Source organism: Hippopotamus amphibius, chromosome 9, assembly GCF_030028045.1.
Source record: "Hippopotamus amphibius kiboko isolate mHipAmp2 chromosome 9, mHipAmp2.hap2, whole genome shotgun sequence".
Classification (NCBI taxonomy): domain Eukaryota; kingdom Metazoa; phylum Chordata; class Mammalia; order Artiodactyla; family Hippopotamidae; genus Hippopotamus; species Hippopotamus amphibius.
Genome location: NC_080194.1, coordinates 142,003,030 through 142,109,876, shown reverse-complemented (window position 1 = coordinate 142,109,876; position 106,847 = coordinate 142,003,030). Strand labels below are relative to the sequence as shown.

Here is a 106,847-nt window from a genome sequence, read left to right as displayed (position 1 = left end):
AGCAATGAGCCCCAAACCCAGGTGTAAATCAGGCCTGTCCTGGGAGAACTGGCATGCACGGGCACCCTACCTTCACCCTGCATATGACACGGGGCCTGAAACGAGCTCACTGGGGGTGGGCTGCAGGTTAGGAAGGTTGCAAGAGCCGAAAACCTCTGCAAACTATTAAACAAATGGTTGAAAACAAGGAAATGAAGAAATTTTAATGCAACAAAAACAACAGCGTGGCACACTTTCCTCTGCCTGGGGATGTGCACGTCCTCTGTCCTGAGGGCTGGGGGGCTCCTGGCTTTCAGGGCCCCGCCCTACGGGCAGCACACCCGTTCCACGCGTTACATTCAAGTGCTGTTCTGGCTCCCAGGGGCCGCTGCCCTCTGACCTGGTTCTGTGTCCTTCGTGGGGTCCTGTCTCCCTGCTCACACCGGCAGGGCTGGCCGACTCAGCAAGTCAGCCCTGGGGGGAGTGGACCGCTCCCTGCTCCCTCCGGAGCTGCATCAGCTCCCGAGGCTCCCGGGAGGGGCTCCTCCTCACCGGGAGGACGCAGCCCCTGGGCCGTCTAGGCAGCGGGACGCCCCTCGCCCCTTGGCGTGGCCCCGTGGGATCTGGACACCCCTCGCGAGTCCCGCTGGGACTCGGCGGTGCCCGCGGCTCACAGCTGGTCCTCGTCCACCCACACGGTCTTGCGCTGCTCCTCGCCGATCTTGTCTTTGATGACACGCAGCAGCTCCTCCACGCTGCCCCACATGTCGGCCTCCACGGTGCCGTACAGGCAGGGCAGGGCCTCCAGCTCCTTCTCCTTCAGCCGGCACAGGCGCAGGAACTCCTCCTCCGTCTCGGGCCGTGGCAGCATCTTCCTGCGGGCAGAGAGCGAGGGAGACGCACGGGGGCGAGGCTTGGCGGGGCGGACCCCGCCCTGTGGGACCCCCACCTGCCCACCCCTGGGAGAGCCCGGCCACCGTGCCAGCGCCCACCCGCTGGCCACCCTGCGGACGCTGCCTCCCCCGCTCTGCTTCTCCTTCGTGTCTACTGCTTAGCAGCTTAAGTGCTGTGCCCTCTTATTCTGTTCTTTCTGGAATCCTAAAAGGCAGGGACTTTTCAACAATGTCATTTTACTTTTTGATTGTGGTCAAGTACATGTGAAATGAACCTTCGCACCTTGACCGTCTTTAAGTGCACAGTCCAGCACTGGGAGCTGCTCACGCTGACGCGCACCGTCTCCAGAGCTCCCTCATCTTGCACAACTGAGACTCCACCCGTCAAGCAACCCCCCACCAAACCCCCGGCACCCACCCTTCCACTTTCTGTCTCCGCCTCTGACTCCCACAGGGGCCTCGTATAAGTGGAATCACACAGGGTCTGTCCTTCTGTGTCTGGCTAATTTCACCGAGCATCATGTCCTCAAGGTCCAGCCACGCTGGAGCAGGTGTCAGTTCCCTTCCTTTCTGAGGCTGAGTCATGTTCCACTGTGTGGATGGACCACATCGTGTTTACCCATTCATCTCTAAATGGACACCTGGGCTGCTTCCGCCTTCGGCTACTGTGAATGATGGATGTGCAAACATCTCCTGAAGACCCTGCTTTAGTTCTTTTGCGTACAGACCCAGAACCGTGGTTCCTGGATCACGTGGAAGGTCTATGTTTAATTTTGGAGGAAGCTCCGTACTGTTTTCCACAGCAGCTGCACCCTTCTACATTCCCAACCGGCCGTGTGCAAGGGCTCCGATTTCTCCCCATCTAGGCCAACTCGTGTGAGTTTCTGCTTTTTGGACAGCAAGCAGCCGTCCTCACACGTGGGAGGTGGTGAGGTGGGTGGGGTCTCTGGTCGTGTCCGCGCACCTACAGGTCCCCGGGCCTGGCACTTAACAGGCGCCTGGTAAATACTTGGGCAGAGGATGGAGCGGCCTGACCGCGCTGTGTCGGCTGCAGCTGTGTGCGAGGAGCGGTGGGGATCAGAGACGGTGCCCGTGACGGGCAGGCCCCACCGTCCCCACCCCCGCACCCGCCTGACTCCCTCCTCCCATCAAATCTCCCCGCTGACCCTGCAACAACCGCACAGGCTTGACCCTGAACACGGTCACAGATCAGACCTTTCCTCACTGCCCACCAGACCGGACCTTTCCTCACTGCCCACCAGGCAGGATCTGGTCCCAGCATCATGACCCCCGGCCCAGGTTGTCATGATGTCTGTGTCTCGACACAGCAGCCAGCGGGGCCTTTACATCCCTCGTTAGACGACGTCACTCCTCAAAACCAGCTCCTGTCTCACTCAGATGTCACATCTTTCTGAGGCCGACAGGGCCCGGCGTGGTCTGGACTCCCCTTGGCCACAGTCACCTCTCGCCACTCTGCCCGCCATGCTGGCCTCCTCTGGGCTGTCCCCACCTGGGGGTCTGGGTGCCCTCTGTGCCCTCTGCACCTGCCCGGCCTGACCTCGCTGTGGTGTGTCTGCTCCAATGTTGGCTTCCTGGACCACCTGGGTCCCATGGCTCCCACCCACCCCTCCCGGCACCCATCCTCCTGGACACGCGTTACTGTCCTGTTGCTGGAGGTCAGGGCCATGTCCCTCTGGACTGGAGACAGACACTCGATAAGGATTCACTAAAGGGATGCCTGGGGGTGGGGTGGGCCCAACACAGCCAGCTGTTCTTAGTGGGAACCCCAGAGGCTTGGTGAGGTGGGGGGAAGGGAGGGGGCACTTTAGGGCCCCTGGGGGGTCCCAGAGCCCTACCTGAACTTCTTGATGTTCTTCTCCGACACCCGGATGAAGAGCACAATGGGGTAGATGCGGGACTTGATCAGGTCTCTGGTGCAGCTGATCCCGGCCTCCAGCAGACAGTGCTTGTTCTGCAGACACAGCGGCCGGCAGTCAGCAAAGGCCCACTGCCTCCTACGGCCCGTGTGGGTGCCTGGGGTGGGCCTGCTGTGCAGGGTCAGGCTCCACGGGACAGAGCCGGGGGCAAGGGGGCCCTGAGTGCCCCCAACTGAATCAGAGAACCACCCTGGCAGAACCCAATCTCCAGACACCTGGTTCCCCCTGCGCAGGGACGGGTGCTGGCAGAGCCCTGGCCCCCAGCTCGGGGTGAATCAGGTGGCGTGGATTTGTCTTAATAAACATCGAAGTCGGCGTGGAGAACCCCTCTGCTCTATTTTGCCTGTGGAGACTCTCGATACCAGGACAGGGTGGAAGGCACTTGGAAGGTGAAGCGGCTGGATGGTCCCGGTTCTACAGCATGACCCGCAAGTGCCTCGTTTCTGAGGAAGGACAATCCCTGTTTTGCTGAAGGTGTCACTTAAAAAAATTCTCTGCACTGAAACAGACCTTGACGACAGAGAAGAGCATGTCACACGCTCCTCAGCCTGCAGCTCGGGGGATTTTCATAAACCGAACGTGCTGGGGAACCAGCTCCAGGTCCAGCGGCAGAGACGGCCGGCCCTGCCCCGTGCCCCTTCCAGTCAGGCCACGACTGGACTTCTCACAGCACGGGTTCTCAGACAGCGTCCCCTTCGCAGCGACAACCACCTCAGCTCCAGCCCTGCTCATCCGTTCCCCATCTACTCTGGCTGTCAGAATTCCCTCAACCCTAATACCCAGCAACTGGGCAAGGCTGGCAGACAGCTCTGCCCATGCTCTGATCCCCCGACAATGCGGGAGGGTGCGGGAGGGACCGTCGGCTGGACGCCTGCTCCTGACGCCCCCCAGGTCACCGTCTCCGACGCGGGCCGTGATCACCCTGTGGGCAGCCTTCACCCAGCCCCGGAGCGAGAAAGAACTCCACGCTCAGGGCCGGCCAGGGTCACGAAGCCTGGCTCTGGAAGACTCCAAACCGTGTGCAGACGCCTTGTCTGCGTCACTGCCAAGAACCTCTGGGTGGTCCATGCCCCCCGTCTGGCGAACACGGTCCCTGTCACCCGCTCACAATCTCTCGCCCCTGTTGTCACAGCCAGGCGCACACGCGTCCCTGACCACCACGGTCCAGAGGACCAGCACCAGGAAGCCGTCAGAGACAGAAGGAGGTTCCACATACAAGTGCCCGTCAGAGCTGGGGAACAGGGCTTGGGGAGGCAAGCGCACGGCACAGGGAGAGAGGAAGAAGGTTCGCCCGCGGGGAAGTGAGAGCATCCCACCGCCTTGGTGGCCCAGGCGGCTCTCAAGCCAGTCGGGCAGCGCCAGCCCCTCACCTTGGCCGCCACAGCCTCGATGTGGGCGGGAACCACGCATTCAAAGGTGTTGGGGTTCTTCTCTCGGGAGCAGATGATGGTGTCTGTCTTCTGCTTTCTGAGGAACTCATCTCTCGTGACAACATCTGTGGGGAGAGAGGTCAGTCCTGAGGGCAGCACGGGTGGTCACGGGCCGACTGTCCCATCTGGGCCCTGCCCTGCTTCCTGGGCTCAACAGAGCTGCACGTCTGATCCCTTCCTGGCCACATTTCAGTGGATCTCATCTCCTCCGCTAGACCCCGAGGCTTCCCAACTGAGGGCAAGGTCAGGGTCACATTTTATAGTCCCCACGGCAGGCAGCTGTCCACACCCTTCCATTCATTCCTGAGCCCTTAATACAAGAAGATGAGGAAGAGGAGGAACAGGTAGAGGACAGGGAGGGGGGGGGAGGGGAAGGAGGAGGGCAGCCCGCAGCGGGGCGCCCACACCTGGCTTGCACATGGTGAACTCCATCGCGCCCCCGGAGTTGAGCAGCTTCTGGACCAGCGCCTTGGCCAGCATGGTGGGCGTGAAGAGGACGGGCCGGCGGCGCTCGCAATAGAAGGCGCGCACCAGGCTGTAGGGGATCAGGCTGAGGTTCTTGCCGAGTTCGCTCTCGGGGTCCAGCTCTGGGAGGGGACAGGGAAGGGCTGGCTGTGGCTGGGGCGGGGGCACCCAGGTGCGCTCTTGGCCCCATGGAGCCCTGAAAACCATTTGGGAGTGGGGGTGGGACACCGGGGGCTAGTTCTTAAAAACGACTGCACAGAGCGCCGCGTGCCCACAGCCTGGGACGCCCTTCCAGCATCCAGAGACATTCACGGGCGACCTGTGGGCCGCGCTGGTTTGGGAGCTGGGGTGACAGGGCTGAACCGGGCAGATGGCCCTGCTCCCAGGTCAGGAGGTGTGGCGGTGGCGGGAGGCAGACAAGGAGTGCGTGACACACTCCAGCTGCTGAGCTCTGCAGGGAGAGGCGCCCCGGGCCTGGGAGGCGGGCGGGGAGGGCTGGCTTGCCAGCAGCCCAGGGCCCTGCAGGACACGGCGCGCCGGGCGCCCCTCGCCGGCCTCGTGATAAATGGCCGGAGAGGATCAACGAGTAAAGCCGCACGGCAAACAGCTCCGATGAACCCGGGAGCCTGGGCTCAAACCAACGACAGCGGGCGTCGGTCGGGGAGCTCGGCAGGACGCGCCCGCAAGGCGGTCGGTCCTTCCACCCAGGGCCAGGCGGCTCCTCTCAGGGTGGCACCCCCCCAGGGAGGGGGCCGACGTCGCAGTCCCACCCGTGGGACCCATGCGGCCCGCCCAGACCCCCGAGGCCGCCTGCATGCCCGCACCACACCTTCCTGCTTCTCGGTCAGGAGCTTCGAGGCGTCCAGCGAGGACCGGGCCAGGCTGCCCCGCGGGCTCCCGGAGACGATGCGCACCCGCTCGTGGCTGTTCATCCGCTTGTACTTGTTCTCGGACCTGCTGACGAACTGCGGGCAGAGGGCAGCGGGTGGAGACAGCCTGCCCGGGGGCTGGCGCCGTCCCTACCCCCCTGAAGTCAGGGGACTCCTAGCAGGTGCTGCAAGTTTTTCAGCTGTCTGGGATGCCATTGGTGGCAGGTAAGCAAATAAACGCCTGTGCTCTCCTCCCCGCTGGGCACGACCTGCGGGCAGCTGGTCCCAAGCAGGCCCTCAGTGGAGCCCCCCGCAATCCCACCCACATCTGGGGGAACCTGGGGCACTGTGGGGCCTGGAGCGCTCCAGCTGCAGAAGACCCCTGGCTGAGAGCCTCCACTGGCAGGACCACCCACAGATGGCCCACTAGGTGGGCGGGTGCAGGGGACGTCACCCCCTGCCTCGGCATCCCCGAGTCTCCCGGGGGAGCGCCTGTGCCCTTCTACGATTCGGAGTTGAGTCCTGGAGGGCAGAAAGGGATTGGACTCGTGCATGATGTGTGGGCACAATGAAGTGTGTTCTCACGTGGTCCTGCCTTCCGGAGGGCCTCCGACTTCACCAGGGCTCCCCTCCACCTCTGTAAGTATCTTTCCGCTACCTGTTCACCTCTACCTGGGTTTTAGGGTCACACCATTAACCATTTCTCTGGGTCTCCTAAGTTCCAACATTTGGAAGGAGCAGTGGAGGGACACACGCGCTCCTCTGGGGCCTGATTAGCACAGCGCCAACACAGGAACACCGTTGCGGGGCTACATCTTAACCGTGTTCTCAGCTTTTGTCAACAGGGATAGAGAAAAAGGTCTGCACAAAATGCTCCTGTGTTTGTGTGAAATCACTTTTGAATACATCACCCACTAGGCTGTTCAATGTTCCTTGTACAATGATCCATGTCAGAAAAAAAAAAAAATTCCTTTTAGAATCAAGTACAAGGGAAAAATTCTTTCTGGTCCCAAAGAGCTAAAACATTTCAGAGTCAGAGAAGACATAAAGAACCTGCTCGTTTCCCTTTTCTCCTTGGCTGCTGGGATGCTCAGGAATAAAATGAATGCTCAATCTGAGGGATTAAACTGACCCCTGGAACGTTTGTTTTCCTCTCCTAATTTTTCTATTAATGTCTGAACAGCTAAGATGTTTAAGTTTCTTTTAGCCCTAAGTTTGCTCAAACCTTTTATGAAAGCAAGGTTTGCTTCCAACAGGCACAGAGACTGTCTACCCACCCGTCACTGTGAGGATACAATGGGACAGGAAATATGAGGTGCTGTGAAAAGTTGCAAGTGGCAGACAGACACAGCGCATGGCTGCTCTGATACTGCCTCCTCTTCTCGGTAGAGAGGTCAGGGCTGCAGCAAAATGTGGCTGACAGGCAGCAGGCGCTCTGAGAGCTTTACCTGAAGCAGCTGGCCGAAAAGGAAACTTGCTCGCGAGAGGCGGGGACTGACCCGGGGGTCCGTGGTAGGAAGCGGTTCTTCGGGTTGCAGGGTGTTCTGAAATCAGTTTATCAGCCAGTCAGACCCGCTGGCATATTCATGCCACTGAGAACAGGAGCTGGCCCCCAGCCCCGCTCTGTGTTGATGGGAAAACGCCCGTCGTGGACCAAGTGCTCCCCACAGGGGAGCAAGCTCAGAGGGTGAGGGGTCCCCGGGACTTGTTCCAACAGAGACCAGAGCCTGCAGAGGGCAGGGCGCACCACAGCTGGGCAGAGAGGTGGGGCTCCTTCTGGAGGGGGCGGCCCTTCCCTGAGGAACCCAGTCCCCCGTGATGCATCGTCCCAATGAGACCGACAGCTCCCACTTGGAATCCCCTCCAAAAAGGGCCCCAGGGGAGGTGGTGTGAAGCTGGCGGGGCACTGGGCAACCTACCCGGAGGGCCCTCAGGGTGTGGTGGGCCGAGTCTGCCTCCTCCCGGCTGCCCCGGTGCATCAGGCGCTGCAGCTTGACCAGGAGGAGCTGCTGGGCTCTGGGGAGGTGGGAGGGGAGGGCAGAGCCTCAGGGACCAGAGCAGACCCCCAGGGCCGGGCCTGGGGACGCCGGCGGGAGGCTGGCCTGGGCAGGGGGCCCTGTGTAGGGTCTGCGCTCTGAGCCCTAGGGCTACCCCAGGGAGGACTGGGCCCTGAGCATCTGGGCTTGAATCCTGCCTCCAGCACTGACTCATTGTGGTGCTGGGGCGAAGTCGCTTAACGTCCCTGAGCCTCGGTTTCCTCATCTGTAAATCGGGTCCTCTGATGCTGGCCTCGCAGCTAGAGCCTGTGGATGCTTTACAGATGCCTGAGGCGTCTAACCAGGGCGGGGCTGAGGCTCAGTCCTTGGCGGCTACTGCTATGTGATTACAGATGCTGTGAAGCAATGGAATTAGGAGAGCTACAACCCTGGAGACGGGGAGGGCTCTGACGAGCAGGAGGGAATGGGGGTGCGGGGCACGGGTCGGCAGGCAAAGGCCTCCCCCCGAGCCCCTCCGCTGAGCTGCACGGCCCCGCGGCTCCGCCGGTTCCAGCCTCACCGGCTGTAGCTGGGGATGGTGCCCATGTCCAGGTCGTGGTCCGTGAAGGGGTCAACCCGTGCACACAGCCACTCGTGCTTGTCCTGGTACATGGTGTCGCGCACATGCACGACGTCGTCGCACTTCAGGGACATGGAGCAGGCGTCCAGCTGGCTGGAGATGTTCAGGTTGAGCCGGATGTAGAAGGAGTCCCCCGATGTGATCAGGCCCTCCTCCATGTCCTTCAGCAGCTTCCGGTACCCTGCCGAAGGAGAGGAGGCAGAAGCCATCGGCAAAGGGCCTCCCGCTGCTGGGGTCCCCCCAGACGATGCCTCTTCGGGTTCGTGGTTGGGGAAACATCTGTCCTCCCCGAGGGGTGACCAGCTGAGTCACTGATGGGTTTCTCTCTGTCTTGGCTGCCAAGACGCTCCGGGTGAAACTTTGTGCCAAGTTGCAACCAATCTAGGATCTCCGCTACAATCTCCACGTCCCTCCCCACCAACATACAGCGCTTGTGTTTTATCATTTTTTTCTTTAATTGATGTGTACCTTATATGCAGGAAACCCCATCATCCTTAAGTAGTCAGTGTGACGGATTTTCACACGTGGACCCCTAGGTAACCACCACTCAGAACCCTCTCACGCCCTCGGTCAGAACCCTGCAGGGCGGCCGCTATGCTGCCTGCCAGCGGCACAGGCGAGCTGCGCCTCACTCCGTGGGAGAGGAAGCAGGTGGCAGGTGCTCTTCCGTGCCCGGCACTCACGGTGCAACGTCACACCTGGGAGAGTCACCCAGGACGCAGCCACGTAGCATCGTGTGTGCTTCTTCATCCCTGTAGAGCCCTCCCTGTGGGGCTGATTTATCCTTCCCTGGTGTGCACGTCTGTGCGGTCTCCAGTTTTTGGGGCTATTTCGGATCACTCTGCTATGAACACTCTTACAAAAATACGTTTGTGGATGTATCGCATGTACTCATGTCTCCTGCATGTCGTCACAGAAGTAGAATTACCAGCTCACCTGTCGTGTATACATTTAGCTTTAGTAGTGTTTTCCAAAGTGCCAGGACCACGGCACGTTTTAACCTTAGTTAACACCATCGCCCTGTAGTGTAAAACGTTATGAATGCCTTTGGAAGGAAGCAGGGCATAAAACCACGAATACACTAAACGCAGTAAACGTTCAGTGAATGTCCGGGGCATAAATCCATGATATAAACCCCGAAACCAGCCCCATGCGCAGGAAGCCACAGCACAGCGGAAACTAAAGCAGTCCTGACAGCCAGGCCCAGAAACAGCTCCTCAAATGCCCACACCTCACATGCCTGGGAGACCTGAGCCAGCAGGCCTGTCTGACCACCCTTCATGCAGAGACCGGGATTCCGGGTTGGGCCCGTCCCACCCACCTGGGTGGAGTGAACACCGCGCACTGTGTGAGCTCTCCACCACCTGGGAGGAAAGGCCCTGCAAACAGGATCCTGCCACAGGGAACCCTGCTATCACTGAACTCCAGATGCACCAAACCAGGTGGTGCAGCTCACGCTGCGTCCCACGGCCCCGGGGCTGGCGGGCAGGGCAGTGCCCGGAGACTTACTGCTGGGCTGGGGCGCCAGGCCTGGCAGCGGGGAGGAGCCCGCCCGCGAGGGAGGAGGCCGGGCCTGTGTCTGGGGACAGGGCATCCCTATTATCTCCCGCGCCCAGCGGGCGCTGCCGGGAAGGAGCGCGCACGCGGCCGTGGGAACGGCTAGAGTGCGGCTATTTATGCTCTGCTGAAACATTCATGAGCCCTGGTGGTTAAACATAAGATCCAGCTGCAGAAATAATCACACGGAAAAAAACCAAAGGTGAGAACGGGAACTCAGCGTTCGGGAGATGGAGGACACTGCCCGGGAGTCCTGGCCGAGGAGACACTGTGAGAAAGCTGCCGGGGGCCCGGCGAGAAGGGGGTGAGGCCTGGGCACACGGCCCGGCCACCGTGTGGCTCAGGGGGCCTGCTGCCGCCGGAGCGGCCCCCTCAGACTCACGGCCTACCTCACGGCCAGGAAGCCCGAGAGAGGACGCAGACCTCAGCCCGGCAGGGAGAGGGGACAGCCAACCAGGCAGCGACGCGGCCATCGGCTCGCAGTCCGCGCGCGGCTGGACGTGCTGTCTCTCCCGTGAGCGGGACACGTGTCCCTGTGTCTGCCCTTCCCTGCCTGCTGCCCACAGCTGCCCCTCCGTCCCCCATCATCCCCCCGTCGGGCAGATGAGCAAGGGGACGGCGCCCATGCCAGGCCCCACCCCGCCCGGGTCCTCACCCTCCTGGTTGACCTTGTAGTGCAGGGTGACGGGGCCGCTGCACCTCTGGATGGTCCAGTGCGCCTCCTCCTTCGTGCACGTGTCCAAGGGGACGCTCTGCTTCTCGCCTTTGATGCAGCCCTCTAGCTAGATACCAAAGACACACGTCCTGCTCGGGCTCCCTGGTGAGGCGCGCAGAGCTACGGGAGACCGCCCCGCCAGGGAATAAAAGCCCCCTCCCCAACACAGACCAGCTCAGAAAGCATCCCCCTCAAATGGGGGTCACGTGCCTCCCATCCGCCAGCCAGAGCACGTGTGTGCACGTGCGTGCGTGCACAGGCTCCAGGGACGTGAGCCAAGAGTCACGGAGAGAAGGGCCCGGCGCGCGGCTTCCAGCGAGGATGTGACAGGCCCGCGCCCTCACAGCCCCCTCGTCCTGGCCAGGAACCCGCAGCTTGACGGGCTCGGGGGCGGGGGTCCCCGCACTGGCAGCAGCGGAGGCAGCGGAGCTGCCGCCTCCCCCAGGCCCCAGCCCCCTGCCCCTCACCAGCAGCAGCTGGTGGCCCTCGCGGAGGCCGGCCTTCTCGGCCAGGGAGCCCGCCTTGACCGAGTGGATGAAGCTTCCGCTGGCGTTGCCCCCAAGCAGGCTGAGCTGGGAGATGAGGCTGTCGCCGCTGAGCGTGGCGTGCTGCACCGAGAGCCCGGGGCCCCGCACGTGGCCCACGGACGTGACCGACGGCCGGAAGGGTCTGGGTCGGGAGACGAGACGGGGGTTAGGCGGCTGCTGTGGGACCCCCGGCCAGGTACCCCGAGAGCGGGGCCCGGCCTGCGGCCCCCTGGGGAGTCCTAGCAGCAGGGGCCCCGGGAGGCCGCTGCCGTGAGGCTGAGGCCAGGCACGCCCCAGCTGCCGGCGTCGCCTGTGAGGGCCACCAGCCCCTCCTCGCGCACCGCGTGGCCGCATAGGCACAGCCCACGGGGCTCTGGCGACACACCGGCGGGGCCCGGGGCCGGTCAGACGTCCGGGTCCTGCTCCTTGACTCTACCGGGCTGTGTGGCCCCAGGCAAGCCCCTTCCTCTCTGGGCCTGGTGACGGCCAGGGGAAGTGATTTCCGACTCTGGGACGCTACGATTCCCAGCCTCTGATTCTGGAATACGGGTGATGTGGACAACCCCTGTGCAGGGGATCGAAGGGTGACCAACCTCCACCTCCTCCCTGCCCCCCTCCCCAACCTCCCCTTTCCCGTGACTTCGGTACCTTTCTAGAGAGAACTTCCTGAACATGAGGTTGACCTGCTCCAGGTCATAGGCGTCCAGGCCCTCAGACTGGTGGGAGGAGGAGGAGGAGTGGATGGAGGGAGGTCCAAAGGAGTACCGCTCGTGGCTGTCATCTGCAGAGGAGCAAAGGCCCTTCAGAGCCCCGAGCGGCCGATGGAGCAGGGAGGGCGGCCCCTGGAGCTGCTGGGACGGCTGACGGGTCAGGCCGGGCCCTCCAGCCCCTGCTCCTGCCTGCCTGCCACCCGGGACATTCTACCCCCGGACGAGGGAGCGGCCTTAGACAGCTGGTCCCCGAGGCCCTGGGGGGTAGAGGCTCCAGTCCTGGCAGAGCCATCCCCCTGCCTCCAGGAGGGGAACCTGGAAAGGGGTCTCCATCAGCAGGAGCTTGTTCTGCTTTTGAGTCGGGGTCCACATTTTCATTTTTACCACCATCCACCGGCCTCTATGGGGCCAGGAACGGAAGAGCAGTGTCTGGACCCAGTACGGAAGCCCCCTCTCCTCCCAACTCAGCCGGCCCCCGAGCCCCTGGGGAATACGCCCGCCCCCGCACAGCTGCCGCTGGGATGGGAGGGCCGCCCATCGTGCTTGGGGCTGATAACGAAGGCTTCTCTGCAGAAGGAATTTGTCCCGACACCGCAAAATGCTTTGGACTACTGCCCAGGATTCTCTTCGCAGCTCTCCCCTTTCCAAACTCCTTGAGTTCTTCCCATTACCCAGCCTCGATTAGGTGCTGACCTCTCTTTAACACTTGATAGCTTCTGATGGTCTCCAATTAAGGAGAGCCACTAATCTTTCATTTCATCTGTTGGCTGCCTGAGCCGGTGAGCGGTGGAGGGAGGCTGGGGGGAGCCCCGGAACTGAGGGGGCTGGCAGGCCATACCCGGGGGACTCTCAGCCAGTTGCCACACTGCCAGCAACACAGGGGCCCGAGGGATGCTGCCACCATCCCAAGGCGCCGAACCCTCCACCGCGAGGCCGGAACGCTTCCTGCTCCTCTCTCTCCTGCCCATCCAGTCAGAAGCTCAGGTCTGGGCACTTCCCTGGTGGTCCAGTGGGTAAGACTCCACACTCCTGGACCAGGTCCGATCCCTGGTCCGGGAGCTAGATCCCATGTGCTGCCACTAAAAGTCCACATACCACAACTAAAAGATCCCACATGCCGCAACTAACACTAGGCCCAGTCAAAATAAATATTGAAAGAAAAAAAAAAAAAAAAAAAGCTCAGGTCTGCAAATCTGCATCGGTCTCCCCACGGGTCCTCCGCTAGACCACCACCGTCTCCGCCCTGGCAAGAATTCAGGGACACGTGCTGCTGTGACCCGTGCACCTGTAACAGGGCCTGACCAGGCTCGGGGCCTCGCGGCTGCACGGGGTACGGGCGGGTGCTGTGCGCGTGCCGCCTCCCTGGAGACACAGCCCTCGCTCCCGGCTCTGCAGGGCATGTGCTGGGCAGGCGAACATGCCCTCCGCCACACGGACTCCGCCCGTGCGGCTGCTTCAGGGCCACCCCCGCCGCCACCCCCCGCCCGTCCAGCGCTTGCCTGCCCCACACCTCCAGTTTCAGGGGATGCAAAGCAGCCTGATCCGCCACCACATCGTCATCCCAGGGCCCCTGCCCCACGCCTGCCTCTCGTCTCGCGGAGGTTGGTTAACTGTTTGATTAACCTAGATTCTTATGAAACCCTCCTGCTTCCAGCCCACCGTCCACCACACTGCTCCTCAATCTCCCTGAGGCTCTGTTTCTTCATCTGCAAAATGAGGACAACGACAGCATTTCCGCACACGGCTGCTGAGTCCCTGTGACGGGATCACGGTGCTCGGCTAGCGACAGGAGAGCTGTGGTTTCCTACAAACCCAGACCTGATGGATCCCACGCTCAGCACCGGGTGCCTCCTACTGTCTGCAGAACAAAGGACGGGCTCCTCGGGTGCTTCCTGGCTCAGGCCTGCCTGCTCTGAACACAGACAGCCCTCTTGGCATCCGCTCTGCACACGTCTCCTGAGGACCTACTGTGTGCGAGGCTTCGGCCCAGGCAGGCCCTGCCGCAGGATCAGGATGTGGCCGACGTGGCTGCCACACCTGTAACGCCGTTCCGGTCTGCTGGGTACCTACCATCGAGGTCTAAGGCGTCGAAGCCACCGCTGTCATTATCTTCTTCGACGGTGCTGCAAGACACAAGGGGAGACAGGAGAGCTCTCCTGATGGTGTGCGCACGTGGTCAGGGGAGAGGGAAGCTTCTGGAATGTTCCAGCTGTCCGAGAGACGTTGGTTCTCAGAAAGCAGGATGGGCAGGAGAGGAAGGCCGGCAGGTGGGTGCAGGGCTACGCTCCAAGGGGGGGCTGCACGAGGCTGGGTGCTCTGCTGGGAGGGCAGGGTGGCCCCAGAACCCGCAGAGGCCACGTTAGACCAGTGTGCAGACGCACGTGAAGAGCCGGTGAGCAGCGCGCCCGGCAGCCCCACCTGCGACTCCCCACTCACTCCCCTCCTCAGACGCGTTTATACTCGGCCGGGCCGCGCTGTGCGCTGGGCCCAAGCAGCTGAGCCCCCTCAGACAGGACGGGACGGGAGTGAGCTGGGTGTTCCCGGGGGTCTCAGTCGCTCCCCTGTGGTTCTTGTGACGGAGTGACGAGGCCCAAGCCAGGCGGTCGGCAGGACCCAAGATGGAGGCCCAGCCCCGCCGGCCACCCCCTGCTCTGGCCCTGCCAGGACCCACCACCGGCCCCTGGATCTGAGTGTGAAATGTTAAACAGCCACTGACTGGAAACACCTGGATGCCCAGGTGTCTACACTGGGGACACCGCTGGTTTCTGAGGGGTGAAGAAAGGGGAGAGGGAGTAGGAACAGGGGGTACCATTCACAGGTCCCTCACTCTTTGGTAGAAAAAGCCAAGCTCTGGAACCATGGGATGGAAAAACCTGATTTCTGGGTAGCAGGGGGCACAGTGATGTAGTTTTCATCCTTTGCTAGCTTGCCGGGTGACCCTGGGAAAGCCACGTCCCGTCTCTGGGCCTCAGCCTCCTCACCTGCAAAATGAGCACCGCCCTGCCTACATCTCAAGCTTCCCTCAAGGACTGCCGAGCTAGGAGGTGTCGAGGGCACAGCAGGCACCCGGAAAATGCCCCACCTCCTCCCCCCACCTGTCACCCACCTCCGATGAGGCGCGTCTTCCTTATAGCGTCTGACGATGGAGTCGTTTCCTGGGGGCTCGGCCGTGATTGACATGATGCTAGAACGGCTTCGATGGGGCTGCTTCAGACACACACACACAGATGTGTCACGGGAGCTCGATATTTGCACGCTGCGCCTCCGCGGGCACAAATGTTATATACACAGGGGCTAAACTTAACTCAGGTGCAGTGCCGCCTGCTGCACAGGCCGCGTGGGCCTGCGAGCTGGTGCTCAGGGGCGGCCTTGGCCCAAGAAGGCTTGTGCTCAGCCCGGGGCGGCCGCAGCCACCGAGCCTGGCGCACGTCTGCTTGTACGTCTGCTCGGCCCGGGAGCAAGAAAGGGAGGCGGTGCCTTGTCTGTGCCCGGCACAGGCTGAGCTCTCTGTGCCCAGGGCTGCCTGGCCTTGGGCACCTGCTCCGGACGAGAGGAAGACCTTCGGGCCTGGTGGAGGCCCACACAGACGGCTCAGCTGCTGGAGGGTGGCCCTCTGAGAGGAGGCCCGCTGCCTCCTGGCAAGCGCTGCCTTAAACAGGAGCCTGGGATTTCACCTCCCAGAGCTGCGCTCAGACAGGAATCATGCGTTATCAAATCTCTGCCTCCCTCTGGGCCTGATTTTGGAAGCTGAGCTGACACGCTTCCCAGGGCTTCCCCTCGGGGTTAGAATTTCTAATCTCACGCCTCCCGCTTCCTGGCTGGGAGTAGTGACACCACAGTGGTGGGGGGGACCCTGTCCGCCTCTGCCCAGGTGGGCTGCAGGGAGGCCTGGGGGCTGCCGGGCAGGCCTTGCTCTGCCGCGCGGCTCCAGCTCTCCGGGCCCCGCCCGCCACCCCTCTCTGGCTGCCGGCGTCGCCAGGGGCTGAGGAGCAGAGGCAGGACTACCAGCCGCCTGTGCAACTCGCTGCAGCCCCGCGGAGGCCCATCTCCTCCTCCCACCAAGTGTTACATTGGGAAAGGAGGTGGCAAGAAGGTGTAAATACATCGTGAGGCCGGGAATGTCTTTAAATAAACAAGGAGGGCCTGGGCTGCAGCCCCGGGAGAGGAAAGCAAGCAGGGCCGGGCCTGCGGGGTGGATGCAGCCAGGGAGGAGGGTCTGGGCCACGCCCTGAGCTGGAAGGGGGAGCAGGGGTGGGGCCCTGCTCACCATCTTGGAGAAGGAGTTGGTGACGGGCAGGGACCTGCAGGAGCTGGGGCTGGCGTCCATGACATCGTCTTCGTGTCCCCTCCCTGTCCTCAGTGAAACGGGCAGTGGGTGCAGAGAGAAGGGGTGGCAGTGGGAGCAGAAAGGGGAGGGAGAGGTCAGTGAGGGCCCCTGGCGTGCTGTGCCCCTGGGGGCTGTCCTGTCTTGGGCGGAGGGGTCCTCCTAGGGAGGGTGGGAGGCGGCCTCCTCTCCCCTCTCCTTGAGGAAGAGCCTGGTCTTTTCACCACCACGTCCCACCCGCTAGCTAGGGCCAGGGCGACCTTGTCAAGGCTGGACGATGCCCTGTCGCGAGGACCGAGGTGGGCGTCCCCGGATGGCACTCCGTGTGGGACAGCGGGAACCGAGGCAGGAAGGTCCCTGCCCGGCCACCCCAACACCAGAAAGGACCCCACTGTCCTCACTAAACAGGCCGACTGGGGACTGGGGCGACGGGGGTGGGGTGTGTTGCCTCCGGTGGAGCCCCCGGAGCCCCTGTGCTCCTTCGAGGCCGCCTAGGAGCTTCTGCACCCTCCTCTCGGCCTTTGTCTTGCTGCGGGGAGCGGTCAGCTTCCCCACCCACGGCCCCACGCCCTACTGTGTGCATCTGTGTGTATGTGCACAGCCAGCCACACACACGCACCAGGGACTGTGGTGGCCTCGAGGGGACGAGTCATAGTTCCTTCCCTGGCCCAGCGCCCCATTCCAGGCAGCAGGCAAGGCTCTCTCTCTGCTGCACCCCTTTCCCTCTCCTTGACACAAAGACCCTCTATACTTCCTGCAGGCCCCAGGCCCTTTGCACCTCCCTTCTGTACAAGGTCCCCAAAACACCTGGTGTAGCCACCAGGGAAGTGGCAGGGCCCTCAGCTCAGGGCTCCCCTTCCCCTGGTTCCCTCAACAGGCCCAGCTCAGATCCGGACTCCTGGCTCCCCAGCTCTCCTGGCAGGGATGGCATCTGTGAACTCGGGCCTGGCCATCAACCTCTGCAGGCTTGTTTCTGGCACGGGCCAGCTCTGACCCCAGGAAGCAGCACAGCTCTCTGTATCATGCGCTTTCCAGGCTGCACGTGTCTCTGCTTCCTGCTCCCCCCCAGGGAGGTCCTTCTGGGCCTCCACCCCGGGGAGGTCCTTCTGGAGGCCGTGCCCAGCGGCCTCCATTCTGCCTTTCCCAGGCCCCGTCTACACATCCCCTTCTTGACAAACACGTCTCCCACTCTCCTCCAACCACTCTCCTGGGTGCCCAGAGCCACATCCCACCTCCTCACCGAGGGCCCTGCCTGAGTAGCTGGGCTCTAGAAGCGTCCGTGTGCACCTGCTGGCGCCCGGCACACAGCAGGTGCTTGGTTCACCCAGGCGAACCCTTGCTAACCAACTGCCACTCCAGAGTCGCACTGAGGACGAGTGAGAGGAATTCTGAGGACAGCGTGTCTCGGAGCACCGGGGCTTACGGGGAACTGGTGGCCTCCCATGCCGGGGGCTGCCTGGCCAGAAGTCTGCGAGGGAGGCCAAGTACCCAGAGCTCTGGACGGACCCACGGGGAGGGGACCTCAGATGCGGTGTTTCCGTGCTCAGGGCTCCTGCACTCTCTGGTGACAGCGAGCAGTAATTACTGTCTGGACACCCCGCTGCCCCGGGGCCCCAGGGCCCCTGAGACCCTTCCCAGGTTAACCACGCGGGACTGGTGCCTACGACGGAAGAAACAGATGGACCGAGAGTCAGAGTGACAGACAGGAGAGGGATCTGGGCGTCTCACTAACCTTGAAAATCTGCTGTTCGCTTCAGGCTGATGGGAGACTTGGCTCTCTGCAGCTGCTGGAGGGGGAGGGGCAGAGAGAAGACGGAGGACACAGATCAAACAGGCCCAAGACACACGTCACAGGCGCCACGGAAAGAAACAGATGGAGGCGAGCCCGCTGCCCCTCGTCACGTGTCTGCCAGAACCACGGAGGGCGCAGGACACCCGACTCCGTGGCCGCGGCCCCCCAGCCCAGCACAGGCAGCGGCTGCCACAGACACGCGCACCCCACGGGAGGCGGTGCTGCAAGGCTCGGATGGTACGAGAGCCGAGAGTGGAGGCGGGATGGGTGGCACTGTGAAGCTGAGCAGAACCGGGTACACGGCACGGGGCAATCTGCAGGAAAGGATGAAACTTTGGGCAGCTGCCCTGGCCACGCTAGCCATTAGGTGCTGGGCGCTCCGGGCTGGCCTCCGGGGTGCTGCCCTAGGCCTTCCTGCTCCCTGTGCGCGAGGGCAGGGAGAGCAGAGGCACTGCCAGGCCCCTCGAGTGAGACCGTCTCATTTGTTCATTCACTACATTCATTCATTCCTCGGCTGAAGGACTGCACTGGATACAGAGCAAAGCAGACAGGATGAGCATGTAACCCCAGCTCCTGTCACAAGCCACGAACGGCAACAAACACGCGACAGTCAGGACTTCCCTGGTGGCACAATGCTTAAGAATCCGCCTGCCAAGGCAGGGGACACGGGTTCGAGCCCTGGTCTGGGAAGATCCCACATGCCGCGGAGCAACGAAGCCCGTGCGCCACAACGACTGAAGCCTGCGCACCTAGAGCCCGTGCTCTGCAGTGAGGAGCCCGCGCACCACGAGGAGTAGCCCCCACCAGCAGCAACTGGAGAAAAGCCCACACGCAGCAATGGAGACCCAATGCGGCCAATACATTAATAAATTAAAAAACAAAACAAAACAAAACACGTGACAGACACTCAAAACCTATTTGTTGAGTAAGATGAATTTGGAGACAATGCTTATTTCCTCCTCTCTCTCTTTCTCTCCTTCTTAACTTCTACTACCCACATGAGAGATAAGAGAACTGCTAAAAACAAGTAACCAGCACTAGCTGGCAAGATGTCCGTTCACAGGGCTGACGGTGGTCGAGTAGCACCTGGGGTCCGAGACCCGCCCCAGAGCTACGTGAGGCCTTGCTGCGTCCTCGCCCACCTGCAGGGGCCCCCCAGCTCCCCCGCCCCGCCTCGATGGCCTGACAAGGGCCCTGGCGCCTCCCGGTCTGCGTGCAAGCACCTGGATGCCCTTCAGGTTCATCCTGCGCTTGGGCGGGTGGCAGGGCAGGAAGTAGCGGCTGTCCTCCGGCGAGTCCTCTGAGGTGGAGGAGTCGTCGGCCTCCTGACCGTTGGTCCTGGGGCTGGTGTCCCCGAAGTTCTGAGAGATGATGGTCACCGGCAGGTTCCTGGGCAGACTCTGGACACAAGGAGAGGCCGCGTCCGCGACAGAGCACGAGAAGCCACGGCCGTGCGCGGAAACGGCTCTGCGATGGGTGCCGTCCCTCCCTCGGGCGCCCGAGCTTGAAGCTCAAGACGGCCCCTCCTCTTTCCTGACCCCCGTGTCCACCCCGATGCCAAGACCTATCACCCTGGCTCCACTGTCCTCCTCACAAGCCCCCCGTCCCCACCTCCCTCCTGCTAGGGCCCGGGCACAGGCCCTCTTTTCTCTCCACTAGGAGAGGGATTGCCTCCCAGCTGGTCCCGGTCTCCCACCCGACACGCCACCCTCAGACCCCCCGTTTCTAGCCCCGTGCCTAAGCTGCAGACGTCAAACATACCGCTGAATGACTGAGTAACGATGAAAACAGTGCCGGGTACTGTCCTAAGGGATCCACTTCCAGGACCTGACGCTGAGGGTATTACATCACTTCCAGTGGATCCCCCCAAAGCCACGTCACGCCCTCATGCTGCCCTGCCTCCAAACCCCATGTTTTTAAGCCTCCCTTCCCTGCACAAAATCCTCCATGGTCCGAGACTGACCCACAACCAAACCCCTCAGCCAACGGGCCCGCCCTGCTCCCTCCTGCTGCCCCTCCAGCCCACCTCCTGCCTGTCCCCACCTCCCACTCCACAGATGACAGAACTGCCAGCGGCGCGCCGTGGGTGTCACACCTCGAGGCCTTTGCTCGTGGTGTCGCAGCGGCCTGGGACACGGCCCCGCCTTTCCTCACCTAGCTGGGCGCCATCACAGCTCTCACTCGTAAATTCAGCAGACGCTCCCCGAGGGGCCACCCTGTGCCCGTCATCCTGCTACACGCTGGACGGACGGAGGGGCCTACGCGGGGCTTCTGCATAATCACAAACTGAGGGAAACGCTCGAAAGTTGAGAGCTTAGCACAGGGGGTCCTGGTTTGCACTACGGGGCCAGCGAAGGCCTAGCTGAGGAAGTGACACTGCAGCCAGCCGCAGAAGGGAGTCAGCGCTTGGCCGGGTGACGTCCGGGGACAGCATCCCAAGTGGAGGTCCCAAGGCTCGCTTCTCCCGGAGGGGCTCTTTCTTGGAACCCTGAGAGAACGGGGGCCTCCTCCCCTGGGTGCCCACAGCACCCCTTCCACTGGTAATTTACAACATTTGCATCGCAGTATCTGTTCCTGGATTTGCCTCCAGCACTCGAGCTGAGTCCTCTGGGTGAGGGGTGGGTGGGTGGGGTCTTATCCTGGTTTCTCCAGGTCACTGACTCGTGATGCCCTCAGGCAAGCCACTCAGCTGCTTGCGTCCGGATTCTACCCTCGGCAAAGGAAGACAGTGATCTTACCCTCCTGGCAGGGCCGTCCTGTGGGTTAAATGAGGTAACACACGGAAGGCACTAGCATAGTCCCTGCACATGTATGACGGCACCCAGACCCACAGCGACGAGGGTGATGACATCCTCTGCCTCGATAGGCATCAGTCACTTTCGAGCACCTGGGGCCCAGCTGTAACGTGTACTTGAACTCCGTATACAGATAAATGACAGTTTCCTTCTAGGCCCTAGTGACTTCAATGGGAGCAAGGCATCTTAAACCCAATGAGCGTCCAGACGGGTTTAAGGAAACCCAGTGGGAGGCTAATGGCCAAGAGGGGTCACCTGAGAGGAAGCTGCGGTTCTAATGCGGAAGTGACTTGCCCGAGATCACACGGCCAGCAGGCGGCCGGGCCAGGGTTTTGTCCTGCCTCTTCTAGCTTCAAAACGAGCGGCATCTACTCATCGCGACCCAGACACACCACGGTCCAGGGCACGGGAGGGAAGGGTGTGCGTCCGCGTGGGAGCGCACGTGCCCGGCCGGCCCCACCTGCTCGAGGCTGCCGCTGTCCTTGGAGAGGCGCCGGAGCTTGCTCTCCAGGTTCACGATGCAGGCTTCCCGCCGGACCATCTCGATCCTCATCTCGTCGTTCTTCTCCTCCAGCTCGCGGATTTGCTTCCTGTACTTGTCCTTTTCGATTAGGCACTGGGAGTACTGGGTCTGCGCTTCGTCCCGGGAATGGAAGGCCTGCCCGGGAGGAGGAGGAGGACAAGGCGTCTGGCTTCTTCGCCCCGACACACCCACTCAGATCCGGGCGCCCACTCCCCAGCCCACGTCTCAGCCACACCGCCTCCGGCCCTTTCCCGGACCTTGACACGTGGGCGTTTCCATCACGACCGTCCTCAACACGTGTCACAGGCCCTGTCTGTCCAGCCCTGGCTGTGCGCCAGGTGCTGCGCTAGGAGGTCTGATGCAGCACCTCTCAGAGCCCACCCTCTACCCTACCAAGTGGTGCTGTTATTATTATTCCCATTTCACAGACGAGGGCACTGAGGCTTCCTGGGAGTGGCAGCCTGTCTGCAGTCTCATGTCTGAAGAGTGACAGGGCCTGGACCTGACCGTCTTACTCTAGCGCCCAGGCCACTGGAGTCCAGCTCAGGCCCTCCCGCCATTCAAATGCCTGTGATAGAATTCATTTTTGGAATGGAAGCAGGAAAGATGGACTCCTGAGTGATTTCTGCAGAGTTGACGACATTACACCGGATAAAACGTTCTGCTGGACCCCCTGGCGTGGAGCCCACGGTCCCGCAGCGCCGCCGCCCCGGGGAAGGCGGGTACCTGGTCCCGCTCCCGCTCCACCTCCTCCAGCTGCAGCATGACGGTGTTCATGCGGTGCTTGTACATCTCGCAGTCCTTCCCCAGCGTCGAGCACTTCAGCTCCAGGTCCTCCTTCTCCTCCAGGTACTGCGAGCACAGGGAGAAATCAACGCACGCATCAAGCGGTCAGCACGTCAGGGCCGACAGCCGGTTTCTACCGCGTCTTCCCAGAGTCAGCCTGCCCCTCCCCACGGCGCCCGACCTCCTGAGAGTCAGCTCTGACTAGAAGGGACCATGGTAAAAGGCCAGTCCATCAACTGAGGTTTGCTGCGGACCTGCTACGTGCCAGGGAATGAGCAGGGGACAGGGCGGACGCCGCGCGTGCCCTCCTGTGGCTTTCAGCTGGGGGAAGACGGGCCGTGCTGACGCAGTGACTCACAGGTAACCGCGAGGTGCTGCACACAGGGAACCTGTACCAGGGCTCAGACCTGGCCCCTGGGAGAGCGGGGTCTGGAGGTCCCACCAACACACCCAGTTGCACAGGGGCTCCCAGCCCGAGGGCGCCGGCCAGCGGCGAGCTGCGCCGACTGCCCGTGGGGTCCCACCTTGTCCCTCAGCTCCTCCGCCTGGCGGACCTCCTCCTGCAGGTTGTAGATCTTGTTGACGAGCTCCTGTCGGTCCTCCAGGGCCTCCTTGCGGTCATGCTCCAGGATGTCCAAGATGGCCTTGTCCGAGTCTGGCAGGCTGCGCTTCCCGGCCTGGGCGGGTGGGGGAGGGGGGGAGGGGAACGCTTAGCGGCGCTGGGGGGCGGGGCGGGGAGCAAGGTGGCCTGGGAAGGCGGTGGACAAAAGCGCCAGCGACAGACATGGAGTGAGCAGAAGGTTTTGTGCCACGGAAGCAGAGGCAAGAGTTGCTGTCTCTTGGGGTCCTTAAGCAGCTTATTATTTATGAATTTTATCACCTGGAAAAAAGCATAAAACCCACTTCTGCTCAGAAACCTCTCGATGCCTGTTGTCCTGCCCCAGATCTCATCAGAGCCGAGAGGAGCAGTTGCGGCTCCTCCAAACACTGCACAGGTCACAACAGGGAGGGCTGATCTGCCTTCCAGATGCCTCCCCTGAAATACCAATTAACCTGCTCCCATGAAACCGGGACGCATCCTCTGCTCTGAGCCAGAGCCTTACCCGCAGGGCGGCCAGGCCCGGGCGGGGAATCGTTCTGGAGGAAGGGGCTGGTGCCCATTTCCCTTCCCTGCAGACCTACTTTGGGATGGTATTCCTCCATTCCCATAGGTGGCTCTGTGCCGGCAAAGGTGGGGAGGCTCCCGAAGTTTTAACAAATACAGAGCTGAGAACTGAGCTTCTTGGAATCTTTAAGGCAAGAAGGTTTCCCGGATGTGCTTTTCTCACAGCACTCGGGGCACGGATCTCGTGTGAGTGGTGATTTTCAGAGTGATTCAACCAAGGGAACACGTCGTAAGTACCATCTGACATACGGTCGTGTCTCTGAGAGGTGGGGGTGTGGGCACGCCGTTCACGGAGGAGGAAGGCAGGTGCCCGAGGACGGGAATCCCCTGCGGCCCCGCGGTCAGCGGCTGGTGGCTCTGAGACTCACACCCAGGCAGGCGTGTGCACCCCGACCCTCGCCCGCCTGCCCGCCGCCGCCGCCGCCCTGGCCCTCACCTGGATGACGGACTGCAGCTCCTGGATTTTGGTTTTCAGCACCTCGTTCTCCCGCTCCAGCTGCAGGACCTGCTCCCTCTTGGGCCGGTTCTCGATGTCGTTCTTCAGTTTCAGCGACTGATTCCTCTCCAGCTTGCATTCCTCCTCCATCTTGTTCAACCGATGCTTCAGCTGGTCAATCTGAGACACCCCCAGGGTGCCGAGGGGAGAACGCAGCGGGCGGGGAGCACTCAGAAGAGGCAGTGCCTCCGGGTCCCACTGGACTTCCAGCATGAGGGCCTCTGCTCTGCCCCCCTCTCTCCTTCCTCCAGCTGGTGACGAACAAGGGGTCAAAGACACCTATTCCAGTGAAACAGACCACCTCTCCTTGTTGAGGAAGCGGTCCTGATCCCTTAGTTTACAATAGTTCCAAAGCAGTCATGTGCCCTAGAAAACTCCCTCAGGCAATGTTTGTGGGGTGGAACAGATTACAGGTTAGCATAAAAGGTACCCAACCTGGTGCTTCCTCGAAGTATGTTATCCATTTTAAAGGTCTTTTATGATGGGTTTCAAACTCCGATCCTCAGAAGTTAAGATTCCCCAAAGAACCCTAGTGTTACTGAAGGGAGCAAAAGGCTGGGGGATGAGGGGAGATCTGGGCCCCCTCCTGACTTCACCCCCCAGAATAGATCTGCGTGCACGTGTTTTGGCCTCCTGGGTTTCACACGATTCTATCTGAGCAAGTGGCACTGCTGCCATGGACAGCATCTCAGGCCTAAAGGACCCACTGGACTCAGTGCAAGGAAAGGGGTTCCTGGGGGAGCAGTTACTACCCTGGAAACGGGGCAACCGGGGACGTGCTGAGCGTCACCCTCAAGAGGTGACTGTCAGGGACTGGGGCCAGAAGACTTTGTAAACCTCTGTGACGAGGTGTGTGTGCGTCCCCGAACGGATCGGCCTTGGCCAGACACCCAAAGTGAAAAGGCTGTCTTCAAGGGCTGCAAGGAAGAGGACACCAAAGGGGTGAGTGTCCTTTTTCAATTCTAGGCTTATAGGGGGAATATTTCAAGAAATCTGGCAGGTAGAGGGCGGTGGTTTTAACAAGGCTGGACCCCTGTGGCCTGAGGGAAGGAAGAAAAAGGAAAGGAGGGAGGCAGCCTGGGCCTGAGAAATGGCCTCGACTCAGCTGGCCAGACATTCTTTCAGGTTCTAGGTATGCTTTCTCACTATTACCATGTGGTCAGAGAAACACAAAACAGGTGAAAATTCTAGGAGAGAAAGTTTTAAATCTCTGACACAGGTTAGCACCCTCAAATCGTGGATAAAACAGCACAGAAACCCTGGCTTCCAGTCATGCAAAAAAAAAAAAAAAAAAAAAATCCTCCTCTGCATCTTAGAAAATGAACCCAAGCGCCCTGTTCTGGGTCCAGATCCCTGGTCCCATCCAAGCGGACACAAAGTGGGTGCTTACTAGGTCAGCCATCTTGCCAAAGCCATATTTCAGTATTCCAGCAATCTTAGGATGTAGGTATTATTTTCATTTTCACGTAATTGGCATTTACAAATGAGGAAACTGAGGCCAAGAAACAACCAAGCGGTAAAGCTGGAAGCCAGAAGTCAGATCTGAACTCACAATCCAAAGGATCTAAAAGCGCGTGCTCTTTCCTGCTGCGCCACTGGCTCAATGCACCTGCATTCCAGTGCCGTTTCCTGATCTGTCTGCTTCAACTAAACTGTAAGTGACCTGAGAAGAAACCGGGTTATCTATCCCTGTGTCCCCCACGTGCTTAGCACCGTGCCTTCCACATGGCGGGTGCTTAATAAATACTCTGAGAAGCTACTTCCCCCCCACCAGCCAGAGTGATCCTTCTGGACATACACCGGTTGCCACCCCAGCTCTCGGTCCTCCGGCGGCTCCCCTCGCGGCTGGAATACATCCCGGAGCTCCCAGCAAGCCCGGCGACGCGGACCCCGGCTCCCTCCGCACGCCGCCTGCTCACCGGGCCCCAGCCCCACGGGCCCTCCTGCTGTTCCTCAACAGCGCCAAGCACGCCCCTCGGCGCGGCCTCTGCACTCGCTGCCCGCTGCTCCCTCGCCTCGGGTGGCTGCTCCGTGTCTGTCTCAGGGACCCCCCCCACCCACCCGCTTAAGACGGCGCTGCTCCCTCTTCTCCGCAGCGCTTGTGAGCGCCGGGCACCGGGGGATGTGCTTTCCGGTTAGAGCGGGGGCTCCGGCTCTGAGCTGCGCCTCCCGAGCAAAGCGCGGCGCATGGCTGCCCCGTAAGCGAGGGGCGCGAGCGAGGCAGGCCTCGTCCCTTCGCCATCTCCCGCGTGGAGGGGCGCTCGTCCACGACGTCCGTGCCCTGGCCGCGGGGCTGCTTGCCGACAGGTGACCGGCCCGCTGCGCCGTACCAGGCTCTGCGGATGCGGCCGGGCAGGGCCTGTGCCCGCCTCCTCGCTGACCTTCCCGAGGGCCCCAGCGCCGCTCAGGCCCCAGGTCCTCCCCGCTTCCCCCTACCCGGCGCGGGGCGGGCGCGGGGCGGGCCCGGGTTCTGGAGCAAGTGGGAAGCCCCAGACGAGCCAGGCGCGCGTGCCTGCAACAAGGCGTGTCTGCACACGCGCACGGCGGCTCCGCGGGCTCCCAAGCAGGAGGTCCGGCCCTCTGGGGCCGTGTGCGCATGTGCGCATATGCGCACGTGCGCGGTGGACCCGCGCCGACCCGGCCGCGCGGAGCCTCCTGGGTTGGCGTGCGCATGCGCAGAGGACCCAGGCAGGCCCCCTAAGCCCGCCGGTACCTCCCGTCCTCCCTCACCTGGCCAGGTGTGAGGCCCTGCGCGCGCCTGCCGGGGGATCTCCGCCCCACCCCCTCACCTCGAGCTGGAGGTCCCGGCTCCGCATGACCGCCATGTTCTTCTCCTCGCTGAGCTGGGCGTAGCGCATGGCCAAGTTGTAGTTGTCGTCCTTGACCTTGACCAGCTCGTCGTTGTAGCTGTCCCGCTCCTCCTTCATCTTGTAGTAGCGCTCCTGGAAGGTCAGCAGCTCCTCCCGGGTCAGCGTCAGCTGCTTCTTCTCGTCCTCCAGCTGCCGCGACTTGGCCAGCAGCTCGCAGCGCTGGAGGTCCTTGGCCTTCATCTGCTGCTGCAGCTTGATGACCTCGTTCATCAGGAAGTGCGTGAGGCCCTCGTGGCCCTCCTCCACTGTGGAGAGGGGGCACCCAGTCAGGCCGGAGGGCTGGGGGCGGAGAAGGGGGGTCCAGACGTGGGGCGGGGGTCCTCTGTCCACTCATTCACTCACCAACACTTTACTGAGTTCTTACTACCCATTAGGCACCGGGGATTCAGGGTGAGTGAGACAGCCTTGGTCCCGGTAGAGCTTATGTCTGGGAAGGGAGACAGGCATTAAAAGAGCAAGTGATCCCACACAAACATAACTGCGGATGGAGAGGATTTCACAAAGCAAAGGTACAGGGGACTATGAGAATGTGTAACCGGGGGGCCGGATCCAGCTGGGTGGACAGAGGCATCGGAGAAGGCTCCTGATGGATGAGCTCCAGTGTTGAGGAGAGAAAACATTCTGGGAAGGCAGAACAACATCGCCAAGGCCCTATGGGGAGGGAAGAGGAACCTGGCACATTTCAGAAACGGAAGGAAGACCAAAGTGGCTGTCGCTTAGAGAGAGGGAGAGGCTGAGAGTATCCTCAGGGGCTGGGCCATGTAGGGTCCTTGTGGGCTGCACCTGGGTCTTTAGATGGAAACAGTGGAAAGCCACAGAAAGGTTTTAAGTAGGGGAGGGTAACATGAGGAGTAGAGAAATCACTGGAGCAGAGCAGGAATGAACAAAGAGTTGATAGAGTTGTATGGGTCTTGACTAGGGTAGTGGTGTGTATGGAGAAAAGACTGATTCAAGAATATTCAGGAAGGAGAATTAAGATAAGAGGACCATGAGCTCTGGTTCATGGGATACTGGAAAGAGAGTAGGCAAGGCAAAGATAAGATCCAGAGGGTAGTGTGAGTTTCCGTTCCACCCCACCAACAATCGTGGGGGGTGTTCAGTGAACACCCACTTCTCTCTACTCTTGATTCAGTTTGTTCCTGTCACCTATCTTTCATCATCGGGCAGAAATAAGTGGTTGACCATCATAAGGGCCACCGGGGCACTGTCCTGATGTCACAGATTCATAACCTTAGAACTGTCCCACCACTGGACACACACACACACACACACATTCACACACACACCCCCTAACTCCCACCACAGTCCAAATGCTGATGGCAGAGTCACTTACCCACAATGGTGGAGAATCTGCGAGTGGGTTCCTTTCCAGTCACTAGTTTGTACAATTCTGGGTAGTAAAATTCCAGACTCTCCAAGAAGACCACATAGCCCCTCTGCCCCTTGGTATGTAGAATGTCCAGCAGTCGGCCTAGAGGAAAGGCCAGTCACTCAGTGGGAAGAAGTATACATGTCTGATTGCATGCAAGTCTCCAGATCCAGTCTTACGCTGGGCTCATGTGTGTCAGTACACTCTTAAGAAGACAGCCTCACCACATCCTGTCCCTCCTCAGTTTATCCTACAGTCCAGATAATGTAAATCAAAGTGCCAGGCCCTCAGCCAGGGTTGTGAGTGTTAGTTTCCTTTCTCCAAAGAACTGGTAGAACCAGCAGCAGCCATAGGAAACCAGCAGTCTTAAAGAGCTTCCCAACTGACCAGGGCTAAACTGAACCACACAGGCATCAGCTCATCTGTGACCGAAGGAGGATGGATGTACAGCGGCAGTTATAGAATAATACATGGTTCTCTGGGATTCAGACCAGGAAGACAAGTATTTGAGTGGGGAGCTAGGAAAAGTCCTAGAAAGCAGGAACAGCTCCATGTTCTTCAGTGGGATTATCATATAGTCTGGAAACATATTTAATCCACGTGTAGCTTCCTTGGCAGTTTTCAATTTTTATCCTACTGGTTCCACTTATTGTTTACATTTCTTGTCCCTTCCTTTCAGCTGTTTCTTCCCTTGAGGTCCTAAAACTCTACCCTTCCCCTAGGGTAGACATAATAAGTAAATTTCATCTTGTGTCAGCTGATCGTTTGTCATATCTGCCTGGAGCACTGTGTTGAGGGGACTCTACAGTTACATCCAAGCTCAGCAGGAAAGCCTGCTGTGATCCGTGATGTCTGTCATGTATGCAAACGAGAGACAGCATACGAGCTACTTATCACCGTCATACTGTGGACGAGTTTCAAACCTCTTAAACTGTGAACCACAGAAAGAAATGTATCTTACATTGTGACTGCATGCTTACACACAGAGACATATTTTGCTGCAAATGTATATGTGTATACACACACAGGTGTATATAAAACCAAAACAGTGTTCAAAACCCACACCTACTCGGGGGGGGGGGGAGTCAAGGAAGGGAGGGAATACGGGGATATGTGTATAAAAACAGATGATTGAACTTGGTGTACCCCCCAAAAAATAATAAATAAATAAATAAAATTTAAAAAACAAAACCCACACCTATCACCTTTAATGAACGTGATAAAGTGTCAGGGACCCCCTGGCAGTCTGGAAAAGCCTATGGACGCTTCATCAGAATAATATTTTTAAACAGGTAAAATGCATTGGATTACCAAGGGAATCAATTATAACAAGATACAGTTAACAAACATTAAGTTTGTGACTCAGTAATGAATGTGCTTCTTTATTAATACATTAGATAACCCAACCTCCTGGAAGGTCTAATAACTGCTATAATTTCAAGGGGGAGATGAGTGTAAGTGATACTCTGGAAGGTCTGTAATAGCTGCAACCTGTGAAGAAGATACCTGCGATGTTTACTGTTGACACAGTCACAAGTGTTGCTGATCACCGTGATTTGTTGCCCACCTACATTCATAACTGCAGGGAATGCCAAGTCCTCGTAAGATAGAGATGTGATTGCCCCCCGTCTCTGCACATGGACAGCTTGGTGGGGAACCAGCGGTGGGCAGAGGTCTATGGACTTTAGTTAAAAATCCCTGACTGAGAGAAACTTCATCTTGCTACAGCTAACTGTGCGCTATTTCCTGAGGTTACCTGCCCGGTTGATCTTGGACGGCAGCATGGGAGCATTAAGCACTTCGTCTTCATCCTGCTCATCGATGACCTTGCACTGGCGCAGGTAGGGGGTGAGCTTGGCTGGGTTGATGTAGCGACTCAGCATGTGCCGGTTGCACTCTACATTCTCCCACAGGGCATCCTCCTCATCCTTCAGCGTCTCCATGTAGTCGTCCATCTCTGGCCCTCCTCCTTTTAGACATAAACCCCAGCAAGGTTAATAAAGGAGCCTCACCGGAATAGCTCTATAAACTTTGAAGAGATCTCCAGGATCTATTGTTGAGTTAAAAAAACTAGAGAAAAGTGTATGTAGTATTTTACCTTTTATTTAAGAAAGGAAGGGATGTGAATACAGACATATATTTCTTTACGTATGAAACATAAACAATGGACAGATAAGCCGTAAAATTAAAAAAAATTATAGGGAGAGAGGGAGAATTCTGCAGTTGGAGTATATCCTTTCCATCCAAGTTTTTATATCTTACTAAGAATTTATCTCTCCAAAAACAATCTATGCTATGCTTTTTGTTTTACTGTTTCACATAAATGGCATCATACTATATGCTTTCCTGTTTCCCTTTTCAACTTGCTTTTTTCTCTCTGCATTTATTGAGATTTATCTAGGGTGATACATACAGAACTAATTCATTCATTTTTAAAAACAGTTTTGAGATATAATTCACGTACCATACAATTCACCTTTTAAAAGCGTACAAGTCAATGCTTTTCAGCATAGTCGCAGAGCTGTGCAACCATCAGCACAATTAATTTTAGAACATTTTCATCATCCACCAAAGAAATGTCATACTCTTTAGGAGTCACTCCCCATTTCCCTCCAATACTTGCTCCTCCACCCTTAGGCAACCACTAATCTAGTTTCTGTCTCTATAGACTTGCCTGTTCTGGACATTTCACTTCAATGGGATCATACAACATGTGGTCTTTTGTGACTGGCTTCTGGAAACTTTTCAAGTTTCATCCATGTTGTATGTAGCATGTGTCAGTACTTCTTTTTATTGAGGAATACTTTTTCATTGTGTGGATATATCACATCTTGTTTATTCTTCCACTGAGAAACATTTGGGTTGTTTGATTATTGTGACTTGTGCTACTGTGAAGATTCATGTACAAGGCTTTTTGTAGACAGATGTTTTCTTTCCCTTGGGTGGATATGCAGAAATGGAAATGATGAGCCACATGGTAGCTCGATGTCTGACACTTTCAGCAACTGCTAAACTGTTTCCCAAAGTGGCTGCACCATTTTTACATTCCTGCCAACAATGGATGAGGTTCTAATTTACCCACATCCTTGTCAACACTTGTCATTGACCGTCTTTTTTAATACAGCCGTCTGAATGGGTGGGAAGTGCTTTTTCACAGTGGTTTCATTATTTCCCTAATGACTAATGATGTTGAGCATCTTTTCATGTGCACATTGGCCATTGGTGCACTGAGAAATGCCTATTCAAATCCTTTGCCCATTTTTAAATTGGATTGTTTGTCTTTAATATGGAATTTTTATGTGTTCTGGATACAAGTCAGATATACGATTTGTACATATTTTCTCCTATTCTGTTTGTTACCGTTTCACTTTTTTAAAGGTATTATTTGTAGCACAAAAGTTTTTCATTTTGATATAGCCCAATTTCTTTTTTCACTTGTGCTTTTGGTGTATATCTAAGAAACTTTACTTAATTCAAGGTTGTAAAAATTTACTTCTATTTATTTTTCTAACAGTTTATGTTGATGCTTTCAACTCTCACATTTAGGCCTATGATGCATTTTGAACTAATTTTTGTGCATGGTGTGAGGTGAGGGTCCAACTGTTTTTCACATGTGGATATTTAGTTGTCCCTGCACAATTTGTTGGAAAGATTCTTCTTTCCCTATTGAATGGTTTTGGTACCTTTGTCAAAAATCAATTTACCATAAATGTGAGTGTTCATTTCTGGACTCTCAATTCTATTCCACTGGTCTATATGTCTATCCTTATGCCAGTACCACACTGTCTTCATTACTGTAGATGTGCAGTAAGTTTTGAAACTGGGAAGTATGGGTCTTCCAACCTTGTTCTTCCCATTTCAGACTGTTTTGGCTATTCAGGACCTCTTGCAATTCCATATGAATTTTAGGGATCAGCTTGTCAATACTTGCAAAAAAAATAGCTGGGATTTTGATAGTGGATCAGCTGAATATGTAGATCAATTTGAACAGTATTACTATCTAACAATTAAGTGCCATGCTCCAAGAATATGTGATGTGTTTCTGTTAATTTAGATCTTCTTTAGTTTCTTTCAGCAATGCATTGTAGTTTTCAGTGTACACTTCTTTTGCTAAATTTATTCCTAAATAGTTTATTCTTTACAGTGGCACTGTAAATGTGAACTGTATGCTTCATTTTATTTGTTGAATGTTCATTGTTAATATATGGATATGCAATCAATAACTTTTGTATACGGATCTTCCATCCAGCAACCTATTGAAATCATTTATTAGTTCTAATAGTTTGTTAGTGGATTCCTTATGATAGTATTTTTCTATATGATTTTCCTATATGTAAGATAATGTCATCTGCAATTAGATTGTTTTACTTCTATCTTTGCAATGTGGATGCCTTTTCTTTCCTTTCCTTTCCTTTCTCCTCTCCTTTCCTTTCTCCTCTCCTTTCCTTTCTCCTCTCCTTTCCTTTCTCCTCTCCTTTCCTTTCTCCTCTCCTTTCCTTTCTCCTCTCCTTTCCTTTCTCCTCTCCTTTCCTTTCTCCTCTCCTTTCCTTTCTCCTCTCCTTTCCTTTCTCCTCTCCTTTCCTTTCTCCTCTCCTTTCCTTTCTCCTCTCCTTTCCTTTCTCCTCTCCTTTCCTTTCTCCTCTCCTTTCCTTTCTCCTCTCCTCTCCTCTCCTCTCCTTTCCTTTCCTTTTTTCTCCCCTCTAATTTCCCAGGCTAGAACTTCTAACACAATGTTACGTAGAAGCAGCAAGAATGGACATCCTTGTCTTGTTCTTGATCACAGGGGAAAAGCGTTCAGTCTTTCACCATTAAGTACGATGTTACCTGGTTAAGTGTGTGTGTGTTTCAGACATCCTTTTTCAGGTTGAGGAAATTCCCTGAGAATTTTTGTCACAACAGGATGTTTGATTTTTTTCAAATGCTTCTTCTGCATCCATTGAGACTACCATATGGTTTTTAGTTTTGATCCTAGTACTATGTTACATTAATTGTTTTTCAGGTATTAAACAAACCTTGCATTCTTGGTATAAATCCCAGTGAGTTATGGATTTGTTGGATTGGCTTTGCTAGTATATTTTTGAGCATCTTGGCATCCATATTTATGAGAGATATTGGTCAGTAGTTTTCTTTCCTCATGATGCCTGACTGGTTTTGACATCATGGTAAGTTTGCCTCACAGAATAAATTGGGAAGTGTTGCTACTTCTCTACTTTTTTGGAGAGTTTACGAAGAATTGGCATGCTTCTTTCTTTTGTTTGGTAGCGGTCACCAGGGAAGGCTTTTCTTGAGGGGCAGGTTTTGATTACTAATTTTTTACTCATTGTAGGTTTGCTCATATTTCCTGTTTATCTTGAGTCAGTTTCAGTAGTTCGTGTCTTTCTAGGAATTTGTCCATCTCATGTAAGGTATCTAATTTATTGGAAACAACTGTTCATATTACCTTTATTTTTATTTTGCCTTTTATTTCTGTAAGGTTGGCAGTAGTGTCCCTTCTTTTATTTCTGACTCTAGTAATTTGGATCATCTCTCTTTTCCTCTTGGTCAGTCTACCTAAGGGTTTGTCAATTTTGTTGATATTTCTAAGAACCAATTTTTGGTTTCATTGATTCTCTCTATTGCTTTCCTCTTCTCTAACTCATTTGTTTTTGTCCTAATATGTATTACTTCCTTCCTCCTGTTTGCTTCAGGTTTAGTCTGCTCTTCATAAAGTGGAAGGTTAGGTTGCTGATTTCAGATCTTTTAAAAATATTAACATTTATAGCTATGTTTCCCTCTAGGCACTGCTTTAGTGATACCACTTAAGTTTTGGTGTGTTGCATTTTCATTTCTATTCATCTGAAAGTAAATTTTCTATTTTCTTTTGTGATTTCTTTGACCCACTGGTTATTTAGAAGTGCAATGTGTAATTTCCCCATATTTGTTAACTTCCCACATTACTGTCTGTTATTGATTTTTAATTTAATTCTGTTGTGGTTGGAAAACATACTTTGGGTCACTTCAATCCTTTTAAACTTACTGAAGCTTGTTTTATGGGCTGGCATATGGAGAACATTCTAGGTGTGGGCTTGAGAAGAGTGTGTATTCTGCGGTTAGGTGGCACATACTGTAGACACAGTTGTCTGTTAGATCATTTGTTTATAGTGTTGTTCAAGTCTTCTGTTTCCTTGTTGATCTATTGTTCTATCCATCATTGAAGGTAGAGTATTAAAATCTCCATCCATCTATTATTGTTGAATTTAATATTTCTCCCTTCATTTTTGCTTCATGTATTTTGAGGCTCTGTTGTTTGGGTTAGGGTTATACTTATAATATATTTATAACTGTTATAACTTCTGGTGGTTGACACTTTTATCATTATGAAATCTCTTCTTTATTTCTAGTAACACTTTTGTTTTAAAGTCTATTTTGTCAGATATTAACTACTCTAGCTCCTTTATGATTCTTTTTAGCATAGTCTATCTTTCCATCCTTTTACTTTCAACCTCTTTGTACCTTTGGATGTAGTTTTTCTCCTGTAACTAGTGTACAGGTGATCTTGTTGTTTTAATCGAATCTGACTATCCCTTAATTTCTATTGGTTTATTCATTTTTAATTGTTGTATATGTTATTCCATTGCAATAACATGCCATAACTTATGTCTTCATTTCCCTATAATGGATATTTAATTTGCCCCCCAATTTTTTACTTGAACATTTAGCACTATTTATAATAGGAAAAAAGGTAAACAGTCCAAACATTCTTCAGTAGGTATTCCATGATCCTTTTGCACCATACGATAACAGTTTGAAAGGATGTGGTGACATAAAAAGATCTCAAGACATTGCTTTTTTTAAAAAGTAAAGACAAACATACATACATGTGATATAATTAAAGAATATATTTGGTTTTGGCCCCTGGTTCCCGGCACAGAGCTCCTAGGACTCTAGGAATCTCCAGAGGGATGAGAGTGTGAGTGTTTTTGTATGGTAACGTGATGACTCTTGGGTAAGTGGCCCCTAGGAGCTTCAGGATGGGAGCTGAGTGCCAGGAAAACCAAGCAAGTGATTAGAAGGCTGTAACCTTCAGCCCCACATTCCTACCTCGGGGGAGGGGAGAGGCTGAAGGCTGAGTCCAGTCACCAGCAGGGAATGTTTTAATCGATCATGGTGATGTAATAAACCGCAATAAAAATCCCTCAACGATGGGGTGCAAAGAGCGTCCAAGTTTCTGAACTCAAGCTCATCTCGACTCCATGGGAACGGAGGCGGCTGTGCTTGGGGCCCTTCCGGAGCCCCTCATGTGTGCTTTCTTTTGTATCCTTTAAAATGAACTGTTATAATAAGCATACTGTTTTCCTGAGTTCCGTGAGTTGTTTCCGCAAATTACTGCACCTGGCGAGGAGGCTGTGGGAGACCCTGACTTAGAGCCGCGCAGCCAGCGTGCAGGTGGCCCTGGGTTTGGGGCCGGCATCCGAAGCGGGGGCGAGCTTGTGGGCCTGAACCCTTAGCCTGCGGCGTCTTTGCTGACTCTGGACAGCTAGTGTCAGGGCTGAACTGAACGGCTGGATACCCAGCTGGTGTCAGAGAATCGGTGGATGTGTGAAAAAAATGACACAAATTAGGTGTCAGGAAAACACCACACTTTTGGTGTCAGAAAAATATCACAATACAGTATAAAATCATTCACGTAATGCAGAGCCTGTAACTATACAGGTAGGGGTGTGTGTGTGTGTGAGAAAGAGACGGGGAGGGAGAAATAGGGAGAGGGGAGAGAGAGAAGGAGGGAGGAGAAAGTTTGAGAGGATCTGGTGACACTGATTCCATCTCAGAAGAGGGAGGAATTCTGAGGTTGCTGGCCAGGAGGACTTGGACAGTTATCGATACTGTTTTAGTGTTTACAATAAACATGTATCAATGCACTACTTGTATAGTTTGAAAAAGGAAAAGAAGAAAAATTAACAAAGATGAAAGCCAAGCCCAGGGAAACAGATATGCTAATATCTAACATCTGCCTTCCTACTCACGTCCTCAGACGGCCACAGCCCTGACATCCTGTTTGTATCAAATAAACCCTCTGGGCACAGCTGACGGACCTGCTCCAAGGAGGACCAATCCCTAGGCTGGTTGCACGAGTCAAATCCCCTGACCTGGGAATTTCCTAAGGGCCAGAGGACAGTGGGGCGGGTGAGTGTGCTATGGGGAAACAGCTAGACGGTGGCATTGGGGTGGCCGTGGAGGCTAGAACTTGGCCACAGTAAAGCAGAGCCCCAGGCAGGTCGAGGCTACAGAGGAAGAGGAAGTGTAGGGAGTTGGAGGAAGCTGATTTGCCAGGTGGAGCTGCAATAAGAGACCCCGAGGGCCCCCGAGAAGTGGCAGGAGTCCTCTCTCTGGGGGTGTAACTCCACTTCCCAGCCCTGCGAGCCTTGGCCACGTGTGATGTCTGGTCCTTGCTACAGACCTTCAAGAATCTCCCCATTAACCTGAGCTGTTTTGAATGGGCTTTTTACTACATACAGCCCAAGGGCCTTGAGTAAAAATACTTATTCACTGCTATGGGCAACAACTGATTTAAAGTGGTTAAAAATAAGGACATTCCCCCCAGTGAACTCTGCAGAGACAGCAGTAACTTTTAAGCCCTGACCTCTATGTGCCCGCTGGCTCATACCGAGCACTGGCCACCTGGGTCACGTGGGGAGTCTGTGGTTCAGTGCAACACAAACACATCTCCCACCGTCGCTGCTCACTCTGGAGCTGAGTCAGCACAGTCATTTCCATTCACAAAGGAAAATACATTCACCTTTACTGTTTTTAAAGAGTCAACATCCTAAGAACTTGACTCAACGAGCCCTTTACGCCGCATGTGTATCCATGCTCCTTGCTTGTGGAAGCCCTCTTGTTTTCAGGAATCGGGGGGCCTTGTGCTTTAGAGGCTGGGCAGCTTCTGAGCAGCAAGAGGTGGGTCTTGTCTGGTCTCTACCAGTGGTGTAAGAATAAGCACGTGACGTGCTCTCTGGCCTGCAGAACCTGCAGGAAAGTCTGCTGGGGGCAAGTCTGGTGCTCTTCCTTGACCTTTGACAGGAACACAAGGAAGGGATCCGGTCATCGAGCTTTGGGATGTTAGCATGTGAAGGTGTGTATGATCCCAGGGGCTGCTGCAGTCATCCTGTGACCTGGGGACAAAACTAACGCCCTCAGGATGCAGAGCAGAAAGATGGAAAGAACCTGGGATTCTGATGGTGTCACCTCCTAGGCACTGAATTAACTACCACTGGACCCCTCCCATCATTGGAGTCCTTCAGGTGTAAGGTAATGAATGCCCTTTGCCCTAAGCCATTTAAGTCTGGGCCTACCGTTAACTGCACCACAAAGCTCCTGGCCAGGAGGCCCATCTTCTTAGCACAAGGACTTGCCAAGCACAGTGAGCGCAAATGAGAACTGAGGGTCAGGCGTTAACGTGCTGACGCATTTTTGGGGTCAGAGGCTCGGCTTAGGAATTAGTAAAAAGGCTGCTCAAGGGGAAGATAAGCACATCTGCGTGGACCAGAGAAGCCTTTCTTACTGGCCTTCACTGACAAAGGAGGTTGTACCAGGCATGCGTGAAACTCCAGCTACAAGCACGCTCAGTGCAACAGAAACACTTGCTTCAGGCATCAGGGCGGCTAATGCAGGCCTGCCAGTGCCTCTGCTGGAAAAAAGAGGAAAGAAAGAAGCAGGAAATGATTAGGGCAAAGCCCCTTCCCCAAGACAACGATGGGAGGGACCCTCCTACCTTCTGTGCAAGGAAGTCACAGGACTCACTCTGGTTTACATCTGCCCCATCAATAACACCCCTGATGGGACAGGGAGGGTGGGAGGGAGTCGCAGGAGGGAGGGGATATGGGGATATATGTATAAATACAGTTGATTCACTTGGTTGTCCGGCAAAAACTGGCACAACAGTGTAAAGCAATTATACTCCAATAAAGAGCTTAAAAATAATAATAATATCCTTGAGCACTCAGCCTCGAGCAAATGCTGGTAACATAGAATTCCTGAAATCTCACCACTGAAGAGTGCGTCCTGAGTCTAAACGGCCTGTTCTTCCCGATGTCGGAACATTTACTACATGCCGAGCGCTACGCTGGGAGTGGAAGATGTGAAGACGGTCCCCCACAGCCCCGCCCTCATGAGGTGCTAGAGTTGGGTGGTAAGAGCAGAGCCCGCACTAGGTCGTGAGGCTTCTGCAGGAGGGGCTGCAGTGAACACTGCCAGCGGAGTGGGAAGTGCCCTGCAGGGTGGACGGCTACCATGTGCCAGCAGTGGTACCCATCACCCCCTTAATAGCCACCACTCCCCTCCAGGCCTCTCACAGACTGAACTGTATCCCCCCCACTCGTATGTTCCAGCCCTAACCCTCTGTGTGGGGGTATTTGGAGACAGACCTTTGGGGTGTATTCGAGTCAGATGGGGTCACGAGGATGGGGCCCCAGGATGGGACTCATGCCCTTATAAGAGGAGACACAAGCGAGCTCGCTCTCGTCTGCCACGTGAGGACACCGTGGGGAGCTGGACGCAGGCAAACCAGTGAGGTCTCGCCAGAACCCACCTCGGCCGGCACTTTGAGTTTGGACTTCCAGCATCTACAACTGTGAGAAATGTGTCTATTGTTTAGATCTGAGTCCATATGGTACAGAACCTGAGCTGGGAGGAACCATGAGCCAGCCCACCTGTTCCCACTCGAGAACTAAAGACTAAGGTGATCCGAGACTTGCCGACAGTAACCAGCTGTTAGTGGCTGAAAGAAACTTTCAGACTGAACAGCAGGTTGACTTGACCTAGCAGGGCTGGGTGCACATGGCCCACACCCTTGGTGTAGCGCCTACAGAACGTTCCGCGGACACGGGGAGACTCAACAGTGGCATCGCGCATCCCAAATCCTGCATGCCACAGACGTCCCGACACGTGCATTCAACAATGGCGTGCCCTGCAGCATGGCAGAGGAAGAGAAACGTGGCTCTGTGCGTCCACACGGACGGACCTCGGGGAGGTGGCGCTGGGTGTGAACGCCAGTCACACATCACACGCGACGTGAGACTGTCCATGAAATTTGCCGAACACACGCGACTCCACTACAAGGCCGAGGATACACCGAGGAGCAGGGGTCGGGTAAACATCAGAAGCGTGAAGGCAGCAGGACAGCTGTGACGGGGGACATGCAGCGGACACGGGTGACCCTGGGAAACACTGCTTCCGCGGGGGACACGCGTGCCCATTCTAATGGTCTGTGTTTCCTAGATACACATATACATTCTAATATGTGTCTGTGCATATAAAAATGTATGAACTATTTCACGGGCAGGACTATGGACAGTGTAGTTAGGCTCAAAAGGACCCAATTTCTAATGTATTTCTCTTCTCAGATGCTTCCCTGTAACTCAGCCCGACTCAGCCCCGTCACCTGGATGAACCTGGATGAAGCATCTGCTCAGAAACACACTCTTAGACACAAAGGCCTCAGCTCTAACAGCCTATCAGGCTGGACAGGCCTCCCGTCCCTCCATCGTGGCCAGAGCTGATGGCAACTCGGACAGGACCCTCAGCAGGGTCTGGCTCGGTCTTGAGTCAAACCCTCGCCCACATCTGTCTTTCTACAAATAGCCAAAGAGCAGGTTCAAGGCTCCCGGGCCACGTGCTACAGGAAGGGCTACTTTGCTCACGTTTCTACAGGCCAAGGAGATTACCTGCCGGTGGACAAACTCCTGGCAGCTGCTGGTCCCACTTCCCTCCCCCGTTCACTGAAAATATGGATCACGTGGCCCCCACTGCTGCTGTGATACAGTTCAGCATCTCTGTCTTGATCTCCAAGCTGAGGTCGGCCACCCACCAGCCCTCACGGCTGTGTCCCGGCTGACCGTCTCTGATGCTCCACCAGACGGCCGCTCGCTCAGAGCCTGCTTCCTGCACCTCCCTGTGCCTGGAGCCCGCCCCTCACTGCTCCCCTGGCGAGCCTCAGGTAACCTCGCTTTCGATTTATTTTATATAAAGAAGGTGACTCTGACGTACCTGGCATAGAGTCGGTGCTCAACAGACAGGAGGTTCCCTCCTGTTACTGAGGTCTGACTTTTACTCCTTCTGGTTGGGGCTGGTCCTTCCCTGAGCCAGTCTCCTTCTGGATGTGGAGTCGTGATGGCCAGGATCTGTAAGAGGAAAGATAACCTGACTTGAAACAAGCCCAGGGGTTGGCTAGAGAGAACCGTTCAAGTAGAGAAGGGGCACCCTGCTTGGGAAGAAAAGGCCAGATGATCCTGGCACCCGCATCTCTCCAGGTGACAGGGACACAGTGGAACACGGCCAGGAGCTGCGGGGGAAGGAGGGCTTTTGTTCCCACGGACGGACAGCCAGGAAGGCCACTGGCCCCAGGTCCCAGGATCTGGGAGTGGAGAGAAGGCCAGATGGTAACTGTAGGGCTGCTTGTGGCCGGAAGCTCGTTGGAAGTCTTTGGTAGGAGCATTTGCAGAGTGGAGAGGTTCTAGTCAGCTACCATTAGGTCAAAAGCAGCAAACCACACTCCCGAGTCCAGAAGCGTTCCCTTCACTGTGAATTACATCTCAGCCCTGCTCACCGTGGCTTTGGGCAGGAACACGCCGTCACTTCCCCAGGGCGGCGTTCCTTGTGGAGACTGACAAGGCTGTCGTGCCCAGCCGGTCCCTCTAGGGGCCCAGCTGGGGCTGTGGGTTTTGAGGGAAAGGGCGGCTGGGGAGTGGCAAGATGGACGGTGAGGCACAGACCCCGAGAAGGTGAGGAGGGGCTGACACCTGTCCTGACAGCTGCCAGGGTCCCTTGGCGGGGGCTCCAGGCAGCTGCTCCAAATCCACAGCTCCACTCAGGGGTGACGGGGACCCTGGGATGCCACTGTTTAATTAGAAACTTGCTGGGTTTTGGCTTTGAGGATTAATCACGGGTGACACCAGATCTCCCAGGGCTGACAGAAGCTCTCCTTGTCGGGTGTCAGCTTGGATCGGAGTGAGCTGTCACAGACCCTCAGCCCCGGGGAGGTGGCGGTGACGTGCTTCTCCAGAGGACAGCGTCTCCTTGGTCTCCTTGGTTGTGGGTCCTGGGCGAGGGCTGGGGGAGCAGGAGATCTATGGGCGGGCTGGGAGCCCCAGCTATCAGCAGGGCCGTCCTTGGCCCAACAAACCAAGGCCCAGGGAAATAATACCTCTCTGTATTTGCATTAAAAAAAGAAGAATACATTTGCATTTTCCTTCTTTATAATCAGAAGTAAAGGGTTTAAGAAAATTAATTGTAAGAGAGGTTTTACATTGCAAGAAAGGGAAGGCAGGTTGGTACTACCTGAAGATATGTCAACGTAGTTTGGGAAAACTGAGACACAAGGCTCCCAGTAATGAGGCTGAACTTTCTATTTTTGCCCTTGGAATTTTAAGTTCACCCTCAAGAACTTGGTCCTAAGGTCAGGGAAAATGTATAGGATATGTCTTCTGAGGGACTGACTCATAGGTATGACATTCAACTGGTGGAAACATCATCCCTGTTCTTATAGACTATTTACTCTGCCAGGCACTTGGCTGAGCCTAATTGCTCAAGAAATCTTTGAGACAGGAGGTTTTATCACCATCACCATCATCTCCATCACCACCACCATCATCACCACCACCATCTCCATCACCACCACCACCATCTCCACCATCTCCATCACCATCACCACCACCATCATCACCACCACCATCTCCATCACCACCACCACCATCTCCATCACCATCACCACCACCATCACCACCACCACCACACAGTATAGCCAAGGAAATCAAACCTGGGAGAGGTTCAAAGTCATATGATTAGCATGGAAAGTAGGATTTGAACTTAATCACTATCACACAGCCCCCAGAATTGCCTTTTTAAAAAAGTTTACCTTTTAAATGACTCTAACCAGCAAGTGTATGTACAAAAGCTCCCTGAAATATCACTTTAACACATAAGCTTAAGACAGAATTAAAACCAAGTTCTAAGATGGCAGGCTCAGGGCTCAAAAGAATAACTCTTGCTTCTCAAAAGAGGATTCAATGACTTGGTGAGTTACGAGCTCCCCGTCATCAGTGTTATTCAAGCACAATCAGCCAGTGATTATTCACCCCCCAGGGAAGGCCATTTTGCAAACAGAACTTGCACACACATTGTTTGTTGCCTCCCACATAAGAATAAACAGAGAGCCAAGGAGCACTTGATGTTTGACCAAAGTCTCCACATGAAAGGAAGAGATTGAAAGGGACAAACTGATACAGAGAAACTGCAGGAAGCAGACAATGCACAGAATAAGAGAAAAGTGAAAAAAACCCACAATCCGATAATTAAAATCCATTAAGAGATTAGATAAGCTATTGCAGCCATAAAGCAACAGTAGGTGCTTGGACAAGAGAGCAATCAGAGAACCAGAAGGAGTTCTTAGTGATTAAAATAAAGTAGCAGAGGTTTATAATCAACAGAAAATTTGCAAGATAAAATTGAGGAAATCGCCTCACAAGTTACCAAAAGGTTAAAGAGAAGGAAAATAAGAAAGGAGGGAAATGAGGTCAATTTAGAAAGTCTAATATCCAATAAACAGAAATCTTAGAGATTACAGAAGTTATGCTTCCTTTCTTGTATATGTTGTGGGGATACAATATTAATTATGGGATGAAATTATCAGAGAAAACAGTATTAGAGGATTCTCCAAGTGTAAAAACACGAGTCTTCAGATTTAAAGGGTCCTTTGCGCGCTCAGTACAATCAGTGGAAGAAAAACCTTCTCAGAATATCATTCTGAAATTTTAGGGCACCAGGGAATAAAAGAAGACCCTAAAAGCTTTGTAGGAGAAAAAGTCAGCCCACGTGCAAAGGACTAGAAGTTTGGCATCAGGTCTTTCAACAGTAATGCTGGAAGCTGGGGGACATGAGGTGATGCCCTCACATTTCCGAAGGAAAATACTTCTAAACCCAGGATTCTATACCTACCCAAACTGTTATGTGTGAAAACAGAATGATGCTATTTTCAGAAAGGCAAGGACTCTAAACATTTAGCTCACGTGTACCCTTTCTTAGGAAGTTACTGCAGGCTATGCTCCAGTAAAATGAGGGAATAAAACAACAAAAAGGAAGGTATGAAGGCCAGGAAACAGCAGCAAGGAAAGTTCCAGGGTGAGCGGGTGCAGCAAAAAGTAGCCGGGATGGGGGTGGGGGGGTGGGGGGGGGGTGGAATACTGAACAGTTATCTGATACATTTGATAATCTAGGAAATGATATTATATATTAGGCAAATGACAGGTCTGAGAGTCAGATAGAAAAAAACCGAGGATAGGTACATTAGAAAAAACCTCAGCAAGTGACAAAAAAAGAGGCGATATTAACTTTGGATAAAGCAAAAAGACAAGAAGGGAAACATAAACCCTGCACACAACTTCCCTCGACATGAACAATATTTACCTGGTCATGATAATGTAACAGGTAAAACGGATCTAAATGTACCGAGACGATGGATTGCCGGCGGCGGGGTGGGGGGGGGAGCGCATGGAGTGGGGAACTAGGAAAACGAGCTAAATTATCATCCACCTAATGGCACGCCAACACATAATGTCTTAAAACCGACATATCAGTAAATAGCATGATTTAGAAATAAAGAGGTAAATAAAAACAACGTGGAGAAGAGTTAGAAGTAGCTGCCTCTGGGGATCAGGGCTGTCATGTTTTTCACGACAAGCCTACTCTGCTTTTTATCTCTGCATGACATGTATTATCATGGTAAAAAAATAATAAAAAATAACATGTCAATAGTTGAAACCATTTAAGGCATTTAAGTATCAATCGGTTAAGAATCAATTAAGATTCTGAATAAGAGTCAATCAGTTACCTCCATTCTCTGCATGCTTCCTATGTGCTACCTTTTGTAAAACTTGTCAGACAGCTCACCCCCCCCTTCCTAAACCAGAAGTGCTGACTGTGTGCTGGGCACTTCACAGATGCCTCCTCGCTTAACTTCGCAGGAGCTTGATGAGGTGGGTTTTATTAGTTCCATTTTATGATGAGGAGGTCGGGCCAGAGAGTTAAATGACAGGGTGAGATTCCACGGCCACGACGTGGCAGAACAGAGATTCCAACTCAACCCTCACTGGCTCAGCACCGTCTGATATTAAACTAGCCGTCATCACAGCTAACGCTTCTGAAGCACAGTAGCTAATCCAGCCAATCGGATTCCCTGCTTCCTGGGTTCCACCTCTTCCTCTTTTTCACTTTATTCCCTCATTTTGCTGGAGCATATCCTCTAACAGCTGTCTAGGAAAAGGCACACGGTAGTTGCTGAAGGCAGACACTGGGCTAAACGTTCCATGTGGATGATCTCATTTAATACAACAACCCTATGAGGTAGATACTACTACTGTCCCGAACATATAGCAGAGGAAACGGGTTTGGAGGGCTTCAGCTACCCCCACATGTCTCCATCTTTGCATCCTCCCCTCACCCCCACCTCCCGGGTAGAATTCACCATGGGGCCTGCCGCTTAGGAGGTGTTCAGTATGTATTTGTCAGGTGAATAAATAAAAGTCGGATCCTGGATACAATAAACGAGGCTGCTATCACTTCAGATCCAGAGAGTGCCAAGCCTTCTGGAAATGAGCCGTCTCTGTGGGACAGACACCTCTCCTCTCTGTGAGCCGTCCCAGTGCAAAAGCTCTGGAATGGGAAAGGGTCAACCGTCAGTTAGATAAATGCATCTTTGGTTAACTGATCTGCCTGGATGATTGGAGTGAGAGGCTTGAGATGGAGGGTTTAATTATTCCAATGAAACCTCCACTTAATTGAAAGGACTTCTGGCATAAAAGGGGGGAAAAGATTATTGAGAAGGATGATCTACTGCCTGTGAGACGCGGGTACACACCAGCACTGTCTACCGTGTTTACAGCCTTGAAATGAAAGCTTAATGGAAAAGAACCAGAAGCAGCTCTTCCTATGTGTCTCCTGCCCTGCAATCCCTTTCATTCCTACAAAAAGCAGCAGCTAGAAAAGCCCCCCTGCAAAATTCTTCTCTGGCATCCCAGTTAACTTTTTAACCTCTGTCTATCTCAGCTCATTCAACCGACATATTGAGATGATAATATTTCCCATGAATTAACATGTGTATAGCAATCAGGAGAGCTTCACGGATACGTATTTTGAAAGCAGCAATTATCATTTTAAATTCACAGTGGAGTGGCAGACCCTGCCAGTGGCCAACCTGACATCCATTCTCTCTCACTTATTAACAGAGCCCCCATCTTGTTTGTAGGATCACCGTGCCCACCTTAAAAAAAAACACCCCGTATTTCTAACCTCCCTTGCAGTTAGAACTGTGGGTGTGACACAATTCTGGCCCATGAGATGTAAGTGGAAGTTTCTGGGTGAGACATCTAGGAAGACTCTGTAGAGCGGGGGAGAATCAGGTGAGAAGCACCTTTTGTTTGTCCCTGTCTTCCTACCTGGAATGTGGATGCAATGTGTGGAAGCAGAGCAGCAATCTTGTGAGCATGAAGACAAAGTCCACACTCTAAGTACGGCTGCATAGGATGCTACATGGACTCTGGGTCCAAGCTAACCTTTGAGTTCTTGGTTCATGAGAAGAATAAAATCCCTAGTACGTATAAAACTGTGATTTTGGTCTTATAACTTGCAGCCAAAAATCATCCTAGCAGATACACATGACAAACAAGGCCTAAGCCTTTTGAGAAAATCACACTGGTCCCAGCCACAGACTTTTAAGCCCTATGATCTGAGCAACTTCCTTATCTATTTGTTCCTGTTCCTGTTTTTCTAGATATAAAACCAGAGAAAGTAAGCAATCAATAAGGACGAAGCACTGCCATGTACAAAGGCCCGCGGGTGACAGAAACAAACAGCGCGGCTCCGAGGGGGGAGCACAGCCCGGGAAGCAGCACCTAACACAACACCGCGGTCCAGCGCACACACCGGACAATCTAGCCCGCTCGCTGGGTCCCACCTCAAATCCTGAGCCGTGCCCCTCACTGTTCAGCCGATCTCTGGTCGCGTCTCCAGCCTCCACAACGCCCGCTGGAATCCAGCTCTCCTCCTTATTCACTATTCCACACGTGCCCCTCCCCCCACAGCTCGAGTTACAGCCAGACCTCTCAGCCATCATCCCAGGCATGTCCTGCCTCTCAGCCCAGGGCACGGCCCACCACCCCGGGGCATCACCTCAGACACCAGGCCACCAAGTAACATGTCTATCTGCCACTCCTCAAGGTGCTCCACCCGTCCACTTCCAGGTGACCCCGGCAATCGGCCAATGGCTTCTGTGGAATGAACATCGCTCCACTTGATAGCTTTTGGGAGAAGAGGAAGCATATGCGGGTGGTCAGGATTTGGGCGTGGTGGGGGCACAGGGCAAGCATTGCCCCTCCCTACCCCCCAGGCGCTGCCACGTGTCCAGACACCTCCTGCAGTGGCTTCTGACTCGCGCCCACCAGGGCAGAGGTGTTTGGAAGGGCACGCACCTCTCGCACGACCAAAGGCTATGGCTCCCCACCCCCACCCCCCCAGCTCCCGTTTTCCTACCAGGACTGAAGAGAAGCTTCTGTGAAAAGCACAATTAGGAAGGACAGATTTAAAGTGTTCTGAAATGTGTAACAATTTATATCACATTGGCTCTTTAGGAGCGTTTGCTCTGTCTGGACTCCAAAGCCACGCACACAGCAAAGTGAGGGCTCCCCCGATGGTCTCCGTGCGCTGTGGCTGGACACCCCTTTGCCAAACCCACATCCCAAGTGAGGTCACCCTCTTGCACCCCCGGAAAGTGCAGCCTTGCTCTGGGCCGGCCCTGACGGTGATGGAACACTGTTCTCTCCTGTGGGTGCCTTCCGGGCCTGGTCAGCAAGCCCGCCTTGGCCATGGCGGGGGGAGGGGGGGGGGGTTGTCAAGTTACCAAGACCACCAGCTGGTTCCAATTCTGGAGCCCTCTGTGCTTTCAAAGAGACCCCTGGCTTCATCTAAGCTAAATGCTAGCAGAGGAGAGGTGGGTGGAAGCCATGAGCTCCTTTCGGGGCTGGGGTCTGGGGGAGGCAGTTCGGAAGGGACAAACTGCACGCTGGGGCAGGCACAGCCCTGAACGTGAGCACTGGCGAGCATCGTCCTGCGCCTGGGAGCCCGGGAGCTGGCGTGCGAGTGTGGGGTGAGCCCGGCAGCCTCAAGAATTCTCTAAGTGAAAAGGCTGGGTCCTTGCATGTCGCAGGAAAGGTCACCAACGTCATTAAATAAGAGCCCTACTCGGAGAGCAGCCAAGAATGAGAACTGGAAGTGTCTGTGGAAGCCACGTGCAGACTTAAATCTTCCCCTTTATCTCCTGCTCGTCCCACCCTGCTGCACTGGAATCCCACGGGAGCCCGGGCAAGGTTACCACAGGAGATCAGGTGCGGGCCCAAGGCCTCTGGATGTCTAGGGCGGGGACGTCTGCAGAGTTTGAACAAGGACACGTCAGAGTAGACTTGAAGCAGGCGAATGGGAGCCCCACTCACTCAGCCATCCATCCATCCACCCCCCCACCCATCCATCCATCCACTGGACTCAACAAGCATTCCTAGCCATGCACAGCAGAAGAGTAAGAAAAAGAAAGAGACAATGAGAAGGTTCAGGAGGAAAAACATAAGGACACGTGAGGATGAGACACAAGGGACACATTTAGGGATTTTCAGGGCAGAGCAAAGGAAGCAGAGAAAGACACGTGAAGGAACAACGGTAGGAAAGCTTCGCAGATGCGTCGGAAGACGAGGCAAGAGGAAGATGGGAGCAGTGGCTGGTGAAGCAGGGAGAGGAGGAAGAGGAGCCAGGACCACAGCCCGCCTGGCCCTTATTTTAAAGGCGAGCCTAGCTCTGAGGATGCAGGTCATCAGAGGCACAGCGCAGAGAGCTGGGGGCGGGTGGGGAATGCAGGTCACTCGAGTTCCACCCCCTGCGCCGCTCAGACAGAGTTATCTCCGGGGCCCGGAGCTGCATCCTTTGAGGCCTCGGAGCGAGTGGGCTGCACACACAACCAGCACGGGTCTCTCCCTTCAGCGTTTATAAGACACGTTGAAAATCTACTTAGGATCGATGTGGCAATCAGTTTAAAATGCATTTCTAGTTGTGGGGCCGTCTATGTTTTGAAATGTCATGGGGACGGGTAAAAGCGGTAATACTCCTAAACGCATTTCCATGTGTTTGAAAACAACTCTGCCAACGACTTCAATCAACTAGGTTAGTATCTAGAAAAACGCACATTTCAGGGTTTCTTGCGTGGACACAGAGTGGTGGTGGTGTGGGGGCGGGGGGGGGTGTTTCTGCCTCCATCTTTGTAATTCTCCCATCACCATCCAGGGAGAATGCCAACCGCTGAAATCAGGGAGGTCACCCCGGCCGCAGCAGGGAAGCCGAGGAGGGCTCGAAGCTCTGGCTTTCCCCGGCTGCACAGGGCTGCCAAAGCCTCTTTCTAGAAAAGCCTTTGGGGCTGGTCGAAACACCGGTGCAGGAAGCAGCAGATCAGGCTTTTATGTTGACCTCAGACTTCCGTGAACACCCTGAGGTGTGCAAGGGTTGAGCTCAGAACTGAACTTCCTCAGACCTCAGACCCCTGGGCAGATTTCCGGGCAGCAGAGGAAAGGAAAGCGGAAGGTGGTTTGAGGGCTGGGGGAGAGTAGCTCCGTGAAGACTCCTTCCACTGCTGGCTTAGAGAGTTGGAGGGGCTGGGGTTCCACGTGCAGGCCCCCTCCCCCAAGATGTAACTCCTGCCCTCCAGAGGTTGAAATACATTGTGCTTGTGGGTGGGCAGTGATATAGATTCCCCTCTCCCCCAACAGACGGGGGCTGTTGGGGAAGGACTGCAGGAATTCTACTCAGATCAAACAAAAAGACAGTCAAACCCCCAAAATCACTGTTATCAAGAGAGAAAACCAGCAGCTTCTGCTTCCCTGTGTTCTAGAGGAAAGAATACGGTCCTAGATTCTGCTGTTTTCAGCTGTGCGGTCTCAAGCACGTTGCTTAACCTCTCTGAACCCCCATTTATTGTTCTATAAAATTGGACACGCAGCACCTACATCTTCGGGTTGTTGCAGTGCACACGGGAGGCACTTAATCAATATCACTTAGTCCACCCATTTTTGGAAGCCCGCGGCAAACTCAAGATGGAGAGAAGTCTCTGCCTTGGTGTCCGGTATAATTACCTCCACACCAAACAGATTTTAGAGAAAAACTTTAAAGGTCTTGTCCTCCAGCCTTCTGTCTGGGCCTCTGACTGTGCGACTGTCTCACCCGGTGGTGTGAGCCTCGGTCTATCATGTTGCCTGCCATCCTCTGGGCAGGACCATCTCCTACTTCCCTGTACGCCCCGTGGCCTAGCAAGTATCTTTCACAAATAGGCATTTAATATTTATAAAGTGATTGATTTCCAGCGGCTAAGAGCTGGCTCTCTTGTTACAGTTTCCCCTCTTCAGTGGATAAGACCTTTCTCTCGCTGGGTGTGGGAGGGTTTTCACATCACAGCGGCTGACAGGATCACACGCCCTTCATTCGTACCTGGCTGGTTTTGCTGTGCCTGCAGTTCAGATGTAAGTGCCTATCTATCAGCTGTGGACTGGAAGTCTAGAATACCCATCCCTCAGACAGAGAAAGACAGATGTCATATGCTATCACTTGTGTGTGGAATGTAAAAAAGGGTACAAATGAACTGATCTACAAAACAGAAATAGAGTTACAGATGTAGAAAACAAACATGGTTACCAGGGGGTGGGCGGGGGAAGGATAAACTGGGAGACCAGGAGTGACATAGACACACTACTATATATAAAACAGATAACTGATAAGGACCTACTGTAAAGCACATGGAATTCTACTCAATACTCTGTAATGGCCTACACGGGAAAAGAACCTAAAAAAGAGTGGATATATGTGTATGTACACGGATTCAGTCTGCTGTGCACCTGACACTATCACAAGATTGTAAACGGATGATACTCCAATAAAAAAATAAATGAAATAAAATAGAATACCCATCCCTCCAGCTTCTGACCTGCAGGGACAGAGCCATCTTGCCACAAGCCATCTCACCGGCTGAAATGCATAAAAGCCAGCGGGCCCTCCATTCCGTTGGGGGGAACCCTTCACTCTCTCCACTATGCTGCATCCGAGTTATAGCAGCCACCGGTTCTTTACCATATGCTCCCCCCCGGGTACTCCTGGAGTCTGAAGCACCTGCTGCTTTCTCAAGGAGATGCCTTTCTAGCCACTGGGGCGCCGGGGTTCCGTTTGTGGAACCCTAACTCTTAAAATGGATAACCCAACACCAGCCAGCATTTTGGGGAGACAGCCTAATGTGTCACCCCCTCACTGGGGCAGGCAGCAGGAGGGTCACAGAACCTTCTTCCCCAGCTGACCTTCAGAAGGCACACGGCTGGACCTGCTGTGCCGTGGGTGCCTGACACCCAGCGGGCACTGGCTCCAGGTCTGAGGAGGGCACAGAACGACTCAGGCACGAAACCCAGGGCGGATGGAGCAGGCAGATCTAGAGAGACTGCTGGTGGGCAAAGAGCTGGAGGACCTGCCCTCCACGAGTTCCACACGGTGGGCTGGCACCTCATCTAGGACAACTCCAGACCGCGTGGCCCTGCCTCCCGGTGAGAAAGAAACAGTCAAGACACCGGTGATGGAAAGCTGCAGGACACAGCAGCGATGTTTAGATTTTAGCCTGGCAGGAAGACGAGAGAGGTGCCGCAGCACCCAGCACACCTGCTGGTTCGGGAAAAGACTCGGGCAGCTGCGAACAGCAACAACGACCGGCTCCCAGTCCTTCCGGGCCCGACGGCCCAGCCTGAGGCGGCTCCAGACGCCCGATGTGTTCCATTCCCTTCTCCTCTGTGTCCTGTGGCAGCATCCCCATTCACTGGAGGCATTTTTAGAAGAATGCCGCACTCTCGGTGCCACTGTTATCACAACAACGAGAGTTTCCATGCAAGGGGAGTGAAACTCAGACCAGACGTCCTATCCTGAGAGGCTCTGCCAAAGAGCCAGCGAGGAGCAAGTTAGTTCAAACGCGTTCACTGAGCACCCGGCACGCCGGGAGCGAAACAGGCGTGTGTGTTTAATTAGGCTTCGGAGAGGGAGAGAGAGGAGGAAGAAGAGAGACTCAGAAAGGGTCTCGACCCAAAATCAGCTCTGCAATAAGCAGCCCTCTCATGGAACAGGGCCCCTCCCGGCTCCCATCCCACAGCCCACGTTTCAACGAGCTCTGTGTCATTCCGGTTCCCTGTCCCTTCAGATAATCAGGGCTGGCTGCAGTTAATTGTCATAACGGACTCTGGAGCAGAGCCAAACGGCAGCTCGGGAAGGCTGGCCATCGCGGCACGTTTCTCCCCGTGCCCCTGAAAGGGGCGGCTTGTCACCACCACAGGACAGAACCGCCCTGGGGGAGGGCGGGGGCCATGGGCCAAGTTTCTGCTTCTCCCACCTCCCTCTGCCCAGCCCCGCTTCCAGACCTGGCAGCCGCGAACCCTCAGCACCACTGACTCTTAAAACAAAGACATCCTCTGCACACAGTGGAATACCAGCCAGCCATAAAAAGGAACGCAGTACCAATCCACGCTACGGCACGGAGGGAAACATCGAAAACAGCACGCGGGGTGGAAGAAGCCAGACTCCAAAGGCCATGTATCGTGTGATTCCGGCGATACGAAACGTGCAGAACAGCGGAATCCACGCAGACAGGAAGCAGACGGGCGGTGGCCAGGGGCTGGGGCAGGGGGTGGCAGGGGTGACCGCTGATGGGTACGGGGTTTTACTTGGGGGTGTCAAGAATGGCTTGGCACTAGACAGACGTGGCAGTTGCACAACACTGTGAACGTGCTAAATACCGCGGAATCGTTTACTTTAAAACGGTGAATTTTGTTACACAAATGTCACCTCAAATCAAATGACATCACATCAATAAAAACAGCTACAATTTCTTGAGCACATGTGAGGTGCCAGGTGGCCAACCAAGATTGACCCTAACCTTTTAACAGCCGTGCTGAAGTCATCATCAATTCTGATGAAGAAACAAGGAAATCGAGGCCGGGGAGAGGGGAGTCGGGGAGTCATGTGGGCTTCATGTCTTACTCCACCGGCTTTTCAAACCTCAGGTTCTGGAAGACTAGGAGTCAGGGGCGCGACTTCAGAGGGCTGCTGTCTCCAGGAAACGGCGAGAGAGAAGCAGAGGCAGCAAAGGGAGGTGGGGTGAGGGTTTGAAGAGAGGATGGAGACAGAGAAAAAGGAACAGGAACTCAGAGTTTTATTTAGTCCCCACAGGTGCGGGCGAGTAAAGGACAGAGAACTGAAGCAAGACGCAGCAGTAAAGGGAGGAGTGCTGGTGGTGGGGAAGCCGGGACGCGGGCAGGGCTGGGGCACTGGGAAAGCAGAGTCTGGCCAGGAAGGACCGCTCCTGTCCCAGCATCCGCGTCAGTCAGTCACATCCCTCCACTGAAAGCTCCTGAGACCGTAAGCGCCTTGCACATGAACCTGAGTAATTTCCTGTAATCCAGCTCACCTGTTTTAAAGCCACACGCGAGCTCGAAACATACAAATACTGAGACTCACATTTTCCACATATCTACGCGAGATCAGGGGAGTCAGGAAGACAACGTCGCGAAACATCTCCAAACACGCGGACTTCCCTTCTGAGGAGGGCTGTGTTGCCTGACTCTCTTTCAATGGGCTGCTGTGTCAAAGTGTCTTTGATTGAATTTGTCGGGGTTGGAGGCTGGTGGGCGTTTCTTTTTCACTTTCTCTGCCACCAGCCACCAGCAAAGATGAGCCCGTGTTTCTCTGACGTTTTATCCTTCCCACACAGCTGTGATGGAAATAACTTGACCAAGTCTCTGAAAGTAACAGTGACGGGAATTCGGGAATCTTTATGCTCAGAGATCATCCCTAGCTTCTTGCCATGAAGAGAAAGCTTATGAATCAGGTGCAAACTGGAGAGACATTTTTTTGCCTGTGCCAAATGACACAATCACCAGTAATGAAGGCACCCATCACAACAGCACCCAGACACCGTGGATGGTTACTGACCTGAGGTCATCAGGGATGTTTCGCTAGCAGTGGAGCACGGGGACCTTGCTGCCTCTGTGATCACTGAATAAGTCCACACAGGAAGCCAGGCTCGCGAGCTGGCCCGGGCTTCATCTGGCAGGCGGTGGCACTTCTGCACAGGACGCCTCCACCACCCAAGTGACTTCTTCAAACCAGTGACGTCAGTTTGCCCCCCCTCCCCAAAAGCAAACTCCAGTCTCTAATGAGCAGAAGACCCCCAGGGCCTGCTGCAAGTTTCTTCATCTCCCCTGGGACTCAGTGGACTCCTGAAGCATTTCACTAGGGAACGAGGAACCTTCTCAGATGCCTCCAAGAGGTACTGTGGGGGTGACATCCCCTGGGGGCCTGGTCCTTCTGCCTCCTTGCTAACCCGTTCACCCCACACTGCGCTGTTCCTCCCCAGATTCTCCCATCTGGCTCGGACCTGCAATCTCACTCTCTCTCACTCCATTTTGCTTGTGGGCAGGGGCTGGGCCTGGGTTAGCTGTTGGACAACGTTTAGCAACAGGCTCGTATCTCCGGTTACGGAATCTTAATAAACCTCGGAGAAACTGATTGAAAGGGGCTCCCCGGGGAGAGCGGGAACCCCAGAGAGGGCAAGGCTGTGGGGCTGTGAGCTGCAGATAAAAGCAAAGGGCCCCAACTTCTGGGAACAGATGCACACACACTTCCTCTCCACCCAGCTGGGCTGCATGCGGGCATCTCACTCCTTCAACAGGAACACACGCTGGGCACCAGCCCCTGTTCCTCGGCTCTGTGCACCATCCTCCCTCAGAAGAAATTTTAAAAACCTGCACGTAAAAATGAGAGCGTTCTGATCCAAATCGATTGTCAGGCATTTATTGAAAGGCTTCTCTGGGCTCAATTCCACGCTCTGGGCAATCAAAGCTGCAGCACAAAATAGCTGCTGAGCACCCGCTGTCGAGTCTCCCATGTTGTTTAGGAAATTAAGATGGAAAAAGAACACGCGTGAGGCTGTGCGAGCTCATGGTTCGGACGACAGCATGACGGATCGGTGAGGGGGGTGGCAGCACCCCCCCCGCCACCTGCCACAGAAGATGCTCCCTGACCCAGGATGTGGATTCGCCAGCTGGGTGCACACGTGTCAGAGTCAGAGGACCGGCCGGTTGGAAAATATACTCACGCATGTGCAAACTCGCTCGGCCCCAGGTCTGGCTGGGAGGTCTCTCCGCGGTCCTCTCCGATTCCCTCTCCTCCAGGCCGTGGCTGCCAGGCCCCCAGAAAAACGCTGATGCTGCAGGCAGCAGGGGCCTCCCTCCCCCGCCCGGACGTCCGCACAGCACCCCACTCAGAGGCTGCCTCTATTTTTAGCAGGGGCAGAGGTGGGGGCTGGGGTGGGCTGCCATACTTCCCTTTTTATTTTTGTTCTGAGCAGAGGCTGTGGGTGACTTTCTGCGGAGGGGGAGGCTGGGAGAAGAGGAGGGGACTCTGGTCTCTCCGGCAGACGGGGCACTGCCGAGAAGGGGGGCGGGGGCCGTGCCTGCCACGGGGAACATCAAGGATGGGGGGGGGGGTGCAGGAGCTCAGCCCCGCACGTCCTGCTGCCCCTGCAGCTGTGCTGGACCTTGCCCGAGACCCTGGTCCTGACTTTGAACTCTGCCGAGGAGGAAGGCCAGCTGATGGGAACTGCGGGGCCTAGAGCCTTCCAGGGAGGGTGCTTCCGTGGGCCTCACGCGGGGCTTCCCAGAGCCAGATATACCATCACACCCTTCACTTCTCCAACATCTCGGACTCCCCTGTCCGCATCCACCTTGGAGCCAGCTCCTCTGCCAGCGGGGTCTCCTCTCTGCCCAGCCCCGCTGGCCCTCCCCCTGCAGGCTGCAGCAGGGCTGGGACCGCCCAGCCCCAAGGGAGGCCCTGCAGTATAGACGCCTGGAGGCAGACGGGTTAGCAAACTCTCAGGGACAGCATGAGCGGGCTCTGGGTGGGGCATGCGGGATGCCTGGCCTGTCCGAGCACCCTGCACGCACAGGGGACCCCTAAGGCTTGGCCCCGCCCCTTTCCTAGAAGCCTGCGAGGCCCCTCTGGCTCCCAAACAGCTGGACACGCGCTTCCCACACTGTACTCCCCGGCCCTACACAACAGAGCCCAGACCTGCCAGTGCAGCCTCATTCCTCTGTTTCCCAGTCTGCAGCCTTTCTGTTCCCTCTCCTTTTCTAGAAAAGTGCAGTATGATCAGTAAGCTGCATACACCTTAAATGTAATGAGTTTTGAAGAGAAGACACCCCATCACCAAGACTCCGATCAAGAAACAGGGCACGGCCACCACCCGAGCAAGTGCCTTCACGGCCCTTTTCATCCTATTCCCCACCGCCACCCCAGAGGCAACCAGGACTGGGCTTTCTCAGTTTTGCCCTTTTCTGGACCTCAGGAAAATGCACCAGCGTGGCCAGTTCTCTCCAGGGTCTGGCTTGTCCCTTTTTGTCCACTGGTGTGTGGACCATTGTTTATCCATTCACCTGCTGACGGATATTTAGGCTGTTGCCCCAGTTTGTGTGCTGGGACATTCCCGTACGCGTCTTCGTGGGGGCACATGTTGGTCATGTCTCTTGCTGGGTCATGTGGCAGGTGCACGCTGAACTCTGTAAGAAGCCCCCACTCTGTTTCCCAAAGTGGCCCTGCCATCCTGCCCTTCCGCCAGGGTGGACCAGCGCTCCAGCTCCTCTGCCCCCTCGTCAGCACCCGGCCGTTAGGTTTGCTGATCTCAGGCCTTCAACTCGCCGCGTGGTGACACTGCTCCCTCACTCTGCACACCCCCCACTTCCCGCCTCACACCCCCTCCCGCCTCTCCCTCTACCTGGACCGCTCATCCTTTTGTGCCTCCCACATGGACTGGGCTGAAGAGCATCCCCTATAACCCATGTCCGCCTGGAAGTTCAGAATGTGGCCATTTTTGGAAATAGGGTCTTTGCAAATGCAGCTAAGAGGTCTTCCCGGATTAGGGTGGGCCCTAAACACAATGACATACACAGAGACACAGTGGAAAGGTGGCCACGTGACAGCGGAAGGAGAGGTGAAGCGATGAGCCCACAAGCCACGGAACGGAGCCACCAGAAACGAGAAGAAGGGAAGGGTCCTCCCCTAGAGCCTTTGGAGGGAGCGTGGCCCTGCCTCGATTTCACACTTCTGGTCCCTATGACTGAGACAGAACGTGTTTCTTTTGTTTTAAGCCATCTGGCTTATGGGAATTTGTTACCGCAGCTTCAGGACACAAACACACCCGAAAGCATCTCCAACCATGTCTCCCAGTCAAACTTCTCTCCGGCCTCAAGGCCCTCCCTCATCAGTGCCTCCTCCTACAAGAAGGTGTCCCTGACTGCCCTCACCTCCTGTGTTTCCTCCCTGCTGGGCGCCCCCAGACAGGATCCACAGTGGCTAGGGGCAGGGGCAGGACACTGTGGCCACCAAGGACCAGCTGGGTGACCCTGGGCAGTCAGGGGCTTGGAGAACACAAATGTCGCAAAGCTGGGTCTGGGGAGAGTGTGATAAAGGGACACTCTGCAAAGGTGTGGCAGGGAGGTGACCAGAAAATGTGCAGTCCCCTGGGCTGTGACACCGTAGCTCCTGCTGGACTGAAGGGCCGCGGGGAGCAGGATGGCCACTGCAACCCCACGGCCTGGGAGGGGGCCGGAGGACAAAACGCCTGACCTCTGCCCTCCCTGTGCTCTTCCATTGGCCAAAGCAGAGCCCGAAGGTCAGAGAGCTATGGACGGGCTTATTCTGGTCAGCCTCTGGGCATAGCAGGTGGGGGTGGGTCTGCAGGGCAGAGGGAGGCCTTCCGGCACATCCCCCGAGTCCTGGGTGTCTCCTCCCTTATGTGGGGACACTGACAGTGCCAGCCTGGCAAGGGAGCGTGAGGACGAGGAGGTGATGCTTGTCAGACGGGAGGCTGGCCCCGCACGTGGTGCGCGCAGCACGTTCTCTGTCAGGGCTGCCCCACCTCACTCTGCTGGGCATGCCAGCCTCCCTCCTGAGGACAGAGTTTTACTCATTTCCTGGTCATCCTCCCACACCCTAGGTGCTGAAAGCATAATTGTTGCCTTGAAATGAGGAGGAAGAAATACACCCTCCCTGTGTCTGGGCAGGCGACTGGCTTCAGAAGGATCTCTTAGAGATGCCAGATCCTTCCTCCTTGCTCTCGGTCCTCCTACAGAAACGCCATGGAGGGGAGCCCTGCTTCACCACACCTCCTTTAATCCTCCTGGCCGTCTGCTGCCCACTGTTCCAGGAAACCGAGGCTCAGAGAAGGTGCAGGATCTGCCCGAAATCACATGGTGTCTCGGTCTGCTCAGTGGCTATGATGAAATACCACAGCCCGGGCGGCTTAAACAACTGGCGTGTATTTCTTCCAGTTCTGGAGGCTGGATGTCCAAGATCAAAGCGTTGGCAGGTGGGTGTCTGGTGAGAGACCTCTTCCTGGTTCACAGGTGGCCGGCCGCCTTCTCGCTCTGTCCTCGCGTTTCCGCGGTGTGAGCTTGTGGAGGGCGGGCGAGCTCTGCTGTCTCTTCTTCTAAGATCACCAGTCCCATCACGAGGGTCCCCCCGCCCCCAGACCTCACCTACCCCCATCCCTCCCAAAGCACCATCCTCATCCCCGCCTCCAAGTACCATCCGTTGTGGGTTCAGGCTTCAACACGTGAATTCTAGGGCCCAGCGTTCAGCCCACAGCACGTGAGAGGTGGCAGGAAGTGCTGCCGGTGTGGCTCCGCGCGGGATGAGGCGGGACTCGCTGTGCCTCCTGCAGGATCAGGGACCCCTCGTCACCTGCTGTGCTGTGAGCATCGCTGGGACGTTGTCAACGGAGTGACGATCCCTGAGCCAATCAACGGGCGGGAGTACAGCATGAAGATTCAATCTTACACGGTCAGAGCACACGGTAATGGAGTTTCAGAGCTGGCAGGGGTCCTGGGGGCCGTTTCAGCCATGAGCACCGCTATGCACAGTTGAGGGAGTGGAAGGAGCTGAGGTGAGACGAAGGACTCGCTGAATTACAGCCAGCCGCGAACGGCCCCGAGCCTGCTGGGCCCTCCATCCACGTCCTCTCCTGCCGCTCACGTGGCCGCCAGGGGGAACTGAGCCCTCTGCTCTCCATGCTGCAGGAGAGGGTCTGCAGGTGCAGACGCTGAATGCTGGGCCCGGGCCCCCCACGGGGTGAGGGGAGGGCAGGGGCCGATCGCGGTCTTCTCACCCCTGCACACTGACCTTGCAGCACCCCCTCCTCCTCTTCTCCCCCCGGAGAAAGCTGATCCCTCCAAGCTCGGGCAGGACAGGAATCGCCGAAAGCAAGCAGAGGGAAGCCGCGCAGCCTTGGGGCGATCTCGGGGGAAAGGCCGTCCACCCGTGTGCCAGGTGGGGCCACATGCCCTCCAAGTCCCTTCACCTCTGGGATTCTGAAACCCGCCCCGTCAGAGAGACCAAACAGAGATGGCAGAATTTTTCCACGACTGGGTGAGGAGTTTCCCAGTGGGCTCATCAGGGGCCCAGAAAAGGGATGAAGCCAACATCCAAGGGCCTGAAGAGCTGAATTCTCCCGGGAAGAGGGGTTACTCGAGGCGACGGTGGAAAGGCTACCCCGAGACCCCTCGGAGAAGCAGCAGTAACCAAGTGACACGTGAGAGGAAGTGGCGTTGAGAGCTTCCTGCTCTCACACAACCGGGAGGTTCGAGTCTGAGCTTGTGGGTGATGATTTTTCTGGTACGGCAAGAGGGAAAAAGAACAAAAACAGCTGGCTCTGCAATAAAAACAGCCTCATGGGAGCTCGATGACCCCAGAGAGGAACCACTGCTTCCTCTCTGTGTGGACTGATGGCTTCAGGGTAGGAACCCCGTCCCAGAGCCCATCTGTCCCACCAGCCATCCTGCCGAGGCCCAGTTCTGCCCAAGGACTTGGGTTCAGCCTCCTCCCGTGTTACTCACTTATTGATCTCGGGCTTGAAACCATAGTTCTGAACAGCGCAGGCCCTCCACTGCTGACTCAGTTGCTGGAGCCAAAACGCATAAAATCCTATTTCAAAAAGGTCCAATGATTTTATTTTCTGATCATAAATATGAAATTTAATTAGCAGCTTGCTGCTAATGAAGTCGCCGTGGAAGCAGAGAGAAGAGGAGACCATCCTGTGTAAAACAGAACCAGCCTCCTGTTAACTCTCGCCTCTCCCTCTGCCCCTCGCCCCCGGCAAGGCCTGGAGAGCAGAGAGGCCGCCTCGGCCGGAAAGGACGGGGACCAGGTGCTCACTAAGGCAGAGAATTAGACGTGGCCATGGCTCAGATGTCCCCTCCTTGGGTTGGTGAGAAGTTCCCGGGCACGCTGGCCCCATCAGAGGCCTGGCTCTGTCTCCCCGGCAGAAGGAAGGGGCTGGAAGAAAACAAAGTCTCTGCCAAGAAGCTGAAGGGAAAACCACTAGAGCTTAGGAAGAGCCCAGTTACTCTCCTTGACGCTGGACATCAATACCCACCCTGTGCCTCCAACTACCCCTCCTCGGTGCCTTTCTAAATAGGAACCCATAAATAATCTACAAGCAGTTGATCTACAAAACAGGAATAATAATGCCCACAGCTGGCAGAATTTTAGTGATGATGAAATGCATTTCTAAAGCACCTGCCTGGAATGTAGCAGATGCTCAATTAATGGGAGCTTTCATCATTGTTATGCTTGTACATGTTCATTAGTTAAACCCGAAGTCCAGAACTCACTGACATCCGATGTCCTATGAAGAAGAAATGGACTCCTCCAAGCATTACCCAAGAAGCTAAGGTTAAAACGTGACTGTTAACTTCCTCAACATGATGGGGAAAAAAGCCGGTCCATATGGTTAGTGGTGGAATAATGCTAACATCAACCAAAGTGTGTTCTGCATCACAGTGTCTAAAATCCAAGCATGTGTGGATGGTGTGATGTGTCCTTTACATGCGCAGAGGCCACTGCCATGCACACACCCCACGTGTGGACACGGGAGCAGGTGCACAGACTCCCCAAACACGAATACCTGTTAGACGTGAGAAAGGGCCACACCCTCTCCTGATGGAGTCTGCAGCCCCAAACTTTAGACTTAGTCTGTACTCAAGGTACATGAGATTATACTCTAGAAAAAAGTTTATGGCAGACAGTAAGACAGTTGGAGGGTTGTTTTCTTGCAACTTTTTTCTTTCCTTTTTTTTTTTTTTAAATTGAAGATTATTGCCATTTCTGCTGGCATTTGGGTTCCGGAACAAGTAGGAAGAACACGTGTTTTGGCTCCTCGTGGCTCTACAGGGAATTCTCCTAAGGTCACGGCTGAGATTTCTGGGATGCCTGACATCCCTCGGGTATATCGGACAGCCCCAACAGGTGCAGGCAACTTCAAGGGTGAAATGTCACAGGTAAACTAAGTTAGTGTACATCAAACCCTCTTCTCTCCACTTACTGGGTTTAGCGCCAAGGTCTCCCCTGTGCCGCAAACATCAGAGGACTCCCCGGCGGGGAGCTGCCCTGGGTGAGCTGGGCTCACAGATTCACAGTCCTCGCCAACCGGAGTGTGGTCTGTGGCCCACAGCCTCAGCACTGCCTGCAGCTTGTTGGGCCTGCAGTGTTTCAGGCCTCACCTGGAACCTTCTCAATCAGAGCTTGCATTTTCACAAGCTCTCCCGGTGGCTGACCATACATGCAGAAGCCCAGCTCTGACTCTCTCCTCACTGTTAGCAGAGATATCGGTTGTTGACTCACCTGCTCACACCCTTCTAAGCTCCTAGAACCTTCTAGACACATGCTGGTTTCTCCTGGCTCACACCCTGCCTGCTCTTTGATGGTGCTTCCCATTTTGGCTCTACATACTCAAGATCCTCAAGGGTAACCGAGCCCCAAGCGGGACCAGCTCTTCACACGTCATCCTGCAGTGGCCCTCACTTCATTTTGGCCTTGCTGGTGGGACCCAGATGCCTGGACACACTGACACTTCAGTGGTATGTGAACTCCACTCCTGATTGACAGCTCCCCCTGGAAGCAACTTCCAGGACAGGCTTGGGGGCTCTGCTACCCATTGCATAGCTCTGCTTATAACAGTCATTTTCACATCTCTTAAATGGGCTAAGGAAGAACACTGTTTACTTGTAGCTAGTCCTTTTGTGAAGTGAAGGCTTCTGCCAAGTAAGAATTAAGCCCCACAACTATTTCTTATAAAAATCTAATATTTCATACAGTAAAAATTCAGGGTGTACTTGAAGTCTTATTTGGGGACAGAGTGCCCAATGACTCCTACCTACAACAAGTCCTACTTCAGTGCCTATCTTCTGTGATCGCCTCTCATCGGGCCTGGTGAATTCAGATCAGTTGTGAGGTTTGTGGAAAATAACGTTATGAACAACAGTGAAAATACTGAACGATTATAAAATGGAACAAGATATTTGAAACAATTGTTTGTAGATATTGAACAACAGGGGGCCCAGGATGACCCCTGATGAGGTGAGCCTCACGGTCACTGGCTTTTTGTCTGGATGCACTTTGCATACCCTGGGCAGAGGGGTGGAGCCCAAACTGAGAGGACAGACAAGAGCACAGGGCTGCTGAGGTCTGCGATTTGGGAGGAGGGGTACCAAGAGGAGGGAAGTACACAGAAAAAGTGTTTGGCTCAATACTAAACTATACATGCACAAGTAAGACTCCATGAGCTGAGCAGAGAACAAGTACCAAGGGGTTGTGAACTGAGAGATTTCAGATGACACAAAGACAGACAAATGCTGGGGTTGCAGTTAGTCGGACTAGAAAGTCCACACCTGAAGAGTAGGGCTACTCTAATTCCAGAATAAGGACCACTCTAGATGTAACTAACAAAGTTTAAAAGTAAGTTTCAAAAGAATCAAGCTTATCCACACATAAATTAACTACTTACCAGATCAAAACGTATCACAGCTTATAGACAACAAAATCCAGAAATTTGGCATCCACAATGACCAGAATTCAGTAAAAAAATAATTTTACTAGACATGTGCATGAGCCAACACATTACAAGGAGAAAAACGAGTCAATAGAAATAGACCCAGAAATTACAGAAATGTTGGAATCTGCAGAGACTTTAAAACAGCTATTATAAGTAAGCCAAAGACTCAAAGGAAATATGAACAGAATTAGGAAAAAGATAGGAAACCAAACAACCAAATGGAAATTCTAAACCTAGAAGTTAGAATATATGAATTACAAATTCAATAGATGGGCTTGACAACACTTTGGACATTGCAGAAGAAAAAAAAAAATCAGTGAACTTAAAAAGAGGGCAATAGAAACTACACACCTAAGGCATGGAGGGGAAAAAAGGCTAAAAAGGATGAACAGGAAATCAGTGAATGGAGGAATAATATCAAGTGGTCTAACATTCATGTAATTAGAGTCCTAGAAGGAGAGGAGAAAGAAAAATTGTGGAAGAAAAATCACTTTAATTTTTTCCCCAAATTTAATGAAAAATATCAACCCACAGATCCAAGAAGTTCAATGAACACTAAGCAAAATAAACATGAAATCATACATAAGCATGTCATAAACTGCTAAAAATTAAATATAAAATCTTAAAACAGACCAAAAAAGATACATTACATACAATGAAATAATGACGAAAATCCGGGTCACTCCTCATAAGAAACAATGCAAGGAAGAAGACAATGGAACTACATCTTTAAAGTGCTGAAACAAAAGGTCAACTTGGAATTCTTTATCCAGTGAAATATCTTTCAAAAATAAGATGACAGGGCTTCCTAGGTGGCGCAGTCGTTAAGAATCTGCCTGCCAATGCAGGGGACACAGGTTTGATCCCTGCTCCAGGAAGATCCCACATGCCACGGAGCAACTAAGCCCGTGTGCCAAAAAAAAAAAACAAAAACAAACAAACAAACAAAAAATAAGATGACATACAGGCTCTTTCTTTGACAAATCGAAAGCTGAAAAACATCCATCGTGAGAAAACCTGCAGTATAAGGAATGTTAAATGATATTTTTCAGAAGGAAGAAATATGAAGCCAGATGGAAACTTGGATCTGCGTGAAGGATTGAAGAGTGCCAAAATGGTAAATATGTGAGTAAAGATAAAATTTATTTCATTTGCAATCTCTTAAAAAAATAATTAGTGGCTTAAAGCAAAACTGACAACAATCTATGCTGTGCAGTTTATAACATATGTAGAAATAAAATACATGACAATCAAGAATCACACAAGGGATGAGAGAGGGTTAAGTGAACGTATACCACTGTAAGTCTTTACACTACATGTGAAGTGATATAATATTAATACAAGACAGGCTGTAGTAAGTTATAGGTGCATTTTATAAACCACAGAGCAACAGTACACATACACAAATAAAACAAAGAAGTAGGCTAACAGGTCAACAGAGGAGATAAAATCAAATGTCAAAAGGGACTTTAATTCAAAGGAAGGCAGAAAAGAAGGAACCAATAAAAAAAAAGAATGGACATATCAGAAAGGAAACATTTAAGATGGTAAAGGTAAATGGATTAAACATTTCAATTAAAAGTCAAAGATTATCAGAGTGGATTAAAACATTATTCCACTATATGCTGTTTATAAGAGACTTACTTTAAATATAAAGACACAGATAAAGTAAAATTATGGCAACACTTCATAAAAACTGGAATGGATACATTAATATCAGAAAAGTAGCCTTCAGGAAAAAGAGTATTATCAGAGATAAAGATGGACATTTTATAATGAAAATGGCATCAATTCATCAAGAAAATGTAACAATCCTGAATGCACATAATTACAGAGCTTCAAAACACATAAAGCAAAAATGGACAAAACTGAAAGAATTACATAAATCCACAATTACAACTGTAGATTTCAACATCCTTCTCTCAGGAATTGTTAGGACAAGCAGGTAACAATTAAGAATATAGAAGATTTGAGCAACACTAGCAACCAACTTGAACTAATTGGCATTTACAAAACACTCCAGCGAACAACTGCAGGGTACCGACAGAATACACACGCTTTCCAAGTGATATGGAACATTCACCAAGACCTTATTTGGGCCATAAAATGAGTTTCAATAACTTTAAGAGGATAAAGATAATATCAAATATATTCTCTGACAAAAGGGAATTAAATCGGAAATTGATAATTAAATGTCAATATCTGGATAATCTCTAGGTATTTGGGAATTAAATGACACAGTCCTACATAACACATTGATCAAAGAAGAAACCGAAAGGAAAATTTGAAAACATTTTGAACTGAATAGAAATAAAAACAAAATATCAAATTTTGTAGCATGCAGCTAAAGCAATGCTTTTAGGGAAATTTATAATTTTAAACATTTAGAATAGAAAAGAAGAATGATTTAAAATGAATCACCTAAGTTTCTACATTGAGTCCTGAAAAGCCAAAGTAAATAGAGAAAAGAGATAATAAAGATAAGAGTGGAAAAGAATAAAATAGAAAACATAAGAGCAATGTGGAAAAATCAGTGAAATCAAAAGCTTTGAAAAGATCAACAAAACTGATAAACCTCTAGCTAGACAGAGAAAACAAAATCACCAATAACAGAAATGAGAGATGAGCTGTAACTACGGGTCCACCAAGATTTGAGAGGATATTATGGAAATATCATGAAAAACTTTGTGACCCCAAATTCTACAACTTTGATGATAAGCACAAAATTACTCAAAAGACACAAATTCCCAAAATCGACCTGAGAAGAAACAGAAAATCTGAGTTAGCCCTTTTTCTATTAAAGACTTTGAAGTTATTATCAAAAACCCTTCCACAAAGAAAGCTCTAGACTCATATGGCTTCACGGGTGAATTCAAACATTTAAGGATGAAATAATTTTACATGAACTCTTACATAAAATAGAGGGAGAAGTAATACTCCCCCTCTCATTTTACATGGCCAACATTATGCTGATTCCAAACCAAACAAAAGCATTACAGGAAAAGAAAAGTATGAACCAGTACCCCTCATAAACAGAGATGCAAAAATCCTTAATTTCAGCACAAAATTTCAGAAGTATAGAGACCAAGTGGGATTAATTCCAGGAATGCAAGATTGGTTCAGCATTTGAAAATCAATGAACATAATTCATCACATTAAGAGAATAAAGAAGAAAACAACATATGATTCTTTCAATAGATGCAGAAATAGTTTGGCAAAACTCAACATCTATTCATATTTTAAAACTCTCAGGAAACTGGAAATCAAAAGAATTGCCCTCAACCTGATCACAACTACCCTCATACATCCTGATGAAAGGCTAAATGCTTTTCCTCTACGATTCGGAACAAAGCAAGGATATTCATGCTAACCACTCATACTCAATATTGTACTAGGGTTTCTAGACAGCGTAATAAGACAGGAAAAAGAATTAAAGGGAACAAAGATTGGAAAGGAAGAGGTAAAACTGTCATTATTTGTAGACAACATGATTATGTATAAAAAAGTAATCCAAAGGAATCTATTAAAAAAACCTACTAGAATCAGTCATAATCAATCATTACTAATTATCATACACTAATTTAGCAAGGACGCAGGATACAAGGTCAATATACAAATGTTTTTAAAAACCTAATATCAAAAAGAAAATACTTGGGATTTAAATATAATGAAAGAAGTGTAAAATGTCTACCTTGAAAACTACAAAGCACTGCTAAAAAAAGTTAAAGAAGGCCTAAATCAAATGGAGGGATATATCATGTTCATGGATTGAAAGACTCCTCAGTATTATTGTCAGTTAGGTCCAATTTGACCTAGAACTTCAATAATTCCAATCAAATATCAACAAACTTTTTTGGTATAGTATAAACAAACTAATTCCAATATTTATATAGAAAGGAAAGGGACTTTGGTAGCCAGAATAATTTTGAAAAAAAATTGGAGGAATACAAGTTAATATATGTATTAATTATATATATTTACATATTATATATTATATTATCATTTATTATATTTTATATATAAATATAAGTACCTAATTGCAAGGCTTACTATAAAACTACAATCATCAAGACAGTGTGGTTTTTGTGTAAAGCTAAGTAATAAATCAATGAAACATGAGTCCAAAAATAGATCTATAGCTATAGTCAATTAATTTTTGACAAAGTCACCAAAACAATTCAAAGGTGCTAGGAAAGTCTTTTCACTAGTTGATGAACAACTGAATATCCATTTTATGGGAAAAAATAAACCTCAACTGTTATGTCACACTGGACACTAACATTAATTCACAGTAGATCACAGACTTAAACATAAAATCCAAAATTACAATGTTTCTAGAAGAAAAAAAGAAAAATATCTTTACAACCTTGAGGCTGGCAAAGATTTCCTAGACAAGATCCAGAAAGTAGTAACTACAAAACTGAAAAAAAAAAAATCAATAAATTGGAACTTCATCAAAATAAAAACCTTGAAAAAATGAAAAACTGCTCATCAAAAATACTAGTAAGAAAATGAACAGGTTGGTCATAGAAGAAATATTCACAATATAAATATTTGATAAAGGACTTATACCCAGAACACATAAAGAACTTCTCAAATAAAAACTAAAAGCAACAAGTCAATAAAAAGAGGACAAAAGACTTGACCCAGCATTTCAGAAAGGAAGAAATACAAATGGCCAATAAGCACATGAAGAAGAGCTCAAGATCATCAGTCATCAGGGAAATGCAAATTAGAGTAATGAGATACCCCCAAACAATCAGTAGAATGGCTAAAATTTTTAAGCTGACAGTATCAAATGTGGTGAGGATGTAGAGCAACTGGAACTCTTGAACACAGCTGGTGGGGCTATAAAATAGTACAGCCACTTTAGAACATGATTTGGCAGTTCTCATAAAATCAAACATACACCACTTTAAGTCTGAAGGAAAGAAGAGTGGGCTGTGCCAGGGACAAGCTCCCGTCCACAGAGAGAGCCAAGGCCGGGCCTTTTGCTCTGGTCAGAGTTGCCTTTTCTCTGTGAAGGAGTCAAGGCCATTTGCTTTCACCATAGAGGAATTAACCTCTGCAGGGTGGATAATTGATCTGCAGCTGGGGAACCTCCTGCAGGTTTGGCTGCAGGGCTGGTTCTCAGTAAACCTGCCCCGACACACCCCAACACCCCACCCCTTGTCTTTCTCCAGGCGGGAGGACCCCCGTTCTATCCACCAAGTGCTCAAGACTCCTCATGTCTCTTTAATCTTGTCCCATCAAGGTCCTCTCCCAGGAAAGACACGGAGAGGGGAAACTCGAGCCACCAGCCACCTTCTCCAGGCGGAGCAAGCTCACGACCCCCCTGGATGCAGATATTGCTACGCACACTACTTCACATGAATTCCTTGCTGAAGTAACACGGTGGGCACTGGCCCCACGCCCGCTCCGTTATGTCTGGCTCCAGGCCAAGGTTTTGGCACCTGGCCATGTTTAATGTGTCACCTCTTCTATGAACACCTGTTTTGGAACCATGAAAATAGCTATTCCTGACTGAGGATTTTCAAACAGGAGGGATCTGAGTGTGTGTTGGTGGGGGAGGGAGCAGAACTTTTCCAAAAACGGAGGGCCCCCAAAACATAACACTGTTTACACACACAAAAAGGTACACGTAAAGGGTTGAGCTGGAATAGTTTCCACATGTGAATGCCAGACACAAGCTCAGAAGTCTGCAAGAATGTTTAGAGATGCCCCCTTAAAAATGCTGAGTTCTCTGTAGATAACTGTATTGGTCAGCTCACCCTGGACTGGGCAGCTTAGACAATAGACAGTGTTTTTCTTATGGTTCTAGAGGCTGGAAGTCCAAGGTCAAGGTGCCAGCAGGGTCGGTTTCTAGGGAGGCCTCTCTTAACTTGCAGACAGCCATTCCCACTGTGTCCTCAGATGGCCTTTCATCTGGGTGCATTTGCCCCTGGTGTCTCATCCTCTTCTCATAAGGACACCAGCCCTACTGGATCAGGGTCCTGTGCTTATGACCTCATTTAACCCGAATTGCCTCTTTAAAGGCCCCATCTCCAAATACAGTCAGGTTGGGGCTTAGGGCACGAATGTATGAATTTAGGGAGGGACAGAATTCAGTCCATAACAGTAACTAAGCATCCTTCCTCTTCCCCCAACATGACGGGATGTATGAACCAAAACAGACTTTTTTAAACAAAGCAGACTTCACTGATAACACCCAAACGAACACAGTCCTTTAAGACAGCCTTTCCAACAATGTCGCAATTGCTCAACAATTGAAACGCTCTCAGTGAGTTTATATGCTATGGGCCAAAGCTTGAAAAACAATCCTCTCAAAAGGAGAGGATTCCAATCATTTTGTGTGTATGACATCACCCCTGAAAAAGGTGTAGCGCCCACACAGTAGCTGTGCCAAAGTACTTTCTTCAGCCATGCCTCTGTATTAGCCCATGCTGTTCCCTGGGTCTGAACATCTGTCCTCACTGTGTCCACTGGACAAACTCCTACACACCCATCAGGGCCCAGAGCCACCACTGCCTGAACCCCTAGCAGCAATGTGGCTCCTTCCCCTGTGTTTCCCAAACTCCAATTTTCAGAACAGTGCCTGGCACATCGGGTTGTGCTTTGCCCATTGTCTTCTCCATTCAAGGTTTTGCCCTTGAGGCAGGAAACCCTTCTTTTCACCAGTGGAACCAAGCCCTTCATCGATCGGATCGGCTGCCTCCCCTTCCCTGTCCCACTTCCCCGCTCTGTGATTCCGGTTCAAATTCTCATCTCATAGACTGCTTCGAGGGAACCCACGTGAGCCACGGTCTGGTAGGGCAGAGCTGCGGGCAGGTGAGGCTGAGCTCAAATCCCAGCTCCGACAAAGGCTCACTGGAATCAAACCAAACAAGACACACAAAGCCCCACCCCCAAACCGTAAACCAGAGCCCCAGGCAGACGGACACACACCATCTCTCAGGGAGAAGAAAGCCAGGAAGCCCTGAAGCTCCCTGCAGCCCAGCCCACAAGGGAAGGAGGAGCAAGGCCCTGGGCTGGTGCAAGTGAGCCGAACTAGCTGAAGTCTGGCGGCTTGTGTTAACTCAGAGCCAGTCCCAAGACCAGCAGGCCCCTGACAGGGAAGGCAGCAGCTGCCGCCTCCCTGTGCCCTGAAAAGCGAGCTTCCCAGAGTGGAGACACCCCCGCGGCCGCTGCTGGGGGACCTCTCTAGGGACAGGATGATGGTCTAGGTCCTGGGCTCTCAGCTCACAGTGTAAAGTGAACAGGTGGGGTTACTTTTAGTACAGAATCAAGCTGACAGGGTCTACTTTTACCCAAGGAAAGATCAAGAGGGGACGTTTGAACTTGGAACTGCAGAACGCACTTCTTGCTGGGCCCCAGTTCTCTGAAAGCTACCTGTGGCAGTTTTTAAAACACGACACCCAGTTCTCTGCCATTCTTCCCATCGACGGGTAGGGCCTATGTCTCCTCCCATGGATCTGGGCCCTGCAACTCCTTGATTCAGACAAACCGGTGCAGTGATGCAGAGCCAGGGCCTGGGCCTAGGTGGTAAGAAACGGCAGCTCCCCCGGCCCGTGTCTTGGGACACGCACTCTGAACACCCAGCCACCATGCTGCGAGGGGCCCCCCGTGGAGAGGAAGGGAGGTTCCCAGCCCTCAGACCCAGCTCCCAGCCCACGGCCATGCAGTGCACCATCTTGGTTCCCCAAGCTTTTGGCACATGGAACAGACACGCTTCTCCAGCCAAGCTCAGCCCAAAATGCAGATTTGTGAGTGAAATAAATTATCACGGTGGCTTAAAGTCATTTAGTTTTGGAGTGGTTTTTATGCAACAGCACTTAACCAGGACACCAACACTGTGGCCTCGGACAGACACTTCATTTCTCCAGACCTGAGGGTCCTCAACGGTGAAGACAGCAGGATTCAAAGCCTCCCAGAGTACCTTTCAGCTCAAATAGCCAACGCATTCTTTGAACGTGAATACTCTTTTTCCTCGTTTTATCATAAAACAGAACACCCTTTCTCCAGTTCACTAAAAAATTCCTTATGTGTACAAGAACACTGTGTCAGCGCTTCTCAAACTCTTACTGTCTAATTGTGTCGCCCAGGGACCTTGCCGGATGCAGACTCTAACGCAGGAGGCCGGAGGTGGGTCCTGGGAGCCTGCATTGTAATGCAGTGCTGGACCACTGACAGCACTTTGAGTTGGCAAGGCCTTTGTCCCTTTGTCACCAACAGCAGGACTAAACACGTAAAGGCAGTATCTCACTTAATCCCTAGGACAGCGCTATGAGGAGGTCTTAGAATCATCTGCACTTGACAGACTGGAGACCCAGCATCTGGAGAGGTCAGGTGACGCGTCCGGGGTCGCCGTTCGTGAGAGGCATGACCAGGGTCTGAAGCTAGGTCAGCTCACAGACACACATTCCCCCAGTCGCCCTCTTTTAAACACCGGGTGACACGAGATTAACCACTTTGGGGGTCTCATCTCCCCCCTTCATGCCTGCAGCTAGCCAGCTGGGATGAAACTCTATCACGGGAAGACAGACGTGGGGCCGCGGGAACACGCTGAGAATAACAAAACAGAGTTAACAAAGACAGAGGTGACTTTTTCAGGCTTCTCATCCCCAGCCGTGATTAATTTACAGCTTTTTACATGCTAATGTTTCCCTGCCTTCTGCCAGTAATAAATAACCAATATGCTTTAATACCTAGTTATTACTCATCCCTTTCAGATATTCGGATTTTGATTCTTCACTGCAGTTCAATCACACTGAATTTCTTTAAGCAGGACAGCTCCATTAAGAGTCCCCTCCAAGGACATCCTGGCAGGGCGGTGACAGTAATGGATAATGATGACAAGGGAGAGTGGGGAGCCAAGACGGGACATATTGGTGGCCGTGGGGAAAAGAAGGGGAACCATAATAAAAAAAACACCACCGAACGACACGTAAGTAACGTTGAGGTCACTTAACTGACCAATAAAACCAGGACACTCAAGAGTTACAGCTGACGCACCATTCGTAACGCACCTTCCTTGCCTTTGTCAGTTTCTTCACCAGAAGCGTGGGTCCCCTTCATCCCCGTCCTATTGTGGAGGCTCCCCACTTACACTGGGGTGAGTTCACAAGGGCTCGCCAACCCTGACTGTGTATTACAGGAAGTTCCTTGGAGCTTTTTCCATCTACGCTTTCTCAAAGTGGTTTTCAAGCAATGGAGGCCACACCCTACAAGCCAAAGCTGGTTAGAAGAATCATTTCCTTCTGAAGAAGCTGTCCTTTGTCCTAGGACCCCGGAACTCTCTGGCCATCTTGTCCTTTGTCAACACACAACTCACATTCTCTGGGGCCCGAGGACCAGACATGACAAGCTCCATTCTGCCCTGCGGTCACTTTAAGAATGCAAGCATCACTTCTCTGGGCCCTGGTGTGGCCACCTGGGCCCTCATTTGTCAGTCCTCTGCCTTCTCAGGCCTGCTTACTCCCTTCATTACAGGAGCCACCCGCACGTTTTCAGAACGAGGAGCCTGTCCTTGAGGGGCAGTGCTTCTTAACTTTCTGGAACCTATTTGGTATCTGGGCCACTTCCAGAATAACGTCTTTAAACACGTGAAACAACATACAGAGGAAAACAATTATATTGGAATAAAGTTATCAAATACTTTGAAAATGGCAATATTCTAATATGTGCGCCTAATATTAATGCATCATATAGTATCTAGCACTGGTGCCTAACAACTGCCCTGATTTTGGCAAATCAGGGATTGGCAAACAATATTCTGAGGTATCTGCAAAAACCGTAACAGGATATGAAAATATCTGTGACTTCCGTTGGCAATAAAGTTAAAAGTACCTCTGATACTACTACAGCTTGTCCCCTGAATTCATAGTTGAAGAAAACAGCAACTTTTCGTTCAAGTTCGTGAAGACAAAGATGTAGTTTCTTCCATCTAAGCTCATGGGCCTCCTGAATTCTATCCACGGGTCCCTGCGGGGGCCTCGGGGCTCCAGGGTAAGAAACCCTGCTGCAGAGGTCCCACACCTCCCATTTCCTTGCAGCCACCCACAGAACCACCTGTCTCCCCTGCAGGAGCCCAGAGGTCAGGAGCCCCGTCTGTCTTATTGGAAGCGGCAATACGATGCCTGGCAAAGTGCCTGGCGTATCTGCAGATGTGGGAGGGATACTGATGAGTAAATGACTCGAGTGCCACTCTTCTTGGCATCTTGTGCAGCGTTCTGTGAGAAGGTGGTGAACCCTGGGTCTTCCCATTTGCCTCTGTGAGGATTCATCCAATCAACACATTGTTTATATATTTATTTACTTTACTTGAGCTCTAATTCACACCATAATTCACCTTTTCAAGTGTGCAACTCAGTGCATTTTAATCTATTCATGAGGCTGTGCAACCAGGACTACCATCTAATTCCAGAACACTGTCCTCACCCCCAAAGGAAACCCCATACCCACTAGCAGTCCCTCCCCATTCCTTCTCTCCCCCAGCCCCTGGCAACGACTCATCTGCTTTCTGTCTCTGTGGATTCCCTCTGTGGACATTTCACATCAGTGTGGTCCTCCAGTACGTGGCCTTTGGTATGGCTTCTTTTATTTAGTGTAATGTATTCAAAGTCCACCCACGCTGTAGCACGCATCAGCACTGCACCCTTGTTACGGCTGCGAATGGACCACACTGTGCTTGTCCATCCATCTGTTGATGGACATTTGGATAGTTAACAAATACTTATTTGGCACCAACATGTACCAAATGGGAACTCAAGGCAGGCGGGGTCCCTGCTCTCAGTGGGTCAGAACAGCAGGCTCTGAGGCCAGACCCTTGGGTTGGGACCCCTCAGTTTCCCCACCTGTAAAATGGGTGGTGGTGAGACTTTAGAAAGTCAATACACTGGAAAGACTTAGAACAGTGCTGGGCACATCGTGTGCTTGGGGAATAGAGACAATAAATTGGAACAGTTACACAGTGCAATTAAAGCTGGGAAAGAAACAAACAGCTGCTGACAGAGAGCTGCCCTGAGGTGCAGGCATTTAGATGAGGTCAGGGAGCCCTGTGCCAGTCTTAATTCAAGACCCAAATGATGAGGAGGAACCAACTAAATGAAGCATCCGGGGACCAGGGATCCTGACACAAAGATGCGGAATAAAAAGGCCTGCAGTGGTCCAGAACAGTGAGGTCCAACAGGAAGATGTCAGCCAGGAATGCAGGCCACAGACATCTTACACTTTCTATCAGCCACGTTAAAGAAAGTCAAAAGAAACGGGTAAAATTAATTTTAATAATATATTGTACTTCACCTCATATATCCAAAATATGATCATTTAGACATGTGATCAGTATAAAAAACGTTGATGAGATCTTCTGCATCCTTTCTCTTTTTCATTCTGAGACTTTGAAACCCGGGATGTATTCCCATGTAGAGCACATCTCGGTTTGGAGCGAGCCTAGCTGCGGAGTGGCCCCTGTGTGGGACGGCACAGAGGGAGGACCTGTCAGAGGGTGAGTGGGGCTGGAGAGCTGGGGCCACATGGAGAGGAAGCCTGATGTGTCATCAGAAGGGCAGCAGGGCCAGCTCACGGGGGGCCCTGGGGGCCTTGGGAAGGACCCTGGAGAAGCTACTGGAGGGTTTCGGGTCTGAGAGTGACAGGACGTGGTCTGCACTTGGAACAGACGGAAGAGGCTCAGATGGAGAGCAGACTCGGGGGAAATAAGAGTGGCGTCAGGGGGAAGACCTGGGAGGCAGAGGATGCTGCTGACCTTGGACACTGGATGTCGACAGTGGACATGAAGGGCTGACAGTTTCCATGGAGGAGAAGGACCTCATTAAGGTACCAGATGGCGTGTGCACAAAAGACATCACTGCTGTTGCCACCCCGAAGGTTTCCTGATATTGGGGACCATGTCCGTTTCACTCAGCCCTCTACCCCTAGTGCCTGGCCTGGACCTCAGTAAACAGTCACCGAGTGCTGATGGAGTCCTACTTGGTTCTGAGCCCCCGGTCATTTGGAGGCTGTGCACACTGAAACAGACTGCATGAGCTTCCCCAGGCGGTCTGCTATTCTCTTGCCTATCTAATCATCACAGCCTGGCCTGTTAATAATGAATCTTTGCCTGAAGGGCCTCTCACTAGCCTTAATCCGCTGTCACATCAGCTCCATGATGTGTTTTTGGTAAGAACCCAAAGTCAGGAAGGGCACAGGAGCTGATGCCTCCACCTACAATCTGCCCCAGACGGCGCTGGGACCTCCTCTTTCCCATCCCCAAAGCACTCCTTCTCCACTGGGGTTCCTATGAGGACAGGCCACATTCAAGGACGCTGGGTCCAAGGCCATCATGAGCTTTCTGCAGGTTACTATGGCGATGGAATGTCAGGTCTGCACAGGGACAGGACATTCAGAGTTCCTGGGTGAATGAGTGTTATGGGTTGAGGGGCTGAGAGACCCAGAACCAGCCAGAATGGGGATTTCAAAGCTCCAAATGGGCTGGGAAAGAAACTGCAAGAGAGGCCAAAAGAAGAGAAGCAGCTGAGATCACCCGCTGGGAGCGCACAGCTGCGGGCAGCATCCTCGGGCAGTCTGAGGCTAACTGACAGCCAAACTCCAGCGAGCTAAAGAAATCAGACCCTGACTATAACGCACAATTACGGGCTGGGAAAGAGGTCAGCCGCTCCCTCAAGGCTCTCAGCCTGCCATGAAGAGCCCATAGGTCTTCCCAGGTAAAGGACTCACACCAGGTAATCTCAACCGTTGCTTCCCCAGCTGTCCACGGCGTGCCTTCACACGCCTAGTGCCATGTGAGGCCTCTTCTGGCAGGAAAATTTGACCACAGAGAGGAAAGTGAAATCTCCAGAAAGAAACAAGAAAGCTGGGGATGCTTTCGCAGGGTCACCTTCCACTTGGCATGTGGGGCTCAGTTTTGCAAGCTTGAGGAATTTAATATTTTCCCCTTCATTCTGGGTCACCTGGACCACTGGACTCTTATAGGGCTGACTCATAAACCAGAATGCTAATTTATCTTTATTATTATTGTATGTGGTCATTTTCCCCTGGGGAGCACGACACAGTGGACTTTGGAGGGAGGCAGGCTGGGACTGAATCTGGCTCTGCGGCTTCTTAGCTGAGCAAGTGGGGAAAACGCTTCGACTCTCCGAGCCTCGAAGATGGGAGTGATGACACTGTATAAGCTTCACAGGGTGGCTGCAAGGGGTAAGCGAATAACGCGTAGGAAGGGCTTAGCTCAGGTCCTGCCACACGGAAACTCAACAACACATTTACACTGTCGATACATCCTTCGGAGGACCCACCACATGCCAGTGCGTTGCCTGGCACGAAGTTTACAGCGGAGAATAAAGCAGGTGTGATCGGACCCACCACATGCCAGCACGTTGCCTGGCACGAAGTTTACAGCGGAGAATAAAGCAGGTGTGATCGGACCCACCACATGCCAGCGCGTTGCCTGGCACGAAGTTTACAGCGGAGAATAAAGCAGGTGTGATCGGACCCACCACATGCCAGTGTGTTGCCTGAGATGAAGTTTACAGCGGAGAATAAAGCAGGTGTGATCCCCGCCTTCATGGAGCTTATAGTCCAGTGGTGGTGCATCAGCAGAAAACAAAAACGCCCATATTAAGAAACTGTGAGCAAAGATCAGAAGGCAGTAAATGGAATGTTATGACAAAAAGGGTACAGGAGTGGGGTACCTGCGCAATAGACAAGTTCAAATGGGAGTAAAGAAAGGTAGGTTTCAGGGTCAGGATGTCCACCAAAGTGTGTTTAGCTAACATGAGGAGTCCAGTATGTGATATGGTCAAATTGATTGGAAACCTGTGTTACTGCAGGACTTTTCAGAGCCTTTGTGTGTGAATCTAATGAGGGAGGTGCAGCATCCGGCCTTCCCCAACTTGTCTGACCATGGAATCTTTCATGAAACAACTCACAGGGCTAGTGTTCTGTGGCACACACTTTGAGAAACACCATCTCAGGACACACATCCATCAACCTGGAGAAGCCTGGTGAACTCATGTCCACTCCAGGACTTTCTGCATCTGTTCAGGAAAGGAGAACTTGTCAGTAGCCTCAAGCCATGGTCTCCCCAGGGCAGCGCAGGTAAAAAGCACGTGGCCTAATTCCAACTCTTAGATAAGAACACGCCCGATTCTGTCCTGGCACCATAGTCATAGTAATGGACAAGCTCTGGGAATGACATCACCTTGCACTCAGTTACAACTAGGCATGGTGTTTGTTGATGAGGTGGGGAAAGAGCCAGTCGCTCCAGTCCATTTCACCTCTTAGGTGGGGGACCCCCTCGCTGGGGATCACCTCGTTCATTTCACCTCAATTGTCAGGTGGAATTTCTGAGGATGGCATTTTCTGAAGCTCTTCCCAAGTTGTGGAATGGGGAGGAGGGAATGCCATGCTTGATGGGGAAGCATGTGCAGTGCAGAGACCTGGACCTGGAGACAGAGTCAAACAAACGCCACCATTCCCAGCCGGGTAACTTATGCAAGGCATTTCCCCATCTATAAAATCAAAATCATACCATCTCCAGGACCGTGGTGTGGTGAATTTGTACTCATAAAGTGTTGACTGCAATGGCTTCTGTGTCAGAATGAGTGTGTGTGTATAAGCATACGTCCCTTCCCTCCAGGAAATGATGTCAGTACCCTCCCCCACGAAACTCGTCCTCCATCTGGGGTGGCAAACCAACACGCCAGAGCAACGGGGAAACGGTAAAACAATTACATGCTAATCTGCTCAGATTAACAACCAGTACATCCTGATGGTAGCTTCTGACTCATTTTTTATGATAAACTTGAGGGTAAGATAATAGAATTTGGATCGACTGTCTTTTTTTCCTGATAGGTGAACTCACAAGTTGTTGAACAGCATTACCTAAAGTGTACTGACAACAGCTCTGTCTTTATAAATGTTTGTTGAATGAATAAACAAACCTTGGGCAAGGTCTCAAGTGGTGACACCAAAGAGCTCATTTCTGGCCCCACTGTGTTCAACATTTTTGGCAATGATGTGAGCGGAGACACAAAGGAGAACCTATCGGGTCTGCAGGTCACAAGCAGTTGGAAGAGACAGTTAATATGATAAATGCACCCTTCAGCATTCAAAGAGATTTGACAGGCAAGACTGTAAGGCCCAAACCACAAGATGGAATTCAACAGAAATAGATGTAAAGTGCTGAATTTTGCCTTACAAAAGTGTATAAGGATGGGATAAGGGAGAATTGGCATGGCAGAGGGGAAAAAGAAAAAGCAAAAAGAAACAAAAAACATTGTGGGCTTTTTTGATTAACTTAATGTTCAAAGTGACATAATAATGTAAAACAGATACTTAAGAAAAAACATAAGATTGTATGAAGAAAAATTCTGTATGTGATGCAATTTCTCCTTTTCCTCCCATCTCTAACCCAGTGGCCAAGAAATTATGAAGAATCTTTTGATAACTAGAAGACTGAAAGAGAAAACATAAGTCCAAATGGCAGCAGAAAAGGTCACTTCCAAGCTTGTAAGTGCCAGACACAGGTGTGGCCGTAACCCAGCCCAGGGCAGGAGCAGCCGGACTGGCAGATCCCCTGCAAACCCCTGCACCTCCCGTGGCCAGACAGCAAAACTTGGGGACGTCTTCCTGCAGGTGAGAGCTGTGACTACAGGCTTGGTGGTCAGAGAGACAGGGCAGTCCCTGGGGTAAGGGACGGGGTGTGCAGGTAAGACCCAGGAGGGACAGGTAGCCTTAGAGCCAAGAAAAGGAGTTCTTGAAGCATCTTCCCCACAACACACCTGGGATCGTCTCTCTCTCACAAAAAGTCTGCAGTGAACAGATGTGGCCATGGCAGACGGGTTATAGTGAACAGAACAAATGTCCAATGTAAATATAGTCCCCTCACCAAGAAACACCAGACATTCAAGGAAAGTCAACAACACAACAGAGGAACAACCACAGGCAACAAACAACTTGCACCAGGGAAGCGTGAACAGAGCCAGCAGAACAAGTCACTAGACCATGCACACTTAACGTCCCCAGAAAGATGCAAGCGATATGGGCTCAGCCAGTGGAGATTTAAAAGATCACTGAAACAAACATCTGCAGGTGGACTGAATTTGCAGCATGGATACAGCCCAAGACCGAATTACTGAGCTGGAAGATTGAATTGAGGAATTCTCCCAGGATCCAGGAAAAAAAAAAAAAGGCTGGACAGAATGAAAGAAAAGTCAAGAGAACAGAATCTCAGATGTTCCAGCATTTCTCCTATAGGTGATTCAAAAGGGGAAAATGAAAAGAATGGAGAAGATAAACTCAAAGACATTTGAAGAAAAAAATATCCAGAACTGAAAAAAGACATGCATCCTCAGCTTAAGAGGACACACAAAGGTGCTGGGAAGATGCGAGAAAAAAGACAACATCTATTCACATTGCAATGAAGTCTCAGAACACAAGGCTCACAAGGAAAAATCCTAAAAGCTGGAAGAGATACACTGCCTGCAAAGAAACAGAATCAGATTGACTAATTGGCAATTCCAGATACAAGAATGGGGGCATTGTCCTTAAAGTTCCAAGGAAACATTATTTTTAAACTAGAATCTATATTTGGCTAAACAATGACTCAAGTGTAAAATAGGGGAAAAACATATTTTTCACATATGCAAGGACTCAAAATATTTACCATCCACAGACCTTTAATTAAACAATCACCAAATGATGCATATCACTAAGGAGGAAAGAAATTCCAAGGGGAAAAAGTAGGATATAGGGAACAATAACCCCTGCCTGATATGATCTGAATTGTGTCCCCCGAATTTATATGTTGATAGCCAAACCCCCTGTACCTTAGGAAGTATGTGTATTTGAAGAAAAGGTCTTTACAGAGGTGATTAAGTTAAAATGAGGCTGTTAGGATGGAGTACTAATAAGGATGGCAAAAGATATTCCATCCAAATAGTAATCAAAGAGAGCTGGGGTGACTATACTAATATCAGACAAAATAGATTCTAAGCTAAAAGTGTTATAAGAGACAAAGGATTTTACATATTGATAAAAGGGTCAATGAATTGATTAAATATAAGTCATAAACATATATGCATCTAACAACAGAGCCCCCAAAGTATATGAAGCAAAAACTGACAGAATTAAGGGGAGAAATATAAGTTCTACAGTAATAGTTAGAGATTTCAACAACTCACTTTTAATAATGACTAGAACAATTAGATAGATCATCAATAAGAAACAAGAGTAAACAATTACAGGAAAAAACAGAACAAAGAAAACCTGATTAATTCTGCAAGAGGGAAGTGGCTTTTAAAAAATCCTTTGAGAAAAAAAAATACAAAACAAGGTATTAAGAATAAGTCTGATGTATCATAAATTACAACAAATATAAAAGGGTTAACAAGAAAATTGAGGGGGAAAACATTAAAAGGGACAAAGGAGATTTTATGTTATTAAAAGGAACTATCAACTGCCATGAATGTTTATGTGCCTCACAACGTGGCTTTGAAGCACATAAGGCAAAACTGAGGGAAATACAAGAAGAAATTGGCAAAGACACTGTCACGGTAAAAGACTTCACAAAGCCCCTAAGAAGGGGACAGATAAGTATGGTTACAGAGGATTCAAAATAATTAATGTTTGCTCTAATGGATCTACAGAACTCTGTATCCAACAAATAGGGGAGACAAATTCTTCTCAAATACATGTGGAAATTTTACAAAAATTCACCACGTATTAGCCACAAAAAATTCAAGCAATAATGAAAAGCAGACATAATATATGGTATATTTGCTGATGAAAATATAATTTTTTAAATTGCAAAAGGATACTATCTCTAATCTATACACCACAGCAATATAAAAATACAAATTAAGAATTATTTTCAAAGGAACAATAATGAGATCATAAACTGCTAGAATATAAGTTCAGTAAGGAGGTGACATACAAGTCAACATATCTCTCCAGATATTAAAACATATTGAGAAACAATAGGTTATAGTGGTACAGAAACAGATAATTAGATCGATGAACAAAAGCCTGGAAAACAACTCACCTATGTGTAGAAATTTAGCGCATGATTAGGGTGACATTTCAAATCAACACAGAGATAAAAGGAGTATTCAATAACTGTTGGGACAATCTGCTAACAAATTGGAGAAAATTATATTCCTACTTTGCCCCTTTGCAGAAATAATTTGCAGATAGATTAATGGCTTTAAAATTAAATAATGAATTCCAAAAGTTTTAGAGGAAACAAATTTTAAATGTGCTTATAACCTTGGGAAAAGAAAGGCCTTCTTACACAAGGCATAATATGCTAATGTCATTTGGGAAAAGATTGATGAACATGAGTACATCATAATTTAAAACTTCTGTGTGATGGGAAACAGTGCAACAAAGTTGAAGTGTAAGCTGTGTTCTAGAAAAACATCTGTAATACGTGAAATAAAGATTAATGTGCAGAACGACAATAAGAAAAAGACAAGGAATGTGGTAGAAAAGGAAATTAGGAAAATGAACAGGCAAGTCATAGAATTTTATGTGATCAATAAACATGAAGCAATACTTCGGCTCAGTAATAATCAGGGAAAAATGTGAAACAATAAGATTTCATTCTGCCCCTGAGCTTTGTCAGCTATACAACAGGAACTGTAAAGGACCCCACCTCAAAAGATTGTTATGGGATTAAATGAGTCAATGTATACAAGTGAGGCTCTTGGGGCAGTGCCTGGAACACAGTCAACCACCTATAGGCACCAGCTATGATTCGCTTTAGCACATTGCAGCAATCTGAGCAGCAGCATTTTTCAATCTTGGTAGAATGAAGTTTTGGCAAGGGTATGGGGGAAAAATACTCTTACACTGTATTGGTGAGAATATAAATTGGTCCAGCCAATTTTTGTGGGCAATCTGGCAACATCCATGAACACACACAATACATGTACCCTATATCTGGCAATTCCATGTTGGCGCCTAAGCTCAAGAAACATTCACCTCTGCACAGGAGGCGTGTGTAGACAAGGAACAGCAAAGACTGGAAAAAAACCCTAAATGCCCATCAAGAGAGGACCGATTACATTAAACATGGTGCTTTCATGCAGGTGTTGATAAGAGTGAGGCGGCACTTAGACTAGCGTGGAAAGATCTCTAAGATGTATTCTTAAGTGAAGAAAACAAGTTGCAGAACAATAAATATTGTCTGATGCTACTCAGGAAAACAACCACCACAAAACTAAAACATGTATTTCTGAGGCTACATACACATGCCTAGAGAGAGGTCTGGAAGGTGACACACCAAACTGACAACCCTCCTCAGGCTGTGTACCAGCACTGATGATATGCTTGTAAAGGAAAACTTAATAGCTTTGTCTACATTACTTGAAAAATTTAAAAGAATGTTTTCATGTATGAATTTTTAGAAATAAAAATAAATAAAATATAAAACAAACCCCCAAAACAATGCAATCCCCTACTTCATAATAAGGGGAGTAGAGTGTCCAGGTCCTAAGAGGTAACAGCCCCACTGTGTGTTGGAAGACCAGACAACATCTGGAGTTCAGTGCCCACGCTCTATCAGGACACTTCCCAATTTGCCCAGAATGACACTGGTTTATGCCTATTCCCTGACGTAATTATTAATAGTGCCCCTTTCTTACACTTAAGAGCAAGTTTGATTTAAAGGAGCTCCCCCCCAAGACCCCCAAAACAACAACAAAAAGCAACCAAAACCCCAAACAAAAAACTTGGGTAAAAATCTCCCAAAACAGGAACAGGATCTATTTACTGAACAAACACTGATGAAAGAAATCAAAGAAGGCCTTAATAAAGGGCGAGACATACCATGTTCATGGATTTAAAAACCTGATATGGTCAAGATGTAAATTCTTGCCAAACTGATCTACAGATTTAACCCAATTTCAATAAAAATCACAGCAGGACTTTTTGTAGATATAGACAGGCTGATTTTTAAAATTTATATGGAAAGGCAAAGAAACTAGAATAATCAAAACAATTTTGAAAACCTGACTCTGAAACTACTATAAAGCCACAGCCATCAACAGAGTATGGTACTGGTGAAGGGACAGACATAGATCAAAGGAACAGAAGAGAGTTCAGGAAAAAAAAAAAAACCCATAGAAATATGGCCAAATGATTTTTGACAAAAGTTAAAAAGCTACTCAATAGACAAAAGACAGTCTTTTCAATAAATGGTGATGGAATACCTGGCATTCCCATGCAAAAAAATGAACTTCAACACATACCTTACCCCTTGCACAAAAATTACCTCAAAATTGATCACTTGTTTAAATATAAAACCTACAACCATAAAACTTCTAGAAGAAAATGAAAAATATTTGTGCTAATGGGTTAGACAAGGAGTTCTTAGACAAGCACAGTACATGGAAGGAAAAACTGACAGACTGGACTTCTTGAAAATTAAAGTTTGCTCTGCAAAAGACACTATTGAAAGAATGAAAAGCAAGCTACAGATTGGGAGAAAATTTTTGTATATCTGACAAAGCACTTGTATCCAGAATACAAAAGGAACTCTCAAAACTTAGCACTAGGAAAACAACCCAATTTAAAAATGGTCAAAAGACTTAGACATTTTATCAAAAAGGATATATGAATGCTAAATAAGCAGATGAAAAACACATTCAGTACTGTTAGCCATTAGAGAAATGCAAATTAAAACCATGATGAGATACCACGACACCCCTGTTAGCATCCTTAAAATAAGAATCACTGATAGTACCAAGTAGCAGGGAAGGTGTAGAGCAACCAGAACTCTTACACGTTGCTATCAGGTGTGAAAACTGGCACGTACAAGCCTCTCCGGAAAACAGTTTTGGCAGTTTCTTATAACGTTAAATATTAACTTACCCAGCAATCCTACTCTTAGGTATTTACCCTAGAAAAATGAAAACTTATGTTCCCACAAAATCCTGTCCACGGATGTTCACAACAGCTCTCTGTAATTACCAAAAGGGAAGCGACCCCAATATCCCCCAATGGGTGAACAAACCCGGTACATCCATGCCACGGATACTGCTCAGCAATAAAAAGGAACAAACCACGGATACACGCGATAACACGGATGACTCTCAAAGGCGTTACACTGAATGAAGGAAGCTAGTCTCAAAAGGCTCCATGCCGAATGATTCCATTCATACAATATTCTTAAAAATGAGCAAACTATATTGTCGGAACACATCAGTGATTGCCAGGGTTGGGGTGAAGCCAGGGTGTACTACAAAGGAGCAGCTTGAGGGAGTTATTTGGGGTGATGGAGCTGTTCTGAATCTGAATCGTGGTGGCGGTCCCTTGAATCCATATATGGGCCGAAATTCACAGAACTACACACCAAAGGGAGAAAATCCTCGACGTGTTAGTTAAGAGGAAAAGTGTTCTGGTTTGGACGGTAAGTTATAAGGTCACCCAAAATACCCAGGGAGGAGACGGAATCGGTGATTAACATGAAAACCCAAACAAGGACAGTGGAGGAACCCGGGACCACAAACACCAAGGGCGAACCTTGCTGGCGACGTGCTTTGTGCCAGCCGTGGCCCTGAGCCCTCACAGCTGCTGTCTTTCTTAAATGTGTCTGATAGATCCTAACGTCACCCCCCTTTCACAGAAGAGGAACCAGAGCTTAGAGAAGCTGGGAATGTGCCCACCATCTGGAGCGCCTGTGGGCAGAGGCCAGATTTAAACCCAACCTGCCCAGCCCCAAAGCTGAAAAACATAGCCATCCAGTTATGCTGCTTCTCCACCTGCCGTTGCTGGGAAACCAGAGGCTAAAATAAGAACTGATAATGTTCCACACCACTGTTGAACGAGGGAGGGATGGAAGGAAAGGAGGAGGCAGGAAAGGAAGGGAGGGCCACCTACCTACATCTGAACACTTGTCACCTGCCTGGGTCCCTTCTCCTCACCAGGTGGCACCTCCTGTACATCAGGGGTCACTAGGCAGGGAGACTTTGTGGGGGAGGGAGACACCCTACAGAGGATTCCTGCATCCCCTACAAGGTTGGACTGGGTCAAAGTTCCTTCCAGCTCTAAGAATCCATGGTTTCTTCCTTTTTATGGAGGTGAAATTCACATAACATAAAATTAACCATTTTCAGTGTACAATTTAGTTGCATTAAGTAAATTCACAATGTTGTGCAACCATCATCTTTACCTAGTGCCCTAAAGGCGACCCCACACCCATTCAGCAGTCAGGTCCTCCCCCCAGCCCGTGCCAGCCACTAATCTGCCTTCTCTCTCTTTGGAGTTGTCAACCCTGGACGTTTCACGTAAGTGGGATGCTACAGTAAGTGGCCTTTTGCGTCTGGCTTCTTCCCCTGAGTCTGACGGTTTCCGCTCACTGTAGCTGACGTCCTCACCACGTCCCTTCATGGCTGAACAACAGTCGTTGTATGGCTTTACCACACTTTGTCCATTCATCTGCCTGATGTGTATTTGGGTTATTTCCACCTTTTGGCTATTCCACTATTTTGCGAAGAGTGCTGCTGTGAACATCCGCGTGCTGGATTTGTTTAGACACCTGTTTTCAATTCTTTCGGGTACCTTCCTGGGGGTGGAACTGCTGGGTCACACTACGTTTAAGCTTTTAAGGAACTGCTAGGCGCTTTTCCACAGCGCCTGCACCACTTCACATTCCCACCACGACTTCTTTTTTGGTCACAAAATGCAACGGAAATACAGAGAAGTAGGCAGCAGTGCTGAGGAAAAGCCAGAACAGGCGTCCTGGGGCTTGAGAGACACGCGGGACGAGGCGGCTGCGCCCCGGAGGCGGGCAGCGCAGGAGCGCGCGGAGGGCGCAGCGGGGCCGCGTCTGGGCAGCGTCTTACGTGGTGGTTCGAGGGCCCGCTAGCAGCGGGGGCCGCGGGCGGGAGCGGACAGTGGGACGTCCGCGGCTTGGCGGCGGGGGCCTGCTGAGGAGGGCATCCTTCTGCCCCGGCCCCTCGGCGCGGAGGCGGGGCAGCCAGAGCTGTCATCCCTCTGCCTCCAGCGGTCCTGAAAGAGACGGGCCGAGCGCGGAGGACCGCGGACCGACTGGGTGCCAGCGGCGCCGGGGCAGGAGCCGGCTCCCGCTTCTCTCTCTCTGACTCGGCGATGACCTCCCAGAAGCCCCCCCCCCCCCCCCCCCGAAGGCCGGGCGAGCCGATTTAAAGAAAAGTCGCTCAGCACGATGCCCACCGAGGGGCTCCGTCGCGGGGGGTGGGGGTCAACGGCCTCCCCTGCAGCCCAGCCTCCAGCTCCACGCCGGGCCTCCGCGGAGCCAGGGGCCTGCGCTGCGGCTCGGAACGCGGCACCACGGCGTCTGCGCCCAGGGCGAGCGCCGGGTTCCTGGCCCAGGGCTGGCGCGGGTGTCGCGGAAGGGAGGCAGGGCAGAGGAGGCAGGCGAGCGGGGCTCCTGCACGCGTGGCCGCGGCTGCCGTAACACAGGGCCCCAGGCTGGCGGCTCCCACAGCAAGGATTTACTGGCTCACAGTCCTGGAGGCTGGGAGTCCGAGGTCAAGGTGTCAGCAGGGCTGCTTCCTTCCGAGGCCTCTCTCCTTGGCCGGCAGACAGCAGCCGTCCTTCCCACTGGGTCTTCACGTGGTCGCCCCCCTGTGCGTGTCTGTGTTCTGACCTCCTCTCCTTCTAAGGACACCAGTCCTATTGGATTCGGGCCTGCCCTAGGAACCTCGTTTTACCTTAATTACCTTTGTAAAGACCCAGCTCCACCTATAGTTAGAGGTACTCACCGTTAGAACTCTCCCATGAATCTGGGGAGGGGCCTCTGTCATGGAGCGGTTCCCAGGCCAGCCCCCTCCGCACCTGGGCACCTGGCGCAGTCAGGTCGCTCTGCCTGATTCAGTTCCACAGCCTGATTCCAGGGCCCGCCCAGGGAAGGAATTAAGGACACTTGAGACTTTGTTACTTAAGAGAGCAACATTAGGCACTGACTCATGGCAGGCTGCATCTAGGAATCTCAAAGCACCCTCACAGCACCGTTAATGAAAACTCACAGCATCTCAGTGGAACTTGAGGTGACTCATCCACTTGGCCGAGGAGAAAGCAATGGTCCTGGAGAACGGAACTCTGACAGTGCCCATGTTCCCCTTGGTAACGTTACGGCACGTTGGCACGTTAAGGCCTGGTTCTTAGAAACAGGTAAAACTAGGAGGTAGCGTTAGAAGTATATGGAACGTCAGGCGGCCAGTCTTGTTCGACCCTAGGGGCTGCGGTCACCCGACTTGCGTCACCTGAGATGGAAGGGTGGACCCCTCCACCTTTGAGATCAAACAAGGCATCAGAGGGCAAGACAGGAGTGTCTGGAGAGAAAGATCAGGAGGGAATGGAGTTCGACGGCACCCCTGTCTCGTGTTTCTTCCCATCAGTCCTGGGTCCCCCTCCGGCTCCTGGACCAAGGGATGGAGTTCAGTGTGATGACATTGTCACTTGAGGCCTGAGCTTGGTCAGCAAAACACTGAGGGCGTCAACTGAATCCAAGATCCCAGGAAAAGAAAGTTCTGAGGCTTTTATGACAAGTCCAGGCGTCTGACTCCAAAACAATACAGTGCTAGTGTGACCACATGTAATTTACATTAAATGTGCAGGGACCCACTCTTTGCCCTCTAGGGCTGTTTCTGATTCTCCAGAATGTTCTCTAAGATCCAGGCTGAGAATGTCTCAAGGCCAAGGGCTGTTTCTTGCCCCCTCTGCCTCTCCTGGGTAAAACTTAGTATCTCCTGTGAAGGTTTGACAACAGCAAGCTCAGAGCCCAGCCCAAAGTAAGGATGTGATGAGCCCCGGAGCTGCCCAGGCAGGGCCAGCGCGGGAAGCTGCTTCTAACTTCCAGGCTGAGCACGTCTGCACCGAAGCTCACGGCTTTGTCAGGGATCCAGGTGGAGAAGGGCAGGCAGCCAGGATGGGAGGAGGCGCAGGAAGGGGGAGGGGCCCAGGTGAGACCCGAGATGCCAACCGGCGCCTCTTGAAGTTCACTGCGTGCAGGAATCACCTGGGGCTCCTGAACCGATTCAGAGTTCAGTGTGATGACACTGTCACCTGAGGCCTGAGCTTGGCCAGCAAAACACTGAGCGCGTCAACCGAATCCGAGATCCCGGGAAAACAAAGTTCTGGGGCTTTTATGACAAGTCCAGACGTCTGACCCCAAAACAACGGAGTGGGGTGGGGTCTGGGAGCCTGGGTTTCCAACAGGAACCCAAGAGATGTCAGTGCTGCTGCTCTGAGGACGGCACTTTTGAGAAGTGAGAGAAAGGAGCACCAGAGAAGAGTTGTCAGTAAATACAGAGAAAAACATTACTTCAAATGCTTGTCTCTGAATTTCCAGTTAAATGCATACACATTTCTCTCTGCTGTCTCCTGAAATTGCACCAGTTTGACAGTAAAGGAATGAAACACACACGTGTGCATGTGTGTGTGTGTGTGTGTGTGTGTGTGTGTGTTCACATGGTCATAGAGAAGGAAGAAGACCACAGCAGATGAGAGACGTCAACAAAGTTTTGGAAGATGGAAAGCAAAAGAGACCACGATTTCTGGGAAGATTATGTGGTTTAAAAGCACTTCCACCATAATATCTCTAAAATGCCAGATAAAATACTTTCAAATATTTATTAAAGCCATAACTGACCTGGCAAGACACTAAGAGAAGTCCTCAGGGGCTGAAAGTAAATTGGCAGCAGTCCAGAGAAGTGAGGGAGGAAACAGGTGCTCGGGCTGCCCCAAAGGCCTCTTTCAAGCCCAGGTAAACTGACGAGGGCCAAATTGCCATGGGGAGTCAGATCAGAGACCCTCGCCTACAGCATGGGACCCCTCAAGGGCTGCATTCCCAGAGAAGTGATGTATTACACACCCTACAGATGGAGACAGCAAGGAAATCCACCTATTTCAGCCTTAGCTGAATAGAGGGGAAAGTCCTCGCTCTGAATTGGCAGCCACCACTCTTATGTGGCTTGAGGACCTTAATTCACCCAACTTCATGGACCAAAAAGCAGCATGCTGAGGATTTAATATACACGGCCCCATACTGTTGTACTGCTGGTGGAAATGTAAGTTAGTACGACCATTCTGGAAAACTGTCCGTATTAAAGCAGAAGTAACCTGTGGACGCTCCACCCCCACTGTCAATTCCATCCCTACGTGCAAATCTGAGAGAAGAGCATCATGTGTTCACACAAGATGTGCACAGGAAGTTCGCAGAGGCACATTTCATCCCCCAGGTGGAAACCACTCACGTGCTCCTCAGCCACAGAAGGGATATACAGAAATGGAATATTAACCGGCAAAGCAAAACGAACCCTGCAGCTCACGCATCTGCCTGCATGAACCTCACAGACATGCTGAGTGAAACAGGCCAGAGACGAAAAAAGAGCACCGAACTGGATGATTCTATTTGTATGAAAACAGGAAAAACTATGCTCAGGACAGTGGTGACCTCTGAGGGGAGGAAGTGACTAGCAGGAGCAGGAGGGAATTCTGTAGTCCTGATCATTTTCTGTTTCTTGGTCACAAAAGTTGTTCACTAATGATTTGTATTTTTTTGCATGTATGTTATCCTTCAATAAAATGTTTACATTAAACAAACAGCGATTCCTTCATACGATACCCAGCCATCAGCAGAAGCAAACCCAAATCACCTTTGGGGAGAGCAAACCCTCAACCAGACTACAAAATTGTCCTGTAGACAAAGTTTCAAAGAACGTGAGCTCACGATTTTAAAAAATCATAAAATGAAATAAAGCCAGATAACCAACAGTTAGCAGGACAACAAATGCAGCATCACATCCACAAGGAATTCAGATATTAGAAGTTGATCAAATACAGAACATAGAATTATTATATTTAGTAGATTTAAATAAATAAAAAAAGAGAACCAAAATATAAAAAGTAAATAATCACTCAAAATAAGCAGGCAGACTTCTAAAGAACCAAACAGAATTAGAAATGAAAACTATAACAAACTGAAATTGAAACTTCATGGAACTGAAATGGTTGTGTAGATGAAATGATATGGAGTTTGAGGTGTCCTTTAAAGCAATCCTGTGAGGGGAGAACTGGTGGGACGTAAAGAGCCCCAGGAAGAAGGGCCATGTGTGGATAATCACTGAACTTGGACAATGGGAAAAGGGAGGGCTTCCTTACTTGAATCTCTCTATTTTGTACGTTTGAAAATGTCCTTAATAACGTGGTTTCTAAAGCCCTCAAAGGATGGTTAAATAGTAGAGTAGATACACCTGAGATGAGAATTAGTCAACAAAAAAACAGATGTGGAAATATTACTCAGCCATAAAAACCCGAAATATTGCCATTTGTAGTAACATGGAGGAACTTAGAGAATATTATACTTAGTGAAAGACAAATACCATAAGATATCACTTACATGTGAAATCTAAAAAACAACACAAATGAATCTATATACAAAACAGAAACAAACTCACAAACATAGAAAACAAACTTACGGTTACCAAAGGGAAGAGGGAGGAAGGGAGGGACAAATTAGGAGCATGGGATTAACAGACACAAACTACTATACAAAAATAGATAAACAGCAAGGATTTACTTTTATATGCACTGGGAAATGAAAAAATTTATAGAACTTGTTTTACTGAGGTGGTCTGGAAGCGAACCTGCAGTATTATCCCCAAGGTGTGCCTGTATAGTCATTTCAGTAAAAAAAAAAGTGCAGAAAAAGCACTTGATAAAATTTGACATGCATTCCTGATGAAATATATTGGTAAACAAGGACTGGGAAGAAAATAAACATTCTTAACCTAATTAAATATATACATAAAATACTCTAGCAAAAATAATACTTAAAGGTGAAGCTTTGAAAGCTTTTCCTTCAAGATTGAGGCCAAAACATAGATGTTCACGATTATTGCTGTTATTCAATGCTTTATTGGAGATGCTAGCCACACAGTAAAAAAAAAATAAATGAAGAAAAGAAAAAGAAATAAAAGAGCTAAGAAATGGAAAAAAAGAAAAAACTGTCATAATTCACAAATGATATTATCTACATAGAAAAATGAAAAAATAAATATTAATTATTAGATTCTTAAAAAGAGTTTAGTATAGTTATGAATCCAAGGTTAAATATAAAAAAGATCCACTGTGTTTCTCTACATTAGTAATAAACATAAACACAAAGTTTTAAATATTCTTTATAATAGCAGTAAAAAACAAAAGATATTAGGAATAAGTTGAACAGAAACTAAGCAAGACCTTTATAGAGAAGATTTTAAAACTTTATTGGAAGACATTATAGAAGACCTTTAAAAATGGGAAGATAAACCAAGTTCAAAGATGAAAAAACTTATAAAGATGCTGGTCCCCCCAAACTGATCTACAGATTTAATACAATTGAAATCCCAATAGAGTGTTTAATAGAACATGAGAAGCTGGATTTCAAGTATATAAGGAGAGCAAAGGAACAAAAGAGCTGAGACACATCTGAGAAAGAACACGGTCAAGTAGACTGGTCCCACCAGACATTAAGATCTCATGTAAAGCAGTAAGTGGGGAGGTGGGGTGGTAGCTATTCCTGAAATTCTATTCTCTTTTTCTCTGGGTGCATGGACTGAGTTCTTCTCAATGCAGAAGCACTGTGTTTTGCGTCTGAGCTGGGTCAATAATAAACCTCCCATGTGTGCACCTTTCTGCCCTACTCTCTCTGCTGCCTGGATGCAAACAACACGGTAGCCTAGGCAAGGTGGGGCACACGATGGAAACAGCCTGGGTCCCCGAAGGACTGCATGGAGGAGAGCTGTCCTGCTGACCTGAAACCCACTCTGATTTTACATGAGAAAATATATGTATACCTCTTGCTCTATAAGACCTTTATATTTGGGGGTCTATTTGTTATACAGTGTGGCTGACCCCAACTAGTATGTTACAGGAACAAAGACAGCTTGGTATTGATTTCTGGTTTCAGCTACAACATGTAAAGAGCTTGGAAGTTATTTCCACCCTTACAAGAAAAAGCTGCACAAGATGAAAATCAACAATTTTCTTAGACCCACCGGAGAACTAAGGTCACAGGACAAATGGCCACCCCGAAAGCCTGAGCGATGGGGACATCTAGAGGGACACAGTGACTGAGATCTGCTTACAGGGAGAAACATGTGCTGGAGCCATACACAGGGAGGAACACCTAAGTGGTGGTTGTGATGAATTGCTGGAGGCTGAGTGAGGACTAGTGTCAAAGTGAAAGACTAGGGGGTGGGGGGAGAACACAGGCTTGGGGGGCAACCACACTTTTCTGGGTTTTCCCCCAGGGGCCCCACCAGGTTTTCACGGTGAGGATCCCAGAAAGACCCCCTGGTGTCTCTGGCAGAGGGAGGGGAAGAGGAAGCCCTCTGAAACAGACCCAGAGCCTTCATCATAACAAAGGCCTCTTCTCCAGGGGAGTGGACTTGGCCAGATGCAATCAGAAACCTTATGTGGAGGAGTTCCTCCCTTTTCTGGACCCCTCCAGCCTTCTGTCTCACCGAAGAGGGAGGGAAGACCATAGTTAGCAGGATCAGGCTTCAAGGAGACAGACTGGGAATGCTGCAGCTGGAGAGGGAGTAGGGGTGCAGAAGGAAAAACTACATCATCAGGGAATCCCTTGTGAATGCCTCAGCCCCAAAACGCAGCCCATGAAAAGACTGAAATTTCCTCATAGATTACAGACCGTTCCCCTCTCTCCAACTTTAACAGCCCAGCAACAGGGCTCCAGTACTACTGTGGTTACAGCCGAAAGAGCTGCAGAAACTGGACTCTCTTTAAGGAGGGGCACATAGGGAAGCCCAGGGTCAGGAGGGGAGACACGAGCAGGGGTACCGCAGTTGCTGAAGCTTCTGGCACCTACAGCTTCAACAAACACTGAACAGAGCCCAGAGCCTGGGCAGATTAACAGATATCCTCACACTTAAGGCCTTAACGCCTTCTTTGCCTCAGTCCCCATTACCCAACACAGCACGTACGTCTCTCAATAAGAAAGCACAAGGTATGCCAAAAGGCAAGAAAAATACATTTTGAAGTGACAAAGTGATCATCAGAAGCAGACTCAGATATGACACAAATGCTGGAATTATTAGACAGAGAATTTAAAATAGCTATGATTAATAGGTTGAGGGCTCTAATGGAAAAACTGGACACCAAGCAGAAGGGTAATGGAAGCACGGAGAAGGAAGCTCTTAGAAAGAATCTAAAACACAGTGTCAGAAATAAAGTGCCTTTGACAGGCTCATCAGGAGACTGGATGTGGCCAAGGAAAACAACCAGTGAGCTTGAGTACAGGTTAACACAACTTCCAAACTGAAATGGAAAGAGAAAAAAAGGACGAAAGGAAAACAGGGCAGAATAGGCAAGAGTCATTGGATGATCTCAAAAGTGGAGTATAATTGGACGAGCAGAGGGAGAAGAAAAAGAGAAGGAAGCAAAAGAAAAAGCTGAATTAATAATGGCCAAGAATGTTATTCATAGTTGAATTAAGAATGGATTCGTGACCAAACCACACCGATTCAGGAAGTTCAGAGGATACCAAGCAGGAGAAAGAACAAGAAAAACATACCTGGGTGCGTTAGGCCCCAACTGCAGACGCCCAAAGACCAAGAGAAAATCCCGACAGAAGCCAGAGAGGGGAAAACACCTTTCCTCTGAAGAGATGATGATAAGAAGGACAGTGGACTGTTTGGCAGAGACCGTGCAAGCAAGAAGGGAGCGGGGCGCGATACCGCAAGTATGAAGAGAGAAAAGGCTACCCGCTCGGCACTCAACTTCCAGCGACACTGTCCCCAAACGTGAAGGAGAAATGAACGCTTTCTCAGATACACAACAATGGAGGGAATGTGTGGCCAGCAGGCTTGCCCTGCGAGACATGTTAAAAGAGGACCTTCACGCAGGAGAAAAACACTGCGAGGAAAGCAAGGGCACTGGTGCAGGAATAAAGAAAAGTCAAACAAAATCTTTTTCTTTTTTTTTTTTCTTTTTTTGGCCTCGCCCGTTGGCTTCCGGATCTTAGTTCCCCTGACCAGAGATGGAACCCCACGGCCACGGCAGTGAAAGCATCGAGTCCTAACCACTGAACCAGCAGGGATTTCCCTATTTTTCTTACCCTTCACTGATCTACAAGATCACTGTTTTGTAAAGTTATCATGGTAACAACGTATCTGTAACTGTAGCGGATGGTGAGTGAAATGATGGGAGAAGCAACCTCCCAGGGCCGGGAAGGAGGATTCAAGAACACTCGGTTATAAGGCGCCTGCTCTACGTGAAGCCATCCAGTGTCATTTCAAGGGGGATGTGCATTAGTTAAAAATGTACTTCCTGAACTACTGGGCAACCACTAAAAACAACTTAACAGAAGTACAGTTGATATGCTGAGAGAGGAGGTAAAATGGGATTATGAAATGCTCAATTAAAACTCGAGAAGGCAGAAAACGAAGGGGAAAAAGCCTGTTGTTTGTTTGCTTGGTTGGTTGGTTTTGCCAAAAGACAAATGGATCTAAGGAACATAGCAGTGAGCTCAGATTTAGAACCAGGGATGTCAGGAAACAATGTGTGAGACACTCACCCCTGCAGGTCAGAAGGGAAGGGATGGGGCTGGGACAGCCCTGTGGAAATACATTTAATTTAACTGAACACATTTAACTGGATGTCAAACCATTCACAAAAATAAATTCCACAGACTGAAATATGAAGCCTTTTTGTTAGTACTCTTTACAATATATGTATATATTCTTTTGTTTGATTTTTTTAAAGAAATTTAATGTATAATTTTAAAATGCCTAATGAATTAGAGTAGAGAAGGATAAAACCTAAGTGCTTAATGGTAGAAGAGCTGGAAAGAACAAAAGCCGATTTGCTCTGCAGAATCCCACAAAAGCCCCCAAACAGAGGCACCCTGGACCACAGAAGGTGGACGTGCAGGGCGAGGTGCAGGCCAGGAGGATCCGCTTAAGGTACAGGAAAGGAGCGGTTAACCCCCCAGACTCTGTCCGCAGCCCGGCAGAAGGAGGTTTACTCACTGAACAATGGACTCCAGTGTGAGCGACCAGGGGCCATCCGAAAAGCAGGTGATTAAAATGTCAGAGGAGTGGGGAGGTGTGGGCTGGAGAACTGCTGTTTTTTACTATAAGCCATGTGGGAGTATTTGACATTTAAAAGCAATCCATATATTACTTAAAAATTAAACTAAAAAAAAGGAAAGGTAAAAAAACAACAACAAAACCAAAACTAAGATCTCTCTGAACTTGGCCACGAGGATGGCCTTCTCTATGCTGGTCCGGGACACAGACCAGGAAGCTCTGCCCCAGGAGCCCACCGCCTCCCCAGCGGCAAACCCTGTCCCCCAGCTTCGCAGGACATCAGTGGGGCCAGGTCTCCAGGAGAGGAAGTGGCCCAGGGAATAGAAGGTGCTCCTGTAATGACTTCAACATTTCTTCCCAACTTCCTCCATCTCTTCTCTTTCATTTTTTCCCTAAACCCAATAATCTATCATTTACCTTGCCTTGCTTCAGGCGATGTCATTAATAACAATGGAAACAGCATTTTTTGCTTGTCACCTTTCTTCAAAGGAACTCAGATTGTCTCTAAACCTTTAATGCACGTACAAAGTACCTGGGAATTTTGTTAAAATGCAGATGCTAATTCAGTTGGCCTGCGGTGGGGCCTGTGAGTCTGCATTTCTAACAGCGCCCAGCTGAGGCTGAGGCCCCTGGTCCAGGCACCACACTCTGAGAAGCAGAAGGACATGAGGCAGCTTCCCAGTGCGGCAGGGATGTTACATCTCGACTGTGGTTGTGGTTACATATGCATACACGTTTACCAAAATTCACTGGACTGTGCACCAAAAATGGGCGTGTTTTATTGTACGTAAGTTATCCTTTATTAGAGGAAAAATCCATTCTAGACAGATTATAGACCTAAATGTGAAAGATGAAACAACAAAGCTTTTAGGAGGAAACACACACTTTGGGGTAGGCATATTTTTCTTCCTTTTTTTCTTTCTGTACCATACATATAATTTTAATTTTTGAGTAGCCACCTAAAAACATGTAATGAAACTGGATAAATAAAGCATATCTTTCTTAAACAGGACTCAGAGTGAACCATGATGAAAAAGCCCACATGAGTTGGACTACATTAAAATTAAAAACTGTTTATCAGCAGACTCTAATAAGAGAGTGAAAAGGCAAGCTATAAACTGAGGGAAGATATCTGCAACACATTCATCTGACAAAGGACTCCTCATATATAAAGAACTACTCCAATTCAATATGAAAAAGACATGCCAATAGAAAAATGGGCAAAACACTGGAACAGACACTTCACAGAGCAGGATAGACAAACGGCCAATCAACACAGGGAAAAGCACGTGACTTAGTCACAAGTGAAATGCATATTAAAACCACAAAATGATTTGTTTTGACTGCACACCCACTGGAATAGTTAAAATGAAGAGACAGACAACACTGAGTGTGAGAAAGGATGTGGAGCAACTGGAACTCTCATCCGTTACTGACGGTGGTGTAGTTTGCAGTAACATTCTTGGAAGACTATTTGGCGGTATTCATTAGGGCTGAATACAAACGTAGTCTAAGATCCAGTACATCCACTCTTGGGTGGAAATCCAAGCTCATGTCTCCAAAAGGTAAGTGTAAGACTGCTCAGAACAGCCTTATTCATAATGGCCTCAAATTGGAAACAACCCAGTTATCCACCAGTGGTAGTCTCGATAAAATGTGCAATAGTCCTAAGAAAGACTCTTACTGGGAATAAAAATATGAAAGAACTACTGCCATGGCAACAACATGGATGCACCCAGGGTTATCAGATAAAATACAGGGCGCCCGGTTAGATTTGTATCTTGAATAAATAACCAATCATTTTGAAACACACAAATGTCCTGTGCAGTATCTGGGACATACTTATACTAAAAACTACTATTCTATGAAAAGCCATTATTGGAAATATTATTTCTGGAATATTAGTTCATGGAAATATTATTTCTCAGCTGGTCAGGTTGCTTCTTGATCTGGGCGCCAGGGACACGGGGATCCACTTGGTGAAAACCCGTGGTGCCGCACGCTTAGGACATGTGCAGGCCTCCTGCATGAGTTATGCTTCCACCCAAAGTTTATTTAAAGTAAAGACACAGCTCAGCCTGGCCCGTGTCCCATCGGGGGCGGGGCCCTCCCTGCCTCTGCCCCGAGTCTCCCATCTGTCCTCTGCACTGCTGTTTGTGATCCTTCGAACCTGCACATCCATCCTGGCTCCCGGCCACGGCTCAGCCGCCCCAGCATCTGGCGCTCGCCCACAGGACAGCATCTGCCTCCTTGGCGCAGCACCCGGGGGCTCTGGTGGCCCCTCCTCCCCCGTCCCCACATCTTCCCGTCTTTTTGCCAAGACTGGCACTCATCACACCTCCACGGACTGGCACAAGCTGCTTCTCTGCTTAGAGGGCCCTCCCCACTTCTCTGCCTGGCAAAAGTCTTGTTATTTTCCAAGTTTCACTTCTGCTTTGATTGGCCCTGGGGGTCTCTGTCTCCCCTGGTGCCCCTCCCTCTCACATTGCGTGCCTCCTTTATCCTGCAGCTGACTACAGGCTTGCTGGGACTGCCTGAGAGTGGCAGGCAGGTCCTTGTTAAGGGTGAATGAGTGGAAAATGGTACTGACGGATATTAACGCAGGGGGGCCAGGCAAGGAATGTAAGCAAATGGCTGGTGCTAGATTTTAGGTCTGGGGGGCCCTTCGGAACCTGCTGCAGGGCATCCTGCTAACCAGCAGGGCTCACCTGGAGCACGCGTGCACCTGTCCCAACCATGCCTGCCTGGATGTCGTGCCCGCTGCACCACACTTGGTAGATGGTATCTCATCTAACTTCCTGTGGGAAGGGTGCTGTCTTATCCCCATTTCACTGATGACGTGACTCGTCCAAGGTCGCCTGCTGGGAGAGGCAGAGCTCACGCTCACTGCACCCATTAGTGTGTGAATAACACCAGGCATTGAATCACTGAAATGCCTCACAGAGCAGAAAAGGCAAGGGAGGAAGTGTCAGTGCCCACTCTGCCTTGGGCAGCGCTGTGACTCAGGCAGCCTTTCTGGTCCCTCTCAAATCAGTCTCCGTGGGTGGCCACCCCCTCTCCCATGGAATGGCCCGTGGGGAAGGGATGTCACCCCAAACCCCCAAACACAGTCCTCAGCTCTGTCCAGAGACTCTCAACTCCTGCCCGAGATTTTCAGGTTTTAAGCAAAACAAAATTCTGATTCACTGTTTCCAGTCCTACAGGAAACTCAGGTCCTTTATTTTTCTGCCACTTAAAAAAAAAAAAAGAAAAAGAAAAAAAAATCAAACCTTTATGTCTTAGAGGAGTTCTGAACGCTTCTCATTTCACACCAAACCAAACACTGCTCAGGACAAAGGCTGCAGGAGGAAGCCCAAAGTAAAAGACAGGAGGAAATGAAACGCATTACAATAAAACACATTCTCCAATAAATAAGAGCCTGAGCAAAGACTCCGACTCAGAACACAGCATCGGCAAGAAGAAATGCCCCAAAGCTTTGCTTAAACCAAGTAATGTAAGAACAGATGGCTCCCCTGGGTCTCTGGGAAAAGTGAATGCACACAGGAAGCTGCAAACAGAGACTCTGTTTGGGATTTTGGCAGAAAACGGGGCATTAACCACATTCAAGGTGAAAGAGGGGAGACTCGTAGATTGAGGGAAGGGATGCTTTGTTTCATCAGGTAACAAACATAGATACACCTGGGTATCTCCCCTGGATTCCCACGGGCTGCAGGGCACGTGCCTGCTCCAGAAATTAACCAGAGCTGAGCTCAGCAGTGCTCCGGGGAGACCCACTGCTCCCCACTGCCCGACTGGAGAATTAATTTAACTCCAGACATGTGGAGAATAAGGATGAACCCTTGAGGGAGACAAAAATTTACTTCGGGAAGATTTTTCCCCACCTGTTGTGCAGAAGTGTCACAAAGCGGTGGGTGATGGTGGGAGGCTAAGACGCGGGTGCTGAGTAGCTGGGAGGCTCTGGAGAAGGCCTCCTTGTTTCACCTGCCTGGAAGCTGCGAAAGATGCTGAGATCTTCCAAACACAGAAAGATCACCCCCCAACAGCCAACATCCATATGAATCCCCTTTCTCGTCATCACCAGGGAAATCCAAATGGCACTGTCTTGCCCGAGGAGGAGCAGAAATGAAAGCAAAGGCTTCTGTCCAGCCCTAGAAGATGGTTCGGAGGAAGGCATGACTAACACAAATGCGTGACGGGGGAGGTCAATGAACAACAATGAAACCTTGCATTTATATAACGTTCTGTTATTTTCCAAGTAATTTTTCACCCACTCTCTCATATGCTCCTCAGAGCAATTTTGTGTGGTACGAAAGCAGGGATTATTTATCTCCATCTTGCTCGTGAAGAAACGAAATCTTGGGACAGTGAAGTGATTTGCTCAAGGTCACATCACGATCATGGATTTTTAAAGCTGGAAGGGTTCTTGGTGGTGAGGAGTCAGGGCAGGGATGACTAATGGGGGGCACCCGGGCTCCCGATGTCGGTTTCACACCCACAGCAGACATGGGCAATCGATCACAGAACTCTCTTCCGTGGAGCTTGGGGCCTTCTCAGGCAAGTCAGTACTTGTTGCCCGGAGCTGGCCCTCAAGGTGAAACCCATTTGCCATCCCTGGACCTGTCTCCTGTCTCGCTTCACATACGAGGAAACTGAGCCTGGAGCAGAGAAGAGACTTGGCCAAGATGGCCCAATGGGTTAGTGGCTCAGAACCCAAATCTTCCCCCCACTTTCTGCACCCAGGGGCCTCTCCAGCACATCACGCTGTGCCCCATCTGGACAAGTCCCCCCTGAGAGAGGCAGTGACAAGGCCTGGGAGTGACGTTCTTCGTGACGGAGCCAGAGCACCTGGGTCTTCTGTGCTGAGCACGTGGACACACTCCTATTTCTAAGAGAGGAATCAAAGACCACCCCGAGGTTTCAAGGCCTGAGCACCTGGCAGGATGGAAGAGAGGACTTAGGGATGGAAAAACCAGAATTTTGATTCTGGATCAACTCCACGTCCAGGTAGTCAAGACTGTTGGCTACTGAAGTCCAGAGTTCAGGAGGGGAAGCCGGGCAGGAGTAAACTTGGGAGTCGTGAGCACAGACATGGCTTCAAAGCTGCGAGACTGGCTGAGACCACCCAGGAAGGAGCGCAGAGGGAGAGGAGGCCGAGACCCGTTGACCTTGGAGGTCAGGGGACCCAGAAGAATCAGAAAAGAGAGACTAGGAAGGAGTGGCCAAACTAACGCCACGTTCCAGGGAGGCGCAATGGAGAGGCTGAGCCAATGCGCCCAGAGGTCAGGGACCCTGAGGACTAAGAGCGGACCTGGACTTGGGCATACGGAGACCACTGGTGACCTTGGTAAGAACTACTTAAATTGTGTGCTGGGGGCAAAAGCCTGACTGAAGTGGGTCCAGGACAGAACAGGGGGCAAACAGCGTAGATAACACTTTCAAAGAGACCTTCTGTGAAGTGTGATGGCTGAGTTGTATCCCTCCAGATTCATATGTTGAAGCCCTACCCCTACTACCTGCAGCTGGAGGTAAAGCCTTTAAGGAGCGACTGCATTAAAATGAGGCTGTTAGGATGAGCCCTAATCCAGTGGGGCTGGTGTCCTGGTAAGAAGAGGAGATCGGACACACAGAGACACCAGGGGTGCACGCACACACAGGGTTGACCACATGAGGACACAGTGAGAAGGCGGCCACCTACCACCAAGGAGAGAGGCCTCAGGACACACCAGCCCTGCCCACACCTTGATCTCAGACTTCCAGCTTCCAGAACAATGAGAATAAACTTCAATTGTTTACCAAATGTAAAATAGATGGCTAGTGGGAAGCAACTGCCTAACACAGGGAGATCAACTCGATGATTGCTGGTGACCTAGAGGGGTGGGATAGGGAGGGTGGGAGGGAGGCTCCAGAGGGAGGGGATATGGGGATATATGTATAAATACAGCTGATTTGCTTTGTTGTACAGCAGAAACCGGTACAACAGTGTAAAGCTATTATACTCCAATAAAGATTAAAAAAAGAAAAAAAAGAAATAAACACCCCTCTCCCCCGCTGCTCCCCCGTCGGTGGTATTTTGTTACAGCAGCTCTGACAGACTAACACAGAAGGGTACAGAGCAAGGCAGTGACAGCTGCAAGGGAATATGAAATCAAGGCAGGTCTGGGGTTTTTTCTTTGAAGATGGGTGGAATCGCAGCATATTTGTACTCTGGTGCGAATGACCCTTGGAGTGAAGGAAAGAAACGGATGCTGCAGGAGAAAAAGGAGGCGGCCGCTAAAGCAACATCTTTGGACGGACAAGTGGCTCTGGCGCCTGCGTGCAGGGGCAGGACCGCGCAGGTGGGCAGGGCGGGGGAGGCCGTGGCCCAGAGAGGCCGGGTGGTGGGGAGTGGGGCAGAAGGAAGAATGACGGCCATCACTTAGGGCCCAGTTAGTCTGACACAAATGGTTGGGTTTAAAACGTGTACTTTAAAATTAGTTAAGAAAGATACATTATACGGCCTTTCTATACAAAACTGAGGGGAAAGAGACTGACCCATTCCTTGGGGCCAGCCCTCTGCTCCGCTGCAGTCGGGTGGTCTCCCCACTTGGAGCAGTTAGAGGAAACAACCCTCCTTCCTAGGCCACTTTCCTTTACAACCTAAAACCTCCCCAAACGCAGAACCCATGCATCTCCAGGCCCCGAGAAAGAACCTCCTCTAAGAGCGCAGAAGGCGCGGCTGTCGAGGGCGGAGAACTCCCGCGAGGAATCGGGAACCTCCACGCGTCTCCGTGACCCACCTGCAAACCGGGACGGCCGTGACCTCAGCTCCCCGGGCGCCACGGAGGTTCACAAGTTGGTTTTGAAAAGCATCTGAGAACTGAAGCCGGGAGACTCCGAGAGAAGTGCAAGGTATCATTATTATTCAACTGAACGCTTCCCCCGGCACCCCCCCCCCCGCCCCGAAACAACTGCACTCGAATCCCTTTTTTAAAAAGGCCATTTCTCCTTAGAGAAGTTCCGTGAACGACCGAATCCTTACTCAGAGGCAGGGAGCGAAGCACCAACGTCAATAAAACGCAGTTTTACTTCACAGCAACATTCACCCACTGAAATAACAGTTTGCTAAAACCTCCAATAACGCTGGCGCAAGGTTTCTGTCTGCCCTCGGATGAAAAGAAAGTGGGTCATCACCACCAAGACCTCTCCCAGAGTGTTCACAGCAGCTCTCACAATAGCCCCAAACTGCACACAGCGCACATGTTTACCAGCGGGAGCATGGATACAGACACTGCGGCAAACGCTCGCGGTGCAACACGACGCAGCAATGAAAAGACCATGCGCACGGATGAACCGAGCTGGAGACACAAGAGCACACTCTGCGCGATGCCATCATCGATGTGACTTTCGAGGACGGGCAAAGGGGGTGGGGGCTCAGCAACTGGGGAGGAGCGTGAGAGCCCCGCCCCCGGAGGCCTGGGAAGGACCCGCGTCGCCATCTGGGTGACCGGCTCTGTGGGGGGGGGGGGGTGTGAAACGTCTTCCACAGTGTGTGTGCTATGCCGTAATGTAAGACACATCCTTTTCCTTTTAAACCAGTCAGGTTCGCCTTTCAGCAGGAGCCTGGAGCCCCTGTGATTTCTCTTACAGGGACGCAGCTGAAACCAGAAGTCACTGCAAGAGGAAGTCTCTTCCCGCAACCCTGCAGGCTGGGAACCAGGACAGCTAAGACAAAGCGGGCCGGCAGCAGATCAGGACCACGCTTGCTGTTCTCTTCTAAACCTGGCTTTTTCTTCTTGTTTTCTTAATCAGAACGATAAGTTGCTCAGGGTTAAAAAACAAACAAAAGAAAAGGACACAAGATGAATACTAGAATTTTCGCCTTCCTCTGCCTAGCCCCCACTCCCTGGGGGGCCTACTAGAGCAGTATCTTATCCGAGCTAGTGTTTTCTTCTAGAAACTCCCTGTAGGTTCCTGTCTTGTTAACAGCCTCAGAATTCCACCTTGCTTTGGAGGAATATTTGTGCGGTTTCAAGTTTTTTGCTGTTAAAAACAATGCTGCAAACCGTCAGCACGCAAAAAAAGATGGACAAGCCTATCGGTGAGATCATTTCTTAGAAGCGGAATTCTTGGGTTTATTTCACTTATCGTGTTGGTAAATATTGTCAAATCCACAGCATATTAGACTACCTGCTTCCCCTTTCTCTCGCCAACATTAGGTTTTATCAAACTTTCTGATCTTTGACAATCTGACAGTGAAAAAGAGGCATATCTGTCATATGACTTCGTGTTTATTCATCGTAAGTCGACTGATCTGTTCGTATTCTGTTTGGTCACATCCTTTAAGCATTTTCCTCTTGGGCCGGGTTCCCCAATCCTGGAGTCGGCAAACTACAGCGGAGGGACCACCCCCGCACTGCCCACCCTGCTCCACTGGCCAAAGCCGGCCACTCTGCAAGGACGGAGCAGAGCCGTTTCCACGGAAAACTTCTGGCTCTCAGAGCCTCAAACAGTTACCATCTGGACCTTTACAAAAGAAGTCTGCCAATTCCCACACCTCACGGATTTCTTTTGAGAGTTCTCTGTGAATTAAGGAAACGGCTCTGTCAGATAGATTCAGTTTTGCATTACACTCTTCACTCTGTCCTGCCTCCTACCCACAACTGTGTCAAAAATAACCAAGTCAGAAGCACACCTTTAAAAGCAGAGCCACTCTCATTTGGAAACACTTTGGTCTGTGTTAGTTCAGGGGCAGTACTTTCATACCCATTTTACACACGTGGCAATTGAGGCTCAGGGTCATCAGTGACTTTCCCGAGGTCACACAGCTAGTATGTGGCAGAGTGGCTCCACGTCCGTAGATCTTTCTGCTGGGAGGACCCTGCCTCTCAATGGGCCGGGCCAGCACCAGGGGATGGCGCTGACTGTCCAAAGCGGAGTTTGCCAGGTGCTGCTGTGGTACGTGCAGGATCTGTGAGGTACGTGGACAGGGCCTGGGGCCCCGCACTACAGAGCTGGATCTGGGGTGAGAAGGAGGGTCACACCCTTGACACACACCACCGGGGGAGGATGGAGCCCTCGCTCCGGCTCACCCACATGTGAGGAGCCGGCAGGACCAGAGGACCGTGACATAAGAGATGAGCTTGGGGAGCCTGACTGCGGGGCTGGACAGGCGAAGAGAGAGCGCTTGCCAGAGGAGGCAAGAACAGGGAAACTTTACCATCCCTCAGCACCAGGCCATGACACAAACATGACAGCAACCGCTATAATCTCAGAGTCCTGAACAAATCACAACCAAAAAGGCTACCCACTGAAAACAGTCACCCCATTAAAACCACTGACCCACAAGCAGGAGTTGCTCAAGGAGACTTTGGGTGACAGTGTACAGGGCATGTTCCTTGCATGTAACGTGCACAGCCGTGTTCTTCCCGTGCACCGTGGCACACGTGAGCAGGCTGGCACCTGGGAATCTGCCGATTTAACGTTCCTTTAGCAGAAAAGCATTTTAAGGGGCTTCCTGGATAACTGTCTTTTCCTCTTCTTTCTGTTCCCGTATTTAAATCAATTCAAAATTTTCTAGACCTACTGGATAATGGAGTATATTTTCACAGCAGATTTCCTTCAATCCTCAGGGTTGCCCTGGAAGATTGGGATTGCAGAGCAAGAGACTAAGGAAGGGAATCCACCTGACCAGGGCGGGGGAAATCCACACTCCAGCCCCAGGTCTGGACCTCAGCATCCATCCTCTTACCCTCCCCGGATCTCAGGAACAACAGCAAAGGGAACAGTATGTCGCATCTCATGTTTTCTCATGTTATGCTTGCTGTAACTGACAAGCCTGAAAATAATCAGTATTAATGTCCTGATTTCACTGGGGAGAAATGACTCCCAGAGAGCCGAAGGGATGCCGGGCTGGCACAGAAGCCACGTCTGGGCCAAAGCCGAAGGCTCCTTCCCACCCCAACCCAGAAGGTAGACTGTGGACCTCCCGTTGCTCTTCCCCCTTGATCTGACCTCTTTTAAACACAAATCTGGTCACACTCTGTGTTGGGGTGGTCATCTGGGGTTTCTGGCCCACGTGGGACTTCACGTCATCCCGATTAGCAGGAGGCATTGTCTTCAAGGCCAAGTGTGAGGGCAAAGCAAGAGAGAACGAAGGCAGTTTTCAACTGATAGGAGGAGCTCTGTTTACCAGCCTCTGGTGCCCCTTTCCAACGTAATCATCACAACACAGGGGCTGGATTTGGCCTTTCATGCATGAAGGGCTTCAATCGCCTACCAGACACAGCCCTCCAGTCCCGGGAAGCAGAGCTTCCATTGGAAGGGCAGAGAAATGCCACACGGGAAAGTGGAGAAGGAAGTCAGGACGTTGCCCCACCAGCACTGTCTCAGCCTGGAACCCTCCACTGACCGCTGGGCCCCCCGAGTCCCACCATTGCACACACTGGCCTCCCGCCATCCTCCCTGCCCTCAATCCTTTCCCTCCAGTTTGAGTCTCCGCCAGCCTCCGGTCATGGCAACATGACTGTCCAGCATGAACTACTTAGGGGAGGACATCTGGGTCTCACGTTCCTTCTGTGTATCCCCCATGGTATCTGGTACCGTGTCACCCAGACAGTGCCCCCTGAGTGATTCAAACACGCGCCATCACCTTTAGAAGCTTAGGTTTACAGGTCATTTTAAAGGATCACATAAAGGATTAATGGATAAACAAAATGTGGTCCATCCACACAATGGAATATGATTCAGCCTTAAAAAGGAAGGAAATTCTGACACCTGCTACAACATGGGTGAACCTTGAGGATGTTACGCTCAGTGAAATAAGCCAGTCACAAAAGAACAAGTACTGTAGGATTCCACTTACATGGGGTCCCTGGAGGAGTCAAATTCACAGAGACAGAAAGTAGGAAGGTGGGCACAGGGGCTGGAGGAGGGGGATGGGGAGTTGTTGTTTAACAGGGACAGAGTCTCAGTTTGGGAGGATGAAGAGTTCGGGAGACGGATGGTGGTGACGGTTGTACAACAATGTGAATGTACTTAATACCCCTGAACTGTACACTTAAAAGTGGTTAAGACGATACATTTTATGTCATGTGAATTTTACCACAATTAAAAAAAAAATCACTGAAGAAAACATTTGCAGAGACTCAGGGCTGTATGGGTGGGTGGGGCTACCGGACTTCCTTTTTGATACAGGTGTTAATAAAATGCACAGGCATCCAAACCGTTTTGCTGGGATGTGATGAGGCTGAGTCCTAGGCTCCCTCTGGCCTCTGATCAGCCCCCGCCCACGGCAGGACCATCACTTCTTTACAGCTGCCTTGGGGGTGGAGAGACGTGCGGACTCAGGGCAAGGACAGAGTGGCGCATTTTCGCTAAATTCCTGTCCTCACATCAACCCAGGGCTTGGGATTTCCGGCGCCTGTTAACCACAGAGGAGGCACCCAGTGACTGTCCAGTGACAGACCAACACTTCTTTTCTTCCTGGGAAGCGGGTGGCCTTACACTTTGGGGAGAGGTTGTAAACGTCCGGAGAAACTTTTTCATACTACAGATCAAGGGTCTCGGGGCAGGCTGGGCAGAGGTGGGTTCAGTCCAAGACCAGGTTTGTGGGGCCGGCCCTCTGCCGACACCCTGCAGAGCAGGTGCCAGGAAGCTGGGAGCTGAGACACACATCCCCGTCAAGCAGGCCCTGCTCGCTGCACCGTAAGTGTCTCCCTGGGGCCCCTCCAACCGTGCTCTGAACTGCAGGGGGACAGAAAACCGCTCTCCCCTCCCTGTGCCGAGTCAGGAGACCCTGAGGGGCGCCCTTGCAGCCCGAGCAGTGTCCCGAGGGGTCAGTGTCGCTGGGCAGGGGACTTCACGCGCAAGGCCACTAGGACCTCGTCCTGGCTTCGGGGGGAACCTGGGCCTCTCCACACCCTCCCCACGGCGGGGAGGGGCTGTCCTTACCGCTCCCCTCCCCTCCCAGGGGCCCCACCTTCTCAGGAGCCTGGCTGTGGTCTGGAAACTTCCTGTCCTTTCAGGTCTCAGAAGAGGTTCTCTTCCTCTCTCTGGGCCAGGGGCACCGAGGGGCGCCTCGCCAGACCGCTGACGCCCGCTTCATCCCTCCCTTCTCTGAGGGGCCGGGGGCTTTGCCAGGCGGGGCCCCTCGGAGACAGGCGGTCCAGGAGAAACTCGGAGGCGAGATAGAGGGAGATGCAAAGTGGAAGGCAGGCGGCAGAGGGAGACGGGATGGAGCCGCGGGGAACGGGACGGCGAGAGCGGGACGGCGGTGCGGCACCGCGGCGCCAGAAAAGCGAGCCCCCGCAGGCCCCGCGCGCCCCCTCCCCAGCGGCGTCCCCACCACGACCGCGCCGCCCGGCGAGGCCCCCGCCGCCCCCCGCGTCCCCACCCCCGCGTCCGCCGCGCCTACCTGGGCCGCTCATGCTCCGCCAGCCGCGGGCGCCTCCTCCGCGCAGGCCGCCGGCGTCCTCCCGCCGCCCCGGCCCTCGGTCCCCGCCGCCCGGACCGTCCGAGGGGCGCAGCCGGCCCAGGGGCTGCAGGGCCGGGAGGGGGCTGCGCGCCACCCGGGCAGGAGTCCGGAGGCCAAAGGAGGCAAAAGAGAGAAAAAAGGAGAGAAAGTGTGTCATAGGCTGGAAGGGGGAGGGAAATGCAAAACCCGACAGGAAATGAGACTAAAAAAAATGCAAAAGGTTAGAAAAAGAGATAAGGAAGGGGGGAGGGGCGGAGCCTGGGTCCCGGCCGGGGGCGGGGGCGCTGCGGGCCGCGGAGCGGGGGCCCGGGGCCGGCGGACCCCGGCGGGGCAGGGGAGGCCCTGGCCCGCGGCGGCAGAGGCCGGACCCCCGTCTGGGCCTCAGCCCCCACCCAGCGCCGACCCCGAGGCCGCCGAGCCCGGCCCAGGGACCCTGCCGGAGCCCGGGGGCGGCCGTGGGGAGGGGCGCC

At 51.4% G+C, this 106,847-nt stretch overlaps 1 protein-coding gene across 2 annotated transcripts; it reads right to left on the bottom strand.

Annotated features, from left to right (window-relative positions):
* Positions 1-348: 348 nt before the first annotated feature.
* On the bottom strand, positions 349-106,483 carry CARD11 (caspase recruitment domain family member 11). Of its 2 annotated transcripts, none has more exons than XM_057695658.1 (25): positions 106,318-106,483; positions 39,840-39,973; positions 29,575-29,787; positions 27,783-27,920; positions 26,369-26,694; positions 23,520-23,699; positions 22,443-22,595; positions 21,859-21,984; positions 21,070-21,267; positions 19,038-19,214; positions 17,755-17,809; positions 15,966-16,048; positions 14,805-14,905; positions 13,769-13,821; positions 11,637-11,769; positions 10,929-11,130; positions 10,402-10,528; positions 8,130-8,370; positions 7,493-7,589; positions 7,022-7,117; positions 5,534-5,669; positions 4,647-4,826; positions 4,180-4,304; positions 2,729-2,844; positions 349-854 (listed from the first exon to the last, which is right to left on the bottom strand). In XM_057695658.1, exons 2-25 carry the CDS (start codon positions 39,844-39,846, stop codon positions 650-652), a joined length of 3,468 nt encoding a protein of 1,155 aa, XP_057551641.1. In that variant the 5' UTR covers positions 39,847-39,973; positions 106,318-106,483; the 3' UTR covers positions 349-649. The 2 variants fall into 2 exon arrangements, with proteins under 2 accessions (XP_057551641.1, XP_057551642.1); XM_057695659.1 differs by having other exon boundaries at positions 17,755-17,806.
* Between the last annotated feature and the right edge of the window lie 364 nt (positions 106,484-106,847).

Bases quoted from the DNA above. Each gene is read 5' to 3' on its own strand.
- CARD11 (XM_057695658.1), bottom strand. The intron at 10,529-10,928 runs GTGAGGGGCAGG...TTTGGTATCTAG, and splicing joins AGGGCCACCAGCTGCTGCTG to CTAGAGGGCTGCATCAAAGG. The intron at 2,845-4,179 runs GTGAGGGGCTGG...CTGTGTCTGCAG, and splicing joins TCGAGGCTGTGGCGGCCAAG to AACAAGCACTGTCTGCTGGA.